A 144,179-nucleotide genomic window follows, 5' to 3' on the forward strand; every position below is an offset into this window, starting at 1 on the left:
AAGTAGGTGTACAAACTTGGGCTTACTAAATGCAGCATCTGAAGTCTAACCTGGCAAAGCAGGCACAAATGAACATTATCGAAACGTAAGAGCAAAACTACTAGTTACTATGGGGATAGAAATACCTAGCACATCTCTGTTTAAGCTCTCTGTGCTTCCGTTTTCTTCACTCAGCATCTCTTACGTTAGATGGCAAAAATAATTTAGAAGAGTGAGGACAATGGGGAAAGGTAGGTTTGTGGATATAAGTCATACCTGGATAGGAGTCAGAAGTTGTGGGGTTCCATTGCAGAGCAGGGTGACTACAGAAAATGTTCATGAAATATGTATTTCTATTTAAAAAAAACTAGAAGATACAGTTTTGGATGTTTTCGCCAGAAACAAATATTAAATGTTTGAGTAGCTATGTGTAATGTACTGAGATTGGACTGTACACAATATATCTGTGTACTTAAGTATCACATAGTATCTCATCAGTGTGGACTATAAAGTACACAATTCAAAATAATATAACTTATGGTTCAGTAGGATGTTATGTGTTTGACCTGAGAGTGATATTGCCATTATTGCTCTGTGTTCTGTGGGATTTCCCAGCAAACAACCTGCTGGCTAAATTCAATGGATAGCCCCTTTACTTCCACCTAAATAAAGTCAAATGGAACTGCCATTCGAGATTGCATAGAATGCACAAGCCCCAACCTGAAACCAACAGAACTGTTCCACAATCTAATCAACATACCAACTGTGCCACTCAAGCTCCACTTATTATACACCAAACACATTTTTGGAAAATACCATTATTTTAAATGTCTTTAAACCTAATAGCTAACAGACTTTTTATATTTGGGACCTTTACAATCATCTGTGTGGAGCTGCGTTGTGGTGCAGTGGGCAATACTGCCAGCCTATATCAAAGTGCCATTCAACTCCTGGCTATTCCACTTCCAGTCCAGCTCCCTGATAAGGTGCCTGGGAAAGCAATGGAAGATAGCCCAAGTGCTTGGGCCTGTCACCCATGTGGGAGATGCCAAGATGGAATTCCTGGTTCTTGCAGCCATTTGGGGAGTGATCCAGCAGATGGATAATTTCTCTCTCTCTGATGGTTCTGCCTTTCAAATAAGTAAATTAATCTTTGAACACAATAAAATAAAATAATCTGTGTGGGGTGGATTTTGGGAGTACCTGGGTTTGCACTTCATATGGGTTTACTAAAAGTAGGTACCTGGGTTTGTTAAGAAGCCACAGCCCAGGAGCCAGCGCTATGGCACAGTGGGTTAACGCCCTGGCCTGAAGCGCCGGCATCCCATATGGGCACCAGTCGAGTCCCGGCTGCTCCTCTTCTGATCCAGTTCTGCTATGGCCTGGGATAGCAGTAGAAGATGGCCCAAGTCCTTGGGCCCCTGGACCTGTGTGGGAGACCCAGAAGAAGCTCCTGGCTTTGGATTGGCGCAGCTCCGGCCATTGCAACCATCTGGGGAGTGAACCAGTAGATGGAAGACCTCTCTCTCTCTGTCTCTACCTCTCTGTGCAACTCTTTCAGATAAATAAATCTTAAAAAAGAAGAAGAAGAAGAAGAAGCCACAGCCCACACTGGGAGTACCTTGTTTTGAATCTTGCTCTACTCCTGAATCCAACTTCCTGTACGCCCTTGGGAAGAAGAAGACAGAGCAAAGTGGTTGAGCTCCTGCCACTACATGGGAGACCTTAACTGAGTTCCCAGCTCTTGGCTTTAATCTGGTCTAGCCCTCAACTGTCGTGGGCATTTGGCAAGTACACCAGAAAATAGAAGCTGTCTGTCTACCTGCCTGTCAAATATACAAATAATTAATGGCAGATGCCTCTGGTTTCACCTTCAGTAACTAAGTCCTTTTTCCCTGGGTTTACTAAATGGAGTATTTGAAATCTAACGTGACAAGGTGGAATCAAGTCTCAATAAAATGTTGTAAATCAAGATATTCAAAGCAGAATCAGGTTAAAAATTAGTGTTTTCAAAATTCATTCTTTCTTAATAAAATTAACTTTTTATTGCATATCTTGATAAGAGTTGCAACCAGACAAAGAATGAAAGTCTATTTGGCACAAAGAATGGTTAATTGTTCATTTCCCCTGAAAGGCCAAAACAGAATGACTCAAACCACTAAAAGCGTTTACTACAAAAATGGCCAAAATCTGATTTAATAACTCTAAAATTGTTCTTAAGACTGAGGGCTGAGATGAATATTACAGAATGTAAACAAAATTTTACTTTTCTTTCTGAAATAAAGGTTTGGGATGCTTCCAGAAGGTAATGTAAATTTTGATGATATCTGTACCAATCTATTTTGTTTCTATTTAAAATTGCTTTAGGATTGTGTAATGTCCCCAGTGTCAATCATTCTGTGATCGTAAAAGAACTAGCACCATTTCAATAAGTTTCATAGATAGTCTAGCTAAATACACATGAACAAATCACACATGGTCAAAACAAAAATATAATAAAAATATTTAGTGAAAAGTCACATTTTAACTGCCATTTATGGACTTAAAAATACAAATAAAATCTTATCAATTTGATATTCAGCTTGTAACTGGCTCAATACATAGCCTTGGCATGTTCCCTAAAATTGTACTGAAGCATCTTTTTGAAAAGTTAAATGCAACTTTATACCTTCATTAGTTATATTAGAGGTAAATAGTTAAACAGTACACTCATCCCTGGGTCTCTTAAAAAAACTGGAAAATCTTAGTGTAAGTTTCAAATTTTAATAATTATAAATTTAAAAATTTTACACGTGCTGAATGATAGCAGTGCTATAACATTTTGTGACCATTAAACCACAAACTCACTGCATAGAGCATCTTTCTTTTTACAGAGAATCAAATCACAATACCAATATTTGCAATGTGTCATAATTTCAGGTGGTAAAAGACACCACACCAGGAGGCCTAGGCTCAGAGCACACTGGAGGTCAGATCCCCAGGAGGTACATAGTGCAGATGCAATATTCAGTCTCAGGCTAGGAAAATTAGTTGTTGGTACATGCCTGACAGCTCCTAATAGCCAACAGGCCTAAAATGCAGATGGAAAAGGAGAAAACAAAACCTCCCCACTGCTGGGGAGGCCTGGGATAGGTGGACAGTGAGCCACAGTGGGCGAGGAGGGGACAGATGGCTTGAGCTGTGAGCCTCGTGGGTGTAATGCGCAAGCCACACCTCTCAGGTTGTTCTAGGGAATCACCACCAAAGCTGGGTAGAATGTCCCAGTCTTTACAAAGACTTCTGCATAGAGACTAGAGGCCAGCAACAAATTTCTTAATTCATTCTCTTTAAAACAGAACAGATGGCCATTATAAGCTTATATTTCTACCTGAACCAAATATATTCTTTGGCTAAATATGTCAAGGGTTCCTATTATAATCAATCAGGCAAATTTCAATGTTCCTTTTTATTTTCAACTAAAATATGTTTAAAGTTCAACTTGAACCATGGTACTTCATAGCAATTTGAGCTCAGCTATATGCTTAATTTCCACATTTTTAAATTTTAGAAAATCAATTTAAAAGAATTCTTAAATGCAATGTTTTCAGAACATGGATACCAAGGCAGATGATATAAAAAATTTAAAACATAATTATAGCCTCAAATCAGCTATATTATTTTGCAGAAAAATTTACAGGAAAAATGATAAAGTTAAAACCTCATATCCAAATCAGTCCTTAATCTGGTTAAAAAAAAAAACACCACCACCCTAAGAAGTATTGTGGTTCCTTCTAACTTGAAAGGTTAATATTTTACTCAGGAACCAATGGGACCGTCAGTGACAGCTAACTTAGTAAGGTCTAATCATAACCACCTCTAACAACAGAGGTGACAAACAGAATACAAGTAAAAATGTAACAGAGAAAAATAGCATTTTCAGGGTTCAACCGAGACAGTACACTTAGCAACTCAAACTTAAACTCTTTGAAATGGACAGCTAGCTCCCTTCAATACTTGAGGGGTTCATAGAAGTATTAACAGAAATGGGAAACATGATAGTATTAGGACTAGAAAGACTCGACATTTTTGATCAAAGAGAAAGTTCAATGAAAGAAACAGTAAGAGGAGTGTTAAATAATGCTGACTGGGGAAATGCTTGTTTTTTAAAAGAAAATTGTATAAAAAAATAACCATCTCATCTGAACAGAGTAGTGTAATAAACTTAGATACAGTTTACAATGTAATGATTGAATTCTTAAAAATTTTTTTTTAAATCCTGTAAAGTTTGTTTACATAAAATGTCACACTTATACCAGACAAAAACCTCAATTCAGTGATGTTAGCATGCCACTCTCTCCCAGTTACTGTGTTGGAAAGGCAATTATCAAATACCATCAAGTGGTTTAGCGACCCAGGCAGCCGCTGACCCAGCACAAGGACCACAAAAGCAAATTAACTCTTTTAGCAGAGTTCCCAGAACATGTTTACAGGGGCTGTTACATCAATGCAAATTGTGAAAAGAACAAAGTTCTTAGAGATGGTACCCTGGGATTCTTAGATTATTACTTGGGAAGCCAACAGGTCAATGAAAATGAGAAATAAATTGAATAAAGGATGTATGGAAAACTAGAGAATACAGGATACTATATGAACAACAGAAATTGTATAAGACACAAAAACCTAAAAATCAAATATTGATCATGTCCCTTTAACATATATAAAAAAGGGCAAGAATGTTTGTCTTGAACAATCTTTTGACAACAGTTTTAACAGTGAAAATCAATTTTCTAGAATTAAGCCAGTGTTTTTGATACCCACTGGGCCAAGAGCATTAAGAAAAACAAAATAGTGCACATAGCTAAAGACAAACTTGACCAAGTAAAAGATCCACACAAATATCCAAGCAGGCAAACATATACACCAACACCCTGAAAACAGGTTAGCCACTACAACTGAGTGGCATCGCCATTACCTACAAAATGGTGGTGGCTCCCCTCCCCCACACCCTAGTTGCCACTGATCAACATGGGGGTGATCTCTTAAATATTATTTGGTCCAATCGGAAGTAAATTTTGTTTTAATTCAAATGCCATGTATTGCAACATTGTAATAGGATCTAGGCAAATTTAGTAAGTATATTTTTCCACATAGATCAAAGTTGTCTTTTACTTACAAAGATGCCTTTCACTTACCAAGACATTCCTTTCCTACTCCTCTTTATTTTTAATAATAACTTGATTATAGTTTTGTCATAGCCAGTGGACCTATCCACTCTGTTGTGAATTTCAGTGCCCTTTGGCAAAGGGACTATAGTTTTCACACACACACACACACACACACACACACCCTACACATATTGAACAAGGCTGAGGGAGCTAGGAAACAAAACACTAAAAACAATGCAAAACAAAGTGATTACTACTGCATATCACTTCAAGTTATTTAAGGAAAAATAGACCTAAAAATAATGCATCATTCAAAGTACTTTTTAAAACAACAACAAAAAAAGCTGTATTTTTCATGAAGAATGCTGTTAGCATTCCTCCTAGCAGTCTTTTAAGATATTTTGCTCCACCTTAAGTGTTACTCAATGGGGATACTGAGAAGAGAAATGTTCCTCAAAGAGTCAACAGCCCTTGGGCCTAGCACTCTTCTATCTAAGGACACATGCACAGTTGGGAAGTGATCGGTGCTCCAGTTCTGATTGCTATAACTGTTAGCAGCACAGAGTTCCAGAACATTCTGACTGCATCGCATGTGAAGATGTATATGCTATATGTGAATCAGTACAAAACTGGATATGCAGGATGTTTTGCAGCCAGGACTGGGCAACACGTGGGAGGAGAACGCTGGCCCCTCCACAGCAGTGAGGGATGCAACTGCGCCGAGTCCTCTGCCCGTCACAACGGTGAGCAACTTGGGACTACAGTGGGTGGAGTTTCATATGCCTTAGTTTTCATTTCCATAATTTAAGCTAGCACACAGAATTAAGGGAAGCATGGCAGCAGTAGAAGAATCCTGATTAAAAAGAATAAACTAGAGGATCTAGATTTCTTTTCCATCTCTGAAATTAAATTCACATCGCTCCTATGACTTGAGGGAACACCCACTCTAGCGTCATTATTGCCCCTAATGCCCCAACGTGCAATAGTCCATGTGAATCAGTAATTCACATCCTTTAAAGTAGTTATTGCTTAAGCAAGCCATTCAGAGTAGATATGGGCTGTGTGGCTGGATAGAAACACACTCAAAAAGTTAAAACTACACAGGAATGAGCATTTCATTTCACTCACAAACCCACAAAAACACACGCTCAAGAGGGGCAACAGGTTCGTAGCAGCTAACATCCTAAATCAACTCTGAAGCATCAGAACTTGATTTCTTACCAAAAACAAATCTGCTCTTTTGTATTTTCTTTTTAAAATTAAGGCAATGAAATGGCTACAGTTCCTAAAGTTCTTTTTATGGAACAAAAATATACACGTATTTTCTTCCTCAAGTCCAGGCCTCAGAGTATGATTATAGACCTGTATTACATAAAACCTGCAACACTGGGTTAACATAAAAAAAGAGAGGGAGAGAGTACTAAAAAGAAGCTAAAAAACAACCTGGTGATGTTTCTTCTTCCTGCTGAATTACAAACCTAATCATCAAAGGGAAGAAAAGATGGACAAAACAAAGTCTCTGAAGGATTTTTCAATGTCTCTTGCATTGATTCAAAGCTTTTGGGATGATGAAGGGGAGGAGCTTATTAAAATGAAGACTCTAGGGTCCAACAACCAGAAATTCTGACTCTGAGAGTCCAGAGTTGAGCCCAAGAACCTGCCTTTCCAATCAGCTCCTCAAGTGAGCAGGTGGTCTGTGGACAACAGTATGGAGTGATGCCCAGCGTATATATCCACCTGATATTTAAAAGCGCAAGTTCTAAACTTTGGCTGGCCACCTATGTTTTGATAAAAGGGAAAAAGGCACTGAATATGTATTTCATGGTGCCCATATCTGTTTGCACATATATGGAATTGCATTCAGAAATTTTCAATCACCATTCAAAATCTAGAAGACATACATATGACAGATTGTGGCTAACACCTAACAGCAGAAGCTGATGCAAAGCTGACCTCTCCTGTATCACTGCATTACATAAGAAAGCTGCAGGCTCTCCAAAATCCAGAACGGCCAAATGAACTGAGGAACAGGACAAGACTCAAGTCAACTTTCAGCAATTCAGTGCACTTTGCAGAAAGGATCTAAATTGAGCATAAAGTTTTGTTGTTTATTTTACACAAAGGAGACCACCAACGTTTGCCATAAACTCTTCTAAACTCTTTAGGAAGGCCATCTTCTGTTTCCGATCCAGCGTAGGAGGCGTGCTGCTTGCAGTGAGCTTGTTGAAGGCATCTGCTAATCTCTGGTAAATGACTGGGTCTTGCTGACTTGACAGTAATGTTTCCACCAACTCGGAATACTCAGCCTATTAAAGAAAGAAACTATACGTGAGAGTATGTTTTCCCCACAAGGTCATGTGAGTATAGACAGTATCAGTTCTAAAAGGCAAGGGGTGACAACTGTATTTAGTAGTTTACATGTATAGAATATTTACTCCAGGTACTGCTCTCCTCTTTTACACGAGGATCAATTCACTTATTATATGTCACCTTACAGTGAGACAGCACTGTGTATAGTCCCACTTCATAGATGAAGGCTTTGCAGAACAGTGAGATGAAGGGACAGAGCCGAGATCACACCACTGAGAAGCAGGAGTCCAGGCGCTTTGGTTCCTGGAACCATATAATCACCAAGGTTGTGCTGTTCCCTCTCTAAGTTCTCGGAGTACACTATCCATATTTATTTCACATTTTATATATAACATGACTTCTAATAGTTGCCCTGAGGCCTGTAGAGATGTCTTGTCAACCCAGTTCTGGAGGACATCAGAGGATGGCAGGAGGTATGTGAGAGAGGGAGAGGGGAGAGAGTGGTAAAGTATGTTTCAGGGCTTTCTCTAAGTAGAGGCAGAGCACAGTGAAGGCTCTAAGCCAGCACGGTACCTAGAAGTTCTTGGAGAAAGGGCAATACAGGTATATGAGGATGGCAATTTCTACTTTTAAGAACCCCTGTCAATAAGACTTACAGGAGGCCGGCGCCGCGGCTCACTAGGCTAATCCTCCGCCTAGCGGCGCCGGCACACCGGGTTCTAGTCCCGGTCGGGGCGCCGGATTCTGTCCCGGTTGCCCCTCTTCCAGGCCAGCCCTCTGCTGTGGCCAGGGAGTGCAGTGGAGGATGGCCCAGGTGCTTGGGCCCTGCACCCCATGGGAGACCAGGAAAAGCACCTGGCTCCTGGCTCCTGCCATCGGATCAGCGCGGCGCGCCGGCCGCGGCGGCCATTGGAGGGTGAACCAACGGCAAAAGGAAGACCTTTCTCTCTGTCTCTCTCTCTCACTGTCCACTCTGCCTGTCAAAAAAATTAAAAAAAAATAAAAAAAAAAAAAGACTTATAGGAGTGGGATTGGGTGTGGGCTAAAGGAAAACACAAGCAGCTCGGAAATCAGCTCTCTTGAAAAAAGCTGGTCCGCCATTATTTTTTCATTAGCTTCTTAGGATATCAAGATTAACTACAATGGTGAAACCAGGTATTAATCATTTTTGGGTGCAGGTTCCAAAACCCTTGCCCAATGCATGGAACAAGACCTGCTCCCTAATTACTCTCTCCAAGGAATAGGCCTGCTCACAGGGGACCAAGTATAGACTCCAATCATTTCCCTACTCACAAGAAATGGTAATGCTTCTGGTGCCAGGCCAGGTCAACAGGGAATCAATCACCCCTTTCATTTCCAGATCCCTGCTGTCTTCCCTACAGCACGCAAATGTTAAACCAATCAACCAACTAACCACAGGGGAAAAAAGCATTCAAAATGTAATGGTTTATACACATGGAGACAAGAGGCCTACATTCCCAGAAGCAACAAGGAAATCAAATGACAGAGGAGGGCCACATCGGACATGGGCATTATCCGTAGCAAGTGGCCACTAAAGTAGACAGCACCCTCAGCTCAGGGCATAAATGGTACAGAAGTCCATAAGTGATGTCTTCCAGTAGTAAGGAAGAGCTCAAAACCCTATCTTTTGGGTGGGTGTTGGGCAAACTAGTTAACACACCACATAAGACAACAAAGTGCCTGGGTTCAATGCCTGCCTCCAGCTTTGGACTCCAGCTTCTGGATAATAGATACCCTGAGAAACAGTAGTGATGGCTCAAGTAATTGGGTTCTTGCCATCTATGTGGGAGATCTGGACTGTATTCCCAGCCACAGGCTTCAGCCTTGGCTCAGCCCCAGTTGTTGTGGGTATTTGGGGAATGAACCATCTGATGGAAGCCTCTCTTTTACTCTCAAATAAACTTAAAAAAAAAGTTTATTAAGAGAAAAAATTCCTCTTATCATTTAAAAAAAGGAAATTAACATGCCAAAGCTTCTATAGCTAATCACATGGGCAAGCTGGGAGATAACATGTGCACTAAAGGGTGATGGGACTCAGGCAGCATATGATACCATATGCTTCTTCTTCTCACACATTTCAGAGGTACTGTTCTAACAGAATAAGGAAGGGAGATGGTTGAATCGACCTAACTTTCCTTCTGCTACATTAAACGCAATGTCCTGAGGCTTTAAAAGGTTCAACAACACAAAGGAAATAATACACGATCTTCTATACTATGCCATGAAATAATATACTGTTCTCCATACTTTCTTTTTTTTTTTTTTTTAATGATCTTTTTTTTTTTTTTTTTTGACAGGCAGAGTGGACAGTGAGAGAGAGAGACAGAGAGAAAGGTCTTCCTTTGCCGTTGGTTCACCCTCCAATGGCCGCCGCGGTTGGCGCGCTGCGGCCGGCGCACCGCGCTGATCCGATGGCAGGAGCCAGGAGCCAGGTGCTTTTCCTGGTCTCCCATAGGGTGCAGGGCCCAAGCACCTGGGCCATCCTCCACTGCACTCCCTGGCCACAGCAGAGGGCTGGCCTGGAAGAGGGGCAACCGGGACAGAATCCGGCGCCCCTACCGGGACTAGAACCCGGTGTGCCGGCGCCGCTAGGCGGAGGATTAGCCTAGTGAGCCGTGGCGCCGGCCTGTTCTCCATACTTTCTAAAGGCACACTTCTCCTGGTCTCCAATCTTACTCATCTTTACAAAATTTGAGTTCTTCAAAAATGGAAGCTGCATACTCATTATTCACTCCTGCTTATTCTCCTGGCTCCTAGCATGGTTGTGTAAGTGCAAGCTTACGTGTGAAGATCACTGCAAGGAATGATTCATAATGGTGGGAGAAAAAGAAATGCTTTAACTGATAAATACCTTGTCACATAAACATAGGGAGAGGCAATAAAAAAGCAAAGAAATACTGGTTCAATGAAACAGAACTGAGGCACTGAGGCACAGATCTGCTAAGAACCGGGAACTGTATTATGTATTAATGACCTATCATCTCCGAATGAGCAGAGTCCCATTTGCAAAGAGTGTGTCCAGTACCTGGTGCAAACACACCAACGTGTAGAAAGCTTCACCAGCTGCAGTGGTCATCTCTGTGTTGTGCTTTTGCAAAACCAGCATATCAAAAACCAGCTGAAATGAGAGAATACGACTTCTAAATAAAAATACAGAAAAATAACATAATCTTCCCGCCTCTCGCTAGTATTCCTCACAAAATAAAGAAATTATTTTATCTATTAAATCATCTGAAAAGTTCAGAAAATGATTTTATAAAAACCCAAGGATAATTTAGAGTTATTATTTCCTGTAGTATCTGAATTCAAATTATCAAATTCCCCATTAGAAAAATAGAAAATCAATATTCAAGAGAACAAAAGTGAATGAGAATGATGTGTCCATGGAGAGTTGATCTCCAAAAAAAAGTTACTAGAAAATAATTAATTCCATCTTTATGGAAGAATATAAGCATTTTCAAATTTGAATGTTGAATTATGTGCACTGTCATACTTATCTTAGATAATTTTTTGACCTATCATTCAAACATCTTACCTTAAGAAAGTGCCGTGTTGCTAGAAAAAGCGGTGAGTCTGTTTCTTGTGCTTTTGCACACTGTTCAGCTAAGGGTGTCAAGGCCTCCAAGCAAAGCTGGCAAACCTCCGAACTCATTCTGATCACAAAGGTCAAGGATCAAATGAGACTGGCTATATCTGACTTATAAAAGATCAAAAAACTATAGCTAGTATGAAATGAATTACAACTTACAGAAAACTCAACAACAGTATATGACACTACTAATTGGAGCCTTAATGAAGGAGTGACTTTAGTAACTTGGACCAAAACCATAGGGGTTTATAAAGGAGGACAGCCCAAGGCAAACCAATAGAAGAAACACCTAACTGGGGCAGTTACAAAGCTAGAAGCTCTATGGTAAAAGAAAGCTGAGCCACAAAAAAGAAATACAAATTTAAAATAACTTTTCTTTAAGCAAGATCTTTCCCCCCAAGTGATAACAATGTTCATTTAAAGGATATGATGTCATTCCTAGTTCTAAGGAGTACATCAGACTTTTAAACAGATCCTCAGGAAGCTGTGGTATTTTTTCAGGAAAAATCTCACAGATAAATGTGATTAATTTATAGTATTGATTACAAAGAGTTGGAAACTGAAAAAGAAGTATTAGATACAGAGATGATCAATATTATGTAATTCTTATTTTCATTAATGCAATGAAATAAATTGACAGGCTTTTAAGTATTTCTTTAAAATGTGTACAAAATATAGAAAACAAGACTTAATTAAATGCAAATATAAATTACAATAGAATAGTAACTAAAGTAATAATAAAGTAATACTAAGGGGTATAAATAATAAAAGTAATAAATAATATAAATACTAATAAAAAGTTATAATCAGTAGAAATTATATCTTCTGGATAGTTAATAAAATCTCCACATACAGTCGACTAAACTTCCTTACTATAATATGGTTTCTGTATGAATGCTTGGCTCATGGGTTGTCAGTATTGTTCCAACGGTTGAGACATTTCTCAAGGAGAGAAGTGTATGGTTATATTCTGCTATTCTGGGAATCTAAAAACACTCTTATTCTTACATTCTGCTTCCAAATGTTTCTTGACAAGTCTCTACTCCCTTCCTCCCTCTACCTCTGCTCCATATTTCATGTGTACAAACACATGCATACACACAATCTTTTCCTCTCCATCTATGTTCTTGTCTCCACCCCAAGGACAACTCATGCCAAAAGACCTCCTCTCCCCAGTGGTACTTATGGGAAGAACAGGGCAGCCTCACCATCACCACGCCCTCAGTAATGACTGGTGACAATCACACTCAATGTAGTCAGAAGGTGCAAAAATCTAAAACTGCATTACTATTAGTTTCTTACCATTCCAATTCTACATAGAGTGAGACTGGGCAAATGCCTGTGTCTGCTCAGTACCTCAACTTGAGAAAGAAGTTCAAGAAGTACTGGAGGAAAACACCTAGGCACATGACTTATTTATTCGCCTAATGACAAAAAATGACAGAATCAAAAGTGCTGGAAAAACTCAGTTTCTAAAAGGAAAAAATTTTTTTCTGTAGCACTGGGTCCGTGTTAATGAGAAGCAACCAGAAGTAAGTACAACAGAAGTGTAAAAATCTTATTTTAATGCACACTCAATAGACACAAGTTACTCATTAAATCAGAGGTATATCTGTGTCTTAAGATATCCCTGAACATCCAGAATACGTAGAGAGACTCAATGTTCACACTCACTTTCTTGACTTACCTTCAAAAGATCCTGTGACATCAAGGGCAGAATTAGGTTTACTCCATACAGCACAACATCAGCTGCTGATACAGATCTATTTGCTGCTTGCCCTGGCTCATGACCTCTAAACACTTCATCTATTAAAAAAGACAAATTATGCAGTCTTATGGCGGTACATCAATGAATCTCCTACGTTTATATTCTACTTTGATAAAAATGAAAATAAATTCAAGCCCCAAAGCACATTTGGTCAGTCGCCAAATGCACACAAAGGCAAGGGCTGAGCCAGGCTGTGCTAGGAGACAGGGACTCAATTTAGGTCTCTTATGTGGGTGGCAGGGACCCAAGTACTTGAGCCATCACCTGCTGCCTCCTAGGGAGGAATTAGTAGGAAATACTGTATCTAATAATGCTGGACTGGGAGCAGAGCTGGGAGCTGAATCCAGGCACTCTGATGGAGGACATGGGTGTTCCAACCACTGCCTTCACTGCTGTGTCAAACACCCACCCATCCACTCTAGGTCTAAACTGAGCTGTGGCTTCCTTTCGCCATAGCGTTTTTAGGTCTTCACACTCTTAGAAAGTCTATGGAAGAGTTTCCAAGAGTCTGCGAGCCAACTAGTACTGAATGTGAAACTCCACTGGATAGTATAACACATTTTTTGAAGGCGAGACACATCTGGCCTAGAAAATGCTAAAAATTCCTAGACTAAGAAACACCAAACTGAAACAACTGGAAGACCTGAGGAAGATGCATTCTGAAAGACTCGGTCTGAAAACAACAGAAAGCATCCCACTAAGGGAAAGTTTGGACAGTGCTTTTCAAGCCATTCACCTCAATATCCCTAGTTAACTGGATAACCCTTCTAAATTGTGTAACTGATAGTGCTTATCGCAGGCTAGACACCGGAAAAAAAATGGTGGTTCACAGAATAAGGAAAATGAAGCAATAAATGAAAGTGAGAAAAAACAGTCATAGATTGGGTACAGCTGTGGTAGAGGACTCCCAAGGTCAGACAAAAAAAGAAAAAGAAAAAGAAACTTACCCTAGAAATGGAATGTGGTCATTATCTGCTTGACTATGAATAACTGTAGTTCCTGTCTGCTTCTATGTAACCATTTCAGGTTCTGCTTGCTTGCTAGTACAACAATGGTATTAACCGATGCCAGACAGCATCCAGATCAGTATGTGTGTGGAAATATCAACAGTAACTATGCACCAAAGCGCAGTACTGTATCAATTTCTGTGGCTACCATGTAACATCAGAATACTCAATCAACCAATTGGCGCTGTGGCATAGTGGGTAAAGCTGCCGCTTGCAATGCTGTCATCCTATATGGGCGCTGGTTCGAGTCCCGGCTGCCCAACTTCCGATCCAGCTCTCTGCTATGGCCTGGGAAAGCAATAGAAGATGGCCCAAGTCCTTGGGCCCTCGCATCCACATGGGAGACCAGGAAGAAGCTCCTGCCTCCTGGCTTTGGATGGGTGCAGCTCTGGCCATTGCAGCCAACTGGGAAGTGAACCAGTGGATGGAAGACCTCTCTTTCTCTGCCTTTCCTTCTCTCTCTGTGTAACCCTGATTTTCAAATAAATAAATCTTACCAAAAAAAGCCCACTCAAATGTATGCATATAGTCACATAATGGAGACACAGAGGCTAAAACCATATATAAGGAAAGACTCCCTCTCTGTTCAGGGCTCTTTTTGGGTAAGAATCCAATGAATGTGGCAGCATAATAAATTCAGACTGCTTCCTGGCGCTGGCATCTCCTCTCTGTTCACGAATCCCAGTACACATGGAGTTGTATAGAACTTTACAAGTAAGAAGTAAAAAATGTTGGCTGGCGCCATGGCTCAATAGGCTAATCCTCTGCCTTGTGGCGCCGGCACACTGGGTTCTAGTCCCGGTCGGGGCGCCGGATTCTGTCCCGGTTGCCCCTCTTCCAGGCCAGCTCTCTGCTATGGCTCGGGAGTGCAGTGGAGGATGGACCAAGTGCTTGGGCCCTGCACCCCATGGGAGACCAGGAAAAGCACCTGGCTCCTGGCTTCAGATCAGCGCGGTGCGCCGGCCGCGGCGGCCATTGGAGGGTGAACCAACGGCAAAAAGGAAGACCTTTCTCTCTCTCTCTCTCTCTCTCTCACTGTCCACTCTGCCTGTCAAAAAAATAAAAAAATAAAAAAAAAAGAAGTAAAAAATGTCTACTATCATGAATGCACAAAATACAAGAAGAGGAGCAACCGGGACTAGAACCCGGTGCCCATATGAGATACCGGTGCTGGCCCCGAGGAAGAGATTCTCAACATATTCAGGGGAAGCCAGTTGGTGTGAAGCAGTGGGTTAGGCCTCCAACATCCCACATTGGAGCACTAGTTCAAGTCCCAACTGCTCTGAGTCACATCCATATCCCTGCTAATGCAGGCATCGGAAGATAGCACAAATACCTGGGACCCTGCCACCCACCTGGGAGACCCAGCAAGGTTGCAGTCTACTACCTTTGGCTGGGCCCAGCCGCAGTCATTGCTGCTATTTGGGGAGTGAACCTGTGGATGGAGCACTCTCTCACACAATCTCTGTCTCCTCCTCTCTCTGTATCACTCTGCCTTTTAAATACATAAATCACAGATGTTTTAGGGGAATTGATATTGAAAGAAAGGGGAGAGCTGGGAGAGGCATTTGCGGGGACAGCCTGTGTGGTCTCCCAGGTTTTCAGATCAGCAGCACTTCCCCCTGTCTGCCAGTCTAAGAACTATGTTAAGCAGTGGGGAGAGAAGGAAGTTGAGGGAAACTGTCCAAATAACTCAGATTTTAATTACTGATTAGGTTCTTGCCTGTAGCCACAGCTGTGTTTTACCTACTGACTACCTGGTGCAAGGTCCTTTGGCATTCTGCAGCTGATTCTAACGATCTTTTGAAAGGCCTTTATGATTATGATGCCCTTATTACTAGTCAGTAAAGGTGCAAGTAAGCTTATTGATTCCTCCACATCATTTGTTGGTGAGCCTCTCGGTTCGATCTTCAGAGTGTGACCCATCAACCCCACAGTTCAGAGTTTTCTCCCCAAGAGGTTTCCAGGCTGCACTTGGGAAACTGCCAGGTTTTGCTGGGGAGGCCACCTCAGAGGACTGATTAGTCAATAAAGCGTAACTCAGAAGAGACTGGTGTCTGCAGGCACACACTGGGATTTGAATCCTATCCTGCAACAATGTACCAGCTTTGCACTTGTGGGCAAAGGATTTAACCTCTCCATGCTTCTGCCTCCTTATCTACCAAGCACAGCAGCAATGTACCTACTCCACATCACTGTGAGAAGTCACTACTATCACTTTTTTTTTTTTTTTTTTTTTTTTTTACAGGCAGAGTGGATAGTGAGAGAGAGAGACAGAGAGAAAGGTCTTCCTTTTGCCGTTGGTTCACCCTCCAATGGCCACCACGGCTGGCGCACAACGCTGATCCGAAGGCAGGAGCCAGGTGCTTCTCCCGGTCTCCCATGGGGTGCAGGGCCCAAGCACTTGGGCCATCCTCCACTGCACTCCCAGGCCACAGCAGAGAGCTGGCCTGGAAGAGGGGCAACCGGGACAGAATCTGGCGCCCCAACCGGGACTAGAACCCGGTGTGCCGGCGCCGCTAGGTGGAGGATTAGCCTATTGAGCCGTGGCACCGGCCCACTACTATCATTCTTACAAGAAGGAGGCCAAGCCTGTGGTCCCCACCCTCACTTCAAAGGGATGTACTTTTATTTGTTTACTAAACTAAATTTCCTCATAGCATTTCACTTAAAGAAAACAATCTTTAAATAAAATGACAGTAACAACAAAGCCACATTTAAACACTACCACACTAGCCTTTACCTGTATCACTGAAATCTATGAATTCTTTTGACAGAAGGTTAGTAAGAAGTTCCATAATGAGAAGTAGGTCTTGGTATTGTTCCTCTTCTGCTGTAACATCTATTCTTTGCCGCCCTAAATTATTCTTAGAATAAACTTGCAACAATGTAAGGCAGGCTTCATATAAGTTCATAGCTTTGGACTGTAAGAAAACATGCATAAATTATACAAATTGGTAAATTCAGGTGGCAAACAAATATACACACTAAATTCTAAAAATATAATGCAGGTAAATTTACTCAGTTCTGGTAGCAGCTTTAATTCTTGCTTGAAACAGTAAAACATTAACAATAAAAAGTACCTATTACAAGCATAATTATGTTTAAAATATTGCCATTTTTCTAACAACACAATTTTAGGGCAAGATGTTTACTTGTTCACTTTTTTATTTGAAGGGCAGACAGACAGAAAGACATAGAGACAGATCTTCCATTTACCGGTTTACTCTCCACATATCCATAAAGGCTGGGGCTGGGTCAGGCTGAAGCCAGGAGACTGGAAGTCAATCCAGGTTTCCCCACATGGATGGCACGGACCCAAGTACTTGAGCCATCACCTACTGCCTCTCTAGGAACTGTATTAGCAGCAGACTGGATCGGAAGTGGAGGCAAGATCTGATCCAGACATTCTGATGTGGGATGTAAGCAGAGGCTTAATATGCACCATAAGACCTGCCCCTAGGGCCAGGATATATATTCATTCAACACAACTTTCTTTGAATTGTGAATTTTTACTAACAGTCTTTTTGAGATGTTTCATAGGAATAAAAATATTTCAGATAATATTCATTAAAGTAAAGCATCTGTAATTTTATTACGTCTTCAAAAAGTGAACTCTGAAGGGATAAAATTAAAAAGTGCTTACCTCCCCAAGATAGCATATCTGTTTATGTGCAACTTCAACAAAAACTTCTATAATGAGATTAACAGTCTCGGGAGTATTTTTGTAAACTTCCATCAATCCAATGCAATTGGTAAGGAAGTCCATTAAAAAATTAAAAAGGATCGCCACATTGTCAATCTGGGTAGCCTCGGCAATGCCACACAGGGCCTCCAACGTGGCAGTGATCTCCTGCTTGACTTCCTCTTGCTGGCACATCTGCTGAAAGTTTTCTTGGTTTATCACTCGTAAAAATCGCTGTTGAAGAGGCTGAAGAACCTAAATAAAACAGCAGGAATTATCTGACAGTTCAATTTACATGCTCTATTTATTTCTTTAACTTGGAAAAATGTTCACTTTCCAAACATCTGTAATTGCTAGAGGCAGGAAAAGCCAGGAGAACAAGGAATTTGTATCAGCTCATGACATTCCTTACTGTGAGGGTCATCATAACTGCTGGCACACATAAAGAAACGACATGTAAGCCTGAGGAACATGGCTTTCCTGAAGACATTCACAGATTTCTTCTATGGGGGTCCCCCACCTCGAAAGTGATTAGCAAAAAATAAAATATTAAGCCTCCACAACAGGTGTCCACAAACTTTTATTTTCTATAAAGGGCCACACAGTAAGTATTTTAGACTTTATCCTGTGCTATGGATAGCCACAGAAAAGATATAAACAACTGAGTATGACTGCTTCAATAACATCCATGAAAACAGAACAGGCCACATGTGGTCCATGGATTGCAGTCTGCCAGCCTCTCTTCTACAAGGTCAAGCCCAACACAAAGCTCTTCCCTACCTTGCACCCCCACGCCTTTCACCAATTTCTCTTGGCATAAAATAGAACTTGGGATAAAAAGCCTTGTCCTGTGTATAGGAGCGAGTACTCATATTCATGATGCCAGTCTCAATAAAATTTAGTTACCTACATGAAAATACCATTATTTAAAACAGGAATACACAGTCAGCCTGTATCTCTCCAGTTTTAAGTCATGACTGCTTCTGTTCCCACAGCTCTCTCAGCCATCAGGAGCAGCCTGCACACACACTGGTGACCCTGGGTCACTCATTTCAAGATGACAATATAACGTGTCTGCAGTGGTTGTTACAGGTTGAATTGTGACTACTCAAAATTTGTTAAGTGTGAATTTGAATCCTTAGCACTTCAGAATATGGAAATGCAGTTATTGCAGATATAATTAATTAAGATGAGGTCATACTGCAGTAGAGTGGGTCCCTAATCCAATGTAGCTAGTGTTTTATAGAGAGGAAATATGGATCGTAGACATGTACATGGGGAGACTACCATGTGAACATGAAGGCTGAGGTTAGGGTGATGCACCTACAAATCAGGAATGCCAAAGATCACCAGCAGAGGGCCAGTAGCTAACAACTGCCTCACAGCCCTGAGGAGCAATCAACTTTGCTCATACCTGTAGAACTCTGAAAAACTCCATTCCTGTTGTGTAAGACACTAAGTTAGAAGTGTTTTGTTACAGCAGCCTTAGGAAATGAATTTAGTGGCTAATTTTTACCTCCTTATTCAAGGGAAGAACATTTAACTATTTTTTTCATTTGCTTATATTTGAAAGGCAGAGAGACGGAAAGAGATCGCCCATTTGCTGGTTCACTCCGCAAAAGCCTACAGCGAGGGCTAGGCCAGGCAGATGCCAGGAGCTAGGAATTCAATGCAGATATCCTGCATGGGGGCAAGGGACTCAAGTACTGCAGCCATTACATGCCACCTCTCAGGGTGTGCATCAGCAGGAAGCTGGAACGGAAAGCAGAGGCAGGACTCTTAAACCAGGCACTCCATTTTGGGATGCAAGGATCCAAAACAGTGTCTTTTTTTTTTTTTTTTTTTTTTTTTTAAATTTGAAACAGTTACAGAGAAAGAAGGATGAGAGGAAGAGAGATCTTTCTTCTGCTGGTTCACTCCCCAGATGGCCACAACAGCCAGCATTAAGCCAAGCTGAAGCCAGGAGCCAAGACCTTCTTCTAGGTCTCCCACTTGGGTGGCAACGGGCCAAACCCTTGGATCAGAAGTGGAACAGCTGGGACACGAACCAGTCCTCATGTGGGATGCTGGTGTTGCAGGTGGCAGCTTTACGACTACGTCACAATGCCAGGTCCCCGAAATGGAGTCTTGACTGCTGCACCAAACGCTTGTTCCTCCAGAGATGCTTTTTTTTTCTTTCATTTTTGACAAAGTATATTCAATTAGTAAATCACCTTGGGTCATACCGAAATTTTAACAATATTAATTTATTCACACATGAACATGGGGTACCTTCACTGATCCTTAATACAGATTTAATAGTGAGTTGAGGGGCCAGCACCTTGGCACAGTGGGTTAATCCTCCGCCTGTGGCGCCGGCGTCCCATATGGGCGCCGGTTCTAGTCCTGGTTGCTCCTCTTCCAGTCCAGCTCTCTGCTGTGGCCCGGGAGGGCAGGGGAGGATGGCCCAAGTGCTTGGGCCCCTGCACCTGCACGGGAGACTGGGAGGAAGCTCCTGGCTCCTGGCTTCGGATCAGCACAGTTCCAGCCATTGCGGCCATTTTGGGGGGTGAACCAACGGAAGGAAGACCTTTCTCTCTGTCTTTCTCTCTCACTGACTGTAACTGTACCTCTTAAATAAACAAACAAACAAATAAATAGAGTGAGCTTGGAAATTGTGCCTAACGCACATTACATCTGGTAATAACCAAGGTCAACACCTGAGCAAGTATGGACCAACTGTAAACTAATAAGCTTCAAATTATGCATAAAGAGGCAAAATTATCAAAAGAGCTACTAGGACTGAAACGTGCCTGCTCACTGACTACTTCATGGCAACACACAGATAAAGCAAGCGAAGGTGTACAACAGGGTGCAATCTAAATAGAGGGAATCATTACCTCTGTCCAATACTGCTGTTTGGTTTCTGTGTCCATATGTGCAAAACCTCCTAAGACAAGAGCCTTCATCAGGGTCCTCTGCACGGGACTCGACAAGAAATTTAGAGGGGGGCTTCGACTTGCAAACTGCTTTGCTAGGTTCCACCAGTTTTCACACTGAATTACTAAGTTTGCCCTGCCAGTAGAAATAACAAAGCATAAGATGCATTACCTTCATTATATATACGACTATACTAATAAAACAAAAACAACTTTAAAAGTCTAGTACAATGAACTCAGTGATGATTTACAGGATACTACAGGACTCTGTTCCAATCCCACCACGTCACTCAACAACGTAAAATGTATGAAATCTCTTAATCATCGGTTTTGTAATTTGCAGAGTAATAAAAACCCTAAATCTCACAACTGAGGCTGTTATCATGGTAAATGAGGTATTACATAAAGAGTGCTTACAATAGAAACAGTAACTTAAAGGATTTAACAAAGAGTAGCAAGTCACTACAGTACTAATAACAATATTAAAAACATTCCTGGAATTTAGTATCAGTTTTTCTTTTCTTTAAAATAGGGATAAGACTAAAAGGATGCCCAAAAAAGCAACTGAAAATATTCTATATGAAAGAGTTTTTTAAACTATAAATTACTAAATAAGACTCTGGGGCCAGTGTTGTGGCGTAGCAGTTTAAGCCACCATCTGCAGTGCATCCAATATGGCACTGGTTCAAGTCCTGGCTGTTTCACTTGCGATCCAGTTGCCTGCTATTATTGATCCCAGGAAATTAGCAGAGGATGGTACAAGTCCTTGGCCCCCCGCACCCACATGGGAGACCTGGAGGAAGTTGTTGGCTCTTGGCTTTGGCCTGGCCCAGGCCTGGCTACGGCAGCCATTTGGGATGTGAACCAGCAGATGGAAGATATTTCTCTCTCTTTCTTCCTCCTTCTGTCTCTATAACACTACAGTTCAAATGATAATAGTAATAATAATAATAAATATAAATAAGACTCATATGCCAGGGCTGGTGTTGTGGCACAGAGGGTTAAGCCACCATATCAGCATTCCACATGGGCACCAAATGCTTCACTTCTGACTCGGCTCCCTGCTAATTTGCTGGGAAAGCAGTGGAAGATGGCTCAAGTGCTTGTGCCACTGCACCATGTGGGATGTAAGGTCACCACAAAACACACCAGAGACCCGGTGGAAGCTCCTGGTTCCTGGCTTCAGCCAGCTGGGGAGTGAACCAGCAGATGGAAGATCTCTAAGGCTATAACTCTGCCTATCAAATAAATAAACATTCCTAATAATATTAAGTGTCACTCATTAGGTTTTTTTTGGTACCAAATCCTGAACAGTCAAAACAAGATTAATTACAATATGAAAAAACTCTATTTGTATTTGTAACAATTGTGTGATATAGTTTTAACATACACTACTCCAAAACTGAAGAATCTAACTTAAAACCGAGTAAACCAGTTACCAGGCAAGAAGATTACACCAGAAAGCAAACAGAAGTTCTCTCTCTCTCACACACACACACTCACACATATACACACAGAGTCTGCCTCCAACAACTTAGACTCACCTTTCTCTTCGTTCCACCAAAGTGACAAGGAGCTGTACAGTATCATTTGCAAGGTCCTGCTCACTACTCCACACTGAGAGGTTACTGATGACTTTTTGTAAGAGGTAGCCAATGATCCACTGAGAACCCTCGGTATCTGCTCCAAATGCGGTACTGAATGGCAAACTTATCTTAAGAGAGAAAATAAATGTTTTACGGTCAGAAAGAAAAACCAGGTGAAAGAATACTTCATAAAAAATTATCTAAATCTGTAGTGGTTAGTTCAATTTTATAAATGTATTATTTCTACAAATCCAAAAAAAGGCATCCTTAATCCACTCAACATTTTCCAATGTGATTTTTCTGTCAACCTTAATTATTCTCATATTACTAGTATACTAATTTGACATCTAAACAAAATTCAAAGAATATAAATCAATCTATTTTCAAATAGTAATCTCTAACTTAACATTAGTTAAGATAAACTTAATCCAATGATGGGCTCTAAGGAAAATTATTCTAGGGGCCAGTGCTGTGGCGTAGCAGGTAAAGCCGCCACCGGCAGCACAGGCATCCCATATGGGCATCAGTTTGAGTCCCAGCTGCTCCATCTCTGATCCAGCTCCTAATAAAGCACATGGGAAGCAACAGAGGATGGTCGAAGTCCTTGGGCCCCTGCACCCATGTGGTAGCCTTGAAGAAGCTCCTGGCTTTGGATCAGCCCAGCTCCAGCTGTTGTGGCCATCTGGGGAGTGAACCAGCATATGGAAGATCTATCTCTCTCCACTTCTCTGTAACTCTGCCTTTCAAATAAACAAATAAATCTTAAAATAAAACAGTATTCCATTCATAAAATTCTCTTCAGTGTAGAAGCTGATCCAATTCTTAAAGTTACTTTCTCTTGAGAAAAGCTCCCAAATGTTCAGACTTCTGTAATTTCATTATAAACACAAATGAAGTTGAACAGTTTTACATTCTGACCTGATCGTATAGCTTTTCATCCACCAGAAGATAAGTCTTTGCCCAGCGTTTTAGAAACCAAACAATATCTTTGCCCATTTGGGGGCTTAGTAGATGAGTGAGATCTGCTCTTATTGCTCGAGATTCAACTTCTGAAACTCTTAGAACAGCAGATAATAGCCTGTAGATATAAAACAGAAGTCATTTATTTTTTAATTTTTAAATTTTTTTAGTTGTTGTCTAACCCTATTTTTTTCCCTACACATCCTTTTCTGTTTCTCAGCTCGCTGGATTTAGGCCAGGTTATACTTGAAAATATCATCAAAAGGACTGTAGACAATGCCACCTGCTATTTCTGATCTTCCACCAAGGAGGAGACAGGACAAAGAAGGGAGAAACAATGCTAGAGACATCCTTCTGTTGAATTTGTAACCACATGTATGAATTTCAGCATTACTGTCTAAAAAGAATTTATAGACTGAAAATGGAAAAATACATAAAATTACACATTCTAAGTACATGCAAATTTATTTTAGTACTTCATCATTACTTAAATACCCAAGTTAGCAAAATTTGTGTTTCCTATCTTGTTCATGTTATGGCTTAAGATCTGGGAACTGACTTATGTAAATTATAATGAATAGTGAGCCTTGTCTCTAAATCTGATAGTCCTCCTTATTTCCTAATGCATGTGAATCTTTGGTACTTTAAAAGTCTTGCTACAAAGATTACCTGCATTGTCACTTCCCACACAATATAATTCATATGGTTACATGGAATCGATAATGTGGATGACAAGCCCATAAGTAAAAATGTCTTTGTTCTGAGAGAGAGATGGGGGCACATAATCAAAAGTGGTGAATATTTAGCTTGACTTTAGCCCAAAGGCAAAGAAGCAGAGGATGTATTGAGAAAAACCCATCGTGATGCTACACAGTGAGTTACCAAACCAAGACAAAGATTCTAATCACTGAAATCGGGCCTCTACTCCTTTCCCCACTGTTCTCAAGAAGACGGAAGTCTCCTTGTAATGAAATTGCATGCACATTGGGGTCAGCACTGTGGCATAGCAGGTAATGCCACCGCCTGTGGCAGAATCCACATGTGGGCGCCAGTTTGAGTCCTAGCTGCTCCACTTCTGATCCAGCTCTCTACTATGGTCTGGGAAAGCAGTAGAAGATGGCCCAAGTCCTTGGGCCCCTGCACCTGCATGGGAGACCTGGAAGAAGCTCCTGGCTCCTGATCAGCACAGCTCCGGCCATTGTGGCCATCTGGGGAGTGAACCAGAAGATGGAGGACCCCTCTCGCTCTCTGCCTCTCCTTCTCTGTGTAACTCTGACTTTCAAATAAATAAATGTAAAAGTTAAAAAAAAAAAAAAAAAAAAGGACAAACTGCATGCATGCATCTCAGCTCTTTACCCAGCTGAAGACTCAGTGGCCCCTCACACTGTGGACACTACATCTCATAAAGGAGCTCCTTCCTTCTGCTTCCCAGGCACGTCATTTCCCATGCTCCCCCTTCCATCTGCTTGATCCTTCCCAGTCCTCACTGCAGCCTCCCCTTCTCATCTGCTTTAAATAGGTCAAAACCTCTTCTTTGTTTACTATCCACATATTCTCATGTCACCAACACACAAACCTTTAAAATTTATTTTAGGGCATTTATAAACAAAAAACTGCAACTATCTCATAATACATTAAATTGGTGTGTCAAATTTCTCCCTTAAGATTAAACATTTATAAATACCATTATTAGTCTACCAGAATGTGAAATAAAATGTTTAAATGAACACTTTAGATTTAAGCACTGGTATTTAACCATCAGTGTTCTGACATCCGTCATTACACATTTGAAACACAAACTCATTTTTCTTATTTTTATTTCATTTCCCCATAGAGCATTATCCTAATATAACAAAATTTTATATGCAAGTGTTTTATTGATCACATTATCTATTCAAACAAATGTCTACATTGTGAAAGAATTAATTTAAAAACTCTGAATGATTATAAGGCTTGTACATATTTAAAAATATCTTCTGCATTGCATTATCAGTATAAGACTCAACAGTACATATTGAACAAAACAACAAATTTAAATAAATTATTAAATACAAAAGATAAATTTTATAAATTTCTTAATGAAACTAACATGGCAGGGTTCTGTTTTCCCCACTTGGTTTATATATCTGTGGATAAAATTACTTATGGCTGGAATGAGCCAGAGTGAAGCAGAATTTGATTTCTATTTTTTAATACACATAACCATTGAGAAAACTTATTCCCAGAAATAAACAGAAGGTATTTCCAACACAGCAAAGACATCCAGTTATTTTAATTTCTTCCAAGTCATATCCAGGCTTATATGCAATAGAAATCTACCATCTGACCTTCACCTCCTGGTCACCCACAGTCATTCACTGTCAACAGCATGGTCTGGAACTGCCCCTGACCAGCACTTGTGGGATTTCAGGCACACACCAATCCACAAAACAGGTGTGAGCCTTGGTCTTTTCTTTGGTGGGGAAGAGTGAATCAAAGAGCCACAGAGGTAGTGGTCAGGCAGATGGAGATGAGCCCTCACAGCCTTTCTTCACTCTTTTCATGTCTCCTCACCACCATGCCCAACACCAGCAGCGGCCTCTTTCTATTTTCACTGCACGTCTATTAATGAGCACACTTCCTACCCTAATCAGCCTTGCTGCTTTATAGTCTATCTTCACAGAGCAGTACTTGGAAGATAACCGGATCCGTTCAGTTCCCTACTTCAAGTCCTTTCCATTTTCAGCCCTGCCTCATGCTCTTCCCTGCCTCTGCACCCTCATCTCAGCCTCCTTGCACACACATGGTCACACAGAAGCTGTACCAGCCTGGAATGCGCTTCACCTGGCTCTCTACACCTCAGAGTGTAGCACCTCCTTCAGGTTTTTCAGGATTTTCAATCCGTCTCTTCCAAGAAGCCGAAGCTCACCTCTGCCAGTGGATCGGCTGAAGCTAGATGCCGCAATACCCCCTTAGGGCACTCCTATCACATCCTCAGCTCCCCACACAAAGGGGCATTTTGAAAAACCACTGATCAAAGTACTTTTAAATTATTGATATGCCAATATTAATAACCTCAATCTTCCTTCAATCTCTTTCACATTATATCTGGGAATATTTTATATTCCAGACAGCATTCATAGTTCCCCAAATTAATCCTGGATTACATTTGCTTTTCATAATCCAGAAGTTAGCACAATATATCAAACACAGCTTTTGTTAACTTCCCACAATCTCCCCTGCTATCACTCGGGGCTGGACAGTATCACTCTTGGATGAACACAATTAACCTCCTGCGTCCACTGTTTATTCTCAATGCAGCTGCCAGAATAGCCTTTTGACATGGAAGTAACTCTTCTGCTCAAACCCTACAACAGCACCCACTTCATCTAAAGCGAGAGCCAACAACAGTGACAAATGCCCAAAGATCTTATGTGATTCCCCTCTATTTTCCTAACTCCACCTCCTACAAAATCTCAGCTCATCTGCTCAACTACAACAGCATTCCTGGTGCTCCTGAGTATGTCAGGCGTGCCTAGGGCTCCGCTTGGAATGCTGGTCTTCCTGACACCTGTCTGGCCTTTTCTCACAAGTCACCTGCTAACTAGCCTAGATGCATCACATGATGTAAAATCAGTGATCCCTACGCTGTAGGACTTTTTACCCAAATCACTTACTGTCTTCTACTACACTATATAATTTATTTAACTGCTCTCTTCTCTTACAAAGGGCTTTAAGAGGGGGATTGATTTTAACCTGCTTTGCTCATTGATGTATCCTAAATAACTAGAATAGTGCCTGGTATACACAGTAGGTGCCCAATAATTACTCACAAAATGACAGTTTTTTCAAGAAATGTGAATTACTTTTTGAGTCAAATGTTTCTACCACACACCACCAATTTCGCATTAATTCTCTGTACTAAAAAGATGGCAATTTTCTTTTGTTCCAGCCCTCCATATCTGTGCTCTCAGATACAGCAAAGTTTTGCTCCCATACTGACTCCTGGGATTGGCAAAATTCGAAAAAGCACTTAAAATATAAGGAAAGCTTTCCTGATGGTACTACCTAAGCAAAAAATATTACCAAGAACTTATCTTTAACATGAAATGAATTTTTCTTTAAGAATATTCACCACAAACCAAACCAAAGCAAAAGCATCAACTTCCATAGACACTAGATCAACTAACTATAGAAATAAGATACAAAACTTTTTCAAGAGTATTATTGATAAGTAGTGATTTTATTTCAAATGAGAAAGTAACAATAAAGGAAATAAATCCCCAAACATTTCTTGATATCAGCTTAATATTACAAACACTGGGAAAATGCATATTTTCTACTGTACACATTGTTATGATTTCCATTCTTTTGCAGTGAAAGAGAAAGAATGAAGAGGAGAGCACCCTGAGTTACTTATCTGGCAACTGACAAAAACCAATGCTATTCTCACTACTGACACCTCTGCCTGAAACCTGAACTCAAATTAAAGACACTGAAATTCAAAATGTTTTAAATCCACTCTTAGGACATACAAAGTCCAGCTTTTCCCCTCCATAATTTCAACCATTAAGAATTAGTAAGAATGCTGCAATTACTCTTAGGAAGAGTAAATGAATTCTCTCATTCGAGGCACTCTGCTGTCACGGAACTGCCTCTGATAGGACTCAAGTTTCACATATTCAGGATAAATACATCCATTTGTTGTGATAAGAACTGTAGTTTTCCTTAAGAAAGCCATTAAAACACAGTTAGGTCTTACGAATAGTAAGTATTTATTGGTGTTCATCTAGATCCTTCATTTAGGGTGCCTGTGAACACATCAGTACTGTTTTCTGAGGGACAAACATTCTGTTCATAGTACATTAGATCCAATACCTTCCAAGCCTCATTGTGTTCAGAATGTTTTATACTTGTTTCTTTACACTGAATGTAGCTGTCAATTCTCACTACAGTGGCTCTGCCTAAATACACTAAGCACTTGCTATCCTTGCATATTTCAAGGCTTCTTCAAGCTCTTTTAATATCCAATTTACAACCTGCCTAATGCTCCAATAATCTACCCATCAACTCAGAATGTATAAAACAGTATAAATTACAAGAGCACAGCTATAGAGTTCATATTACCTAATCACAGAATCTGTTCTGTTGTACCCTGGGATGGAAGAAGCCTTTTCTCCTGGAGATCCCAAAATTTGAAGTGTTGTATTAATGTCAACTTCAGATGAATGCTTAATGGAATATTCCATTATTTCTGGAGGTATTAGCGGAGTCTCTCCCTGAGTATCATCAGCTAAGAGGTAGCCTTCAGTTTAAAAAAAATTAAAAAATGAACACTTAACAAATCTACATTTATCAAAAAGCACTATAAATGTTTTCAGTTTTTATTTGATTTACATACATCATATAAATTGATGTAAAAGTATATTTTAAGTTGGTGAGAAGAAACTTTCTATTTCTCAGATAATTAACCCTCAAAAATATAGAAAAGGACAAAGGATAAATGTTTTATTCACCAATTTTATAATTCAGAGTGAAATGTAAGCTTTTTAATCTACTACCTTTTAATATTTTTCAGTAATATATTCTGAACCATTAAAAGGAATTCTGTTATCATTATCTACATCAGAAGGGGATACTGAAGAATGCCGTTTCAAAAGTCAAGATTTTTTTCCTGATTATTTGAAATACAGAAACACTAACAGTATGATGGCTAAGGAAGAAGACCCTAGAAGTCAGACTGCCTAAATTTGCATTCTGGCTCCAAAAATTAATAGCAGTGTGACCACAGGCTAGTTTCTTATACTCTCAGCTTCTTTATCTGTAAGATGGGGATATTATTGAAGACAACAATAATAAAAATACCTAACAGTACCAACTCAGTGGGCTATAATGAGATCCATTTAAAACATTTGGTGTGCAATAGGCACTGAATTCATCTTAGCCAGTATTTTCTTAAAAAATGCATCCATAGATCTGTGACAGACAACAGCTATATCCAGAATTCATCCAATACTATATATGAACTATTGTTTTAAATATTTGAAGCTTATTTTATGCCTAAATTGCTCAACTGGCAATTACATTTTAAAAGGAAACAACCAACCAACCTGTAACTAAAATAAGCCAGTGAATATCTTCATAGAGATCATCAAGAATTTTGTTGTCAATCGTGCTTGAACCAGGTGAAGCAAGTAATTGTTGCTGATGTCGCTGTAACTGACCATGGAGCCTTGTTACTCTTTCTTCCAATAAACTGAAAGGGGGAAAGAACAATAGCTTCATAAAGTTCAATAAGCAAAGAGCTAGAGCAACTTCTAATTCCCATATAACAAGCAACATAATTTACAACAGGGCAAAAACAGATATACAAAAATATCAAAGTATGTAATTATTTTCATAGCATTATAGGAACCATGATTTATTGTTTATGACATAGAATTAAAACACTGCTTTACAAACAATCAAGTTTTACAACGGCATTTGAAAACTGGTTAATCCAAGTTTTTATTGATATGGGTCAAATCATTTCTCATCCCAGGCTTTCCATACTCTCTCTGCCATCTATGTTGTAGTGCCTGGGCTCCCAACGTATAGGCCAAGGAATGCAATCATGAGTATGTTTCTGTCCATTTGGTCCAGTGTGCTGGGATACAGGGTGGGGGTGTTTAAAGTCTTTAAACACTTTTAAGTGCTCTCCCAGGAATTGTGAATAGAGAGTATTGGCTCCATGGGGTTTCTTTCAACTGTGTGTACCTTGTCAGCAGAGGTATACAGTGTTCTGCAGCAATCCTTCCTAGCATTCCTACACTGGCCAGTTGATCAGAAAACTGGTCTCGATCGTCCTCTTGAAGCTCACTTATTTCTTCTTCCTCACGAGAGGCCACACCATTGGCAGTCTATCACACATGAAGGAAAAATAATGAGAACACTACCTTTTCCAACAAAACACGATTTCTGGTGGCACTGTAAAGTAATTGCAGCACTGCGTAGGAAAAGGGAGAGCTCGGCAGATGCACCCTCCCAGTGCTGCTATTCTTCTCAAACTGTGCCAAAGAGGAAACTCAGAAGTGAAAGAAGTCGAGCTATCACCCCACAGCACATACTGGCTAACAAGCCTTTGGCACCTACTGCCACGACAAAGACAACACAGCTAACTGCACACCCACAACCCTCCTCCCACACTGGAGGATGTGACTTCTGTCACAGAAAAGATCTGGTAACTTTCAGATTCCCAATCCCCTGGCTACAGGAAGTGCTTGTTATTGCCTGATGACTGAAAGCAGAGTGCATAACTGAAAACTGGAAGGGAGGCGACTACACACAAATCCTACACTGTGAGAACTCATTTAAATGACCAGGACTACTTGTGTTGGCAGCAAACCTTCTGAGGGAGCTTATACTAAATTTCTGGTCTTCTATAATTGGTGATGTGATAAAATAAGAGCCTCTGATAAAATAGATTTTTAATTACCATCTGGCTGAAAACTTACCAAATTCCTTGTGCCATCTGGAGCAGCTAAGTGGCACTGAATATAAGAATTGAAAACTTGAACTGCATGCTGGGTAAAAAAGCCTTTATGGAAATGTTTGTCATCTTGGACCAAAGTCAGCCAGGACTCCAGCAATTTATCATATGCTTCCATGTACACCATGTCATCTTTATCAAGCTAAAAGACAAAAACATTCATGAAACAAATGCCCAGAAAAACAGCATAGTTATGGCATCTATAACAAGAGCCAAGAGTCTAGCAGTTATGCACATGAACTTTTTTAAGTTTTTCCTTTAACAAAGATTATCATTAACTTTTTATTAAACTATCTAAACTCTTTTTTATTTCAATTTAAAAATGCTTAGACAATCTGGAATTAATGTTTATTTAGAATATTAGTGGTTTAACACTTTATAGAATATGTATTTTTCAAATAAAAGTAAAATCAACATTTTTCTGTGATCAAGAAGAAAATGGCCAGAATAAAAAGATGTACTTTGGCGAGCACCGTGGCTCACTAGGCTAATCCTCCACCTGCGGTGCCAGCACCCCGGGTTCTAGTCCCGGTTGGGACGCCGGGTTCTACTCCCATCTGCTCCTCTTCCAATCCAGCTCTCTGCTGTGGCCCAGGAGGGCAGCAGAGGATGGCCCAAGTACTTGGGTCCCTGCACCCGCAAGGGAGACCGGGAGGAAGTACCCGGCTCCTGGCTTCGGATCGGCGCAGTGCCGGCCGTAGTGGCAATTAGGGGAGTGAACCAATGGAGGGAAGACCTTTCTTCTGGTCTCTCTCTCACTGTCTATAACTCTCTCTCACTGTATAACTCTGCCTGGCAAAAAAAAAAAAATAGAAATAAAAAAGATGTGTGCTTCCTGCAAACTTTAAAAATGATTTTAGGGGCCGGCGCTGTGGCTTAGTAGGCCAAGCCTTCACCTGGGGCTCCAGCATCCCATATAGGTGCCGGTTCAAGTCCTGGCTGCTCCACTTCCAGTCCAGCTCTCTGCTAATGGCCTAGGAAAGCAGTGGAAGATGGCTCAAGCACTTGGGTCAATGTACCCATGAGGCACCTGGCTCCTGGCCATTTGGGGAGGGAACCAGCAAATTAGAAGATCTTTCTCTCTCTCTCTCTAGCTGTAATTCTTTCAAATAAATAAATAAATCTTTAAAAAAATGATTTTAGAGAAACTGAAAAATAATGGAAATAGACTGACCTAATCAATATAGTTAGCAATATGTGAAGAACTTGACAGAAGCTTCTAAACAAGAGAGTTCATTTTATATAAAAAGCAAAATTCCATACAAAAGTATTTTCATCAAAAATTTAATAACCACTGATTCAATTCAGAAATATCTAAAGTGTCCCTTCATTAAAAAAATTTTTTTTGACAGGCAGAGCGGACAGTGAGAGAGAGAAACAGAGAGAAAGGTCTTCCTTTTGCTGTTAGTTCACCCTCCAATGGCCGCTGCGGCTGGCGCGCTGCGGCCGGCGCACCACGCTGATCCGATGGCAGAAGCCAGGTGCTTCTCCTGGTCTCCCATGCGGGTGCAGGGCCCAAGCACTTGGGCCATCCTCCACTGCCTTCCCGGGCCACAGCAGAGAGCTGGCCTGGAAGAGGGGCAACCGGGACAAATCCGGTGCCCCAACCGGGACTAGAACCCGGTGTGCCGGCGCCGCAAGGCGGAGGATCAGCCTAGTGAGCCGTGGCGCCAGCCTCTTCATTAAAAATTAATCAAAAATTTAATGAATATGCTTTATGAACGTGGAAATTAATAGCTTCTTCTCTCCTTTTGCTGTATTTCCATCAGTTAATTTTTCTTCTTACAAAGGAAACATGGAAACTTATAAAAAGGGACAAGCAGACCACCGAAAAACAAAGAAAAGTCAGGTCTCTCATTGTCTAAGTCTCTGATTAGCTCCTCCAAGCCTCCCCATACAAACTACACCTGCATGAGACTCCAATAACAAGGTTATCCTGATAGACACACACCTCAATACAGTCTAAGTGAAATTAGTTATTTACACTTCATTTTCTCCTTTCCTTTCTTGTTCAGTAATGGCTACTGTTACTGAATTAAAGTTTTATACCAAAACTAAGTCACTGAAAAATAAATAAAATCACCAAGCTACTTTGCAGAGACAATTGTGGTAAATATCCCTAAACAAAACTAACATCTTGCTGAAAGGTCATTCTACTATAAAAAGCTACAAAAGCCAGGAGGCTGGATGGTTTGCACATTTAACCAACAAAAGAAATGCCAGTGTACCTGAAACAGATATCCCAGGTCACTCAAGAACACAGGGCAAGACCTGCAAAAGCAGGCAAGGACCAGACCAAGAGGGCCTAACAGGAGACTGGGTTTGCTTTTGTTTGCTGCAAGAAGTCATTTGGAATACTTTGGGCACCGATGCCACTCTGACACAGCTCTATAAAAGAAAACTTGCACTGCACAGTACAAGGGGCCTGGGATAGACTGGATCTAGTCCTACAGGAACAGTCAACAGGACACACTTACGAAAGCAGAAGTCTGACCAGAAGGAAGACAAAAGCAAGAATGGCACCCATGTTTTTATCCTGAGTAGCTGGGAAGATGGTCTATTTAATATGCTGAGGATTGGGAAAGACAACATGTTTGGGGAAATGAAGGTTTCTCCTTCAGATATGTTCAGTTTGAGATACAATTTGTAATCCAGGTGAAAATGGTGATAAGCTGGGGCTGGCGCTGTGGCGTAGAAGGTTATGCCTCCGCCTGGAGTAATATAATCCTATGTGGGCGCTGGTTCAAGTCCCAGTGGCTCCACTTCTAGTTGGACTCCCTCACAGTGCACCTAGGAAGGAAGTGGAAGATGACCCAGGTGCTTGGATCCCTGCACCCATGTGGGAGACACGGATGAAGCTCCTGGCTACCACCTGGCCCAGGCCCAGCTGTTGTGGCCATTTGGAGAGTGAACCAGCAGATGGAAGATCTTTCTTTCTCTCTGCCTTCAAAAAATTAAATTAAAAAAAATAAATAAATAAAAGAAAATGGTGATAGCCAATGTATACCCAGAGTTTCAGGAAAAGGTCACAGCCGGAAATGCAAATCTGGGCACAATCAGCACACAGAACTTAAATATTTATTTTTAAAGTCAAAACAAGGAACATTCGCCTAGAAATGGACAGAATAAGGAACAAAGCCTAGGCCACACAGGAATCTGAGACAGGCATTGAGGAAGGAGAAACGCCAGGAACACGTGGCATCCCAGAAGCCAAGTGTGTGACGATGACAGACAGCTACTCAGAGCAGCAGAGCCACTCCTTCCTCCTGCCTTGACTCTCTACTTTCATCTAACCCTGATTCTCATTTGTAAATTTAAACAGCTTGTTTCATTTTAAAAGCTTTTTTTTTTAACAAAATACCAGAAATCTTACATGGAACAAAGATGATTATGAAAAAATAGTTATTTCTAAAATTGTTTCAGTTGCTATGACCATTCTTTTTCCTTCTAGGATACAGTTCCTCCTCCACGGCCTCCCTGCTTTATGGAAGAGTGGACTGATCCTGAACAAGATGCCACTTGTAGAGTCCACTGGAAACGAAACTTACTTCCCCTAAGAGTGACTAATGAGCAGAGAGTAACATGATGATTTATAATTTAGCCATAAGAATTTTGCTGCAGCATTATTTAAGCTAGTACAAATAAATTTACTGAACCACATCCATACTGTCTAGGTTAAAAATTATGATTTTGGGGCCAGCATTGTGGTGCACTGGGTTAAGTCACTGCTTGAGACCCCAGCAGTCCATATGGGAACACCAGTGCAAGTCCTGGCTGCTCTGCTTCTGATACAGCTCCCTGGGCCTGGAAAAGCAGCAGAAGGTGGCCCAACTACTCCAGGAATGCATAAAAAACACTGACATATCACAATTAAATTGAATTCAACTCAGAAAAATAATTTTCAATGTTAGAAAAATCTACAGAAGCAATTTACTACATTAACAGGTTAAAGAGCCAAGCATTTAATAATTATCAATATCTGTCTTTTAAAATTTTAATTATTTTAATAGATTAAATGTGATTTATAGATACAATTCTAAGAACATAGTAATATTCCCTTTCATCCCTGCCATCTTCTTTCCTTCTCCATTCTTTTTTCTAATTTTAGAGATAACATATTTTAAATTTACAACAGAGTAAAAACATTTAATAGTTCACCGAACAAGAAGTTTAACAGGTAAAAAAGCAAAAATACCCTAGTTTAGTGGGAATATAGACAATGGCTGTAAACAATATTGAATGGGGGCCAGCAATGTGGCGTAACAGGTAAAGCCGCCACCAGCAGTCCCAACATCCCATGTGAGCACTTGTTCGAGTCCCGGCTGTTCCACTTCCCATCCAGCTCTCTGCTATGGCCTGGGAAAGCAATAGAAGACGGCCCAGCTCTCTGCTATGGCCTGGGAAAGCAATAGAAGACGGCCCAAGTCCTTGGGCCTCTGAACCCGCATGGGAAACCCGGAAGAGACTCCTGGCTCCTGGCTTCGGATCAACACAGCTCCGGCTATTATGACCAACTGGGGAGTGAACCAATGGATGGAAGACCTTTCTTCTCTCTGTCTCTCCTTTTCTCTCTGTGTGACTCTTTCAAATAAATACATAAATATTAAAAAAAAAAAAAAACTAAATGGAAAGATGACCATTTTACCAATATACAATAAACTTTTAAGTAATCACAGATCATTGAAATTATGGTAGTATAAATTCTTAACCAATGGTTTAACAAAGGTATAAAACAAAGTTTTACAAAATATTTGCAGCAATATTGATACACAAAGGTATTTCTTTCTAATTTTAGATCTCACAGAAAAGGCAGAACATGACCCTTGTCTATCTGGGTCCAGCTTATTGCACTCAATATGATGTCCTCCAGTAGAATCCATTTTACTGCAAATGGTAGCATTTCATTCTTTCTTATAGCTGACTAATATACCATTAATATGCATATAAACATTTTCTGTATCCACTCATCTGATGATGGACACCTTGGTTGGTTCCAAATTCTGGTTACTGTAACAGTGCTGCTAAAAACATGATGGTGCAGATATGTCTTTGATATGTTGTGTTCAAGTTTTTTGGACATAAACCCAGTAGTGGGATTGCTGGATCATATGGCAAGTCTATTTCTAGTTTTTAAAGAAATCTCCACACTGTTTTCCCACAGCGGCTAAACCAACAGTTCCCCACTTTGTCCACATTCTCACAAGCATTCGTTATACTTTGTGTTTTGGATTTTAGTCACTCTGATGAGGTGAGGTGATATCTTATTGTGATTTTGATTTGCATTTCCCTGATGTAGAACCTTTTTTCGTGTATATGCTGGCCACTTGTACTCCTCCTTTTGAGAACTGTCTATTGAAGTCCTTTGCCCATTTCTCAACTGGACTGGCTGTTTTTTGCTGTTTAAGTTGCTGATATATTTGAGATATTAACCCTTTGTCAGATAGGTGGTTGACAAATATTTTTCTCATTCTGTTGGATGTCTTGTCACATTATTGATCATTTCCTTTGAAGTAAGAAGTTTGACATAGTCCCATTTGTTTAGTTTTGCTTTTGCTGTCTGCGCTTCCCTACACCAAGGTTTTAGAGTGTTTCCTGCAAGTTTTCTTCCAGCAACTTCATAGTCTCAGGTCTTAAATTTAGGTCTTTGATCCATATTGATTTTTTTTTGGTAAGAGGTATGGATCTAACTTCATTCTTCTACATATATATCATATTTTGAAAAAAACAAAACAAAACAAAACCTGAGATTGGCATTTGGTCCTGCAGTTAAGATCCTATATCAGAGTGCATGGGTTCAAGTCTCAACTCTGCTCCTGATTCCGGCTTCCTGTAACACGTACTCGGGAAGGCAGGCAGGGGACTACTCAAGTAATTGGGCCTCTGATACCCAAAATAGGAGACCCAGATTAAATTCCTGGCCTTTGGCTATTCCTGGCCAAGTCCCAGCTTATTGTGGACATTTGGCAAGTAAATCAGCAAACAAGAGTTTCTCTTTATCTCTGCCTTTCAAATAAACAAACATTTATTCTGACAGGTAGAGTTAAAGACAGTGAGAGAGAGAGAGAGAGACAGAAAGGTCTTCCTTCTGTTGGTTCACTCCCTAAATGGCTGCTACAGCCGGCATTGCACTGATCCGAAGCCAGGAGCCAGGTGCTTCCTCCTGGTCTCCCATGTGGGTGCAGGGGCCCAAGCACTTGGGCCATGCTCCACTGCCCTCCTGGGGCACAGCAGAGAGCTGGACTGGAAGAGGAGCAACCAAGACAGCCGGAGCCCATATGGGATGCCGGCACTGCAGGTGGAGGATTAGCCAAGTGAGCCACAGTGCTGGCCCCTATATCAACCTATTAGCATTTCTAAGAATGCTAACTCAACAACCTACTGTAGCCAATAATTCTAATAAAGAACCAGAGAAAGAGTCTTCTATTAGTACTTACAATCAACATTGTACAATAAGAAAAAGTAAGAAATGCATTGTATAGCAAGAGAAAAAAATAAGAATTGCAAAGACTGAAAAGTAAAACTGTCATTTTTCAAAGATTATTCTCCACAAGCAACCAAAGACCCTGAAGATCTAAGGATCAGAATAAGAATTTCAAAAGGTTAGTAGTATACATCAGCTCAATATACGAGTATCAACTGCATTTCTATCAGCAGCAATCTGAAAATGAGGCTTACAAATATATTACTTACAAAACCAGCCAAAATGTTACTTAAGAGAAGTTTGTTCTTTCAGTGAAAGACAGTAAATAAGACATAAGTTATTATAAATGTCAATGTCATATGCCAGGATACAGAAAATTAATATAGATGCTTACTCTTCATACAGAAAAATTCCAACTTGAGGAACTGACAAAATATATATGGTAAAGAGAAATAAACCTCTTTCCGTAGAAGAAAGAGGTCTTGGAACTAGCCCTATCCATAGGTAGACTTCCCCTTAGGATAAAGTGATATATAGGTACAGAAACAGACAAATTGGCCAATGGAAGTGATGAGAGTTAAGAAAGCGAAAGTCAGACATATGACAACAATAGTCCCAAAGATCACCGAGAAATAAAGGGCTATTTTTAAATGTTGCCAGAAAAACCAGTATCCAAATGAAAAATTAAAAAAAAAAAAGAAAGAAATTGGATCCTTATTTGATTGATGGTAAAGTCATTAGAAAAAAACATTAAGGCATTTGGAAGCCTGAAACAAGGACCCAAAGTTATAAATCATAAAAAATCACAAATCATTAAAAAATGCACAGTAATTCCAACTACACAAAGAGGAACATCTGTTCACCAAAAAGATATCGGTAAGTCAAAACGCAAAGCAGCACCCATCAACAGATTCTTGAACAGAAAGAGGATATTGGTGGAAAAACTAGTGAAATTCAAATAAAGCCTGTAATTTAGTTACCAATGAGATACTCATGTTGGGGCAGGCATTTGCTGCAGAGGTTAAGACACAACATGGGATGTCTATATACACACTGCAATGCCTGGGTTTAAGTCCCAGCTTTGCCTGTGATTCCAGCTTCTTGCTAATATACACCTGGAGGCTGTGATGATGGCTCAAGTATTTTGGGTGTCTACCACCCACCTAAGAGACCCAGATTGAGTTCTGGGTTCCAGACTTTGGCCTGGTCCAGTTCTGGTTGTTGTGGTAATTTGGGGAGTGAACCAGTGAATGGAAGATCTTCCTGTGTGTGTCTCTTCCCTTCAAATAAAATGAAAATAATAAATAATTTTTAATTATATATATGAATATATACTAATGTAAGATGTTACTGTTGGGGCCAGCATTGTGGCTCAGAAGGTTAAAGCCCTGGCCTGCACTACCGGCATCCCATATGAGTGTCAGTTTGAGTCCCAGCTGCTGCACTTCCGATCAGGCTCTCTGCCGTGGCCTGGGAAGACAGCCTGGGTCCTTGAGTCCCTGCACCCACATGGGAGACCCGGAAGTAGCTCCTGGCTCCTGGCTTCGGATCAGTGCAGCTCCAGCCATTGCAGCCATCTGGGGAGTGAACCAGCAGATGGAAGACCTCTCTCTCTCTACCTCTCTCTGTAACTCTGTATTTCAAATACATAAAATGAAATCTTAAAAAATAAAAGATGCTATTGTTAGGGGAAGACTAGGTAAAAAACATATGGAAAACCTAAGTACTACCTTTTGCAACTTCTATTTAAACTGAAATTAAGAAAAAAGGATACCATGAAGTATAAAATGGAGCCATGAAAATAATCCGCAACACATATAACCACAAAACATACCACACAGAGCACATAAGGATTTCTACCAATCAGTAAGACAAATAACTGACAGGAAAATAAGAAGAATCATGAGAAGTACATATTTATCACATGCAAAGATGTTCAATATCATTAGTACCTGAGGAAGCAAATTAACATCATATTTTATACTTGTAGTTCAGCAGGAAGTGTTGAAGAACATGGACCAATGACTCATACATATCAGGTTCATTGGTCTGATCACTTTAACAACTAACTACACCTTATCTTCTAAAAGTGAGTATTTACATAGCTTTATGATCCAAAAATTCTACTCCAGAGAAAAACTTGTTTATGTGGAAACCTACAAAAGAGTATTTACTGTAAAGGCAAAAGAAACTCAAATATTTATTTTCAAAACAATAGAAAAATAAATCACAGCATGACATATCATATAGGATTATATATATGATTTAAAATATATATAAAAATATATATAGGATTATATATATGATTTAAAATTTTAAAGCAAGAGAATGATAAACTTCAGGACAGTGGTCATCCCCTTTGTAGCAGTAGAACAAAGCAATAAGGTGATGGGACTGGATAGAGGACAATGGGACTCTCAGCCAGGTACTGCTTACGCCCTTTATTTGGGTCATGGGTTCATGCATGGCTTTTTTACTGTGCTTCATAACTACACACATCACAAAATCACCTCTGGTAGTTTTGACGACAAAAGATAGGATGTATAGAAAACGATCAAGCAGTGTTCCCAAGCCCAAGCACGGTGCTCAACTTGTGACTAGCAACTAGAGAAGGTAGTTTTATTCCTTCAAAAATTTATTGAATGCTAAGAGCTAAGCACTGGAACACTGAGATGAATAAAATACTTTCTTCCCATACAAACATCTGTGGCTTGTTTATATACTTAACAAAGCATGTGCTTTGCAGACATCATTTGTTAAGTCTTAACAGTTTATCTTGCCAAAATAAACAGACTTACGGTAACATAAGAGGAATTTAGGAACAGCATCCTCTGACAGAGTCTCAAAAGGAAAAAGAAGCAGGACATCTTCCATGACTCGTCTTTGTTGTTTTTAAGCATACACTTATATGTCATTTATGTTATAATTTAAATATTCCTTTACAGAGATGTAGAAATAAAAAGTAAAAATATTGCATGCCTTTTATGATTGAAAGAGTTTCCAACAATCCATCCTATAAAGCCAGTAAGAACCATATTTCACTGGATAATAATTTAAAATAAAAAGACTATGAACTTCTAAAAAGCATTTTGGTTCCTTTTGGATACCAACACAAGTAGCTCATCAGGCAAAGTTTCAGAAATTTGGTTGATGACAATTGGCCACTAAATCTTCCAATCTAATCACAGAGAACTGAAACCTAAGCTACTGCTTCTTCATAATACCTTGGCCCTGCTCCATAGCTACGCTGGCCAGAACCCAGCAGCCGATCCCACAGCACGTGCAGAAATGACTAAGGAGGCTACACTAGACACTGTGCTCATGCCCTGGGCATCATCAGGCCTTTTGCCAGGGAGGCTTTGGAGAGGGGCTTAGAGCTTATAAGACTACTTGACCCCACTTTACTCCATTTGGAGAAGGAGGGTGGAGAAGGTAATCAAAATGCAGTATCAGCGCTTCTCTTTTAGTGCCCATAGTTAACTTGGAAGTATACAGAAGAGCGAATTAGTAGCCCTTCAGTCACATGAAAAAAAAAAAAATCTGTTTTTATATTTTGGCAATCATATTGAATATAAAATTCTAAAGCAGTTGTTAATGTTATTTATGAAAATGCTCTAAGATGAGGCTTTGAAATGAAAACTTTCAGTACATAAATCCCCACCCCCACCCCCATCTCCTTCTCGACACTGCATCGAATTTCAGAAAGTAATATCTAATGTTGCTTTCTGATTCTAACTACATGACATTCTGGAAAGGGTAACACTATGAGAACAGTAAGCAGATCAGGGCTTGGCGGGAGGGAGAGAGCAGTAGGCAGAGCACAGGGGATTTGTAGGGCAGTGAAACTACAATGGTAGATGCCTGTCACTATACCTTTGTCCAAACCCAGAGAATGCACAACACCAAGAATGAACTCTCATGGAAACTATGGACTCCGGGTGATTATGATGCGTCAATGTAATTCCTCAGCTGTAACAATGCACCACTCTTCCCTAGGACATTGATGGGGGACAGGAGGAATTGCTGGGGAGGAGGCTATACATGTTGGGGAGAGTTTATGGGAATGCCGCACTTTCATTCAATTTTTGTTGTGAATCTAAAACTGCTCAAAAATATAAAGTTTTTAAATTTACTATATTTATCAATATATCAGATATGGGAAAAATACACAAGATAAATCTCATAAAAAGTTAGTTTCTAAGTTTGGTTATTGTACTGTGAACAACTCCACATCTGCTCTTAACAATCATGGTTCTAAGCTTACTATCAGATATTTGAAATAATCCATCACACTACAATAGATTATTTTTTCCCTAGCAAACAGCAAATAAAACCAAGGCATGACAACTCCAAGTTTTTCTTTTTTGATAAAACTGGAAAGATCTTGTTGATAATCAAAATTATCCATATAGAATATGAGTTCTTTAAGAAATGTGTCTGATTCAGTATAGACACACACAAAAAGAGAATGATATGGCTGTGTGCATAATTTTCACAGAGTATTTTATTTCTAAGATGTAACCTTTTAAGAAGTTCCTTAATTTTAGTGAACTTTGGGTTGCATGTTTCCAGCTAGAGGCTGCTATTACTTCACCAAAAAGTTAATGGAAAATAGAATTTAAAAAGACAAGTTTATTTTGTTGCAAAAATTTTTGAAATCCATGCGTAGTCTTTTCATAACACATTTTTTTTCACAAATTTTTAAAAAGATTGTATTTATTTGAAAGTCAGAAATACAGAGACAGAAGAAGGGGCAGGGGAGAGAATATCTCCCACCTGCTGGTTCACTCCCTAAATGGCTGCAATGGCCAAGACTGGGCCAGGCCCAAGTCAGGAGCCAGGAGCTTCTTATGGGGCTGCTATGTGCATGCAGCAGTCCAGGTCTTTGGGCCATCTTCCACTGCTTTCCCAGGAGCATTAGCAGGGAACTGGAACAGAAGTGGAGCAGCCAGGACTCAAACTGGAACATCTATGGAATGCCATCCCTCAGATGGAGGCTTAACTTTCAGTGCCACACCACAGGCCCCTTTTCATGAATTTTTTGAAGTAACCTCATAAATGTACGGGGAGAAGCTTTCTCAATATTCTGTTTTGTAATCTTGGAATATGATACACAGTTGTTCTTTTTATTATTCTTTACGTTTTTCAACATATAAAACTTGTATTTCAAGAACTTATTGCACTTCCTCCATTTAAAAAAGAACTCTGTCAACTGCAAAAGAAATTAATTCATTTTCTAGTTAATTTTTTTCTACCTAGTCCTTAAAGCAAAGAATTATTTTCAAAGTATTTATTTCCTGGTTTCTGAAATTCCCTGATTTAATAGACAAGTATTCCAGGTGTTATAAAATTCCTATAGATCATCTCTTTTTAAAAAATCTGCCCCAACAAAACCACCAAAAGTTCAAGGTATAAATTACAGAGTTTTTAAATACTGCAGTCCCAAATTAACATTCTTCCTTCTGGAAATGTATATGAACTTTCAGATTTTTAATGCAAAGAAATGCATATGCATTAGACATCATGCTTGACATATGTAGGTGTTCACTAGATATTTATGGAACTGAATTACATAAAACTTAAAACATTGATTCTGCACTAGGATTGGTATACCAGATTTAAGGATTTAAACAATCAAGTCAATGCACATACAAGTCATGAAACACTGCCTAGTAAAATTATGATCCAACCAAAATTAAATAAAATGTTGAAATAATTCTCAACACATTTCTTTCAGTTAGAATCTGTATTTAAGGTAAAACAGTAACTAGTTTTCTTCCAAATATTGGTAGACCTAATGCTACATTATTTATCATAATATTATTAGCATATTAATAACTATATTATTAACATGCAGGGTTTACAATATTCATGTATCCATCCCATTTATTTACTTATTTATTTATTTTTTGGATCTTTTAAGCTGAGCAAATTAATGTGCATGATGGTGAGCAGGGACTACTCTGCCTTTGTCTCTACTTATCAACTGACTCTCTCCAGCTATCAGAGCCACAGGCTGGGGAGGGTCAGGGATTCTCAGATAACCCATCCTGCTAGAGTAAAGGTGCAAGATAAGGCACACAGTTCACACTGTGCTGACGCCACCATTCCAGGGAGGAAGTATTGTTTTCCCGCTTGTCACTGAGATACCCCCAATTTCTGCTCCTCACTTCTCAATCTGTAAGTTAGCTGTCAGTGTTTTCTTTACACCAAATCTCCTCTCTACAAGGTAATCACCTCAGCCAGAGAAACAAGATTTTGAATGAAGAATGCTGATCTTTAAATGCTCTCACTCACTTGACAAATGGCAAAATTATTTCACCTCATTACACTCTGTAATAAGCAATTTTTTCAAGTGCCTTTCTCCTTCCCTCCTCCTGCTAGGCTTGTGATCAGGCTCGAATGTACTGAAACTAAACATAAAGTTCTTCCTTTATAAAGCGTGTCTCCTACCAAATGCCCTTACAAACAGGCACACCCCACAACACCACACTGTCATGACAGCTGCCCGATTGCCTTGACTCAACACACCACATGGCCTTTCCCTGAGGATCCTACTGAGGGCTAAGCTCAAAATCTTCTCCCTAAAAGAAACTGAGAACTAAGCTAAGGTAGAGAGTTCAAGTCATATTCTCCTCAGATTTCACTAAGCAAATTCAAATGCACGCATTACTACTGTAAATGTCTAAAATAGTTGATGTATGAATATGAAAAACTGTTCTTAAGATTTGAATATTCACAGCAACACTGTTTCACCTTTACAATCATTCTCAACCCTTCAGTCTAGCATTTGATAGTAATTTGGTTTTTGTTTTGTAATGAAAAAAATTCTTGGTAAAGTAACACCAAGAAACTTGATAGCAACAGAGTAACTTCAAGGAAGACTGGAAGGGCTCTTTGTGAGCACAGACTCTCCCCCACTACACGATGAGGGCTGGGAGGCAGCAGTGAACAATACAGTCCCGGAACACCTACAGCCATTCGGTAAGGACAAACCTTACACACCAGTATTACAAGTTTTTTCCCCATGAAGATTCTCTCTTTCTCTCTCTCTCTCTCCCTCTTTTTGCTACAGCAACATAATCACCATCAAATACATGAATTGCTTTATAAAAAAGAGAATCTACATGCATTCCCAAAAATACATAGTTCTAGAAAAAAGTATTACCACAATAAAAGTCTATATGCAGAACCTGTTTTCCTACTGAGAAAAGAAACTTCTCCAACATTAAGAAAAACACAAAACATTTCACAAAACTGAAATTATAACATTATTTTTAAAAATTAAATAAGTTATTAGTTGACAAGAAACAAAATCTCAACAACCAGTTTACATGGTAAGACAGTCAATACAATGCAAACTGTGAATACCATTATGAAAGTTCATTTTTCAAATTATTATTCTACATTTTATTGTGCACAAGGTACAGTCACAAGTGCATCTATGCCATAAAGCACCAGAAGGAATTATTATTCCTTACAACGAGGACAAGTGCTCAAAAATGGTGAAACAACTTGCCCAAGCTCCTGTACTTCATGACTGTTCAGCCCATGACTGTGCTGTCTCCATCCAAAGTTCATGACCTTTCTGTACCAAGCTGACCTCTAAAGAGGTTTTGTTTATGTCTTGATTTTTTAAATTTTCCTAAAAAGATCATTTCCTTATATATGCCTTTCTATCTGAGGACACCTATGTATTATGAAGAGTTCTATAATCATTAGGTATTCAAAGAAACAGAGGATGAAACAGTTTCTGTCCCAAAAGGTCTCATTATTTGGCAGGACTGGTTCACAAATCTCTGGTATTAATGGCACATTCCTCAGGCCGACCTCCCCCAGGATACACAAGATACAGTGAAAACCAGTTGAGGGTGACATGACATTTAGGATTTCTTTAGTCCTCAAGAAAGTTACTGTGCAAGGGCCATCCTCTTTTGCTCTCAATTTCACTCAGTGTAAATTCCACAATTAATGCAAAGCCTTAGGTAAATTTTTTCCTTCGGCCCCTTTCATTAGGTGACTTAGAAAAAAAAAAAAAAACCTGTTAAATATTATTAAGAGATAAATTTAAAAAATTAAAAGAAAAAAAACACTTTTTAAATGAAATCTATTAGGTACATAATAACAAGAGCATGCCTTCTTGTGAAACAAGCACAGTATACATCCACCTCGCTGCAAGTGTAACTAGGCTTTCTATATTCCAATACTGCTATGGCCAACCTTGACAGAAAACTTGTCAAGTTGGCAATCTCTAGCTCAAAATTAACTCTGAACTTGCAAACCAAGGATGTCATGTATCTTTTAGCAATTCTTTAAAATATTCAGGAACACTTAACTACAAGTAGAAACTAAAAAGTAGCTGTGTTTCTAAATATGTGGTTTCAAATGCTCTTTAATCCACCTGGCTTAGAAGAGAAACTAAACCAGGGAGGAAAGGGGAAGTACAACAAAGTCAGGTTCAACGAATCCTGACTGGTTCAGAATCCATGACCACAGGAAGAGTTTAAGTGGACCTTCAGTACTTAAAACTTTCCTTGGATTTTTCATGTTCAGAACTTAATAACTCCCTTGAGAAAATAAATAGTACATATAATGTCTTTAACCTTCTATCTTCTACTATCTATGTTCTGTCCATTACCTAAATCCCCACCTGACCCTGTTCTTTCCTCATCAGATCACTGTAGTGCCCAATTACATAAATAATCATTCCTAAGTCTGTTCTTCCCAGAACATCTCTGAAGGAATACAAAACGCTCACATACACATGGCCAGATACACACCAAAACAATTCAAGACTCAGCATGAAATTCCAACAGACAGCTTCAAATATTCTTTGAAAAGGATCTACATTTTGATTCATAAAAAGAAACATCAGTTTCAACAATAACCACTTTGTAGAAAAAAATCGATTATTTCCTGGAATTAATGTAGTTATGCACAGTAACTATTGTTACAAAAGCAGCTGTCTTGTCAAAGGATTTTAGTACACAGTCTAAACTTAAATATAAAATTTGGAAAATACACATTTGAAAATTTGCACCAAAAAATCCTGAGTATTGTTATCAGACTTAATTTTAATGTAAACTAAACTTTACTAAAATATACAATAAAAATTACATCACCAAATAAATTAAACAGCATAGTCTAAACTATGCATAGATACAATGATTTCCAAATAAGTATGAGATTTAAAATCCCCCCAAAAATAAATATAAATACACATAATCACAGCCAAATCACTGTTAGCAGCACCCTGTGAACTTCATCAAAGCTTCCACTGCTAAAATGTGGTTTAAAAATTTTTAATAAAAGCATTCATTCCACTTTCCTCATTCTGGCACAAAATTATTTCATTATTTAAAATCTTACGACCAACACATTTAATCTACTAAAGTGATTTTAATGTACAAATTCTTAAAGGTACTGTTTCCAAACATAAACTGCCAAACGTTTCACTCATATAAACAAAAATATAATTTTAACACTGCCTAAATATAATTAGGTGTCATGAGAAATGCTTCAAAGGTACAACAAGTTTCCTCCAATGAAAAGCAGACACAATTTGTTTTAGAATGTTTACTCACCACTTCTTCCAATGCAGCACTTCGCCCAAAAGAACAAGTGAGGTGTGTGAGGCAGTTAACAAAGGAGGAGAAAAGTTCATTTGGAATGGCAGTTAAGACATTTCGAGGGAACACAGTTATCAGGTTGCTGATAATGCTGGAGATCCCCACAGCTTCAGAATCTTCTATTTCAATTCTACAAGTCAAGTAATGAGTATTAAGTGGGAGTAGGAGAAAAGTTAGATTAACTCATTTTCAACATGCAACTATAGCTTATTCATTTTTAAGAGTATGTCTCTGTGTGTTAATTTCAAATTACCCATACAATTTTATATGAAAACATTAATAAACAGTGGGGGAAGAGTCACTAGTTTCTTTTTCCTCCACTATCAAACAAAAGAAAAAACTGGAGATGTTCTTTTCAGTAACAAAGGGCAAGTATACCTACCCATTGATAGTATTCAGTAATCCCTCAATGAAGTGTGCTAGATAATCAACTTGTGATCCTTCATCGGGGAAGATGGGTCCATGAAGAGAAGCTAACTGGGCAAGGCACTGCAGAGAATCTTGTGCCATATCTGAATCTTCTCTGATTTTTCGATGTACCTGTTAGAAAGAATTACTAATCCATAAAAATAAATTCTTCTTTTGTAAGGGTCACGTGTCTACCATGCCGAATGAGGTAAGAGAAAAATTCAGTGTAGCTGGTTATTTCTAGAAAACTAATTCCTGAATTAGACTAAATTCGAAAATTGCCCCTTAATCCACTTTACATCATAGGCCATGATTTTAAACATATCAAGTGATTTTTCACCGAGGGCTACCTACATTTTGAAAACTGAACTGTTTCCAGCATGTTATGACAAAGAGAGAAACAGATGCCAGCCAGTCAGACATACTGCTTCTTCTAAAAACAGCAACAACGACAGTCATCTGTATTATGCTAACTATGCCTCGCTACAGCTTCTTGCTAAAGTTAGCAGACACATTCAATTGAGAGTTTTATAGATGCTGCTTTTGAAAAAGTAAACAGTCGCTCATTTACAAAACCAATATATTGCTCGATCCCAAGACAGTCAATATACAAGCATAATTCTGAGACTACCTACAATTTGTTGGAATTTCATTTTCCTTTACTACTTTTATTATTGCAATTAATACCTCTTTAAAACAACAACTTTTAAGTGATACTTAAATCCTTTTAAAAACTTATCTTGATTTTATTTCAATGAAGTGATACTAATGTGAAACACCTGGTACACAGTGTTCTGGGTAAAGAACATGCTCCCAAAATATTGGCCCATAATTTTATAGTATCATCAACATTCTCAAATTTAAAAATCCCATTTCTGTGATCTGACCTATTTAAAACAGCTAAGGAAGACATACAGGAAAAATTATAGTGGTAATTTTTAATCTTAATCCACCCAATATTTACTGTGATGATTTTCTATTTTCCACAAGATATTAACTATTCCAGTCCTGCTCTTTCCTACATAAAGCTCTCAATTATAAATACTGCACCATTTTGAAGGTTTAGTCTCTATTTGTTTCAGGTTATATTCAGAGCAAGTGAAAAACACTACTTGAGGTTTGGATATGTCTTTTACTGACTGACCGCATTCGTCTTTAACCTCTAAACTTCTTCAGACCCTAGTAAAGAAATGTAAAATCTCTAAAAATTACGAAGCTAATGGATCTAAAGATGCTTACAATATGCTGTTTTTTTTGGTTAGCAACCATGGCCCATAGGCCAAATCTTGCTGCATGCCAGTTTTTATATGGCATGTAAGAAAAAAAAAAAAAAAAAACCCACAACTTTTTCATTTAAATACAGTTGAGAAAAATCAAGATGATTTTCTGTGATCTATTATACAAAATTCACTTTTATCAAGCACCAGCAATAAAGGTTCATTGGGACACCAGCCACACTTATTTATTTCTCACCCATGGCAGCTTCTATACCGCAATGGCAATATTAAACATGACCAAATGACCTACAAAGCCTATAATATTTACTATCTGTCCACATATAGGACAAGCTTGCCAAACTCTGGTCTAGAAAACAAATGTCTTTCAAACTATATTCCAATGAATTTTGAGTTTCATATAGTAAACTCAAAGTAGAATATACAATCTGGTATATGCATATTGCCTCATTTGTGAACTTCAACACAAACTCATTCTTACCAGTTGATTATCTGAAAACCATGACTAAATTGGCCCTTACACCTTAAAACCTAATCAACATTTAAGCATGATACCCAGAGCTATGTCCTATTAACAGATACAATACAGAAACCCATCTCACAATCTTCTCTATCTAGACAGTAAGATCACTGCTTATTTCCAGTCTAGAAGTAAGGAATGCAAAGAAAGAAGACACTCACTGAAACAGTTAATGTAATAAAATAAATAACTGTCTTGGAGCCTGCCTGTACTGTTCAAGCTTCACTGACATTCTCTGAAATATGGGCCACATAAAACTCATATTGAATGTTTCAATTCTATGTAATAAAAATTCTTGCCTTTCTTCCAATGTCAGTATTTTAAGAATTCCACCATATCTGAACATGTATTCCAATATAAATGTATTACAGAATCAAAACTCAATTTGCATATGGGACAGAAATATAAAAGGATGCAAAGTCTAACAGGACACTTGGTGAGGTCAATGGTGACGCTATTCGTATTCACCAAGAATAAAGGAGAAACGAGTTAGCAAGATGACGAATTCTCTTGGAACATGTTAAATCTGAGATGTCTGGGGCCCATCCAAATTAAAACATCCAGTAAGCACTTGGATTATAAAGCCCTGGAACTGTGGATCAGTCTGTGCTGAATATAGTTTTAGGAGTCATCGGCGAAATGGTGCCTGAGGTCCTACGTGTGGAAGAGAAAGCCCAAGGAAAGTGCATACTGTCAACAAAATTAACTACGATAGGAACGCCAATATTTATGTGATGAGCCAAGAAAGAAGAGATCATTAAACGAGATCAGGAAGAATCTTGTCAAAAAGGTAGGAGGAAAACCTGATGAGAGTGTTTTTTTTTTTTAAGAGAGTTTATTGAGGAGAGAAGAATTGAGAAGTTGGTGATCTTCTAAGGCACAGAATGCAACCAAAAATTTCCCTAATTTCAGATTCAGCCAGTATTTAAAAATCTCAATCCTGTGCCTCAGTATATTTTAGGTATATCTCTTCAGCTCTGGCACAAGAGTGATATCCAGAGGAAAACTACTTTAAATTAGGTAACAAACCCACATAATTGAAACTAAATTTAATAAAAGCAGAATATAAAACATTTGCTACTATCATGTTTGTGAGAAATAACAAAACAAAAATTGTTTATTAACTGCTTAAATGAAAATAACCAGCTACAACCATAAAACTGTTAAAATGACAAAGGGAAAAAGGGTTAACTTTCAAATTCAAAAGTTATTTGCATGTGGTAGTTCGCAGCTGACAGGAGCAGCTGTCTGGTTTGTCTAGACAGCTGTTCAAATCTGGTGGAGCTGTTTCCAGTACTGCCAGCAAGTTTTTCACCTTTTCAGAAACTGCAGGAGCAGGATCTACTTTCAGTCAAATGAATTATACAAAGAATTGAACTTGGATTCGTATCAAAACAATTCCTATTAGATGAGGCAGGCAACAGAATTTTGAAATTCAGTTAAAATCATGTCTTTGATCTTGACAATGTTTTTGTCATTTCTCTGATTTACAAAAGCAAGTGCAAGATGATTAAAACTCAGTTTGAACATTTCTACAGAAAACTTATTTTCTGTATACTCATGGTTAATTTTTAAATATTTTTAAATACATACCACATAAATACATTATTTTAAATGGTTATATAAAAAAGCAGTTGTAAGGTTTGTGCATAATATTTTTAGAATAACTGAAAAGGTAGGAAACTAATAGTAGAAGCTGAGATTAACCAGAACAGCTGCTTCTTCTTCTTTTTAATTGGTTTTACTTGGACTTTTGTTCAAGTCATTATATCTAATGTGTATGGTCATTCTAACTGCAAATTAATGTCTGTCTGTGTGTGTCTCTCTCTCTCTCACACACACACACACACACACTCATACATATTCTTTTCCGGGTTTTGACTGTTCTACTGGGAAAACTCACTGGCAAATGTGGGAACTTACTGCTGACTTAATATGTAGCCAATAAAATTGCTATTCAGTAATACTAGCTTAACCCAAAGCTTTGATAAGCACAATCAGTATTAAAAAAGTACTCTAGTATTAAAGTAGTTCTCAAAGAGTGGTCTAGGGACCCCAGAGGTTCCTAAGACCCTATCAGTTGTTTGTGAAGGCAAAACCATTTTCATAATAATTGGGAGATAGTGTATGCCTCTTCTAACCTCACTAGTACATAGGTATACAGTGGACTTTCCCAGAGGCCATGCGATAGGCAATATTGCAACCAATTAAATGCAGAAGCAGGTAGGGGAACCTGGCTGTAATCTAGTAAGCCTGACAATACAGAGATCTGCAAAATGTAAAACAATGTCACTTTTGACACCAAATTATTTTGCTTTCAAAAATACAATGATTCCGTCATTAAAATGTCATTTATGTTAATATGTAATGTTTTCTTACTGTGATGCTTTAATAAATTAGTAAATAATTCTTTAAAGTTCTTAATTTGAATTCTTAGCAGGATAAATACTAAAGGCTATAAATATAAACAGAAGCTTCTTGGGATCCTCAATAATTTTTAAGAATGTAATGGGGTCATGAGATTAAAAGCTTGAGAATTCCTGCTCTGATATTAAACTCTTCATAATTATATCTTTATAAATTAGCCAGAACCTTCTAATGTAATTTCTGTTTAAGCTAACATATTCATAAGAAGAAAAGCCTTCAGGAAGAACAGCAGTTTGTCCTGTTTTACTAAAGAAAAATACGAAAGCATCTCCTCTTTTCTGTGGTCCTTGTAGCAGAGACGAAGAGTGAGACTTACTGTGAAGAAAAGTTCCATAACTCTGCTGTCCAGAAGAGTCTCCCGCCAGGACTCTGTTGGCTTCAACAGCACATTTTGTGAGGATTCAAACATAGCTATATAATGTCTGCCCAGTTATCTGGTGTCAAGGTCAACAACAATAGCATTCTTACTTTGTCTAAAGTATAAGTATACCCTAAATATAACAGGAGCCATCCAGAAAGAATGTAATGGAAACAGTTTAAGCCTCTTCACATATGCTACATAATTCATGCATGAAGCTAAGGAATATAAGGCATTAAGTGCTGAAAAAAAAAGAATGCTATAGGAATGTAAGATAACAATTTCATTGTAATTACATGTCATGCTGTAAGGATATAGAATCTTTGATAATCAGAGAGCTTAACAGTGGCAACAGAAAGAAAGACACTAATTGCAAGACCGATGCCAAAATACATAAAAAAAGAATTAATTTCTGCAGCTTTATTCCATCCATATGTAACAGCTAAAATCACACTTAAAAAATGTGAGACTCATCCAGTCCACTTGTAAAACAGCATCTTTTCAGAAGAAATAGATCACTGAGAAAACAAAGTAGAGTAATTGCATCATACTGGAAGAAAAGCTCAAAATCACAGAATCCAAACACCAAACCCAAACAAAGAAACAGTTGACATAAAACTTTGTAGATGCTCATTTTTTAAAAAACCCCACAGACTAGACAGTAGTTTTTATGGTGTTCTAAATATGAACAAATTCCAAACAGAATACTAGTTTTGCCATAAATTAAGTCATCATTATATATTTATAGGTGCTCACTAATACACTCTACTCTGCCATAGTAACTGAGATTTTTAAGAAATGAGAAGACTGGGGATGAAGGCAGAACAAGCTATGCCCCTTCCACTGACAATGACATGCTCAGTTAAAATACCTCTAACTAGGCAGCACAGTCACTCCACAATTATTAATCGTTATCTCAACAACAGCTATCCACAACTACAGTATATAAAAATTTAAATAAAAATACAATTGCTATGTTTTCATTAAAGCCCAAATCACTGTTTTTTTCAGAGAAATTACTATTCACAGAGAAAACCTAAGGCCATGATAATGCTTTGGAAACTATCTTTCCCCCAGAAGCTTACTGTTTCCCCTCTTTTAAAATAATCTTATTTCTGAGAAGTGAGGATAAGAACTGTAATTTGTTTCAAGAAGACAAGTCACTTTTTGTTTCTGAAAAGTTACCCACAAAAAGTTCCGAAACTTCATTAGTTAAAATATGTGAAATTCAAATCAAATTCACTTGAACTTCACTTCTCTCTTCCTTTATCTGCCCCCTTGTGGAAGTGCAGGGAAAGAGCCACAGTAAAAAGGAAAGGCATTGTCAAAACTTGAAATAAAGTCGTGATTTTAAAGAGAGAAAAAAAAATCTGCTCATAAAGACTAATAGTAATCAATAAAAGGGAGCTCATTTCCTAATTACATTTTTTAAGGTTTTGCAATCTGACAACATGGAACTAAATTGTTTAATTTTTTGAATATCCAAACCTAATAAGATGTTTGTATGTTAATTATTAAGAATTTTCCACCAGGAAAACAGAATTAGTACTTTATATGCTTATAAAATAGAAGTCAACACAATTTTATTGTTAAATTAGGCATGGTATGAGACAAATAGGTTCACATCAGGATACTAAACCTTTTGGTCTGTAAGCAGGCCATGTGCAGACATATCTTCCCTCGGGGTAAGATGGCAGATGCTTCATATATTGCCACTGCAAAAAAAGAATTCCTCCAAGAACTCCAGACAACTCAGCACAGAGGAAGATGGATGTGGCAGGGGTGGCAACTGGCTTAGCAGTTAAGACACTGGGTACCCTATCAGAGTACAGATTCAATACCTGGCTCTGGCTCCTGACTCCAGCTTCGTACTAATACAGACACTGGGAGTGATGGATCAAGTAATTGGGCTCCTGTTAATCATGGGGAAGCTCTAGATTGAGTTCCTGGTTCCTAGGTTGGGCTATAGCCATAGCTAGGTTCCAGCTCATGTGCAACTACCGCATGCAATTTGGGGGAGTGCATCAGCTGCATTCCCCATTAGAACTTGCTGTTCTTAAAAAAAAAAAAAAAAAAAAAAAAAAAGTAGCAGAGCAAAGGAACTACTATGGATGGATTTTGCTAACTTGGAAATATGGAAAAACTTATTCCAGGTGAATAAAGATGGTGCACATTCCAATGAAGACTGCCACTTATAACACAGCAAGTAGGATGGCAGGGGTTTTATTAAGTTGGAGATTGTAATTTCAAGGATTAATACATATTACAAAAGGAAACTAAAAATCAACCAAGGTTCTTATGTAATAATCTATCTTTCACTATTAAAAACATACATATCATAAATACATGTGAACATTAATTATTTCTATAAAGGGAAATGAAATGAGTTTGACAGATTGCTTTATCCAGAGATAAAATGAAATTAATTGCACAGTTCACTTAAACACTAGGTTCAAAATCCTCAAACCTCATTTTAAAAATCTTAGATTCAGTCTCTCCTGATTGTGGGCTTTTCTAAACACGTTGTCCTTAGTGCCACAATATGTACAGCCAAATTTTGTTTAAAAGGTTGATAACCAGAGGCGGCCAACAGCACAGGGAGATTTTTGAGTTTAATATCAAATACATATCGGATAATAGTTTCCCTATTAGCTATTTTGAAGTTCAATGTTTTTCAACCTGAAAGCTGGAGAGGATTTTTACCTTTGGCATGATGTCTGCCTACTATTAAAAAAGAGTACTTATAACATTCCATGTAAAGAGACTACATTTTTTCATTGAAGAGCAAATCTACAACACTGAAGATATAATATACCTTGTTTTTGTCAGCTAACCTGACAGTTTTACTAACATTTTTATATAATAAAAATGCATATATATAAAATTTTTTTTCTGGCAAGACACAAATAACATCCCATTCTACTAAAAGAGCATGTAATTAACCCCTAAAGCATTAAACATAACAACAACAACAAAAACAGTCTAATAATGAACAGGACAAGTTTTCAAGAACAGTGCTATTCTGAAGAATTCTATTTTAGCTACCAGATTGTCCTGTAAAACTACTGAAGTTGTTCCTTCTGAACAGGAGACCATGTGGGCTCTATGTGGGAGGAACCTCACTACAGACCCTATAGTATGCAGCAATTCCAGAAAGACTGTTTTATGTATCTATATGGATTATTGTTGAATTGCTTAAAAACTAGTTAAGAGCACATCAGTGTAAGTGGAAAAGCTGTATACAGCTCTGGATCATACATGTTACATTCAAAATACTATAAGAAAGTAAATTAATTCAATTTTTAATTTGATATTCCCAAATAACTGAATATTCTGTCTGTATGTATAAGAAATTTAAAATGCATCTCCACCCCAAACAATACTTAAACTGGAATACTTTAAAAAACAAAACAAAACAAAAAACTGTAATCACTAGAATTTAGAAATCTTACATTTCTACACTTAGGAAATATTTTTAAAAAGTATTTAGAAGTTAGTGAACTGATAATTTACTAAACAATCTTTTATTATACATATTTCATTCTCGTCAGATTTTATGAGACATAAAGTCACAACTGATTGGCATGAATTACAGAGCTGTCATTTAATCAAAATTTAAATCAATATAATTCAAGCATTTTCTTGGGCTTTATATATTTTTTAAAATAAATAATAAACTTGTGTTAACTTATATTTTTATATCAGAATAATCCATTTGTAACCCAACAAAATACAGTGCCACCAAGAACACAGGAAAATAGGGCTGTTCCCAGTCTTCTAATAACCCTGGATCTTTTAGGAAACATTTGTCATCCACGTTTAATCTTACTTTACCTTCCCATGCTTTCACCAAATTAATGAATAAGGAGTTACAATACAATGATTCTTCTTTCAAACACAGGCTCACTCACTCTTAGCAAGGCGCCAATCCTGAACTGCTAAAACCTAACCAGTTTTCTAAGCTCAACATCATCTTAATCCCCCAAAAATCAATTATAGACAGCTCCATGTAAACTGTATGCACCACCAAACAGCAAATAATTCACTCTCCGTGCCCTGCCCCTCTCCTTCAAAGATCCTTATCTAGCTCTGAAATTCTCTGCTTAGGAAAGCTCACCAGCTTCTGAGAAATCAAAGGCATATAAAAGTAGCACCTGCCTTATTCTATAACTGCATGACCAGAGACAAACACACACTAGGCCAAGAGCCAGAATGACAGAGCTTAATCGCACCCTGCTACTGACTGTCACTGGATAATCCTACTAAGTCTTCTGTCTCAAGTTTTCAAAAAACACACACTGTTATCAGCTAGTACATATATCTTAACATGAAGGGGCAAAAGGTCACTTTGGGAAATACAAGGGTCCTCAAATGTGCAACTAAGTTTTCATTCAGCTATAAACTCCTTCAGTAAGAGTATCATTTTGTGGCTGTGACTGATAGTAAAAAAAAAATAATAATAATTGAATGAGTCACGTAATAGCTGCAAATTATCTTCAAATATGGACAATATGAAAATTTCTCCCCACCTATTCTTATTAGTTAGATCTTGTAGCAACATAAGACATTTTGCAAAGGTAGAAAACATTTTAACATCTCTAGGTTCTCATTACTTTTAACCCACTTTATCAGCCAAACAAAATTTCAGGAGTGACGGGGAGTCCAATTTTCATTAACTTCCTTCACTACTAATTTTCCTAACAACAAAAATTGTTATTTCTCTTCCTAGCACAAAACTTAAATGCCTAATCTTACAGATGCTACATGGTCTAAGAAACCAAAGTCCTTTGAAATAAAAGAGAACGTCCTTCACCCAAAGGGTTTTCCAAATGTTGTCTCCAAATAGTAAATCGGCCTCACTGGAAATCCTAACTTAATATATAAACTTTTATAATTCTTTACTATTCTCTGATCCGTTACCTCTCCCCAAGAGATTAAGCTTAAAAAATTGATCAAAACCAAATCAGATCCACAAAAATAGAATACCATTAAAAGGCAGAGTGTAACCAAACTATAAAAAGAAATATTACTGAAGCTCACATACCACATACACCTGCCAAAAATGCATATTACAAAACAATATTGTCATTTATGATAGTACTGCCAAAACTTGAAAGCATTTATGGAAACTAGGTGAACTATTAGTTGAATTCTATTAGCAGTATAAACAACATTCCAGAACTGAGCCAACAGTTCTGAATTGGCTTCCTTCAATATTAAATAATAAATATTTGTTAAACATCTGTGTTCGTTGCTAATGATACAGTGGGTGAAACCATGGTCCATGCTATGATGGAGCTTCAGAGTAGGTAAACATATAAATAAGTGAATGGGTGAAAAACCACAACTGAGAAATGAGCCAAATGGGAAGAAATCATATATAATATGCATCTGAAAAGTCACAGTCAAAGCCACTTAACTGGTCTAGAGTACATAGCTGAAGTACAACTAGCAGATGACTGGGCAGTCAGAGAGAATGCATCCAGGCAGAGAACCACCGCAAAGGAAGCCAGGATAAGAAGAACCCTGGCCGGGGAATGCCGCTCACTGGAAAGGGCAAACAGGACGGCTGTGAGAGGCGGAGAGGAGAGCATCCCACACCTCTGCACCTGACTTTAAGTGAGAGTGGTGGCAGAAAAGGATCACGAATGGGACACTTTCTTTGGATAATGGTGATTTAAAACATAATGAAAAGTAGGTGGATTTCATCTTAAAACTAATTCAACAGAACTGACATGGGGGCACGAGGGCCAGAGGAATGAACCTGTGGGGAAGGCATAGATGTTTACTGCAGTAACATCCACAAAATCCCAGGAGCTAGTGACTTCGCACCAGCCAGGCCTGAATAGGCGGGTGCTTTCATAAACAACCTTAGGCTGATGGAAAATCTACACATGATACAAATTAAAACGTGATATGTCTATAAATTATTATGTTACAGAACGTGCCCCCAAATTCAGTAAAAATTACTATTAAATAAATGAGACCAGCAAGGTTACACAATACCAGATCAACAAATAAAACCTACTTAGAATGATTTCTATACACCAGCAATGAACAATATAAAAATGAAATTTGGGGCCGGTATTGTGGTATAGCAAGTAAAGCCACCACCTGTGATGCCGGCATCCCATACAGGCACTGGTTTGTGGCCTGGATGGTCTACTTCCAATCCAGTTCTCAAATGGTTTTGTGAAAGCAGTGGAGAAAGCAGCTTGCAACCCTGCTACATATGTGGGAGACCTAGAAGAAGCTCCTGGTTTCCAGCTTCCTCCTGGACCAGCCCTAGCTGTTACGACTATCTGGAGAGTGAACCAATGGAGAGAACATGTCTCTCTCTCTGTCTTTCCCTCTATCTCTGTAACTCTGACTTTCAAATAAATAAGTCTTTAAAGAAATCGACTTACAACTGAATTAAGAAAATACTTACAAGGGCGGTGTTGGTGACTTAACAGGTTAAGCTTCCAACTGTGGTGTTGGCGCCCAATATAGGCGCTGGTTCGAGACCTGGAGCTGATCCAGCTCCCTGCTGAAGTGCCTGGGAAAGCGTCAGAGGATGGCCCACCTGCTTGGGCCTCTGCATCCACATGGAAGATCTAGAAGACACTTCAGCCTCCTGTCTTCAGTGTATCCCAGCCCCAGACATTGTGGCCATTTGGGGATGAACTAGCAGATAGAAGATGTATCATAATCTCTCTCTCTCTCTCTCTCCCTCTCTCTGTAACTCTTTCAAATAAATAAGCAACAAATCTTTTTTTAAAAAAGGAAATATTTATGATAAATTTAATAAAACTATAAAAGTGTTGAAAGAAATTAAGATGTTAAAATGGATCAGAAAACTTAAAAAAAAAAAAAAAAAGCATGGCATTACTCCACAAATGCAATCCCTATTAAAATCTCAGCTTTCTTTCTTGTGGAAACTGATAAACCATCTGAATTCACACATATTATCATATATGGTGCAACTTCATTATTTGGCATGTACTATTCTTTTACGTGGAATTGTCTTAACCCACTTGTGGAAATTTGCTTGACTGTAAATACAAGGGCGGGTAGAAAAGAGTGACAAGATGACTGCTAAAGGGCACAGGCAGGATTTTTGGGAGTGATAAACATTCCCTAAAGTTAAAATGATAGAGAGGTTGCACAATTCTATGGATAGACTAACAATTGTACATTTCATGTTATGTGAATTACATCAACACTGCTTTTTTAAAAAATGAAACACCTATACTTTCCAGTGCAATATTCCATGTCATTCACACATATATTGCTTATCAATGCCAAACATATGTTTCTAAGCATGACTATCACTTATGAATAACTGTTGTTTCAAAGAAAAGCAATAAGACATAATATATCATCTACATTTTAATTGACTTATTCTAAAAATGAGCTTAAAATCTTAATCAAGGTCTTTTGTATGAAATAGCTCCAACTTTATTCTATTTTGTAAAGAAAATTGATACCTAATGAATACTATTTACCAAACTTTTTTTTTTTTTTTTGGCAGGCAGAGTGGACAGTGAGAAAGAGAGACAGAGAGAAAGGTCTTCCTTTGCCGTTGATTCACCCTCCAGTGGCCGCCGTGCTGTGGCTGGCACACCGCGCTGATCCGAAGGCAGGAGCCAGGTGCTTCTCCTGGTCTCCCATGGGTGCAGGGCCCAAGCACTTGGGCCATCATCCACTGCACTCCCTGGCCATAGCAGAGAGCTGGCCTGGAAGAGGGGCAACCGGGACAGAATCCGGCGCCCCGACCGGGACTAGAACCCGGTGTGTCGGCACCGCAAGGCAGAGGATTAGCCTACTGAGCCACAGCACCGGCCTAAACAGATTTTAATAATTAAGAATCTAAGATCACGGCCAGCGCCGCAGCACAATAGGCTAATCCTCCGCCTGTGGCACCGGCACCCCAGGGGTTCTAGTCCTGGTTGGGGTGCCAGATTCTGGCAAATAAAAAAGCTGTCTGCACATTAATGTTTATTGCAGCTCAATTCACAATAGCTAAGACCTGGAACCAACCCAAATGCCCATCAACAGTAGACTGGATAAAGAAATTATGGGACATGTACTCTATAGAATACTATACAGCAGTCAAAAACAATGAAACCCGGTCATTTGCAACAAGATGGAGGAATCTGGAAAACATCATGCTGAGTGAATTAAGCCAGTCCCAAAGGGACAAATATCATATGTTCTCCCTGATCGGCGACAACTAACTGAGCACCAAAAAGGAAACCTATTAAAGTGAAATGAACACTATGAGAAACGGTGACTTGATCAGCCGTTGCCCTGACTGTTGATGAACAACTTAATACGTTATCCCTCTTAGTATTTTTTTTGTTTGTTCTACTTAATACTTTTGGTTGAATACTGTAATCAATACACAGTTATTCTTAAGTGTTGAAACTTAACTGAAAAGTGATCGCTGTTAAATATAAGAGTGGGAATAAGAGAGGGAAGAGATGTGCAATTCGGGACATGCTCAAGCTGACTTATCTCTAACGGTAGATTTAGAAACATACCAGGGGATTCCAATTCAATCCCATCAAGGTGGCATGTACCAATGCCATCTCACTAGTTCAGATGATCAATTTCTGTTCACAATTGATCATAATGATAGGACTAAGAGCCAAAGGGAGCACATAAACAAAACCAGTGTCTGCAAATACTAGCTGATAGAATAAAAAAGGGAGAGAACGATCCAACATGGGAAGCAAGATACACAGCAGACCCATAGAATGGCAGATGTCCTAAACAGCACTCTGGCCTCAGAATCAGCCCTTAAGGCACGCGAATCTGGCTGAAAAGCCCATGAGAGTATTACAGGCATGGAAAGCCAAAACACTCTGGCAAAAACAAACAAACAAACAAAAAACCTACAACACCTAAATGAAAGATCTCAGCGAGTAAGATCCCAGTGGAAAGAACAGGTCATCAAAGAAGGAGGTACTTTTCTCTGAAGGGAGGAGAGAACTTCCACTTTGACTACGATCTTGTCTAAATATGATCAGAGTCGGCAAACTCAAAAGGCTTCCATAGCCTTGGCAACTCCTGACAAGAGCCTAGGGTGATTACTGATGCCATAAACAAGAGTGTCAATTTGTTAAGTCAACAACAGGAGTCACTGTGCACTTACTCCTCATGTAGGATCTCTGTCCTTAACGTGCTGTACATTGTGATTTAATGCTATAACTAGTACTCAAACAGTATTTTTCACTTTGTGTTTCTATGTGGGTGCAAACGGTTGAAATCTTTACATAATATATGCTAAACTGATCTTCTGTATATAAAGAGAATTGAAAATGAATCTTTATGTGAATGGAAGTGGGGAGGGAAAGGGAAAGGGGAGGGTTGTGGGTGGGAGGGAAGTTATGGGGGGGAAGCCATTGTAATCCATAAGCTGTACTTTGGAAACTTATATTCATTAAATAAAGGTTTAAAAAAAAAAAGCCTAAACAGATTTTAATAATTAAGAATTTAAGATTACGGCTGGCGCCAGGGCTCAATAGGCTAATCCTCCACCTGTGGCACCGGCACCCCAGGGGTTCTAGTTCTGGTCGGGGTGCCGGATTCTGTCCCAGTTGCTCCTCTTCCAGTCCAGCTCTCTGCTGTGGCTCGGGAGGGCAGTGGAGGATGGCCCAAGTCCTTGGGCCCTTCACCCGCATGGGAAACCAAAGCACCTGGCTCCTGGCTTCGGATCTGTGCAGTGCGCCGGCCATAGCAGCCATTGGGGGGTGAACCAATGGAAAAGGAAGACATCTCTCTCTCTCTCACTGTCCACTCTGCCTGTTAAAAAAAAAAAAAAAGGAATCTAACATTAAATATTCAAAAAGCTATACTAAGTAAGGCTTACCGCAGTCAGATCACATTTTCTATCACTTTGATTCAGCTAAACTACCAATCTAGGTGTTGATGACAACTAGACACTGCTTGGTGGGTTAGCTAGAGAACTTAGAGGTAATAATGTTCTCTTGTGTATTCCACTCCAAAGACTGTTTATCTACATACCCTCATGTAGAGGGGCTAGTCAGTACAACAGAAGTGAAGAGAAAAAGCAGACTTCTCTCTTGCGAGGATATTAATAATCCAACTTAGGCTGAGCTGCGGGACCCCACTCACTATTCATGGGGATTCATCACAGGAGATGAATTATTTATCAAATTAGAATACACATGATACTTATCTACATAAAGATAAAGATGCATAAAGATGTCTACATAAAGGTATCTACATAAAGACAATGCAGGAAGGGTGTTAGCCAGTTAAGATACCTGTCTCCTACATCAGAGTATCTCAGCTCCAGCTTGCTGCAAATGTAGAATCAGGGAGGCAGCTGTGATGGTTCAACTATCTGGGTTCCTGCCAACCACATGTGAGCCTAGATTGAGTTCCTAACTCCTGGCTTCAACCCCTGCCATCGTAGGCATTTGAAGAATGAAACAACAGATGGGAACACTCTTCGTATCTCTCAAACAAATTAAAAAATTAATTTTAAAATTTTCATTTTAGATATTAATAAGTGAACTCTCAATTACAATTTCTTGAGGATAGGATTTTCTTGTCACTCAAATACTAGATAAAAACAATCAGCAAACAGCTCTCTAAAATCTTCCTATAAGTTTCATTTTCCAAATAATGCAACTCTAAGCTTCGCAGCACAATTCAGGACTGACTTGAAAATAGTGACATTAAGTAAGAATCTATTGAACTGAAATAACCTAGACTAATTAATGGAACTGGGAACTCAAAGGACATACTTCCTTTTTCAATAAAGAGAAAGGAAGAGCTCTCATCGAGGGTTTAGGTATCCAACTACTTCAGCTATCAACTGCCACCTTCTAGAGTATATGTAAGACAGAAGCTAGAACAGTGAGCAAAGCCAGAACTCAAACCAATACACTTAGATATGGGATGGGGGTGTCACATATAGTGTCTTAAACCCTACACCAAATGCCTACCCCTAACCCCCACTCCCTTAATTTCAATGGCCCCATCACAGGAATGTCATAATAATAATAATAATAATAATAATAATTCTACAGATAAGGGACAGCAGATCTGGAAAGCAGGGTTTCCAAACCTTAGAATAATGTATATCTGTAAAGGATCAACAGTCTAGCCATTGAGTGTGCAACTCAACAGTTTTGTATATTCACAGAATTATGCAACCAAGACCATGAAACATGAAAATCACTTCAAGATTAGCAGCTGCCTCTACCTTTTTTATTTTTTTAAAGAGTGGGACATTTGGCAGGTGATTACATTTTTTAAAAGATTTAATTTATCTATTTGAAGCACAGAGTTACAGAGGAAGAGGGAGAGACACACAGAGAGAGGTTTTTCAACCTTTGGTTCACTCATTAAATGTCAGCAATGGCTGGGGCTGTGCCAGGCCAAAGCCAGGAGCCTGAACTTCATCTGGGACTCAGTCCTCTGAGATGGCCTCCCCAGCAAAACCTGGCAGTTTCCCAAGTGCAGCCTGGAAACCTCTTGGGGAGAAAACTCTGAACTGTGGGGTTGATGGGTCACACTCTGAAGATCGAACCGAGAGGCTCACCAACAAATGATGTGGAGGAATCAATAAGCTTACTTGCACCTTTACTGACTAGTAATAAGGGCATCATAATCATAAAGGCCTTTCAAAAGATCGTTAGAATCAGCTGCAGAATGCCAAAGGACCTTGCACCAGGTAGTCAGTAGGTAAAACTCAGCTGTGGCTACAGGCAAGAACCTAATCAGTAATTAAAATCTGAGTTATTTGGACAGTTTCCCTCAACTTCCTTCTCTCCCCACCGCTTAACATAGTTGTTTGCTGCACAATTTGTTCTTAGATTGGCAGAGAGGAGAAAGTGCTGCTGATCTGAAAACCTGGGAGACCCCTCAAATGCCTCTGCCAGCCTCTCCCCTCCCTATCTAGGGGAACTGATATTGTTAACATTAACTTAATTAATTGATATTAACTTAATAGCAGTTCCCCTAGATAGATATATTTTATTTTATTTATTTATTTATTTTGATAGGCAGAGTGGACAGTGAGAGAGAGAGAAAGACAGAGAAAGGTCTTCCCTTGCCGTTGGTTCACCCCACAATGGCCGCCGTGGCCGGCACGCTGTGGCCTGCGCACCACGCAGATCTGAAGGCAGGAGCCAGGTGCTTCTCCTGGTCTCCCATGGGGTGCAGGACCCAAGTACTTGGGCCATCCTCCACTGCACTCCCTGGCCACAAAAGAGAGCTGGCCTGGAAGAGGGGCAACCAAGACAGAATCCGGCGCCCCGACTGGGACTAGAACCCGGTGTGCCGGCACCGGTAGGTGGAGGATTAGCCTAGTGAGCCGCAGCGCTGGCCGACAGATATATTTTAGAGATTTACTTACTTAAAAGGCAGAGTGACAGAAAGATCTTCTATCCGTTGGATCACTCCCCTAATGGCTACAACTGCCCTACCTAGAAGCCTGGAACTCCATTTGAGTCTCCCATGTGAGTGGCAGGGACCAAGAACTTTGGCCATTCTCCTCTGCCTTTCCACATGCATTATAGCAGGGATCTGGATCACAAGCACAGCAGCTAGGACTTGAACCGGTGCCAGCATGGGATGCCAGTGTCACAGGCAGCACAATGCCAACCACAGCAGTTGCCTCTTATATCGTCCTAACCACACATGCTCTAGGCAACCTTAATCTTTTTGTCTCTACAGATTTGCCTACTCTTGGGGCTAGCACTGTGCACAGCAGGTAAAGCCACCACCTGTTAGAGCCGGCATCCCATAATGGCAACAGTCAAGACCTGGCTGCTCCACTTCTGATCTAGTTCCCTGCTAATGTGACTGAGAAAGCAAGCAAAAGATGGTCTAAGTGCTAGGCCCACCCAATGGAAGACCTAAAAGAAGCTCCTAGCTCCTGGCTTCGGCCTGGCTCAGCCCTTGATGTTGTGGTCAATTGGGGAATGAACCAGCAGGTGAAAGACTGAGTCCTCCACTGATCTGTAACTCTGTCTTTCCCCATGACCCCCACCTCAAAAAAAAAAACACACACACACACACACACACACACACACACAAAACAAAACAAAACAAAAACACAATAATAGACTTGCTATATACGGACTTTTCTCAATGGCTGCTTTGACTTAAAATAAATTTTCAAAGTTCATCTATGTTGTAATGGGTCAGTATTCTTTTAGTTATATTCCATTATATGGGTCTACCATCTTCTATTTACACATTCAACAGTTTATGGACATTCAGACTATTTCCACTTTTTCTCTATTATGCATAATACTACCATAGACATTCATGTCCAAATTTTTGTGTGTGGATTACTAATGGCACTTTGGTTCCAGTAACTGCTTGTTGGGGGCTTGTACTTTGTGCATTGTGGGATGCTGAGCAGGATTTCTGACCTCTAAATGTTAGCTGCCACTAGTAAACCCTCCCTTGCAGATGGTGCCAAATATCCCAAGTGTGCAAAACTGCCCCTAATTGAAAACCTCTCCTTTAGAGCTATGATACAAATATTGACCTAAGGTAATTGCAAAACAAGTTTTTAAGGGGTCAGTGTTGTGGTTAAAGCCCCAGCCTTCAGTGGCAGGCATCCTATATGGGATCCCATATGTGAACCTCAGCTGCTCCACTTTTAATCCAGCTCCCTACTAATGTACCTGGGAAACCAGAGAAGGATGGCCCAAGTCCTTTGGGCCCTGTACCCACGTGGGAGACCTAGAAAAAGCTCCTGGTTCCTGGCTTCCGATCAGCTCAGCTCCGGCTGTTGAGGTCATCGGGAAGTGAACCAGCGGATGGGAAGACCTCTGCTCTGTCTCTCTCTACCTCAGAGTTACAGTAACTCTTTCAAAAAATTAAACTTGAAAAAAAAAAAAAAAAAACAACAAGTTCTTTAAACTTCTTTGCAAATGCTAGCTCCAGTACTGAGTGAATATCAACTAGTTTTCCCAGTAAGTTTATAGACACAATTTATATGCTACTTCTCTATAAAAAAATTTCCAAAACCCTCAGTAGTTAAGCTCTAAAGATAGCCTTTGAGGCAATCTAATATACATTTTGGTTATAATCACATCCTTTTATTCACAAACAAGTATCTATTCAATACCTACCAACATAAAGATGGAAGGTTATGTAAGCATATATAACTCTACAGACTAGTGATCGAAATGAACAATTTCTCTATCAATCCATTTGCATTCTAAATCAAAAAGTTTTAGGGTAAACAAAATAAAACATTGAGACAGCAACCACTAACCAAGATGACACTATATCAGTCAGTTCTTACTCTATCAGCCTCTTCTACCTTTCTAATCAAGTCAATTATCTGATGGGATAATTAGATATTCACAAATGAAAGAATGACATTGAATCCCTATCTCATATAATTTACAAAAACTAACTCAAAATGGATAAGAGAATGATATAGTATGTAAGAAGCCAGTTATAGAAGAAAACATGGGCATTCTGTAAACTAGCATCAGATAATGGTTTCTAAGAATTAACAACAAAGAAGAAGTGATAATTTGGTCATCACCAAAATTAAAATTTCTATGTGTTCAAAGATAAAAAATTAAAAGTCAACCCACAGAATGGGAGGGAATATTTGAAAACCACACATGTGCTAAGGAACCTGTATCCAAAATATACAGATACAACTCAGTAATTTTAAAATAATTTAAAGTACTTAATAGGTTTTTGCAAAGACATACAAATGGTTGATAGCCACATAAAAAGATGCCCAGCAGTACTTACTATTAAAATATTGCAAATTAAAACTGCAAGAAGATGTTACTTCACACCCACTAGGATTACAGATTCAAGTGTTGGCTAGGATGTGAAGAAACTGAAGCCTTCATACAATGCTGGTGAGAATGTAAAATGATACAATCACTTTTGGAAAACAGCATGGTAATTATTCAAAAAGTTAAACATAGAGTTACTATGGTATTCCATTCTTTGAGTCCACACAAAAATCATACATGAATGTTCATAGCAGCATTATTCATAATAGCCAAAAAGTGGACACAACTCAAACTGTCCATCAACTGATGAATGGATAAATAAAAATGTGGTACTGGAATGTTAAGTGGAAACAGAATGGAATGAAACACTGTTTGAAGATGTATGCCACAATAGATGTGTTCAAAAGTTGAAAACACTACACTAAGTGAAAGATGCCAGTCATAAAAGATTACATATGAGCCGGCGCCGCGGCTCACTAGGCTAATCCTCCGCCTTGCGGCACTGGCACACCGGGTTCTATTCCCGGTCAGGGCGCCGGATTCTGTCCCGGTTGCCCCTCTTCCAGGCCAGCTCTCTGCTGTGGCCAGGGAGTGCAGTGGAGGATGGCCCAAGTACTTGGGCCCTGCACCCCATGGGAGACCAGGATAAGTACCTGGCTCCTGCCATCAGATCAGCGCAGTGCACCAGCTACAGTGCGCCGGCCACGGTGGCCATTGGAGGGTGAACCAACGGCAAAGGAAGACCTTTCTCCCTGTCTCTCTCTCTCTCTCACTGTCCACTCTGCCTGTCAAAAAAAAAAAAAAAAAAAAAAAAAGATTACATATTATATGATTCTACGTATATGAAATGTCCAGAACAGGCCAATGCACAGAGAAGAAAGATTAGGGAATACCAATGACTGGTGAATTTAGAAGAAATGGAGACGGGCCGGTGCTGTGGTGTAGCAGGTAATGCTGCTGCTAGCAGCACCGGAATCCCATAGGGGCACCAGTTCATGCCTGGCTGCTCCATTTCCAATCCAGCTCCCTGCCACTGATCCTGGGAAAGCAGCAGAAGACAGTCCAAGTGCTTGGGCCACTGCACTTGTGTGGGAAACCCAGAAGAAGCTCCTGGCTCCTGGCTTCTGACTGGCCCAGCTCCAACAGTTGCGGCCATTTGGGGAGTAGGGAATGAACGAACGGAAAGAAGACACCTCTTTCTCTCTGCCTTTCAAATAAACAAATCTTAAAAAAAAAAATTGATACAAGTAGTGAGCCAATTCAAAATGACACAGAAGTCAGCTTGCAGGAGCTAAATCTGAAACAATCTGGGCACAGAAACACACAATAACAATAAGTACTATTTATCCAAAAGAATAAGAATTTTTTAGTCAATATAATAGTTACAAATAAATAAATAAATGGGGCCGGCGCCACGGCTCACTAGGCTAATCCTCCGCCTTGCAGTGCTGGCACACTGGGTTCTCTAGTCCCGGTCGGGGCGCCGGATTCTGTCCTGGTTGCCCCTCTTCCAGGCCAGCTCTCTTTTGTGGCCAGGGAGTGCAGTGGAGGATGGCCCAAGTACTTGGGCCCTGCACCCCATGGGAGACCAGGAGAAGCACCTGGCTCCTGCTTTCGGATCAGCGCGGTGCGCAGGCCGCAGCGCACCAGCCGTGGCGGCCATTGGAGGGTGAACCAACGGCAAAGGAAGACCTTTCTCTCTGTCTCTCTCTCTCTCACTGTCCACTCTGCCTGTCAAAAAAATAAAATAAAATAATAAAAAAAAAAATAAATGGGAAAAGGGGAACACTCTTCCATACAACAAAATGTCAGCAAATAAATGCAAAAGAAATAATGGTATTATAAAATTACCATTCTGTAACTATCATAGTAATAACTAATTCAGGGGAAAATCGGCAATAGATGCCAAAACTAATGGATGAAGTTTGTAGGAGTAACAGGATATTAATATAAGTGAGTTTGTTTGATAGCACAAATTACTTACAACAAAAAGAAACAACAACTTTATACTGAAAAAAATAAACCACCTCACCTAAGTGATCAAAGCAACCATTCACCACCACTCATACGAACTGCTATCACGTGCCTCCTGATAAAACATCTTGAGGACACAACATTACTATCAAAGTCTATAAAAATGTGAAACCCAGATTGAGACATTTTAAAACATAAAATGGTCTATATATTTTAAATATATCAAGTTCAGGAAGACAAAGAAAGGCCTAGGAATTGGTCCATATCAAAGATGACTCAGAAAGTATAACTAAATACAATATACTAGAGTTCACAGATGTATTGGGGGATGGGGGCCAGATTTACAAAAGGATACAGAATTTGAATATGGACTGTAGATTAAATAATAATAATAATAATACTGTGTCAATGTTAAATTTGATTTTGAAAATTGTACTATGATTTTTTTAAAAAAAATTGAGAGACTGATCTTCCATCCACTGGTTCTCTCCCCAAATGGCCACAACAGCCAGAGCTAAGCCAGGAGCCAGGAGCTTCTTCCACATGTCCCATGAAGGTGCAGGTACCCAAGGACTTGGGCCAACTTCCACTGCTTTCCAAGGCACATCAGCAGGGAACTGAATTGGAAGTGGAGAGCCAGGACACGAACCAACATGCATATGGGATGCTGGGGTTGCAGGCGTCAGTTTTATCCATTATGCCATCACGCTGGCCCCAAAAATTATACTATGGTCTTACAAGTCAAGTTGTTCCCATAAAAGAACCACAGTGCGGCCGGCACCGTGGTTCAATAGGCTAATCCTCCACCTAGCGGCGCCAGCACACCGGGTTCTAGTCCCGGTCGGAGCGCCGGGTTCTGTCCCGGTTGCCCCTCTTCCAGTCCAGCTCTCTGCTGTAGTCCAGAAGTGCAGTGGAGGATGGCCCAAGTGCTTGGGCCCTGTACCCGCATGGGAGACCAGGAGAAGCACCTGGCTCCTGCCTTCAGATCAGCACGGTGCGCCGGCCACAGCGCGCCAGCCGTGGCAGCCATTGGAGGGTGTTTCAACGGCAAAAGGAAAACCTTTCTCTCTGTCTCTCTTTCTCACTATCTACTCTGCCTGTCAAAAAAAAAAAAAAAAAAAAAAAAAAGGAACCACAGTGCAATTTCAAAATAATTCATCTTAGGGGTAATAAACACAGTATTCAATGGTAAATAAGCATAATGGCGGCAATTACTTTCAAATGGTTTCAAGGAAAAAATCGTGTTTAAGCATGTACGTGTGTGTGTGTAGGCAGAGTAAGAAAAAAAACAATAAATGAGATAAAAGCTTAATACTCGCTGGATCTTGGTAAAGAGCTTAAGGGAGTCTCTGAGCTATGGGAGTACTTCTCATTTGAAATGCTATCAAAATAAAATCATAAGACATTTAAGAATAGGGATTAATATTGATAATTTATCAGACTTATTTAACAGAATACCACTCTAAATATATTTGACACAAAATAAACAACCACATTTTACAAGGTTTACTATTCATTTGTTTATCCTAAATGATAAAATCATTCTTTAAGAACCATTAGCACTTTTTAACTAAGTTAAATTTGAGTACTCGACTTTTTCCATGATGCAAAGCTAAATAATTTTTCTTTACTGATTGAATGGCAGATCTTCTTAAAACTGATTTCTATAATTAATGATAAAACTGCAGTTTCATTTAATCCCACTGTCAAATTCTTTCTCCTACATTTAAAGCTCATCCATTTAAAGAAGGAATACTTGCTGAAATTCAATTAGCCAACAAATGGAACTACACTGAAGCCTATGGTAACATAAGAACCCAGCTACCTGTAAGCCATGAAGCAGAATATCCTCCAGATCGAGGTCTATTTGCCTTAAAAAAGGATTTCCTTTGGCAACATCACAATAGCGCTTTTCATTTTCAGATGACAGGTTTTCCAGAGCTTTATCTACGTACTTCATAAAATATTTTATGTGTGTGTATCTTTTACATAAACTTTGTTTCCAAACTCCCAGAGAGCTGTTTCCCTTTACAAAACAGTCACTCTCCTCCGCCAACTTCATTTTTCCCTAAAACAGACACTTTAAAATTGGCTACAATATATGCAGTGTAATTCTCGTTGATTTTCCCTACATATATAATTAATGTTTTGATAGCTCCATATGGCCTGATACTTTGTAAATCTGTCTTCAGGTTTTCCAAGTTTTTTTAAACTAAAAAAACTAGAGCACAGCATTGAGCCCAATCTTTCACTCCCACTGCAAGATTTTACTGCAGTGCCCCTATATCTATCACCAGGGTCCCCTTGAAGAAAATTTGTCTTAGGAGCTTCAAACATAAGTGAAAGGTAATCAAGAGCAAAATTCTGAAACATTCTTAGGGGAAATTTTTTAAAAAGCAAATCTCAGAAATGCGTGCATCTTAACAACCAAAAAGAATTAAATATTTAAGATATACAAGTAGTTATTAGGAAAGAGATGATAAAAGAAAGTGATTTACCTTACTATGAGCCTCAACCCCATAGAAGCAATTCACTGTGACTGAGGAATCCACAAACTCACTTTCCTCTAAACATCCTTTCACAGTAACTTTTCTACCACATGTACACAGTAACTTGAAAAAAGAAGAAAAAAAAACCCACTGCTATCATTTTAAATCCCCAATTCTACCAGCCACAACCAGCTAAGTGCTATGCATAAATGTAGCACTTCTTGGTTCTAAGGATGAGTCTCATCCTAAATCTTTGATATGGCTCAGTACGTTCTGTTTGTTCATTATTTCTCTCCCAAATAGATTCTGCTGGCTTACAAAAGAAGGACTTTTTAAACATACCCAAAAGAGGTTAATTTTCTATACCATACAGCAGTATATTCATTCAAGAAAGAACAGCATAAAACAGCTAGCTAGATTCTATGATAAACTATTTCATTCAGAGGCTATTAAGAAATCAATAAATAGTTAACTATTGCCTGAGAGTTTTAAATGTATTATTTCCCTTAATTCACACAACAATCCATATTATCATTTTACATTTGGAAAAAAATCATATTCAAAGAGGTTAATCTGCCTAAAAGCAGGTAAGGCTTGAACTCAGGTGTGTCTGACTTACTTACATTTATGATGAGTGGGTAGCTACTGCATATGATTACTTTCAACTTATTAATAGGCAACAATGTTCTAGAATAGTAAATCATACAGTTTAAGGAACTACTTTCTAAAATACAAATTTCTCCTTTTATTACCTGATTTAAAAAAAGTAAATATATGTGTCTATAATAAACCCACTTACACTTATTTTGTACTACTAATAAATAATATCCTAAAAATAAAATTTCTAGCTCTTTATATTGATAAAGGCCTTTCAAGAACAAATATATTGTTAATTTATTATCTACATTTGAACAGTATCACCATCCATAAAGATTACATTAAAGCACTCCAAATTAGCTTTAAGAAAAGCCAACTTAAAAAAAAACTAACATAATTACAAATCTAAGGAGAAAACTTAAGTTTCTTAATAAAAAGACAGTTTCTACCTTTTTCCTTTTCCTTCCCAAGGAATACCGCTATTCCTAAATTAGCAACTACCCATTGTCTACCAAAATGTTTCTACAAAGTACTGAGTGGAGTTTAAAATCTTCTAATTAGTCCACTGCACTGTGGCACTCTTTCTTTAAAGGAAAAGATAGAAACTCTTTCTTTCAGCAATATGCTCTAGAAAACCTGCAGACATAAATGACTTTGTGTCATAATTAAATTGTCTATTAAAATTACCACAAATATTGAGTTGTTAAAAGGATATAATTTGGAGGAAGAAAGTTCCAGCTCAAGACTTGATTGGCGAGCGCAAGGTAACGCTGAAATACGGAGGACATCTGCGCATTGAGGTTTTCCCGCCTGCTGAATTCCTGTAGAACTTCAACAGTTAACATGAAGATCTGACGAAGGTCTTCTTCCTACAGTCATTAAATCACAAATATCTTTGTATTGAAAACTTATTCAAAACGCATTTCCTTTTAGAACCATAAAACAAAACAAACAAAAACCTTAAAATTTCCAGTGGAAATTCCTATTTCCTTAAGAATATTTTCCATTTTTAGGTCTTTACTCGTCATTTACATCACAGTGTGCTTTCAAGTGACACCAGTTTGAATACATTTACTGTAATATAAATGCTACTCCATAGAGAAACAAGTCTTTGACAACTACTGCAGAGCTGGAGGAGTCAGTTGCTATAGTGCAGAGCCCTAGGATTTAAGCCAATGCCTTCACATAACTCTACTCCAGAGCCAAACAATACATACGAGACAAAGAGCCCACACCATCTGCAATAACATTTTAAATACGTGGCCCTCTTTGGCATTTTGCCAGTCCTATTTTTAAGGCCAGCAGAGTCCCTTCAGATGAATTAGTTATATCCAAAGAAAGTAAGAAATAAATACTAGAGACTTTTATAGTAGTCTCTTTGTTTAAAGACTTGAACCGAACAAGTAATTTTAAACTGTCAACTGCATTCACAAAACCAATGGCTTTACTAGATCCTATGAAATCACAACACAAATCCTCAAATACAGGTTATCATTCATCTACATAAAATAAATGTTCTCATCCCAGTAGAAATACATTTATTAAATAGATAATGACCTAGTATCCAAACACAAGAACAAAAATACCAATACCTGAAAAATTCTTTTGCAGTTACCATGGAATTCCATACTCAGTCCAATGTTGCTAGTTTTACTTGAACTTGAGAATTCACTTAATAATGCAGTTAGAATAGAACAGGCCAGAGTTTGCTGTAATTATTTAATAAGAGATAATTATAAGGCATTTTTTTCAATGCTTATTTTAACACAATATTTGTTCAAACACAATAGGACACTTTCTGTCTTTTAGGCTTTCCACTGTATCTTTAGATACTCTATCTGCTCGTCAGAAAATGAGATGCAACAAATTAGCTCCCTTTCTAAGTCACCTGGAGGGTGTAAATAGTACTTTCTTAATTGCAGTAGTGCAAATACATCTAAGACTTGAACTCAGAACTACTCAATCACAGAATTTAAATGGTATTTAAAGTAAACAAGGTTGGATGCAGTACTTCATTTACTCCATACAACAATTCATATTTCCCATTTTACATCTGAAAGAACTGGGACTGGGAAAGGACAAGTAATTACTTAAAGCCAGTCAGTCTGACTCCATGTTTTGCTGTTTGTATGAAAAGAAAATGGATTTTTACAGTCTCCAAAATATTAACCAGGTAGTACCTTCAAATTTTTTAAATAAAAAATTTTTTAAATAAAAACTTAAGATTTTCCTTCTCACTGGTTCTATGTAACATACTCCTGGTATCAACTCACTGATTTTATTCATAGACTATTTAGAGTCAAGGTACCAGGGATGGATAAGAGATACCAATTATTTTGGCATGTTTCCAGGGGTTAAACAGAAATATGCACACTACCTCTGAACAACCGAAAGATTAAAGTCAAGATGATACTATTTATGCAAGCTTATACAACAGCTGAACACAGTCATACCCACCCACCAACTGCAACATCTTTGTTCAGAAATGCTTCTGATGTCAGTACCTTGACCTTACAGATGCTTATCTTGGCAAATCTTAGCAAATATACATAAAATTAAATTCCTACAGATTGCACAAGTTGATATTTATCAAAAGTGAGTGATGTTGTACATGGTTGAACAATGTACTATTTATCTATTGTCTATGTCTGAAATTTTCTGAAAATAAAATCCCTATTGGCCTCTTAATCTCAACTAAAGTAAGCATGACTGTATCATTAATATTTATGGAAGGCACACTACCTCATTCTTACAAAAGCAGTTTCCCAGACTTTTCCTTACCAGGAAGTAAATGAAAAATTCCCAGGCAAACCAGGGATACGAATGGTGCTTCTACAATGATAAAAGTCCTCTAAATGCGTCTGATTTAGCTCAAACACACACAGTAAATTTACTGCAAACTACACATTTGTGATAAGAAAAAAATGAACCCTCCTCCCCAAATTTTCAAGAAAAGAGTGTCTATTTAACTGCCTTAGCATGGCGCTAGGCACACAGAGAGAAAAATGGAGTCTGAGAAATCAGGCACTATGACCTCTTACAGAGAACAGTTCATCACATAATCATGTCATTTTATAGTTAAATGGATCTTAGAAACTCATCAAGCATCATCCTGTCACTTTTCAGTTAACAAAAACTGTGATTTTAAAAAATTGCTTTCTGTTAAAATGGTGACTAATGATTAAAGTACCCACCATCAACAGTTCACAGACACATTTAAGTAACAATGGAATCAACCATGAACATGATTTTTAAATATGGATAGACTGGAGTGAACCAGCAGGTGGAAGATCTCAATCTCAATTTTTTTTCCCCTCTGCCTCAACCTTCTCCCTCTCTGTAATTCTGCCTTTCAAATAAATAAATTAATCTTTACAAAATAATATGGCTAGACTTCAGTGGGAAGAGTAGGTATCAAATCAAATTAATGAAATTCAGAAAAAAAAATCAATTCACGATGATCTAAGGAAATGAATTCCAAGATCCACTGATTCTGAAAATAATTTTTAGTATGTGTAATTTTTTTTAAAGTCTTGGCCTTAGCTTATTCTTTTCTAAGACGTTAGTGAAAGGAACATTATGAATAGATATCTGTTTAAGAAAATTTGTCTTACTAAAAAAAGTTAATCTCAGATGAAATAATCTACGAAAAGAATTCATGCACAACTTATACAAAACCATTCAAGCTACAAAGAACCCAGAAGCACTCACTAAACACAAACTCTTATCATTCTTACAAATAAAGAATCCATACTAATTTCCTTAAATTACACTTGCCACAGTGTTTTTTTATCCCACAAAATAGCATATTTTTAACTCTGACCACATTCAGATTTTTAATAACAAATCTCTAAAGATTAAAGCAGCTTGTTCTCACAGTAAAGCTTTACTTTGTGTGAAATAAAACATTTCCTAAGATTATGTCCATGGCTTATGGTCAAGATGTCAGAAAAATGAAAGGAGGAAAGGGGCAGGGCAGACGTGTGCGGGCCTGGCAGAGTTTGCTGCTGAGAACAGGGGAGGAATGTAAGTCTCCTTAACCACAAACTTCATCAGATAGACGTGGAGTTCCCAGTGATGTGGAATCAGTTGTAGCAATAAATAAAATCCACCCATAAAAGTGAATAAAAGACTTCATATACGAGAATTAGGAACAAAAGATATTACTACAAGAATCATTTGCTTTTAAATAACTTTTCTATCCTATAAAAAAAATGATGTGACTTCACATTAGAAAAATTATAAAGTATGGAAAAGAACAAAGAAACTAAAACTCCCTACAATCCCACCATCAAGGAACTGCTACTATAACAATTATTTAGAGCATTCCAATTTTTTAATGGATAGATATACATAATTTATATACCACTGTAATCAACCTATATGATTTATTTTCTATCTATACTTAGAAAGAGAAATCTTTGAAAACAAGTACTTTCTAGTCAAATATAGCACCTGAAAGACTTAAGACATACATAAAAATAAACTCTTATGCGGCATGGCTAGAGGTATTACCTGTAATCAAATATTCTGGTTTTAACCATACCTAAAATGTTCAGCTTTCAAATAACTAAATTTCAATAAGATTGTCACTATTAAAAGATACCAAGTAGTTTAAATCTCTCCTTAACGTGGGAGTCCTGTAAGTATGAGATTAACATGATAAAATATTAATTGTACTATACTAGTCTGGCTCAAAGGTGCCAAATGAATAGATTTACTCATCAGAGAATGATGCATAATTAAATACTGGTTATACATTAAGAGAGCCAAGTACTTCCACATATCAACAGGGGAATTAGAGCCGGCGCCGTGGCTCAATAGGCTAATCCTCCACCTTGCGGCGCCGGCACACCGGGTTCTAGACCCGGTCGGGGCGCTGGATTCTGTCCCGGTTGCCCCTCTTCCAGGCCAGCTCTCTGCTATGGCCAGGGAGTGCAGTGGAGGATGGCCCAGGTGCTTGGGCCCTGCACCCCATGGGAGACCAGGAAAAGCACCTGGATCCTGGCTCCTGCCATCGGATCAGCGCGGTGCGCCGGCTGCAGCGGCGGCCATTGGAGGGTGAACCAACAGCAAAGGAAGACCTTTCTCTCTCTGTCTCTCTCTCTCACTGTCCACTCTGCCTGTCAAAAAAAAAAAAAAAAAAAAAAAACCAGGGGAATTAAATATATCACAAAATGTCTGAGACTCATTTCCAAATAAGTTTACTCATTTTTCAGTATTTAATTACCAATTAAATCCCCTTCAAGCGAAGTTATGCTCACACCATGTTGTAATGAAGATAGCTAGGGAAGCAAGCCAAAAAAATGAGCTCCCAAGGGAGCAAAGAGGACAGCTCCTTCCCAGGACAGATTTCAAACTGTAGTCTTTCTCATCCTATCCACTTGCCTCGAATTCTCAGTGGTCATTCCAAGAGCATTACCTCTAACCTGCCTTCCACTGCACCTTCAAGTGCTGCCTTTCTGCCCTTTGTCAGAGTGAGGGCTGCAAGTTTCTCGGTCTTACAGACAGCGACTCCGATGCCTACGGTAGCCAGAAACAAAAGCTGCTGGAAATAATGTTGATGAAATCAGATCAAAGTTGATCGAATGATTAACAAGAAATATGGATTGTCATACTAATGTTAACAGGGACTTGACTGGTAAACAATATCATCAGTACAAATCTTAGATTTCTTAAGATATTAACACAATTCTTCACTAACCCCAGATCATAAAGAATTGTTAGTATCTAATTCTAAGTGCAGCAAGTAAACATTTTAATGAAACAATTCCTACAAATCTTTCAGAAAAATTATTCCTATACAATTATTAAATGATATAGCAAAACTACTACTTAGATGTGACAAACATATTAAAGGGTCTTGAGCTCTGACAAAGTGGCACCAGATCCCAAGGCTCTTTGATTTATGTCTGCTTCATGGCTTTTCTCAACAACCCTTGGTTGTCTCTCACAACTGGCAACCTGACTACACCAACAGGTAGTTCTAGATGGATCCTTTTCATTTGTCAACAAGTCAAAAATCAAGTAACAAAAGTTGTTAAAACTATATCTAAAATAAGTTACCAATAAAAACACATGTCAGGACTCTTTCAGGAGTTCAGTACAAAAATCCTACTGATTTGCACTGAGGAATCAGAATAGGCTGTGATAGCCTAAGGTTTCTGGTGACTGAAGTCCTTCATTTATCTGGGGCCTCAGATTTCTCATCTATAAAAAGGGCTAGTGCCCTCTGCCCTGCCTAATTCGCATGGCTGTCCTAAAGTTAAAATTAAATAATGCTTGTATAAGTACTGTGTAAATGTAGCAGGTTAGGATAAGATTAAGTAAAGTGGCAACAGTATTTTTATTGTCCTCATCATAAAAAAAGTTACCATTTGTTTTGGCTTTTTGGTCCTAGTTTTTCTATTGTTACATACAATCCACCAAATTAAAATTGTATCACTTTTAAAATGAGCCATAACTAAAGCATCATTAAAACAATATAGTAGATGTTCAGTAATCATTGCCTGGATTAATGAATGGACGTTTACTTCTGTGACCAACATCATGTTAACATAATGGATGGTGACAAATAAATACATTATGTGTCCTCTACTTTTTTTTAATATTTCCAAATTTCGAAAAGAAAATTTAAGTTTATAAAACAAGACGATGCAAATGAGATCTCAAATTATGAAAAATTCTAATGTATCTTCTTTCCCTGAAGTACTGAAAATTCACAAGTTAACTAACAATTTAAGTAACTCTTGTTTTCACATTAAAAGTCTTACAGCAGCATTCTCATTTCTAGCAAAAGCCATTAATTCCATGCCCTTCAGAGATAGCTTGCCTTACTCACCAGCTTACTGTCACAAGCATAAGATACTCAAACACTAACTCCAGCTGACAAAATAAAATGCTCTTGTTCAGAGAGAGGATTGTCTCTTATAATAGCCTGGCTCTTCCCCCAGGAGCTTTATTACCAAGAATAAACTTTATGAAAGGTTGCCATACATAAAGCAGACTTCCAGCTGTTCTTCTAAGCAAACATCAATGAGACTTGTGATAAGAGAGATTAACTTGGCTATCACATCCAGGGGCAGCACTGCTGCAGACAAGTGAATTTCTCACCCACTTCTCTCTAGCAGGCGAAGAGGAAGAAAGGAGGCTTAAATGCTAAATTAAACAGCTTTAAAAGTGATTTAATGTATGCCTATCAGTTTTAAAGGAAATAAGACAAACGCGAAATAGATTAAATTTTAGCTTAAATGTTAGCTTAAAATAAAAAATTGTGTTATTTTTCTAGGAAGGAAAGTTTCCGTACCCCTGTTAAATTAATATTGACAGCAGGTTTGACACTATCATAAATGAGACAAAGTAACCACAGTAACCTTCATAATTATGGAAGGCAAACAGTCTGCCCACAAAGACAGGCATGAAATAACATGTTATTGAACAATCGCATAAGCCCAACTACATTAAGACTACATAGTGATGGAAAACTGTTTAGTGTCTTAGAAATATCATCCCCCTCAGAAAATATTTGTGAATTAAATCTAATCTTTTCACAAAACTATCTGTAAAGAACCAAGACTATAAGATACTTCTTAAAGCATTTAGAGGAAAGTTAATCCATTGGCTAAGTTTTTTATAAACACAGAAATAATTACTTTTATTTATGGATAATAGCATAAATACTTTCTTCTGCTTTTCAACACTTAAAATATTACTTAATAGAAAAAGAGATGACTTACTAGTTTACTTCCCAAGATTCTATAAAGAAATGGATAAGGAGCTAAGAGGGAGATAGGGTAAACAACTGCTGATGAGCAGCACGTGAAATGAGTGTTAGTAGACTTGTTCACGTATTAGTGCGTAGATGCCTACAGAAGTTAAACGATTAGGTCAGTAAGTAAGTGGTAGAACTGGGATTTAAATCTGAGTGTGAATTCAAAGTCAGTGCTGCAGCATAATACCTGCATAAACAGGTATGTTCAACCAAAAATCAAGACTCTTCAAAGGGAAGGAGGGAAGACAGCCTACAGTGAAGGCTGATGGAAGCAGTGTTAACAGAACAGTCACCTAACCTGATCGTTCATGAGGCCAATCCTTTACTCATCTATACAAAACCAACAGTTAATTATCTCTCCTTTTCAAATATTTCTTAAAATCACCTTTAAAATTAAGTTTCTAGCCAACACTAGATCAATGTTTGATCACTTTATCATTCTACTTCCTCATTGAGGTTTTAATCCTCTCCACTGCTACTCATGTCTCTGAGACTAAGAAAATCTCAAGGAAATTCTTGAACCACTCCCACAAATTCTAAGCAGTCATTCAAGACAAAAGAAAAATAGAGAAGAAGCTGAATTAAAATGTTTTAATGGTCTACATTCTCACACTGTTTTACAGCAGCCCAAAGAGACAGTTTTAAGCTGCTGAGCAAAGTCAAACGTGTGTACACATCTCATCTGCCACATAAATGCAGGGAACATTTCTGAAGTCTACGTTTCCTACATGGCCACCAAAATAATTTCATCCTGTAGTTGAAATTAAATTCTACTTCCACTAGTAGTTTTCTATTACTATAGAAGTTCTTAGCCGCACTACCAGTTTAAGAAATTCTTTATTTTATGAGAATATCCTCAAACTGTATATACTATAAATAGAGTAAAAATTTCTAACTAAATAGCTACATCTGTTCCAGTCATATCAGAACATCAGTTATTTCAGTGGTTCAAAAAAATCCAATTGCCAGTGAGGCCACTTTTTGTGTTAGCTCAGATTATCCAAGGGGAAAGAAAGCAGAGAACTCAATTCCTGAGTATGTGCTCATTCCTGAGAGAGGCAAGGGACGCTTTATCCTTTGCCTGTGGTGTCCAGTGCCAAGAAGCTACTTGTGGGGGATGAGGGCAGGCCACAGAAATTCCACCTCAACACTGAAATCCTAGCTGGAATGATCACCAAACTAACACAGGAAAGCCATTAGTCATAGATAGACAGACCTCAGAGCTACTAGTAAGTTCCTGAAGTTTAAATCCTCTTATATCGCAGGGTTGTCAAAATGAAACAAGGCGTCCTTAAGCAAAATCTAAAATATGAAGAAAACTTGATTCAGTTCATAAGAGACCAGTATAGTATTTCCAGGGAGCAGTTTCAGATCCAAGTCTTTCCCCTGCTAGTCTGAGCTATTTGGATCTACCACTTCTTTTTCCCTAGGCCATCCACAGTGGCCACCATTGGACTGTGCAGCACATGACTGCTAGTTTGGAAGGAAATACAGTTGTCTCTCAGTATCAGCAAGGGACAGGTTCCAGGATCCCACAGGATACCAAAATCCCCACATGCTCAAGTCTCTTCTAAAAATTGGTATAATATTTATGAACACCTCATGCACATATTCTCACAGACTTCAAATCATATCTAGATCATTTATATTAGCCAATACAATGTATATACTATGCAAATAGTTGCTATACTGTGTTAATTAAAAACTAAAACAAGGAAAACAAGTCTGGAGCCAGCGCTGTGGTGTGAGTTAAGCCACAGCCTGTGATGCTGACACCACATGAGTACAAGTTACAGTCTCCACTACTCCACTTACAATCCAACCTGGGAGAGCAGTATAAAATGGCCCATGTATTTGGGCCTCTGTCTTCCATGTGGGAGACCTGGTTGAATTTCTGGCTCCTGCCTTTGGCCTGGCCAGCCCTGACTGTTGTTGCTATTTTGGAGTGAGCCACAAGATGGAAGCTCTTCTTTCTGTCTCTTCCTCTCTCTCTCACCCTGTCTTTCAAATAAATATAGCTTCATATAGATGATCCTTCAAATGACCAAGGAGGAAAAAAACTGTGAAAGTGAAAAAACTCAAAACAGTTAAAAAATTTAATGTCCCAGAATCAGAATGACCAGGTATTATGAATTCCAATATTATGTGAATTAAATGTCATTTGGCTCATTAACAACAAATGTGTAAACAGGGAACACAGCTGATCAGCAGCAACATCACCTACAGGTCCCCCGACCTGGACAGAGTGATTACAGCCAAAACCACTTTCCAGTTCTACCCTAGCTCTCCAAAGAATGGAAAGGAGAGTGGAGGAGGAAAATCATGCTCCCCAAAGTAATTCAGTCCAGAACAACGGCCTCAGACCTGTGCACTTGACAGCACCATTTGGAAATCAAGACTATACCTTGGCCTATTAGTACAGCAACATGTGCTGATTTCTGATTATGTCAGACACCATTTTATGTTTTATTTGAACTTTTCCATAATCTAGGAGTTGTCAAAAGCTTATTAAAATGGAGGGAAGCATTCAAAAGAAATAGTAAAGAATATCACAATATATTAGCTTATAATATTTACAAACATTAAAATGATGAATCAAACGAAACTGCCCTTTCATATCGATTTTATGCACATACATGAAAAAGAACGCCAACAAATGAAAGTTGCTTGATTTATTAGCTTGTGTACTTTTGCTTTTATAAAGACATCTACTACTATTGCTATGATATTTTTGTAATAGAAAATAAAAATACTTAATATTTATAAATATAATAAGCACACTTACCACAGTGGGATTGCCACTACTTATTAACTGGCTGACTTCATGAAAAATGCTTTTGCAGTCAATTGACTTATCTAATGAGCCTCGTTTTACAATTACTGCTACTGCTAATAGAATCTGTTCCCGAACATACTTTTGCAGGCTGTAAAACATAAAAATCATTGTGAAAAAGTTTACTTAAATGTAATATAAAAATATCCCCCCAAATTTCTCACCATGTCTGAAGCTATTAACAACACTGCTTGCATTTGAAATTAATATAATCTATACACAGACTCCAAAGCTGGAAGACCTGGTTTGTAATCAGGCCAAGACAACACTTAAAACCTCTATTTTCTAATCAGCAAAATGGAGATAACACTAACAGAGATATTAAAGGGATTAAATTTCCCAGAACGATGCCTAGTACACACTAAGAACTATGTAAGTATTAGCTGTTTCAGGCAATGTTCAAACAGACATACACCAGTTTCCTGTAAAAAATTTTGGAGAAAAATCATTAAGTTTCTCTAATTTGAAGACAAATTTTGATCTAGCATCCATCTTCAACAAATAGTATAATCCTAAATCCCATTTCTCCTTAACTTGAAAAAGCAACATGCTACCTATCTAAGATACAACTTTACAGAAACATAAAAATTCTAAAGAAATACTTACTAAACCTTCCTATTGAGGTTCTGTTTCTCAATGCAAATGCCAGGAACACTGATCCCAAATAGAGGCACTGAGGCTTTTCACAAAGGCTGTTCAACCACAACAGCACACAAACACTTGACTGCCTTTTCACAAACTTTGTTTAAGGGAAGGCTCAGGGGCTGGTGTTGTGGTGTAGCAGGTAAAGCCACTGCCTGCCATGCTGTCATCCCATATAGCTGCTTGCTGGAGTTCTGGTTGCTCCATTTCTGATCCAGCTCCCTGCTAAGTACCTGGGAAAGCAGCAAAGGATGGCTCAAGTGTTTGGGCCTCTGCACCCATGTGGGAGACCTGGATGAAGCTCCTGACTCCTGGCTTCAGCCTGGCCCTGCCCTGGCCCGGCCATTGTGGCCATTTGGGGAGTGAACCAACTGATGAAAGATCTCTCTCTGCCTCTCCCTCTCTGTAACTCTGTCTTTCAAATAAATAAATAAATCTTCCAAAGGGAGGAGGGAGGGACTAAAAAAAAAAAAAAAAAAAGATGGGCTTCGGGCCAGCATTGTCAGGTAGTGGGTTAAGCTGCCACCTGTGATGCTAGCATCCTATGTAAGCATCAGTTCGAGTTCTGGCTGCTCCACTTCCAATCCAGCTCCCTGCTAATGCCAAGTAAGAAAGCTGCAGAGGTCAGACCAAGTATTTGGGCCCTGGCTTCTACATGGGAGACCCTGAGGAAGCTCCTGGCTCCTATCTTTGGTCTGGCCTAGCCCTGGTTGTTGCACCAATTGGAGAGCAAACCAGCAAATGGAATCTCTCTATATCTCTCCTCCTCTCTCTAACTCTGCCTTTCAATAAATAAAATAAATCTTAAAAAAACAAACAAAACAGATCTGGGTTTAGATAATCCAGCCTCTAGAATACCACAAAGACACAAACATCTTGGGTCCTTGAGATAAACCCAAACCCCTTAGCATGGCTCATAAAAGCAGTGAGGCACATCTTAGGTTTCCTGAGAATGCCTCAATTTACCCGTTGTCCAATCTATTAATTTAGAAAGAAAACCTTTTGAGAGGCAGAAATATAGGGGGCAGGGAAGGAAAGCACTCCAATCCACTGATTCACTTCCCAAATGCCTGCCAGTGGTCAGATGGAAGCTGAAGGCCAGAAACTTAATACAGGTCTCCCACACAGGTGGCAGGAACTCAATTACTTGAGCCATAACCGCTACCTCTCAGCATCTGCATTAGCAAGAAGCTGAAATCAGGTGCTAGAGCTGGGAATTACACCCAGCTACTCCTGAGACATGGATGTCTCAACTGCCAAGCTAAATACCTACCCCGATCTAATTATTAACAGTGCTTTCTGTCACTCTTAATGACCTTACCCCTTTCACATACAGTCCAAACTATAGTTATAGTTAACTTTTAGATCCTGTCTATGATCTTGCACTTCCAGGCCGCTGAATTTCTATTCCCTCTGCCAAGACAGTGATGTCACCTTATCTGGAGGTTACTGATAAAGGCTCCCACAGCACCCCCATGACATGATGCATCTTTTACTACTGTTTATCTCCCAGATCAGCCACTCCCTCTAAGCACACTGTCGGTGACATATTGGGCATTTATCACACATTAACATAAATGAATGAATATGGCTCCCTATGTCAATATTAATGTAAAAAATATTTCAAAACATAAGATTAGGGGAATGGGCTTTTGGTATAGCAGTTAAACCTCTTGGGACACTTGAATCCCATTATCAGAGTGCCTGGGTTGCACTCCTGGCTCTGTTCCCAATTCCAGCTTCCTGCTAACATGCACCCTGAGAAGCAGCAAGTGACAGCTCAAGTACTTGGGTCCCTACTATCCATGTGGAAGACCTGGACTGACCTGCTTGCTCCTAGATTCAGCTTGGCCCAGCCCTGGCTGTTGTGAACGTTTAGGGAACGAACCAGAAGATGGAATATCTCGGCTTCTACCTCTCTCTTTCAAATTAATAAATAAGGATAAAAAATAATGACTTGAATCATTCTTAATTACGCAAATAAATGCAGAAATCCTACTATGCATAGGAATGGTAGCTGTTCAAAGAGAATGTATTTTGGGGTCAACCGAATATTTTCATATATCATTGACTATTTTAGAAAACATATGGGGCCAGCATTCTGGTACAGCAGGTTAAGCTGCTGCCTGCAATGTCAGCATCCCATATAATTACCAGTTCAAGTCCTGGCTGCTCCACTACCAATCTAGCTCCCTGCTAATGCACCTGGGAAAGCAGCAGAAGCTGGCCCAAGTGATTGGGCCCTGTACCAAAGTGAAGCTCCTGGCTCCTGGCTTCGGTCTGGTCCAGCCCCTGGCCACTGTGGTCATCTGAATCAGTGTGTGGAAGATCTCTCTTCCACACTCTGTAACTCTGCTTTTCAAATAAATAAAATAAATCTTAAAAAGAATTCTCACATCCCATATCAGAGTATCTGGGTTCAATACCAAGCTGCAGCACCTGACTCGAGCTTCTTGCTAAAGCTGCAGCACCTGACTCGAGCTTCTTGCTAATGCATACCCTGAGAGCTCAAGTGGTTGGATTCCTGCAACCAACATGAGACACCTGGACTGAGTTCCTTTTTCCTGGATTCAGCCCAGTCCAGTCTCAGCCATTGTGAGCATCTGGGGAACAAAGCAGTGGATGGAAGCCCCTACCTCTGTGTTTCTATGTCTCTCAAGAAGAAAGAAAGAAAGAAAGAAAGAAAGAAAGAAAGAAAGAAAGAAAGAAAGGAAGGAAGGAAGGAAGGAAGGAAGGAAGGAAGGAAGGAAGGAAGGAAGGAAGGAAGGAAGGAAGGAAGGAAGGAAGGAAGGAAGGAAGGAAGGAAGGAAGGAAGGAAGGAAGGAAGGAAGGAAGGAAGGAAGGAAGGAAGGAAGGAAGGAAGGAAGGAAGGAAGGAAGGAAGGAAGGAAGGAAGGAAGGAAGGAAGGAAGGAAGGAAGGAAGGAAGGAAGGAAGGAAGGAAGGAAGGAAGGAAGGAAGGAAGGAAGGAAGGAAGGAAGGAAGGAAGGAAGGAAGGAAGGAAGGAAGGAAGGAAAGGAAGGAAGGAAGGAAGGAAGGAAGGAAGGAAGGAAGGAAGGAAGGAAGGAAGGAAGGAAGGAAGGAAGGAAGGAAGGAAGGAAGGAAGGAAAGGAAGGAAGGAAGGAAGGAAGGAAGGAAGGAAGGAAGGAAGGAAGGAAGGAAGGAAGGAAGGAAGGAAGGAAGGAAGGAAGGAAGGAAGGAAGGAAGGAAGAAGAAAGAAAAGAAAGAAAGAAAGAAAAGAAAGAAAGAAAGAAAGAAAGAAAGAAAGAAAGAAAGAAAAGAAAGAAAGAAAAGAAAGAAAGAAAGAAAGAAAGAAAGAAAGAAAGAAAGAAAGAAAGAGTTAAATAAAGGTACTAGGCATTTAACTCCACACAAAGAAAGAAAGAAAGAAAGAAAGAAAGAAAGAAAGAAAGAAAGAAAGAAAGAAAGAAAGAGTTAAATAAAGGTACTAGGCATTTAACTCCACACAAATCTCTCTACCTGAGAGGGAAAAAACAGAAAAAACTGGGTACACATAATGAGAGGTAATATATTAATGTAGTAGTCTACAGTAATAACCTATAATTCTACCTATGCAATAGGCCAAAGATGTTTAATTTCACTCTAATCCACACTGCAGGGCATTCTACTATATCAAAATATCTATATTATGGATAAATAAAGGATACCGCTACTCTAGGTTAAAATAGATTAAAGAGGTATGAAAACTAAATACAGAGTATAATCTGCAAATAAACCCTAGATTAAAAACATAACTATGGGAGGAGAGTTTTGCCTAGAGCTGAAGATGCCTATGTCACAGGGCCAGCATTGTAGCATAGAGGGTTAAGCCACCACCTGAGATGCATCCCATATGGGTACCGGTTTGGGTCCCAGCTGCTTCACTTCTGATCCAGCTGCCTCCTTCTGATCCAGCTGCCTGATAATACACCCAGGAAAGTGGTGGAAGACGACCCAGGTCTTTGGGCCCTGCAACCCATGTGAGAGAGCCAGTTGGAGTTCAGCGCTCCTGGCTTCGTCCTGGCCCAGCCCTGGCCATTACAGTCATTTGGGGAGTGAACCAGTAGATGGAAGTCTCTCTGTCTCTCTAATTCTTTCAAATAAACTAAAAAAAAAAGCAATGCCTGTGTCCCACTTCAAAGTTCCCCAGGGTCAATTTCTGGCTCTCGCTCCAAGCTCCAGCTTCCTGCCAATGCAGACGTAAATGGCAGTGGTCTGACAACCCCATGTGAAACCTTGATTGGGTTCCGAAGGCTAGCTCCCAGTTGCAGGCATTTGGGAAGTGACTAGCAGATGGGAGCTCTTTTTTGTCTCTATCTCTGTTTCTATTTAATAAATAATTTTTTAAAAAAGTAAAATACAGAGGCTAGTGTTGTGGTGTGGCAAGTTAAGCCACCATCTACAATCCCATATTGGAGCCATGGTTCAAGTCCTGATGCTCTATTTCCAATCTTTCTAATGTGTCTGGAAGGTAGCAGAAGGCGACCAAAGTACTTGGGTTCCTGCCACCCACGTGGGAGAATGCATGGTTAGGAATTCTGAGTTCTGATTCAGCCTAGACCAGCTCAGCTGTTGTGGCCATTTGGGGAGTGAATCAATGGGATGGAAGAACTCTCTCTTTTCCTTTCTCTATCTGTCTCTTCCTGTCCTGGTCTGCCTTTCAAATAAATAAATAAAATTTTTAAAAAGTAAAATAAGAAAGCCAATCAGTTATTGTTCCTAAATATATAAGGCAAATATTATCTCTAAAGGGATAGATACACTAGAGAAAAATAGCCTATAAAGGCAGAAAAGGATATAAATAATATTAACCTGACAACCAGGGAACTCAAAATAAGAAATCAGAATGATATAAATATATTAATGATATTAATAGTTTGGAGGTTATGGTCTTGGAAAGACATGCTCACATACATAAAGAGGAAGTATCATGTCTGATGCATACTCTCAAATGGAGGGAAAAATGCACATATATGACAGAGAAATCAAAGGTGACAAAATATTAACTGAGTCAATTTTGCTGAAAGTTTTTTATTTTTTCCAAAATAAGAGTTGGGAGAAAATATATAAGTTAACTATTTCAATGTGGAAACCTATAAACAACCTTAAAATAGTTTCTGAACTAACCAAAATTATTTATGATTATTTTGGATAATACAAGAGACTACATACACAATGAAAATTCATCACAAATTTAAGTCTACCCATCTCCGCAGAGCTCAGAAGGTCCAAGGCTGGGGCTAGAAAAAGGCTGTGCTGGCTAGTGCCGCGGCTCAACAGGCTAATCCTCCGCCTGCGGCACCGGTACCCTGGGTTCTAGTCCCGGTCAGGGCGCCGGTCAGGGCGCCGGATTCTGTCCCGGTTGCTCCTCTTCCAGTCCAGCTCTCTGCTATGGCCCGGGAATGCAGTGGAGGATGGCCCAAGTCCTTGGGCCCTGCACCCGCATTGGAGACCAGAAGCACCTGGCTCCTGGCTTCAGCGCGCGAGCTGTAGCGGCCATTGTGGGGTGAACCAATGGAAAAGGAAGACCTTTCTCTCTGTCTCTCTCACTGTCCTCCATGTCAAAAAAAAAACAAAAAGAAAGAAAGAAAGAAAAAAGAAAAAGGCTGTGCTGGCCAACAGCCTCAGGAAAGAGACTCATATGGTGGCCCTGCCTCCTCGTGATGGCTGCTCCCAGCCAGAGCTCTGACTGCCTACACAGCTCTGCACTCAAAACAGGATCCTGACACCAAGCATTTGAGATGGTACCAAGTCGCGTGAAATTACAAACTGCTCTGCAGAAAACTAACACTTTACACCTGAAACGAAAACATGTTTTTAAAAACAAGCTAAATTTTTCAAATAAAAACTCCTATCATGACAGTGCTTTAATAAGATTTTCTTCTATTATATAAATATAAATGCAAAGTCTCTCAGCTTCTGCTCAACCATAGACACACATCATCAAAACTGATCTTAAGATCTTTAGCATAAGGAAAAGATCAAGACAAGTATCATTTCAGTAAAACTGAACACAATGTTTCTTTTTCATGACTACTAAATTCTGATACTTGTAAATTATCATACCTGCAAGAAAATGAACAAAATAACCAGCATTCATCGACCTCATGGAGACTTCTAACATGGCCTTTGCCTTTCTTTATATACAGAGAGGTTTAAAAAAAAAAAAAAAAAAAAAAAAAAACTAGTCTTGTCTGCTCTAACAAAATAGCTCAGATGGAAACAACAAAAGGACAAGCTACTATCACATCCAAGTGGCCTCACTAAACTAAAAAGAAAACACAAAGGAGAAACCAGAGGTTTAAATCTTATTATGTCAAAATTGGGAAAATATAAGCCATGCCCCATTCCAAAGATACACATACCCCCTCATTTATAGTAGGAGACATTACCCACTAAATCTGTAATGCTGATAGGCCAAGGTAACTGGCTTTTTTCTCACCCATGTTTCTATGTGGAAAGCAGTTAGCACTTCACAAAGTGCCAAAGCCAAGTTAGTAATTACTATCAAATACTATGAACCCAGAGATTATTAGTGAGCAGTCCACAGGAACAAATGCATGGCAGCGTCCTCTAAATTACATTCAAACTTTTTTATGAATATATTTATCACTATTAATCGCCATTCCTAAGGACACACATTTGTTACATAACTTATTCTTCAATGAATTTAGAAACACATACACATCCAACTGCATAAACTGCAAAATACAATGTGCATCACCTATTTTTAGATTTGCAAGCCTCTTGTATTTTTCTTAAAAGTTAGTAAATCAATTTCTTTCCTAAAGTTGTATAGCTGAAAATTTTCTCTTTAAAAAAAAAAGCAATAAATGTACACAATCTCATAAACTGTTATAAACACTAAGATGTATATAACATAAAAAGAGAATTCCTCAAACTTGATATCTTCTTCAAAGGAAGCTATTAAAGAATTCGGTGCTTTTCCTGATAGAATCTTTTCTAAGTACTTTCTACATACATGTACATATATAACATTTAGTTTGTTAATGGTACTTACTTTCTCCCCTTTTCCCTATTCTCGCCTGTTTTTATGCCAATTACTATTTAAAACATTAAAAGAAATAACCATACCTGTACACCAAGCACCAAAATAAGAAAAACTGAATGAGTTTTGACTGATTCTTTGATCAAATTTTAGTTTATAACCAAATTCTTAAGAACTCAACAACATAAAAAAATCTAATATCCAGCATTAGATTCAGAGATACAAAATAATAGCATAAGAAACCTAAATAAAAGGCATTGTTTCAGGAAGTACTAAAACAACCTACATGATAATCATGTGCAGTTTCTAAAAATACAAACCTCACAGGTCTGGTGCTGCAGCATACTAGGTAAAGCTGCCACCTGCAACTCAGCATCCCATATGGGCGCACTGGTTCAAGACCCAGTTGCTCCATTTCCAATCCAGCTCCCTGCCAATGGTCTGGGAAAGCAGCAGAAGATGGCCCAGGTGTTTGGACCCCTGCCACCCCTGTGGGAGACCAGGATGAAGCTCCTGGCTCTGGCCTAGCCCAGCCCTGGCTGTTGTGGCCATCCAAGGAGTGATCGAACGATGGACTATCTCTCTACCTCTCTCTCTTTCAAATAAATAAAATCTTAAAACAAAAAAAATCATATAGAACTTAACCACAAATGCCTTTATTGACAAAACACAAACAAAAAAGCCCTGAAAGGACACACACAGCTCAGCCAAAGCACATTAGCAGTAGTACCTCCCCATGTACTTACTTAGGCCTTTGTAAGACATAGGTTAAAAGGAATGTCCGCAGGGACTCGATGCTACCTTTTTCCAAGAGAATCCACTCTCGGACCACTGCTTCCATGATGGCTGTAGCAGCTTGGAAAAGGACATAGTCCACTTTACTAGTTTCTGAGAAGAAAATCGAAAACTTTCTTTAAACAGAAATTCGCATTACTCCGAACATTTTGCATTTATTAATTTAAAACAGAACTTTGCAGACAAGGAATAAGATGGTTACCTGTGCTTTTTTTAATCCAGTGACCTTGCTCTAGCACCACAAAGAGGTTAGTTCCTCTCAGAAGACACCTCAGGCAGGTGGCAGCTAATCATCGATCACAATTTTCACAAACTTTCCTCACCTCTCTTCAACTGTTACTTCCAAAGCATGAAGAACTAAAAAATAACACAGCTTTAAAAAAAATAAAATAAAAATAGAAAGCAATCAGAAAACTGCCTAAGAGATTCTCACCCTGTGTAAAACAGAACTTTGATCTGAAAAAATCTTAATAAACTAGGTCTTTGAACATTACTATTTGTGATGAGCCATGTTGCTAAAATATTTGTTTTTAAGTAATCTGAGTACAGCAGGATGACCCATCTCCAATAGCAAGTTCACAAACAGATACAACTGATTTTTCTCAAAATGTAGAGTCACTTTTACACAAGGTGAGAAGTTCTTGTGAATTTTCTGATTGCAATACTGATCAAACTAAGTAAAATCCCAAAGCTACCTTAGAAAGACCCAGTCTTAACTTGCAAGTTATAGTATCTGAACTAAAAAACTGAATCAGAGGGAAAAAATAGAAAATCAATGCAACTTAGACATATTTATATTAATTTTCTATTTTTTCTTCTATTCACCAACAGCACTACAATTTCCAAACAGTCTTACCAAAAGGGAAAAACAGTCAAAATGAAGTCAAGAAAAAGTAGAAATTTTCTGAGGTTCTAAAAAACAATCATCATATGAAATCCATGGAAAGTCTATGATTAGACTTCAGATTATTTGTCAAGATCACTGGACATGAGCATCTGAAAGTCATGACGGTTAACTTTAGGTATAGAATGGCACCTTCAAGAATTTTATCAGAAGAACATGAAGATATAGGCAACAAGCACACTGCTTTCTGTCCTATTCAAGCTCAGCTCATTTAAAAAATCTTACAAGCAGTCTTGACACAATTAGCTATAAAAATGGGAGAAAAAAGGTGTACCCTACATACATTTCTATCACATTAAACTACTATGTAGGAAGTTTCAACATACCAAAACAAGTAAGAGGAACCAATTTGGATCTTTATTTTAAAAAGTTTTAATTATTATTATAAGCTATCTTAATATGATTTTTTTATTCAGTGAATAGTATTTATACTTCTAGTTTCCTTTGAAGGGCAATGGTATTTTAACAAAAGAACGTCCCATCTGTATATTCTACAAATGCTTTTGATTGCAATTATTTATTGAGTGAACAGATGAGAAAAAGAAGCTGACCTGAATCATCAGCTTCTTAATGTGGCTTCTAATTAAGATGATAATCAGAATTCACAAAAACTTAGGAACCTTAAAATATTAAGAAATCATTAAAACAAAGGAATAGCTTCTAATAAGATATGTTTAAAGTTCTAGGAAGAAACAAAAAATAAGGGTTTTATTTGAAGAGGATTTGAAACAGAAACCAGCTATATCTATTTAGCTCACCTAAGGAGAAAGATGGTACTGTCTCATACAGGTACTTCAAAAAATCTCTCATTCATCTCTTCTTGAGGAAAAATGATGGCTGCTTGCCTGTCTTCGTTTTGTATTGCAATTTTAAGGGCCAGAATCTTGAAATCCTTAACTATGGATTTTAATAAGGAAGTAAAATCCAAGGCACTCACAGAAATTTAGAAACAGAAGTCCAGAAACCATCCAATATAATTCCTTACTTTAGTTGAAGAAACTGATGCCCCAAGAGGTAAAGGAGAAATCTGAAGTCACACAGCTGGCAAAGATTCCCTGCTCAAGGCTACCCACTCCTTATCATGTATGTCATGAATACAGCCCAACAAGCACGTCTGACGCTGATGAGTGATGAGACGTGCTTATTTCCTACTATTTGTGCTTACAGCCGAGCCTTTGTCCCGCCTTTGGAGGGCATGAGGTAGGGGAGCAACTACGAAGATGAATGATTTTCAAGAGACAAAGAGGTCTCATAACTCCTTTCCTTAGATACCTCTGGATGGGATTAAATGAAGAAATTACTACTATCCCCATAAGGAGCTGTCTCTAGGAACAAAGGAATCGGAGAATAGTAAATTTAAAAGAAGGGATTTTCCTAAGCTACTTACATTTTCTCTCACACACTCAAAAACATTATTAGCCTTCATAAGCTGTACTTGTGCATAATATAAATATGCAAGGGATGCGGGAGCAAACTCTTGAAACCTATGATACGAGAGAAGAACTTCACACGTCCGTATGATCCTTATTCTAGCTCTTTGCTACAAAAGATGCTGGAAACTGCCAGGGCTTCATGAAGAAACTCACAGTTCATCTAGAGCTTCTGAATTAACTACTCTCAGCAAGATCTGCCACTTCCTATGACACTGCCCAGAGGATTATTTTAGGTCACTTTGGCAGAAAACTTTCATTTGCTACCACAGTAACTGCCTTTAATAATAATCATGTAAATGAAGTTCATGTGTATCTTACCAGCCGTCTGACACTACACAAGGCCATGCAGACGAACGTTAAAGAAGGAAAACACTCCATTCTGATCAAAAAAGTTTTAAGAAAATGAAGACACAGATGTTCAGCTACTACAATGACTTCTGTCCAAAGCACAGACAATGTAAGCTCCGAAGTCTGTTCTCTTAGACATTTATGATACCTATGCCAACACCAGCCAATAAGTCTCAGAGGGAAAAAGCTCAGATGGACAGCACTACTAAGGACACAGTTTTCCAAATGCAGAGAAGTCAAAGTTTACAAGTGTAAGGACATTTTTGCTGGCTTCATATTTCATTTTGTTTTGGCTACTTCTGAGATAAAACATGAACAAAATCTTCTCTCTGAGAGAAAGACAAAGGAACGCTACAGTTAGCTCAGAAGAGTAAAACAATCCCTCTTGGTTCTATTTATTTAACAAGGAGAGAGCTCACAGGTTTGCTGAAGAAACACCCAACCCTTCAAAAGCTACCAAATTCCTAAATGCCAAAGACATCTGAGGTGACAGTCTAAGTTTTCTGACAAAATGCATAAGCATGGAACATGCATACAAACACACAGCACACACAAGCATGCACACACACTGAGCAAAAAACAAAAAAATAAAAACTAAAATGAAAACAAAAGGATAAGAGAGAGAAATGAGGAAAAACAAGGAACATATAAAACTGAAGCTTAGAAGTGAAAAGGAAGAATTTAAGAGGCTAGAAAAGGGAAGCATGAAAGAGAAAGTCTCCCCTTTATTTGAATATATTTCCCAGAAATTCTGTAAAATGACATAATCCCTAAAAAGAATGTGAAAATTCTGAATTGCGATTGACTGCCACTTGTATGAGAAGTCTTCTTAGAGGAATTTACCCTTGTGTGCTGGTGGCAACTGAGTAAGGAGTTAAAAGATTTTCTGTGAAGTTTAGATGTAAACATTAATGTAACACAGAGCTTTGCAGTACATTAATGATTATGTTTGTAATACATGCACTCCACCTTTTAAACAGTTAATGTTTCAAAACCCAAACTGATTTTAAAAGCACAGCCAGAACAAGCAATACTACTCTTTAGGAGATTTTACCCAGGAAAACAAAAGTATTCCAAAACAAGCTCAAATCTTAACAAAGCACTAGTACTTCATAAAATATATATATATTCTAGAAAAGAGCAGTATAAAAATATGCTCCAATAAAATACTCATAAGTTAAATCAACTACTTCCCAACTAGTTTAGAATGACAAGTGAATTACAGTAGGAGAGTCAGATGAAACACTGATGGAATCCTTGCCAATGCAGGTAAGCATATGCCATGAAAACCAGACTCAAATTGTTTCACGTTAATAGTTTTACACAGTGGTTTTCTAAATCTGTTAATACTGAACAATTTCAAGGCAATAAGGATGAGCTGATGTATCTCTACACTCTTTACACTAAGTTTTAGTTTTGCTTGTTTTAATTTAACATTTAAATAAATATTCTTCACAGGCATAAGATAGCAAGTTATCTTAGTGCCAGAAACAAATCCACCTAAGTAGGAAACTGATGACTCAAATAAATAAACATAAATGGCTTCAGTTGAAATTAAAAGGTAGTTGCTAAAACTGTTCTCACAGTGTGAGCTACCTCTTGAATGAGACAGATCCACCTTCACCACTGCTGCTAGCTCCTTGCAAACAGAACACTGCCCTTTTAAACTATTTTAAAATGCTATTTAAAATGAGGTAGTGTGGTTATGACATTTATCTTATTGTTCACACGGTGCCTTTACATATTATTATATTTTCACTGAAAACAACTTAAGCAAGCTATGTCCATTCAGGCAAATGGTATCATTATTCCCACATTGTAGGTGAAAAAGAAGACAGCCCAGAGCGGTATGTGACTCCCTTGAGCTGACAATATGCAGCAGGCACCACAGGCAACTCCATCTACTACCAGTGCTCTTTCCACCACAGTATAACAACTCATGTTTATCAGCCCTAGATCTCAAGCATTTTTAACACATAACTTTGATTGTAGTTTATTTCAATCTGGAAGCCAAACTACTGATGACTAATAGATAAGCTTAAAATCACAAGAATAAAAGGTCAGATGTTTTAGTTCCTAATACTCAACTAACCAACTTTGTGGTTGCAGATGACTCACAAAGCCTTTCAGAGCCTTAAATGTAAGTTACATAAAAGATGGCTCCAACTAGAAAAAAACAGCTAACAGCAATCAGGCTATAAAATAACAAACCAATGATATCTCTCTTTCTACTATTGAAAAACATCTAAGAGGCAGATGGTAACGTCATACACACTCTTAGAAAATGCCATCTTTGAACAAGAGAACTGTGATTTTGTTACTGTTTTGAAGACATCAATTCTATCTGTACGTTACATATAAAGAACTCATACAACATATTTGACAAAAGTAACAATCATTGCCTTACTTGAGGATATTCAGTGACAATATACCCATAAGTGACTAACAATCACTAAGCATACTGAGTATAGACTAAATGGTATCTCAAATAAAAACCTATGGAAAAAGAACTAAAAGAAAATATAGGAACCTACAAAATAATCTTAATTTCAAAACAATGGGATAAGAGATATTATAGTACATTTCTTATAATAAATTGTCATTTTTGAAAATTATCAGAAAACCCTGAGTTTTTTTTCTCCCCAGCATTAACAGCATTCATGTTATGTTAAAAAATAAAACAAATTATTGAACACTGTATCTGGGAGGGAAAAATTCAAAGTAAAAACAAAACTTCCTATCTGGCTTTAAGGAATATCTTTAAAGAGAATGCAGTTGAAATGATTATTAATGGGAAAATATAAATGTACTACACTGTTTTTTTTACAAAAGAATTTAAAAAGCTAATGTCAAAGATCCGATTGTGCCAAAATATTTTTAAAGGGAATACTTACCTAAAATATGCTTACAAACTGCAAACGGTGATTTTGATTTCCTAAATGACAAGAATATGTGTTCTGCATGCTGGCGCTGTTCATTACTGACCATAGATGGTGGTGCCTTGAGAGTTAAAAACAAAAACAGGGTTCACTTATTTCATGAGGAAGCTTGACTACAATAGCAACCCTTCTACCAGAGAGAATTCCCTGAAGGGAAATAAATTCTTGCTTAACTTCTTAAGGAAGTATAATACTCAATAAATATTTAAAATATGGTTTCAGGAAAAAGAAATTCTTGGCAAGGTTTGGGTCAGAATTCTTTAAAGTTGCCTGCATTTTAGAAAAATACTTATCTAACATTTTCATAATTCTTAAAAACATAACTGGCCTATTATCATCTTTTATTTCAAAATATACACTAGTCTAACTTGATCTAGTTCAAATAATTTCTAAACTATTTAGCACTGATGAAATTGGAACCAAGTTACTAAAAACCAATGTTATAAAGCTAATTATTCAGGACTGAAGATAAATTATTCCTACTCAGATTTCTACAGTCATCCATTAAATCAGTATGATTAGGAAGAGTTAAAGTTTTGATCACCATGGCTTAACAGGTGAAGCCACTGCCTACAATACCGGCAACCCATATGGGTGCCGAGTCCCCACTGCTCCACTTCCAATCCAGCTCCTTGATAATGGCCTGGGAAAAGCAATGAAAGATGGCACAAGTTCTTGGGCCCCTTCACCCATGTGGGAGACCTGGAAGAAGCTCCTGGCTCCTGGCTTCGACCTGGCCAAGACCTGGCCATTGTGGTCATGTAGGCAGTGAACAGAGGACAGAAGCTATTTCTCTTTCTCTCTCTCTCTCTCTCTCTCTCTCTATAACTCAGGCTTTCAAACAAATCTTTAAAAAAAGTTTTGAATTTATGGATCTCCTCTCTGAATAATAATCAGTCCTAAATACCATATTTCCACCTAAAGTCTGTCCAGGTTTTTAAATTCCATTTTGGTGTAACAACCTTTCTTCTAAAGACAATATGCTTATGAACCAGAACTACCTAAAATATACACTGCTATTATATGGTCTGGTTATCTCTTGACCTACTAAGACCTATCTGAAGAGAAGGGGAAGCGATTGCTTACATAGCCTGTGAATTCTCAATTTGGGAAGGTAGAGATAGATCACGTAAGGAAAATATTTTCATCATGCTAACCATATAAATAGAGGGAATCATAATTCCAATTACATCAAATAACTGAAAGATGAAAACTTTGCAATCAGGGACAGTATATCATAAGTTGTATTAATTATGCCACATTAGTTACACTAATTTCAGTCAAAATATTTTTAAACATATGCACATACCCTAAAAACAAAGTACTGTGATACTGTGGCTTAATAGAAGTCTTATAATTGGCTAAAGCCAGTAAAGCCAGTTGGAACTACTATTTCTAATGATATAGCACCCTCTACAGTTCTCTAGACAAATATGAAAACATTTTCATTCAAGAACAGTTTGAAATTCTTATTATTAATATTCTATTCAGAGCTAAATTTTTAGTAGATTAGATTGTGTACACGAACATCAGAATGTCTTTTGGAACATTATTAGCTTTAGAAACAATTTTTGATTAGAGAATAGCCAGCATATTAATTTGTATAATTATTTTGCCTAACTATACATGTGTAGTGCTTTTTCAGGATGATGATGAGAAAGAACTGATGATTCAGAATTTCCTGAGTAATGTAGGGTGATCTCCATTTGTAACAGTAACATGAGAATAGTGTTTACTAACGAACTATGTACTTAGTAGCGGACAGTCAACAGAGACCTTAATGAGATGTCCTGTAAGGACACAAACTCATCTTAATGAACCAAGGAAATGGTGGGAATAAAGAATTTGCAAATGAAGACAAAAGATTTACTTGTAGATGTATTAGTTATTCATAATATGTTATTACCAAAGCCCTTTTTTAAAAAAAATTTATTCTTTAAACACTACTACTCATGTAATATTTGTTTTTATTTGACAGGTAGAGTTATAGACAGTGAGAGAGAGAGACAGAGAGAAAGGTCTTCCTTCCATTGGTTCACTCCCCAAATGGCCGCTACGGCCAGCGCTGCGCCGATCCGAAGCCAAGAGCCTGGTCTCCCATGCGGGTGCAGAGCCCAAGCACTTGGGCCATCCTCCACTGCCCTCCTGGGCCACAGCAGAGAGCTAGACTTGAAGAGGAGCAACCGGGACTAGAACCCGGCGCCCATATGGGATGCCGGCGCAGGATTAACCAAGTGAGCCATGGCGCCGGCCCCCTCATGTAATATTAATACAAACACATATCAACTTGATTACCCAATTTTGAATCATCAATTCTTTCTCCACATCCTTGAAAAGCACCATACATACAAAATGAGGTAATTATGATTGATACAAATTAATATGCTAGGCATTCTATAAACAAAAATTGTTTCTAGTGATAACCCAAAAGATACTGATATTCACATATACTTAATCTAATACACTAAAGATTCAGGTCTGAACATGCTAATAGAACAATATCCCATTTATAAAATATCAGATTTTATGAATGTATTGTCTAAAAGTTTATTATTATTATCTAAAAGATTATATATTACCATCTAGTTGAATATCATCATACAAGCAATAAGATAAAAATACACTGAACAGCAGATCATATTCACTTTAATTTCCTAAAACCAAAATTTTTAATTCCTCCTTGAGATTGACTTGGCAGTGGTTTCCAAATAACAAGTTATCTGCATCAGAAAAATCCAGAGAAACTTAAAAAAAATACTTTCAGTCCCCTTTTGTTGAGAGTCAAAACCAAAACTACACATTTTTCCACTAAAAGTCCCAGGGAGTAGTAACCAATGTAGACTCACCACCTATCAAGCTACTTACCCTTGAGAAATCTGAAATGTCAAAAATTCTGCTTCAGATTCTCCATCCTCTTCCCTTGGCATTTTCCCCACAGGCCTAGCATAACAGATGCCTCTCTCCTACACCCCTTATGCCAGTCTTTATTTGTACTTCCCTTTTTAATTATTTTTTTCTTTATTAGTTATCTCACACCAGAGACTAAATCCCTAAATTCCTAGAGCCTACCATTAAAAAAGGAAAAGCCATTTAAGGATAACAACATTTATTGAGTACTCAGCATTACAAGACATTATTTTAGATAAGATAAATATAATATTTGTGGGGAGGGAGAGAGAGAAGGGTATCTCATTCCTACCAGCAACCATATAATGAAGACATTATTACCATTATTCTTGTTCTATAGATGAGGAAACTGAAGCATGGAAAGAGCCCAATGTCGGACTATCAGTAGGAAGCAGCGCTCTCCTGGGTTCCAAATATTAACAGAAACTACATTTACATGGTTCAAATTTATGAAAGAAGACTCATCATTCTTCAGGCTTGCAGGTAGAAAGGAAGCAAATCTCCCCTAAAAATCTTCCTGTAATTCCCAATATCAGGGTGTTTTCCACAGCCTATAAAGCTTCAGGAAAGAAATAATAACAAAGAGGTCTTTTTTTGTGCCCTGTTTGTTTTCTCATTGTCACTAAGAGTAAAGCTATAAAGAGCTTCAGAGATGACATCAAATGAGTCAGGAAAATTGGAAGTAATGCCAAGTAGCAGTAGATACCAGTGATCAATGCCAGTAATCTTCAAGAAAATCAAGGCAAGGATAGGGGGCCACAGAGGCTTGTTTCTAGGGATCTATACTAGCAGAAGACCTGGAGAGCTCCCAGGTTCCAAACTGAACATACTGGTGACGCTGGCTCCAACCTTCATCATCCCACCGGAGAAAAACAGCAGTGGCTCAGAGCAGGGTGGGAGTTGGGGGTGGGAACCCTCAGTTGGAATTGTGGAGATTACTCACTGATGAACGGATTAAATAACAAATTTAATATCTATGAGCTTTTTCTTTTGGGTGGAGGGGGAAATGTATGAAAGAAAAACATGAATATATACCTAAATGGTTTCTATTCAAAAAAACATTTCTGAGAGCTGACTACATAGCAAACACCACACCAGAGCCAGAGACACCAAGGAAGGAAAATGGTCCTTGCCTTATAGAATTCTAGGAGAAAGACAGGCACTCACTACACATCACATAGATGACTATGAATTTGTACTCTGTCTCCACTGATGGATTCTGGATTTTTCTCCCAGCATGCTACTAAAGTTCTCCTCAGTAATGTCAGAATCCCATCTGTTAATTCCTAAGAGACCTGCAGATTCTTCCTTTCTCTGGGCAACAATAAGAACTTTTATTACTGCGGCTGGCCTTGTGGCATAGTGGGTAAAGCCACTGTCTGTGACACCAGCAACCCATATGGGTGCCAGTTTGTGTCCTGGTTTCTCCACTTCCAATCCAACTCCCTGCTAATTAATGTGCCTAGAAAAGCAGCGGAAGATGGCCCAAGTGCTTGGGCCCCTGCACCCACAAGGGAGAGCAAGGAAGCTTCTGGTTCCTGCCTTTGGCCTGGCCCAGCCCCAGCCATTGGGTCCATCTGGGTAATGAAACAGTGGATGGAAGCTTTCTCTCTATGTCTCTCCTCTCTCTCTCTCTATGTAAGCCTTTCAAATGAATAAATAAATAAATCTTCTTTAAAATATATATTTACATATAGACTGAAATCCCAAAAAGCAGCAAGAAATAAAAAATTACACAAATAACAGAAGTAAATCATAATTTATCAGTGATCACTCCAAACTGTCTAGATAAGAAAACTAATATTGTTAGGCCAGATAAAAAAGAAAATTCAAATTTATGGTGCTTGTAAGAAATGCACATACAAAACATAGGGGCCGGAAAAAGAGGATGTAAAATGATGGAAAAAGACAAACATTCCGGGAGTGGGCATTTGGCACAGCTGTTAGGATTTCACGTAGGATGCCCACATCCCATACTGGAGTGCCGAGCTTTTGGCCCAGTCTTTTTTCTCTTTCTGAGTTTACTTCCTGCTAACGTGTACCAGGAAGGCAGCAGGTGATGACTGTCACCCTTGGGAGAGAACCAGAATGAGTTCTCACCTCCTGGCTTTGGCTTGGCCCAGCCCTAACTGTTGCAGGTATTTGAAGTGAACCAGCAAATGGAAGTTCTCTCTGCATGTCTCTATGTCTTTCAAATAATAAAAATAAACTTTCTTAAAAAGTGGTAAGAAATCGGGAAAATGATGAAATTACCCTCAGAAGGGGCATGCAGTGGCTAAATGAATCAGCCTGATTACATTATCCTGGTTTTTTGTTGTTTGGTCCTCCTGCCTAAGGTACAGCATAATTTTTAAAGGTATAAGAAATCAGGAGACACCAACCACAAGTCTATCTTTTTTTTTAAAGGTTTCATTGAACAATGTTGAGAAGAACTAGTTTTTTCACTTTCCACACCTAATAACAAAGAAAAAACTAACAAAGGAGGTCTCACAATTACCAGGCAAATTAGAAGATGACTGTGGAAAAACATACAGTGGCACAGTGTTGTCCAATGTGGCTAGCAACTACTAGCCACATAGGCTATTTACAGTTTAATTAATTAAAATTGTTACTATTGTAGCTCATCAGATGTACTAGTCACTCTACAAATGCTTATCAGCTAGGAGCTATCACACAGGCCAAAAGTCATACACCACACAATGAATTTGGTCAGTAATGTACCACATATGTAATAGGGGTCCCATAAAATAACAATGAAGCTGAAAACTCATTTTGCTAGTGATGACATAGCCGCCTTAACATCACAGTGCAGTGCATGACTCCTGTATCAGCAGTGACACTGGTGAACACACCCCCTGTGCTGCCATCTGTGTAAGAGTGCAGCACAGTTATATACAGTACCTATTGTTTGATAACAGTAACACATGACTTACTGGTTTATGTGTTTATTTTACTACACTTTTTATCATTATTTTAGAACGTGTTCTTTCTACTTTAAAAAAAAAATTCACTATGAAATAGTAATGTTCCACCAGCAGCAGCCTCACACATCTTGTGCTTACCACAGCTCTGGATTGCCTGACTGAAGGGCCAACCCACACCATTTATGCTGTAAGTCACTCTAGGACATGCACAATAACAGTGGTTGCCTAACAACACACTTCTCAGACTGTGTCCCTATCAGCAAGCCACGTGAGACTGTGCAGCATTCGTACCACTGCAGAAAGAACTTACAGATAGATCTGGGCTCTTTCATGATGGTAAAATTGATCTTGCAAGTGTAATCTCAGACCTTGAGTCTTTAAATGACAATATCTTACAACAAGGCTTCCTAATTAAGGCAATTTTGTTACACAGGGGACATTTGATGGTGTCTGGAAATCTCTGGTTGTCACAACTGAGGCATGCTACTGGCAACTAGAGGATGGAGAGTGAGGAGGTCTGTAAATAGCCTGCTATGCACAGCCCTCATCAACACAGAATTATCCAACCTGAAAAGCCACCAAAGTTCAAACACCTGCCCTTGATGAGTTTCCTCAAACTCAAGAATCAATGAAAGAAGAATATACTTCCAAAGACAAAGAGCAAGTGTAGTATTCTCATCCAATCAGTCATTGTACAAGAATTACTTCTTGGGGCTGGCAGTACAAGCTGCCTGTAACAACTGCATCCAGTATCAGAGTAAAGGTCTGAATCCAGGCTGCTTGCTTCCAACCCAGCTCCCTCCTAATACACCTGGGAAGGCAGCAGATGATGGCTCAAGTACTTGGGCCTCTGCCACCCACATGGGAAATCCGGATGGAGTTCCAGGCTCTTGGCTTTGGCCTGGGCCAGTAATGGCCATTGTGACCATTTAGGGAACAAACCAGTGGATGGAAGAACTGACTCACCTGTCACTTGGCCTTTCAAATAAACAAATCGGGGTGGGAAAGGGGGCAAAGACATAGCAGGTAAAGCCATTGCCTGCAACACCAGCATCCCATATGGGTACAGGTTCACTTCCTGGCTGCTCCACTTCCAATACAATGCTGATGCTCCTGGGAAAAGCAGCAGGAGATGGCCCAAGTGCTTGGGCCTCTGCCACCCATGTTAAGAGACCTGAATGAAGATCTTGATTCCTGGCTTCAATGAGGTTGTGGCCATCTGGGGAGTGAAATGAGTGTATGGAAGATCTTTGTCTCTCCCTCTCTGCAACTCTTTCAAATAAATAAATAAACCTTTTTAAAAAATAAAAAGGAATTACCTCATTACCCAATATTCTGTGACAAGAGCCTAAGCCAATCTGTTTTGCTAAAAGGATATGTGACAGTATTTTCATTTTTTATAATGTCTGTGTAAAACTTGATAAGGTTCATAAATGAACAAATGCTAAAGGTAGCTGTATATTTAAAAGTGATTTAAAAAAATCATTGTGTTGATCATTCTATTTTGTGGCTGGCACTGTGTAGTAGGCAAAGCCTTTACCCATGGCACCGGTGTCCCATATGGGTGCCGGTTCGTTTCCCAGCTGCTCCTCTTCCAATCCAGTTCCCTGCTAATGGCCTGGGACAGCCGTGGAAGATGGCAGAAGTCTTGGGCTTCTGTGCCTGCGTGAGAGACCCAAAATAAGCTCCTAGCTCCTGGCTTTGGATCTGCCCAGCTCTGGCCATTGCAGCCATTTGGGGAGTGAACCAGCAGATAGAAGACCTTTCTCTCTCTCTCCCTGTCTCTCTCTATAACTCTACCTCTCAAATAAATAAAATCTTAAAAATAAGTAACAAAGTGATTTACAATTATCAAGCAAAGAACATGTCCTTCTTCTCTTCATCAATATTGTGTGCCATTAATTTTTTTTAAAGATATATTTATTTGCAAGTCAGAGTTACACAGAGAGAGGAGAGGCAGAGAGGCAGAGACAGAGAGGGAGAGAGAGGTCATCCATCTGATGGTTCACTCCCCAATTGGCCACAACAGCCGGAGCTGTGCCTATCTGAAGCCAGGAGTCAGGAGCTTCTTCTGAGTCTCCCACATGGGTGCAGGGGTCCAATGACTTGGGCTATCTTCTACTGCTTTCCCAGGCCATAGCAGAGAGCTGGATCGAAAGTGGAGCAGCCAGGTCTCAAACTGGTGCCGATATGGGATTCCGGCACTGCAGGCCAGGGCGTTAACCCGCTGCACCCCAGCACTGGCCCCTGTGTGCCATTAATTTTTTCAAAAGTATTATGCTTTGGGGCCAGCACTTTGGCACACTGGGTTAAGCCATCCAGCATCCCATATGGACACCAGTTTGAGTGCTGGCTGCTGCACTTCTGATCCAACTCCCTGCTAATGCTCCTGAGGAAGCAGAGGAAGATGGCCCAAGTGCTTGGGCCCCTACAACTATGTGGCAGACCTGCTTGAAATCTGGGCTCCCAGCTTCCCCTGGCAGAGCCCTAGCATTGCGGCATTTGAGGAGTGAAACAGCGGATAGAAGCTCTCTTTCTCTTTGTCTCTCTGTAACTCTACCTTGCAAATTCTTTATATTAAGATTCAAAATCTTTATATTAAGAAAAGTGTTGGCCGGCGCCGCGGCTCACTAGGTTAATCCTCCGTCTTGCGGCGCCGGCACACTGGGTTCTAGTCCCGGTCGGGGCGCCAGATTCTGTCCCAGTTGCCCCTCTTCCAGGCCAGCTCTCTGCTGTGGCCAGGGAGTGCAGTGGAGGATGGCCCAAGTGCTTGGGCCCTGCACCCCATGGGAGACCAGGATAAGTACCTGGCTCCTGCCATCGGATCAGCGGGGTGCGCCGGCCGCAGCGCGCCAGCCGCGGCGGCCATTGGAGGGTGAACCAACGGCAAAGGAAGACCTTTCTCTCTGTCTCTCTCTCTCACTGTCCACTCTGCCTGTCAAAAAAAAAAAAAAAAAAAAAAAAGTGTTATGCTTTGGTGAAGCAAGAGCAAGAAAAAGAATAACAAAGAATCTGTTGAAGATGCAGTTAATATCTAGAATCAATATTGCATTTTGACAGTAGGAATGGAACAACCAAAAATAATTAGAACCTATGAAAAATATTTAAAATGTGGAATTAGAAGAATTTATTTACAACTTAATGTATTAGAGAGAGGAGATATACATTTCCATCAGCACAGAGTTCCATCAAATAGCACTACAACAAATATTTGCATGCTTACTCTAATGTTATCTTGATTTATGTGCTTTGATGCAATGTTACCTAATACACTGAAGTACAAAATAAGAGGTAAGGTTTATAAAGCACTTATGTGCCAGGCATTAACCACTTTTCTTTTAGCATACATTAAATCATGTAATCTTCATATTAACTCTCTGAGATAAATATTATTTTCCTACTTTAGAGATGAAGATACAGAGAGGTTAAGTTATGTACCAAACGTCACATAGCCAGTCACTGGTGGAGTCAAGAGGACTCCAAAGTCCAGACCCTCTCCTATAATGTCTTTCAATTTCCAAGGTTTCTATAATTTTTCCACATATACTTATCAATATAGCACTACTATGATTTCTCTAACATCACCATCTTATCTGGTCACTATCTTACTGATTTATTTTCTAATTAGTTCTCTAATCCCTACCACAAAGCCACAAAATATAGATCCATCAACTTCCAAAATTAATAATCTAAGATTAGGGGCCGGCGCCGTGGCTCAATAGGCTAATCCTCCACCTTGCGGCGCCGGCACACCGGGTTCTAGTCCCGGTCGGGGCGCCGGATTCTGTCCCGATTGCCCCTCTTCCAGGCCAGCTCTCTGCTATGGCCAGGGAGTGCAGTGGAGGATGGCCCAGGTGCTTGGGCCCTGCACCCCATGGGAGACCAGGAAAAGCACCTGGATCCTGGCTCCTGCCATCGGATCAGCGCGGTGCGCCGGCTGCAGCGGCGGCCATTGGAGGGTGAACCAACGGCAAAAGGAAGACCTTTCTCTCTCTGTCTCTCTCTCTCACTGTGCACTCTGCCTGTCAAAAAAATAAAAAAAAAATAAAAAAATAAATAATAAAAAAAAAAAATAATTTTATATTAAAACAGATATACACAGCCGGCACTGCGGCTCACTAGGCTAATCCTCCGTCTTGCGGCGCCGGCACACCGGGTTCTAGTCCTGGTCGGGGCACCGGATTCTGTCCCAATTGCCCCTCTTCCAGGCCAGCTCTCTGCTGTGGCCAGGGAGTGCAGTGGAGGATGGCCCAAGTGCTTGGGCCCTGCACCCGCATGGAAGACCAGGATAAGCACCTGGCTCCTGCCTTCGGATAGGCGCGGTGTGCCGGCCGCAGTGCTCCGGCCACGGCAGCCATTGGAGGGTGAACCAACAGCAAAGGAAGACCTTTCTCTCTGTCTCTCTCTCACTGTCCACTCTTCCTGTCCAAAAAAAAAAAAAAAAAAAAAAAAAGATTATATTTATTTATTTGAGAGGTAGAGTTGCAGACAGTGAGAGGGAGAGATGGAGAGAAAGGTCTTCCTTCTGCTGCTTCACTCCCCAAATGGCCACAATGGCTGGAGATGGGCTGATCCAAAGCCAGGAGCCAGGTGCTTCTTCCCAGTCTCCTACATGGGTGCAGGGGCCCAAAGACTTGGGGACATCTAGTGCTTTCCCAGGCCATAGCAGAGAGCTGGATCAGAAGAGGAGCAGCCAGGACTCGAACAGCTGCCACAGGCGGAAGATTAACCTACTGCGCCACAGAGCCAGCCCCATTCCATAAACTTTTTAAAGTACCCCCATATTAGAGTCTAGCAAGGCAAACCACCATTCATTAATCATACAAATAAATGTAAATTCTCAACATTGTAGGTGTTATAAAAGAACTACACAGTTATCTGAGTATGGGAAGGGTGAGTTCCACCTTTCAGGTAGGCTAAGAAAAGCTTCCCTGAGAAAGTGACTACTAAGAGACCTGAAGATCAGGTGAAAGTGAGGAAGAAAAGCATGCCAGGCAAAAGGAATAGTATACAAGAGCCCTGAAGTGAAATGGAGGACAGGGTGAAAAGAAGCTGGTGTGGCTGGTGCAGAGCAGCAGCAATGGGAGAAGAGCTGCCCTGCCGCAAAGGTCCTGAACCAGTCATTCAAAGCCTTCCAACGAGCAAGCATTAGTAAACCTCACTTCAAACCTGGGTAACCTACCTCTGCACCCCAGCACGACACTGTCTGCACCGCCCAACAGCAGTCAGCCTGTCTGTATTTCAGGCCACGAATCACCATCAACTGCCCACAAGGTGCCAGACAAAGTTGCTAGGATGCTACAGGCACAACAGTGAGTCTGTGAGGAGCTTACATTCTAAAACAATCACAGAATCACACAAACAGTGTAACATCGCAGTTGCAATAGATGTTCCCAGAGCAAATGGTGTTACAATACAAAAATTTAGTCTAGAAGAGTAGTGAGGCTTTTTGCTTTTTGACAAAGTAAACAACTACAATGAGTTTTGAAGAATTAAATGTTAAGAAAGGCAGGAGAAGGGTATTTCACATCAATGCAATACAAACATAATATTCCGGAATGAGTGAGATTAAGCACGAAGAACTTAAAAAAGCTCAATGTGCTTGAGCCCAAGGATGGCTTTCAGGGTGTGGGACACGGGCAATCACAAAAAGCCCCGCATTTACTTTGATGTGCTGCTGCTACCAATCTGAGATTCCTAACAACTTTATCTTGGACCTCATGTTTTGTGCAAGGAAGTATTTCTGTGAGCAGTGAAGGTGGGCTGGTGGCCAAGCGTAGGCATACACTTCTGAGCAAGCTTGGGCACCATAGGGCCTTCCAGGTGGTTGCAGTGGGACCTGAGCCCAGACTGGCAGCAGTGACAGGAAAGGTATTCCATATGAGGACAGTGCCAGCACCCACAGTGGAAGGCTAGCTCGCATGTCCATCCCCACAGCCTGCCCTGAGGCACCTGCACAAACACAACTCAGCTGCCTGAGCACCAAGGAAAGAGCTGCCAGGCTCTAGAAGTAAACTGTCAGTCACGACAGAGCAAGAGCACACGCACAGACACTACAGTGAAGCATTTCAGGGAACTACTGGAATTCCTCCAAGAGTTTAGAATCTCTAGCTTTGAAAATTGTTACAGCAAAGCAAATATCTACAGGCTTAGAAATAGAAACTAAAGAGGCCAGCGCTATGGCGTAGCTGGTTAAAGCCCTAGCCTGCAGCAAGCATCCCCTATGGGATCCAGCTCTCTGCTGATGCACCTTAGAAAGCAGTAGAAGATGGCCCAAGTCATTGAGCCCCTGCATCCACGTGGGAGTCCCAGAGAAAGCTCCTGGCTCCTGGCTCCGGATCAGCTCAGCTCCGGCTGTTCTGGCCATCTGGGGAGTGAACCAGGGGACAGAAGACACCTCTCTCTCTCTCTCTCTCTCTGCCTCTCCTTTCTCTGTGTAACTCTTTCAAGTAAATAAATAAATCTTTAAAAAAGTAAACAGGCATTTCTAATTATACACACACAAAAAAATGAAGTTAATTTTGGTATCTTGTGTATGACCTTGACAAATAATGAAATTATCAAAGAAAATATTAAAAATATTGCATAAGTACATCTAATGGTTAAGACAATCACATTTCACTTCAGAGCACTGGGTTCAATGACTGGCACCAGCTCCTGCAGACCCAAGGAAATGGTTATGGCCCAAGTAACTGGGTACCTTCTTCCACCTCCACGGGAAACCTAGATTGAGTTTGTGACTCCTGGCCTAAATCTCCGCTACTATAGGCATTAGCAGATGGGAGCTTTCTCTCTGTGTCCCTGCCTCTCAAATTTTTAAAAAGTCAAATTTATATGAAACTGATTTGTATGGAGTTAAAAAAAAATGTTCCAGAAGAATAACTGGCTCTAAATTTACTAAAATTGCTAATTCAAAATAGTCAGGGGGATGGGCATTTGGCATAGTGAGTTAACACTACCTGGGATGTCTCTGTCCCATACTGGAGTGCCTGGGTTCAAGTCCCAGCTCCATTCTCAATTCTAGCTTCCTGCTAATGAACACTCTATGAGGCAGCAGGTGATGGCTAAAGTACATGGGTCCCTGCCACCTATGTGGAAGACCTCAACTGAGTCCCAGCTTCTGTCTTCAATCTAACCCAGTCCTAGCATCTGTGGGCATTTGGAGAGTGAACTACCAGTTGGGAAGTCTTTCTGTTTCTGTCTCAGTTTTTCAAATAAATAAATGATTTTTTTAGTTAAAATAATCAGAAATATATAGAAAAGCAAACAAAAAACCATATGAGCAAGATAACACTTAAATTATTGTTTTATATAAAATGACATCAAAATTTATAACTTAGAAGTTTGTTACTCATAAATCACTATTATATAAACAAAGTAATTTTAAAGTAAAATATTTTGCACTTTATAATGTTTAACAGCAACTTTTTTCCTGCTTTTTGGACAAGGAGCCTCACATTTTTATTTTTACTGGGTCCTTCAAATGAGGTGGCCAGCCCTGCCAGGAAGTCTTTCTTAAAGCTGGAATATAAGGCAGGCTAAGGAAGCCAGCAAAATGAAACATGGTCTGCCAAGTCAGAACCTTTGTAGGTAAGACAAAGTAATCTGTAATCACCCTAAGATTAATTACTGTCATTCTAAACATTGAAAGCCCCTATTCTAAAAGGTTCAGTTACTAATTTTTTAGGAGTGGACCTAATTTTTAGCACAATTACAAGTGAATAGAGTCCCCATCCCTTCCCCAGAGTAGAGATTATTGGTTTTCTGTTAGCTCTTTCTCACTCAAGAGACATCTTCCAACTTTTTTGTTAACAAAGTTATGCTGAGGTAGCAGTGTTTAAACAAAACTGTAGTCATTGAATGACCTCACTTATAAACGTAAAACCACAAATCTAGCCTTACTTCAGTCTGAGCCATGACAGAGCTTTTAATTTTCTTGAGAATAAAAATAGTTATAGAATATTAAAGAGGATAGCCATAGATTTTAAAAACACATGCAGCATTCAAATTTATCCAAATTTTATATTATTTGTGATCCAATATTTTAAGTTGTAAAAACTTCACACTATATTAAAACATAGAAATGGAAGAGTTTTGCCATTTTCAATTCCATTCCCTAGACAGACATTCTTAAGAGTTTTGTATAGGTCTTACATTTCTGTTCCTATGCATAAACAAATACATGCAGATTTTAGAAAACAAAAATAATATATTCTATTCTGTACTGTTTCATCTAACTTATTTTGAGCATCTTTTCACATCCATTCACATCTTTTCAATAAAAAAAACCTACTACATTCCATAGAAATCTATTATATAGAATACCCATTTCCTACAACTAAACATTTACATTGATTCTCTTTGTTACAGCAAAGTATACCACAGAAAACACCCTTCCTTTATGTGCAAGTTTTTCCACAGGCTGAATAAATGACTAAAAGTGAAATAGCTGGAGTCAAAAAATTTTTAAGGCATTTGTAACATATACTGCCAATCTATCCAAAATTCATAGCATCTTATTTTTCCTTTTTTTTAGATTTTATTATTTATTTGAGAGGCAGAGTTACAGAGAGAGGGAGAGACAGAAAGAAAGGTCTTCCGTCCACTGGTTCACTCCCCAAATGGCCTCAATGGGCAGAGCTGGGTCAATCAGAAGCCAGGAGCCAGGAGCTTCTTTTGGGTCTCCCACTACAGTGCAGGGGCCCAAGGAATTGGGCCATCTTCCACTTCTTTCCCAGGCCATAAGCAGAGAGCTGGACTGGAAGAGGAGCAGCCAGGACACGAATGGGTGCCCATGTGGGATGCAGGCACCAAAGGCAGAGGTTCAACCCACTATGCCACAGCGCCAGCCCCAGCATCTTATTTTTCTGGCTTATACCTTTTTTTTTTTTTTGACAGGCAGAGTGGACAGTGAGAGAGAGAGAGACAGAGAGAAAGGTCTTCCTTTTGCCGTTGGTTCACCCTCCAACGGCCGCCGCGGCCGGCGCACCGCGCTGATCCGATGGCAGGAGCCAGGAGCCAGGTGCTTTTCCTGGTCTCCCATGGGGTGCAGGGCCCAAGCACCTAGGCCATCCTCCACTGCACTCCCTGGCCACAGCAGAGGGCTGGCCTGGAAGAGGGGCAACTGGGACAGAATCCGGCGCCCCGACCGGGACTAGAACCTGGTGTGCCGGCGCCGCAGATTAGCCTAGTGGCGGAGGATTAGCCTAGTGAGCCGCGGCGCTGGCCCCTTTTTTTATCATTTATAAACTTTTTTCTATGTGCTTTCTTTTTTAATTCTTATTTATTAATTTGTATTTATTTAAAAGGCAGAGAACGAGAGACAGAAACAGAGACAGGCACAGAAAGATCTCTTCCATCTACAGGTTCACTCCCAAAATGACCACAATGGTCAGGGCTGGGCCAGGCTGAAACCAGGAATCAGGAACTCATTCTAGGTCTCCCACTTTGGTGGTAGAGACCTAAGAACCTGAGTCATCATTTGCTGTCTCCCAGGATGTGCACCAGCAGAAAGCCGAAATGGAGAATGAGGCTGTGACTTGAACACAGGCACTCAATACTGGATTCAGGCACCTCAAGCAGAGTCAACTGCTATGCCAAACACCCACTCCTCTTTTTTTAATTTACGTTATTTTTATTTTTATTTGAAAGGCAGAGCAGCAGAGAAAAAGGGACATACTGGTTCACACCATAAATGACCCAAACTCTCAGAGCTGGGCCAGGCCAAACCCCAGAGCTAGGAGTGAGAAACTCAATCTAAAATATCCCATGTGGATAGCAGGGATCCAACCACCTGAGCCATCACCTACTGCCTCCCAGGGTGCGCATTAGCATGACGGTGGTAACAGAGAGTACAGCAAGGACTGGAATCAAGGTACTCTGACCCTTAATCCAGGCTTTTAATTCCTGTGCCAAACATCTCCTTCCCTGGTAGCAATCTGCACTTCCATTAGCAGTGTCTGCTTCCCCCTAGCTTTGTAATTGGAAATATCATTTGATTCCTAGTTTACTGTCTGGACTATACTATTCCAACTTTCAATTCTACCATATCAAAGCAAAAATGTTTCAATTACTGTAGCTTCGGAATACATTTTAATTTGGTACATCAAATCCCCCAAATCCTTCATTCTTCTGTCTCAAAATGTTACCATCCTCAGACAATTATTCTTAAAGATGTTTTCTAATTAATTAGCCAAGTTTTTCTCCCACCTCAAAAGAGGGAAGAAGGATTTTCATTGACACAGCTGTACTCAACTTATAGATTAAGTGAGGAATTGCCACCTTACTCAGATCAACCCTTTGGAGTAAGGAAAGTAGCCTGCCTTGAATTAGGATTCTCCTCTTACATTCTTTAAATTAACAGCATAGTCTGCTCCATAAAAATGGTGCATTTTTTACTTGTGTTCTATAATTTATTCCTATAGTTTTTCTTTTTTTAAAGATTTATTTATTTGAAAGTCAGAGTTGAGAGTGAGAGTGAGAGTGAGAGTAAGAGAGGAATCTATCTTCCAGCCACTGGAAGAACGAATGAATGAATGGCCAGAAATTGAATTCCAGATACAAACTTGCTATATATCCATAGGCAACTCATTTAACTCTCTGAATCTGATTTTCTCATTTATAAAGTTGAAAAATATCTTGTCATTCTATTTACGTCATGCGATTATGTGAATCAAGAAAGATGGTAAGAATTTTTATACAGCACTACAAATACCTTTATACTAAAACTACAATAAAACTATGAAAACCAGTCATGAATCCCTGTCATTAAAGTAATTAAAGCCATTCTGACTTTAAAACAAATACATGAAATTTTTTTCTATGTCAATTAACATATGTGCTCTGCACTATCACTGCACACAATCACTAAGGACAATCCTAAATACCTAAGGGAGACAAGGGAACAAAACCAAGAAAATTCACAACACATCCTAAATATAAGTTATCTACTCACACAAAAAAAAGCTTAAAATCCATAAAAGAAAACTGTAGAATCTGAATTATACTATCTCATTTATGACCAAAAATATACACTTTAAAAATACTTATATATATTTTTATATATCCAATATTTTACAGATACCCAAGAAACAGTCATCACCAAAGAGCAAGAATGGGAGCATAGGAAATTTTATTTCTCCCCAAATAGCCTGCTGTACAGTTTGAATTTCTTACTGTTCAGAAAGTTATCTCTAAGATTTTTTTTAAATCAAAGCTAATACTTAGGTTATCTCACTTATGTAAAAAATGAAAACCTAAATGATTAGTGTAAAAACTTAGGGAAGGGAACTCTCATTTTTTATTCTGTATATTTATGTTGTTAATATACTTTAAAATAATGTATTCCAGCATTACTGTTGTAATTTCTAAATACCATAAAATGTATCTTCAACATCAAATTTTTAGTTTTACTTTTAGGTAACTTGCTAAATTCATAGTCAGGAAGACTCACTGAAGAGAATGTTAGCACAGGAAATGTGATCAGCTTTATTTACTTCGATAAGTATCTAATATCATCTCAAATATCTACAACAGTTCTCCCTCATTCTAGCTTATTCACCTTCAAATGTATTTCCTAGCAAGAAATCTCCCCACCTTGAATCAGAAGACTATGCAGTATTTACAATTATGTACAAAAAATATACACACTCTTTGTTTTTACCTTTAAGAGCAAATCACTCTTTACATTGAAACCTATAAAAGCCATAAATTGTGTTTTTCACAGTAGTGTTCTGGACAAATTATCTAATAACCTAAATAGGACTGACTATAACTGAGAAACTTCCAGTCAAGTAATAAAATATAGCGTTTATGGTACTGTGATACACTGACTTCAAGAAGCAATGCGAGGCCGGCGCCGTGGCTCACTAGACTAATCCTCCGCCTAGCGGCGCCGGCACACCAGGTTCTAGTCCCGGTCGGGGCGCCGGATTCTGTCCCGGTTGCCCCTTTTCCAGGCCAGCCCTCTGCTGTGGCCAGGGAGTGCAGTGGAGGATGGCCCAAGTCCTTGGGCCCTGCACCCCATGGGAGACCAGGAAAAGCACCTGGCTCCTGGCTCCTGCCATCGGATCAGCGCGGTGCGCCGGCCGCAGCACGCAGGCTGCGGCGGCCATTGGAGGGTGAACCAACGGCAAAGGAAGACCTTTCTCTCTGTCTCTCTCTCTCACTGTCCACTCTGCCTGTCAAAAAATAAAATAAAAAAAAAATAAAAAAAAAAAAAAGAAGAAGAAGAAGAAGCAATGCGATTGAGTAAAAAACTGAGAGCACAAAAGAGCTCTGACATGGGAGCCGGGTTCCGGATCATTCTTATCACTCATTTGTTCTGCAGCCTACCTTGGGCAAATCACTTCTACCTCTTTGACTCTCTTTCCCCATCTGTAGAATGGAGGGAAGAATGATTAGACTAAGGTCTTCTTTTTCAGGGTCTCAGGTCACTGAGAGAAGATGATAAAAGCTAACGTGTTCTATTTGCATAAAAAATTGCTTACATTTCCTTTTGATATCCATCCCAGACTCCCTACGTTAAGATCTGTATGCTTAGCCGGCGCCGTGGCTCACTAGGCTAATCCTCCACCTTGCAGCGCTGGCACACCAGGTTCTGGTCCCGGTCGGGGCACCGGATTCTGTCCCGGTTGCCCCTCTTCCAGGCCAGCTCTCTGCTGTGGCCAGGGAGTGCAGTGGAGGATGGCCCAAGTGCTTGGGCCCCGCACCCCATGGGAGACCAGGATAAGTACCTGGCTCCTGCCATCGGATCAGCGCGGTGCGCCATCCGTGGCGGCCATTGGAGGGTGAACCAATGGCAAAGGAAGACCTTTCTCTCTGTCTCTCTCTCTCACTGTCCACTCTGCCTGTCAAAAAAAAAAAAAAATCTGTATGCTAAAAGATGTTACGATTGTTATGCACACTCAAATTCTATGCTGATTTTCATAGAACTACATAGGCTACTGGACAGAAAAACTGAAAAGAGGCCGGCGCCACAGCTCACTAGGCTAATCCTCTGCCTGCAGCGCCGGCACCCCAGGGTTCTAGTTCAGGTTGGGGTATCAGATTCTGTCCCGGTTGCTCCTCTTCCAGTCCAGCTCTCTGCTGTGGCCTGGGAAGGCAGTGGAAGATGGCCCAAGTGCTTGGGCCCTGCACCTGCATGGGAGACCAGGAGGAAGCACCTGGCTCCTGGTTGGCCATTTGGGGGGTGAACCAACGGAAGGAAGACCTTTCTCTCTGTCTCTCTCACTAACTCTGCCTGTCAAAAAAAGGAAAAGAAAAGAAAAACTGAACAGAGTTATGACCCACATCACTAATTACTTTGAATTTCGAAAAATATTAAGTTGAAACAGCAATTTTCTTCACGATTTCCTCAGACCAACAGAAATGCTAAAATCATGCTTTTTCAAATATATATTTTAATGCTTAATAACTGAAGTCACGTTAGCAATTTTCAATATTCCCAAATGAATTTATTTACTTACTATAGTGGTCCCACTATCCTATTGGTTAAGAACCACAGATTAGGGGCTGGCATTGTGGCATAGCAGGTAAAGCCGCCGCTTGGGATGCTGGCATCCCATATACAGGCTGATTCCTGTCCTGTCTGTTCCACTTCCAATTCAGCTCCCTGCTAATGGCCCGGGAAAAGCAGCAGAAGATGGCCCAGAGTGCTTGGGCCCCTGTCACCCATGTGGGAGAGCTGGAAGAAGCTCCTGGCTCCTGGCTTTGGCCTGGCCCCGTGCTGGCCCAACAACCATCTGGGGAGCGAACCAGCAGATGGAAGATCTCTCTCTCTCTCATTCTCTCTGTAACTCAACTAAATAAATCTAAAACAAACAAACAAACAAACAAAAAAATACAGACTAGGAAAAGACAAAGCGGAGTCTCAGACCCTACTCTACCCCTTTCCATGTAAATTTGGGTAAGTTACTTACTATCTACATGGTTGAGTTCCTTAGTCTAAAAAATGAAAACCAAAGTAATACCAACCTCATAGAGATACTGAAAATCAAATAAGGTAATATATTTAAGGTGCTTTGCAAAGTACCTTGAACATAGTATGCACTCAATAAATTTTTGCTTTAATAATAAATTTGAATATAACTTTTTAACAGAAATAATCCAATAACTGCTACTCTTACACATTTTAAAATTATACATAAAAATTTTTAAGAGGTTTCCTATTTTTAATAATATAATATTTTTAAAATATTTTCTTCTAGTAAGATAAAAAAGAACACAGAAAGGTCTATCTAAATTATATATATGGCAGATTGTGTGGCATAGTGGAAAGAGACCCAGCTTCAGAGCCAGGCGGACCTGAGTTCAAGATCTGAACTCAACCACTTTGATCTGATCAACCACTTTGTAATTATGTAACTTGGGACACTTGAACTTACACACAACCTTGTAAAGCTGTTGCAAGGAATAATAAAATAGGAAAAGTATGTAAAGCATCAAGCCCAATATCTGGTACTCAATAAACAGTACTTACTACCATTCTTCTCACCTACCCTTTATAGGTGATGAAAGCCAGCCTTGCCAAGGAACAGGGAAGGTACCGGCAAGCACAAATATACAGTAATTCGTATCAGGCCAATGATGGCCACGAACTCACCAATTCAACATAAGAGCAGTGTCTTTTGGAGGTGTGGAGGGGGGGGGTGAAATACTTCCAGAATGTAACAAAAATGGGGCCTTTAGTTCCTAGCAAATTACGAGGGTTTTACTTAACGTTGTATTTTAAAGAGCTTAAAAGACCTTGTATGGGGCCTAGATTGTGGCCCAAGAGATAAGCTGCCGTCTGCATCCCCTATGCGCTCTGGGTGAGTCCTGACTGCTCCACTTCCTATCCAGCTCCCCGCCAATGCACCCGGGTGAAAGCAGCAGCAGACGCTGAACTACTAGGTCCCTGCCATCCACGTAGGGAGCCCCGGATGGAGTCGGGGAGTGAACCAGCAGATGGGAGACTTCTATGTCTATTAGCCTCTCTCTCTGTAATCCTGACGTTCAAAGAAATAAAATTAAATTGAAAAAAAAAAAAAAAAAAGACCTAAATGTAAGATCTCTGCGAGTGAGATCCCAGTGGAAAGAACGGGCCATCAAAGAAGGAGGTACCTTTCTCTGAAGGGAGGAGAGAACTTCCACTCTGACTATGACCTTGTCTAAATATGATCAGAGTCGGCAAACTCAAAAGGCTTCCATAGCCTTGGCAACTCATGACAAGAGCCTAGGGTGATTACTGATGCCATAAACAAGAATGTCAATTTGCTAAGTCAACAACAGGAGTCACTGTGCACTTACTTCTCATGTAGGATCTCTGTCCTTAATGTGTTGTACAATGTGAATTAACAGTATAACTAGCACTCAAACAGTATTTTACACTGTGTGTTTCGGTGTGGGTGCAAACTGTTGAAATCTTTACTTAATTTATACTGAATTGATCTTCTATATATAAAGATAATTGAAAATGAATCTTGATGCAAATGGAATGGGAGAGGGAGTGGGAGATGGGAGAGTTGCGGGTGGGAGGGAAGTTATGGGGGGGAAAGCCATTGTAATCCATAAACTGTACTTTGGAAATTAATATTTATTAAATATAAATTTAAAAAAAAAACCTTGTATTAAGTGAGACACTACAAGAGTTTTTTCTGGGCATAATTTCCAAAAGTCTGAAAACGACAACCTGCCAGTTTTGAGGCAAAATATTAACTTGACTCATAATGAACATGCTTTTATTAGACTTCTCCATTTCCAAAGCGGCTAATATCAAGGGTTGAGTGTGAAAACAGAACTTGATAAATGGAACTACAAACTATGCTAGAATTAGTTCAGACATTCTTACATATGCTCAAACACATAATCCAAACACCAAAAGGAAAAAAAAGTCCAAGAAGGCAACAAAGCATTCAATTCTTACAAAGTCTGAATCAGTGCAAGTAATCGAATAAATGAGCCTCAAACTTACAGAAAAAAAAAAAAAAAACTCCAAAAACAAAGCTGAGACAGCCAATCTGTTAAAAGTTTACTAAGTTGCCTTTACTGTAAGCGTGGAATATTTTTAATCCTCTGACTTGGCCTTCTCAAACTCCCTCAGCAAATAACCTCATCAAACTATCTACTGGAGTGTAAGAACAAAGTTTCGGAGTAGAGCACAGACTCAGCTCTCCAAAACGCGCGACCCGCAGGCAGCTCGGCACCGGCCTAAGTTTGGCCCCAATGACCTTGGTCCCAGAGAATCCCCACCCTCCCTCCCTCCCGGCGGTCCTTCCACGTGCTGCCGGCTGCGATTCCCCCAAAGGCGGCTGCTTGTCAGGGAAAGTGCCTAAGGACTCGAACACGCGAGGAGAAACAGGGGCTGCCAACGTCCCCCGCACTGTGCCATCCCTCCCCTTCTGGCATCAACTCGCCAGCGGCGCCCACACAGCCCCCACAAATCTCCCGACCCCAGGCTCTGCGGACATATAACCCCGACCTCCTTTCCCGCGGCTGGTTCTGAGCCCCAGTCCGCCGAGCAGAGGGTCGGGTAAGCCTGGCGCACAGGCACTCCTCTTTCCTGCACCACTATATTCCAAGGCCTTGGCTGCCGTGCCGGGCAACCAGGCTAAGGGGACAGTCCCAGAAAAGAGGGAACCGAGGCAGAAGGAAAGTAGGATGAAGAATCCTGCGCCACGCCACTGCCACCTCCTCCTCCACCTCCAGAGCTCCCCGAAGGCCCTTCCCGGCCGCCAGCCCAGCAGGCAGCAAGGCCTGGGCGGCAGGGCTGGCCGGAGGCCCGCGGATCCCGGGGTCCGTGGGGCGCGGTGTCCTCACCATCAGAACTTTGGCCGCGTTCTCCAGCTGAGCGATCACTTCTGGGGGCCCCAGCGCTGCCGCCATCATGGTCTCTCTTCAATGACGCGCCATGCGCTGCATTCTGGGAGCGGGCGCCGCGGCCGGCCAATCGCCGCCGCGACCCCGGAGCCTCACGCGCTCCCGAGGCCGTCGCAGCCGCCGTCGACGCTGGCGCCGCGGTCTCGCCGGCTCTGGCGGAGCAGCCGGGTTCTGGGCGGCGGCGGGGAGGAGACAGGCGGGAGCCGGGCCGCTGCGCTGGGACTGGAGCGGCCGCAGCCGGCGCCGGGCGAGGCCGGAGCGGTTGGCGCAGACGGCTGCCCCGCTCGGCTCCGGGCCCCGCGCATGCGCGCTGCGTGGCGCCGGCCTCGCGACTCCCGGCCTCGCCCTAGCACCCGGGCGCCTCTCTTTTCCCGTCTCCGGCGGTTCACACCGCCTCCCCTCGCCCCTCCCTGTCGTTTCGCGCCCCAGAGCCGTGCAGGATTTTTTTTTTTTTTAGAGTGGACCCGCTGTCCCCGCTCCTCTCTCCTGAGGACGCACCTCCCTTCAGAACATCTCTCAGTCTCTTGCCTCCTGAGCCCCTTCTTGCCCACTGGAAGGTCGTTCCGGGACGGAACGCTTCGTTTTCTTACTGGACAGGAGCTCCGCCAGACTTCCTGGGAGAGCGGGTCGCTGCGAGACCTTAGCGGGACAGCGCCACTGTCCAAGGGCTGGCTCATGGGAGAGGGAGAAAACAGGGCAGGAAACCCTGACCGTTACTCTCTGCGACCTGGCTTCTTGAATCCAGTTGCCAGCAGCTGCGTCGTGGTGAAGGAATTCCTAACAGGAACGTGTTGAAAGGTGCAGTCGAGTTGTATAGGAATCCAACCTACCCTCCAGTGCTTGAGGCTCTTTTACAAGGCAAGAGATTGACAGCACCGATGCCAGTGTCCAAACAGTTTTTAACTGTTAGAAAGGTGGTTGAGGGCGAACGTTTAGTGCAACAGTAAAGACGCCCCCTTGGGATACCTGCATCCCGTACCTCAGTGCCTGGGTTAGAGAGTCCAGGCAGCTCCTGATTCCAGCTTCCTGCTAATGCACACCCTGGGAGGCAGCAGGTGATGGCTCAAGGACTTGGTCCCTGACATCCGTGTGGGAGACTTGCAAAGCCCCAGCCACTGCAGGCGTTTGGGGAGTGAACCAGTGGATCGATGGGAGATCGATTTCTCCCTCTCCCCCTCCCCCTCCCCCTCCCCCCTCCCTCTCCCTTCTTATTTCTTCCTTACTTTCTCCCTCCATCTCCTCCCCTTTTTCCTTGCAAATAAATAACTTTTTAAAGTTAAGAACAAATAAAAGAAGAAAAGGAATGGGTGTTTGGCTCCTGGTTACGATGCCCACATCCCACATTGGATTGCTGGGTTTGGTAGCTGCCTGTGGCTCCTGACTCCAGCTTCCTGCCAGGGCAGACCCTGGGAGTCATTATTGGTAGCTCAATATTGGGTTCTTGCCTCCATGTAGGAGGTCTGGCTTGTGTTGCTGCCTGCTGGCTGTGGCCCTGGCTCAGCCTTGGCTGTTGCAGGTGGGAGCGCTCACTCTCTATCTCCTCAGTATCTCTCTCTCTCTGCCTCTAAAATAAATAACAATTTTGAAATTACTCTAGAAAGAAGGAAGATACAAAATCCACAACCTAATTTTACCCCTTAAGGAACTAGGAAGAACAAGTTAAAACTAAAACCAGCAGAAAGAAGGAAATAATAAAGATTAAGCAGAGAGAAATAAACAGACTACAAAACAGTAGAAAAACTTAACAACACAAGAGTTTGTTCTTTGTAAAGATCAGTATTATTGGAAAAGCTTTAGCTAAATTAATAAGAAAAATAATTAAAATCAGATGACATTACAACTGACTTTACAGAAATAGAAAAAATTTATGAGAAAATACTATGAACAATTGTATGCCAACAAATTGGATAACCTAGATGTCACCTATGAGATGTTTCTAGAAATATACAGTCTATTAAGACTGAATCATGAAGAACCTGAAAAATCTGAATAGACCTATTACTATTAAGGAGATTGAATAGGTCATCTAAAACCTCCCAACAGAGAGAATCCCAGGACCAGACAGTATCAATGATAAATTCTATCAAACATTAAAAGTAAAATTAATGCCATTCCCCCTCAACTATTTTGAAAAGTTTAAGATAAAGTAACACATTCAAATTCATTCTATAGGAACACTATTATAAGACAAAAGCCATAGACAATACAAGAAAACTCTAGACCAATATCCCTGATGAATATTGATATAAAAATCCTCATCAAAATACTAGTGAACAGAACTTAAGAGTACATGGGGGCCGGCGCCGCGGCTCACTAGGCTAATCCGCCTAGGCGCTGGCACACCGGGTTCTAGTCCCAGTCGGGGCGCCGGATTCTGTCCCGGTTGCCCCTCTTCCAGGCCAGCTCTCTGCTGTGGCCAGAGAGTGCAGTGGAGGATGGCCCAGGTGCTTGGGCCCTGCACCCCATGGGAGACCAGGAAAAGCACCTGGCTCCTGGCTCCTGCCATATCGGATCAGCGCGGTGCGCTGGCCGCAGCGCGCCGGCCGCGGCGGCCATTGGAGAGTGAACCAACGGCAAAGGAAGACCTTTCTCTCTGTCTCTCTCTCCCACTGTCCACTCTGCCTGTCAAAAAAAAAAAAAAAAAAAAAAATTAAAAAAAAAAAAAAAGAGTACATGGGGCCGGCACCATGGCTCACTTGGTTAATCCTCCGCCTACGGCGCCAGCATCCCATATGGACCCCAGTTCCAGTTCTGGCTGCTCCTCTTCCAGTCCAGCTCTCTGCCAGGAAGGCAGTGGAGGATGGCCCAGGTGCTTGGGCACCTGCACCCGCATGGGAGACCAGGAGGAAGCACCTGGTTCCTGGCTGCGGATCAGCCTAGCTCCAGCCGTAGCCATCATTTAGGGGGTGAACCAATGGAAGGAAAACCTTTCTCTGTCTCTCTCTCTCTAACTCTGTTGAATAAATTAAAAAAAAAAAAAAAAAAAAGAGTACATTAAGGAGCCGCCTCTATGGCACAGCAGGTTAATGCCCTGGCCTGAGAGACCTCTATCTCTCTCTCTGCCTCTCCTCTCTCTCTGTAACTCTTTCAAATAAATAAATAACTCTTTAAAAAAAAAAGAGTACATTAAAAAGACTGTAGCAAGTGGGATTTATTCCTGAAGTGCAAAGGTGATTTGGCATCTTTGCAATCGACAAATGAAAATCCATGAATATACCACATTAAAGGAATGAAGGGGAATCATGTGATTGTTTTTATTGATAAAGAAAAAGTCAACTTTCTAACACCCTTTCATGATCAAATAACTAAAAACAGAAGACAATTATGTGGACATAACAAGCCCAGATCTGAAAAATCTAACAAATTTCTCCTCTGATAAAAGACTGAAAAACTTTTCCTCTAAGAGTAGGGACAAGACAAGGATGCCCACTCTATCACTCTTTTATGATATGGTATTGGAAATCCTAGCCAGAGCTAATGGTCAATAAAAAGAAATAAAAAATATATATATAAATTAGGGGAGAAAAAGATGCAAAATTATCCCTATCCACAGATGACATTATCTTATATGTTGAAAACCCAAAAATTTCCACCAAAATCTTTTAAACAAATTCAGCAAAATTGCAGAATACAAAATCAACAATAACCAGTTGTGTCTCCATATGGTAACAATCAGCCATCGGAAAAGGAAATTAAACAATTCCATTTAAAGTAATAACAGAAAAAAATGAGAAATTCTTAGGAAAAAATCATGGATATAGAAACTTGTGTGCTGAAAAATCACAAAATGTTGCTGAAAAAATTAAAGATGAAAATAAATGGAAAGTTATCCCTTGTTCATGGATTGAAAGAGTCGATGTTGTTAAGGTGTCAATATTACCTGATTGATATACAGATTCATTGCAATTACTATCAAAATCCAATGGCATTTGCAGAAATATAAAATTTTATCTTACAATTCATTAAGAATTTCAAAAGACGTCAAATAGCCAAAACATCCCCCAAAAAGAACAAAGTTGAAGGTCTCAAAACTTTTTACAAAGCTGCAATAATCAAATCAGTGTGGTACTGGCATAAAGACAAACACAAAACTCTATGGAATCAAATAGAGATTTCAGAAATAAACCTTCATTTATACAAGCCAGTGATTTTTGGCTAGAATGCCAGAGACACCCAATGGGAAAAACAGTCTTTTCAACAAATGGTGTTGTGATAACTGAATCTCCAGATGCAAAAGAATGAAGTTGAACTCTCGTGTTACACCCCATATAAAAACTAACTCAAAATGGGCCAGTGACCTAAATGTAACATCCAATACCATAAAAAAAAAAAAAAAAAAAAAAAAAAAACACAGAGCGAAAGGTTCATGATATTGAACTAGGTGGTGATTTCTTAAATAAGTCACCAAAAAACAGACAACGAAAGAATAGGTAAATTGGGCTACATCAAAATTAAAAACTTCTGTGCATCAAAAGATGCAATTAATAGTATGAAAGGTCAACCTATGTAATTGGAGAAAATATTTGCAATCATATTTCTGATAAGGGACTAATATCCAGAATATGTAAAGAGCTTCTACAACTAACATTAAAAAATATAACCTGATTAAAAAATGGGCAAAGGAGTTGCAAAGACATTTCTCCAAAGATGATTTTCAGATGGTTAGCAAAGATGATATTAAGATTACATATCTATTAGAAATAAAATTTTAAATGCATCATGTTTGAAGCAAAATCATGTTATTTCTGTGGCTTTAAAGTAAAATTTTCTCAGGGCCAGTGCTGTGGCACAGTGGGTAAAAGCTCTGGCCTGGGCCAGCACCACGGCTCACTTGGCTAATCCTCCACCTGCGGCGCCGGCATCCAGGGTTCTAGTCCTGGTTGGGGTGCCGGATTCTGTCCTGGTTGCTCCTCTTCCAGTCCAGCTCTCTGCTGTGGCCCGGGAGTGCAGTGGAGGATGGCCCAAGTGCTTGGGTCCTGCACCCCATGGGAGACCAGGAGGAAGCACCTGGCTCCTGGCTTCAGATAGGTGCAGCGTGCCAGCCGTGACGGCCATCTGGGGGGTGAACCAAAAGAAGGAAGACCTTTTTCTCTGTCTCTCTCTCTCTAACTCTGCCTGTCAATAAATAAATAAATAAATAAATAAAATAAGAAAAAAGCTCTGGCCTGAAGCACCAGGTTCAAGTCACGGCTGCTCCATCTCCTATACAGCTCTCTGCTATGGCCTGGGAAAGCACTGAAGATGGCCCAAGTGCTTGGGCCCCTGCACCCACGTGGGAGACCCGATAGAAGCTCCTGGCTCCTGGCTTTGGATCAGCGCAGCTCCGGCCGTTGCGGCCATCTGGGGAGTGAACCAGCGGATGGAAGACCTCTCTCTGTCTCTACCTCTCTGTGTAAATCTGGCTTTCAAATAAATAAAATAAATCTTTATTTTTTAAAATTTATTTTATTTTTTTGACAGGCAGAGTGGACAGTGACAGAGAGAGACAGAGAGAAAGGTCTTCCTTTGCCGTTGGTTTACCCTCCATGGCCGCCGCGGCTGGCGCGCTGCGGCTGGCGCATCGAGCTGATCCGAAGCCAGGAGCCAGGTGCTTCTCCTGGTCTCCCATGGGGTGCAGGGCCCAAGCACTTGGGCCATCCTCCACTGCCCTCCCGGACCACAGCAGAAAACTGGACTGGAAGAGGGGCAACCGGGACAGAATCCAGCGCCCCGACCGGGACTAGAACCCGGTGTGCCGGCGCCGCAAGGCGGAGGATTAGCCTGTTGAGCTGCAGCACCGGCGGGAATAAAATAAATCTTGAAAAAAAAATAAAGTAAATGTTTCTCCAAAGTTCTAAATTACTCTAAATTTGTAAGGAGAATGCTACAAATCTCAAGTTTAAAGGAAGTAAACAATGATTACCTATAGAAGTTAACTAGATAATCCTATCTTTTTCTCTTAAGATTTATTTATTTGAAAGGCTGACTTGCAGAGAGAGACAAGGAGAGACAGAGAGATCTTTCATCCACTGATTCACTCCACAAATAGCCACAATGGCTAGGGCTGGGCCAGGCGGAAGGCTGGAGCTTCCTCTGGGTCTCCCATGTGGGTGCAGGGACTCAGGCAGTTGAGCTTTCCCAGGCTCATTAACAGGGAGCTGGATCAGAAGTGGAGCAGCGGAGACTCAAACTGGTGCCCATATGGGATGCCAGTGTTGCAGGTGGTAGTTTAACCTGTTATGCCTGAATACTGGCCCCTATCCTATTTGTTTTTCACTGTTGTTCTGCAAAACCTTGTGATAAATTTCTGTAGAGACTCCCCATGGATTTTACAAACATTAATGCTCAATATCATTAATCATTAGGGAAATGCAAACCAAAAGCACATGAGCTATCATCCCATATCTATGAGGAAGGCCACCATGTAAAAAGTAAAAAATAGCAAATGCCTATGAGTATGTGGGAAAACCAGAACCCTTATGGACTGCTGGTGGAACTATAAAATAGAACAGCTACTATGGCAATCAGTTTGGGAATCACTAAAAAAGTTAAACATGGAGGGAGTATATGATTCAGCAATTCCTTTTCTGGGTGTGTATGCAAAAGAATTGAAATTAAGTTTTCAAAGAAAGACTCATATGCCCATATTCATGGCATAATTTACAATAGCCAAAAAGAGTAAGGAATGCAAACATTTGCTGAGGAATTAATAGATAAAACATGATGTATGCATACAATGATATATTATTTAGCCTTAAAAAGGAAAGCAAGTCTGACACAAGTTACAATATGGGGGAACCTTAAGACTATTATACTAAATGAGATAAACCAGTCACAAGAAGGCAAACACTGCATGATTTCACTTGTATGAGACATCTGGAGTGGTCAAACTCATTTTTTTATTTTCATCTACTTGAAAGGCACAAACTCATATTAAATGAAAAATAAAATTGTGGTTGCCAGAGGCTAGGAGAAGAGGAAATAAGGAATTGTTTAGTAGATAAAGAATTTTGATTTTGTAAGTTCTAGAAATCTGTTGTACTACAATTTTTAAGATCTTTATTTATTTATTATTTATTTCATCTTTATTTATTTTTTATTTATTTATTCTTTTATCTATTTGAAAGCCAGAGCGACAGAGAGAGAGAGAGATTCCATCTACTGATTTAGTCCCTAAATGCCCATAACAGCCAGGTCTGGGCCAGGCTGAAGCCAGGAGCCAGAAACTCCGTCCAGACCTCCCAAGTGGAGGGGAGGGGCCTACCTGCTGCCGGCCAGTATGCAGTAGCAGGAAGCCAGATGGGAAGCAAGTAGCCAGCACTCAATCTGCACTTTGATTTGGGAAGTGGCGGCCGGAGCAGCAGAACCTGATGCACCAAAACACCTCCCCTGCATTACAATTTGAATATACTTAGTACTGCCGAGCCATATACCTAAAAATGCTTTAGATGGTCAACTGATGTTATAAGGTCTTTACTACAATTTAAAACAAATTCTAAAACAATGCAAAGGTCCAGTTTTTCATGTGAAATTTGACTACTTTGCTTAAACAAACAAAATAACAGTAAAAAATCTATTTTCAAAATAAAACTTAAGATTTTACTTGCTGTTTCACTCTTTCTCTTGAGTGAATAATGGAATTTTTCCATTCAACATGATATGTGATATCACAATAGATTGAAACAGGAAACATCTGTGAAAATAGTGACATTTCTGACATTAAACAGATTTGTAAAAAATGTAAAACAATGTTCCTTCACTAAATTTCTGCTTTACAAAATTATTTTTCTGTTGACAAGACAGTTATGTTTACCCTGATTTTAACGTTATATGACGTCATATAGTACCTCACAAATATGTGCAATTTTTATATATCAGCTAAAATGGAAGTGAAATTTTAAATATTTTTCAAAAAAACTTATGTTAATTTTATGTTAATATTCTTTTAAGTGAACTAATAAATAGCTCTTTAGTTTCTCACCTTAAATTTTTTTGCACAGTAAATATCAGTAAAACATAACCTATGTATATAAGGCCTTTGGGGTCATCAGCGAGGTTTAGAATTTTTCATTGTAATTGATTTACCATTGTTTGGAATGTTCATAATATTTAGGGGAACATTAACTTTTTAATATTAGAATTAGCTGTGGGATGCACTAGTAACAAATGAAATGCACATATTTAAATGATTCAAGCAAAACAAAAAGTTACAATCTAAGGAGCTCTCTCTTGAACAACAAAGGGGGCAGTGTCAACAATCACCATCTACACTGAAAACCCAGCTGCTTGTCTTGCCAGCGGAATGGAATGTTGGGTGTCAGGTTGGGAGCAGAGCAAAGAATCCTGATGCATCCCTGTAAACCCAGCCATTAGCTTTGCTACAAATTAAAAAGAGAATGTCTTGCAGGCATAGATTGCTAACAAGTCACAGTACTGCATCCACGGCTGAATAACCTCCTCGAAAGATAACACTGAGCCTCACTTTGATGGCCATCGCGTGGAACAGGGCAGATGGCACGAATCGTGCAAAAGTGCGACTATTCTGTTAGCGGAAAGATCCAGAGAACAAAATCCTTTTTTAGCAGTATCCCTAGAGTTCACATTAAATAAGAACATGATTCATAAGAATTATTTCATTAGATGTGGAAAACATTTGGTGTAGAAAAATGTTAAGGCAGGGCCGGTGCCATGGCTCACTTGGTTAATCCTCTGCCTGTGGCGCCACCATCCCATATGGGTGCTGGGTTCTAGTCCCGGTTGCTCCTCTTCCAGTCCAGCTCTCTGCTGTGGCCCGGGAAGGCAGTGGAGGATGGCCCAAGTGCTTGGGCCCTTCACCCACATGGGAGACCAGGAGGAAGCACCTGGCTTCTGACTTCGGATTGGCGCAGCACGCTGGCTATAGCGGCCATTTGGGGAGTGAACCAACGGAAGGAAGACCTTTGTCTCTCTCACTAACTCTGCCTGTCAAAAAAAAAATGTTAAGCGATGTTATTTTTCAAAAAATATTTATGTATTTGAGAAGCTGAAAAACAGACATATTCCCATCCACTGGTTCACTCCCCAAATACACACAACAGCTGAGGCTTGGCTGAGCCAAAGGAGGAAGCCAGGACACAATCCAGGTCTCCCACATCGGGAGCAGGAGCCCAGTTGTTTGAGCCATCACCACTGCCTCACAGGATCTACATTAGCAGAAAGCTGGAGTCCAGGTCAGAGTTGGAAATTGAACCCAGACACTTAGATAGGACATGTAGGTATCTGAACTGCTAGGCCAAATGCTGCAGCACTTGCAGGCTCATCAATAAGAGAGATCTTCCTCTAACCATTCAGTGTAGTGGGAAGGAACACGGCATTGGCCAAGAGCTTATTTGATTTTTTTAAAGATTTATTTATTTATGTATTTGAAAAGCAGAGTTACAGAGAAGCAGAGGCAGAGAGAGAGAAGAGAGAGGTCTTTTATCCACTGCTTCACTCCCCAGATGGCTGCAACGGCTGGAGCCAGAAGCTTCTTCCAGGTCTCCCATGTGGGTGTAGGGGCCCAAGGAGTTGGACCATCTTCCACTGCTTTCCCAGGCCACAGCAGAGAGCTGGATCAGAAGTGGAGCATTCGGGACTCAGACTGGCACTCATATGGGATGCTGACTGCAGGTGGCAGCTTTACCCGCTACGCCACAGTGCCAGCCGTCCCCCCTTTTTTAAAGATTTATTTTTTACTTTTATTTTATTTATTTATTTATTTTTACAGGCAGAGTGGACAGTGAGAGAGAGAGAGACAGAGAGAAAGGTCTTCCTTTGCCGTTGGTTCACCCTCCAATGGCCGCCGCAGCCGATGCGCTGCTGCCTGCGCACCGCGCCGATCCGAAGGCAGGAGCCAGGTGCTGATCCTGGTCTCCCATGCGGGTGCAGGGCCCAAGCACTTGGGCCATCCTCCACTGCACTCCCTGGCCACAGCAGAGAGCTGGCCTGGAAGAGGGGCAACCGGGACAGAATCCGGCGCCCCGACCGGGACTAGAACCCGGTGTGCCGGCGCCACAAGGCGGAGGGTTAGCCTATTGAGTCACGGTGCCGGCCTATTTTTGACTTTTAACTATAGGATTCACACTGCTTCAGTTTCACTGTCCTAAAGACCAGCCACACATGTGCTATATTGTGTCCTCCACATGTAGTGTGACTTTGTTCCCTCCCTTGTGACACCAGTGCTGTCTCCCACAAGGATTCCTATCCTATTTCTCTACAAGCAAAGCTCCATTCTCCTTTTATCAAAGATTATCCCAACCAGCTATTCTCACCATACCCCTATATATTTATCTAAAAGAAGAGTTGTTGCCATGTGTTGGGAACCTTCAAATTCTTGTGTGGTTATTTTGGAGTACATAATGAATCGCTGACAACTAAACTTACCCTCCTATGAATTAGAAACATTCCTCCTAACTGTGTCTTGATATCTATTACCCAACCTTGATCATTATGCATTGCATACATGTATTTAATTACCTCATACATACCCCATAAATAAGAAAATATAGTATCTATTAGAAAATAAAATAAAAATGCAATCATATTTGAAGCAAAACCACATTCTTTCTGTGGGCTTAAAGTAGCTGTTTTTTCCAAAATTCTAAATTCTGAATTTGCAAGGACAATGCTACAATTTTTTAAAATATTTATTTATTTATTCGAAAGGCAGAGCTACAGAGAGGCAAAGGGAGAGAGATGCAGTTGGAGAGAGAGAGGGGGGGAAGAGAGAGAGTGAGAGAGAGAGAGAGAGAAATGTCTTCCATCTACTGGTTCACTTCCCAAATGGCTACAATGGCCAGAACTGGGCAGATCTGAAGCCAGGAACCAGGAGCTTCTTCCTAGCCTCCCTTGCGGGTGTAGGGGCCCAAGCACTTGGTCCATCTTCCACTGCTTTCACAGGCCATAGCAAGAGTTGGATCAGAAGTGGAGCAGCTAGGACTTGAACCGGCACCCATATGGGATGCCAGCACAGCAGGCGGTGGCTTTACCTGCTATGCCACAGCGTCAGCCCCCTATAAATTTCAAGACTAAAGAAAGTAAAGATGCTGACCTATAGAACTTATTAGAATTAGATAATCCTGTCTGTTTTTATTGTTGTTCCAAAAAATTTTGTGATAAAATTCTGTAGAGGCTCCCCATGGAGTTTACAAATGTTGAAGCTTCAATTTCAAGCATTCATATGTGTATAAAATGATGCTCAATACATATATCAAACACATCTTGTTATCAGTTTAACATATGACGAGTGAATAGTAGGTGCCCATAATAATTCAGGAACAGGGTCAGTCACACCATTTGAGGCATTTAGTTGCTCTGTTTTTTTTATACACGGGTAGAGAGCACTCAATGCAGATTTAACAACCTAATAGAAATGGGCAAAATACTTCACATTTCTCAGTGGCTGTAGAGGTTCAATAGCAACTTTCTGGAAAGCATAGCTACAAATCGTGCAGTTTGCAGGAACTCGATAAAGAACACTAAGTTTCTCTCCAAGAAATTTGGTGAACCCTTAAAACAAGCCCAAAGAGAACTTGTAAATGATACATCCTCAGTTGCCTATGCTGTTGGCTGGTTTGAGGTGTAGCTCACAGAAATGACAGTACTCTCTGGACTAAAATATCATGCAGGGTTCTGGGTAAATTGACTGCTAGATTATGGATAGCCCAGTGTATAAATGTCAGTATATTATGTATGTAGATTCCAGAGTGAAGGAAATCAAACCTCCAGACACATTTGCATCTGAGTATTTCCATGTGTGTTCTTAACATCTCTATTTTTGTTTTAATTGTAATCATGTAACCTGTTATTGCAAAGAAATAAGACTTGCAACTATAACTCTTTATGTTTGTTTACTTAGTACAAATCTCCATGGTCCAGAAGTGGAACATGCATAAAAGCTACTCAACAAAATTCAAATGAACCCTGGAAAAGCTGTGTGTGGAAGAAGAGGACAAAGCAACCAAATCCCATTAGGGAGTTTAGTTCTGACTCTCTACTCATCAAAACAATTAACCTCTGTAGAAATTTCCCAAGCTGCCTGAGGAGATAAATATCCTTCGTGGGTTACTTCTGCCTTAATTTCAACCTTTGACCTCTAGTCCATCAAGTTCAAAGTTTGGAAACATGTGTGTGCATGAATACATACATACACCATTAATTAGAAAGAAATCCTGCAGTCATATTTGAGGCAACACATTTTTTTTTTTTTTTTGACAAGCAGAGTGGACAGTGAGAAAGAGAGAGAGAGAGAGAGAGAGAGAAAGGTCTTCCTTTGCCGTTGGTTCACCCTCCAGTGGCTGCCACAGCCGGCACACTGCTGCCGGCACACCACACTGATCCGAAAGCAGGAGCCAGGTGCTTCTCCTGGTCTCCCATGGGGTGCAGGGCCCAAGCACTTGGGCCATCCTCCACTGCACTCCCAGGCCACAGGCAGAGAGCTGACCTGGAAGAGGGGCAACCGGGACAGAATCCGGCACCCCGACCGGGACTAGAACCCGGTATGCCGGTGCGGCAAGGCAGAGGATTAGCTTATTGAGCCGCAGCGCCGGCCACATTTGTTTTTTTAGATATAAAATATTTCTCATTCCTAGTACTAAAGACTTCTTGAAATTTGGAATATGGCTTCTAGTTATTTCTGCTTAATAAAAGTAAATAACTTTTAAATTATACATGCAGCCATTTATAAGATTTCTGTATCATTCCTTTGCTAGTATTTATGAGTATATATACTTTGTTTTACTTGCCTTTGAAGACACCAGACTTAATTTGAAAAATAGATTTATTTGGGAAAGGAATCCATTATATTTTTATAAAACAATACTTGTATATAAAAAAACAGCAAGAGAAAAAGATTATCTATGATAAAAGTATACTTTATGGGAACAATTTTTTAAAGTTATACACAATAGAGGTTTATTTAGCTCATAGTACTGGAGGCAGGAAAGTTCAAGATCATGGTGCCAGGGGCTGGCGTTTGGCACAGTGAGTTAAGCCACCACCTGTAACTGGCATCCCATATGAGCATCAGTTCAAGTCCTGGGTGCTCCTCTTACAATCCAGCTCCCTGGCAAAGTACCTGGGAAAACAGCAGAAGATGATCCAAGTACTTGAGCCCCTGCCACCCCTGTGGAAGTCCTGGATGGAGTTCCAGGCTGTCTACCTGCAGCATGGCCTAGCCCTGGTCATTGCAGCCATCTGGGGAGTGAACCAGCAGATGGAAGATCTCTCTCCCTCTCTCTCTCTCTCTCACTCGCTCTCGTTCTCACTCTGCTTCCAAAAAAAGGAAGGAAGGAAGGAAGGAAGGAAGGAAGGAAGGAAGGAAGGAAGGAAGGAAGGAAGGAAATGAGGGAGGGAGGGAGGGAGGGAGGGAGGGAGGGAAGATCCTGGATCATGGTGCCAGCACCTGCTCAGCTTCTGGTGTGGACCTTGTCCTGAAGCAACTCACGGTGGAGCATGGAAGGGGAATGGGAACAGCTTTTCTTATCATTAATTTCTCCCATAGAATTTATGTGGGTTAGGATTTACTGATCTTTGTAAAAAAAAGATTTATTGGGGCCGGCGCTGTGGCATAGCACACAGTGCCGGCATGCCATATGGGTCCGGCTCAAGTCCCAGCTGCTCCACTTCCAATCCAGCTCTCTGCTGTGGCCTGGGAAAGCAATAGAAGATGGCCCAAGTCCTTGGGCCCCTGCATCTGCATGGGAGACCCGTAAGAGGCTCCTTGCTTCTGGCTTCTGATCGGCGCAGGTCCTGCCATTGCAGCCATCTGGGGAACCAGCAGATGGAAGACCTCTCTCTGCCTCTCTAACTCTGTCTTTCAAATAAACAAATAAATCTTTTATTTATTTATTTATTTGAAAGGCAGAGTTACAAGGAGGCAGAGGCAGAGAGAGAGAGAGAGTCTTCCATCACTGGTTCACTCCCCTGATGGCTGCAATGGCAGGGGTGGGGCCAGGCCTAAGCCAGGAGCCAGGAGCTTCTTCTAGGTCTCCTGCATGAGTGCAGGGCCTGAGCACTTGGGCCATCCTCTGCTGCTTTCCCAGGTGCACTAGCAGGGAGCTGGATTGTAGTGGAGCTGCTGGGACTTGAACAGGTGCCAGTGTGGCAGGCAGTGGCTTTACCTGCTATGCCAAAACACTGGCCCCAAATTGACTTGTTTTTAAAAGATAATATCCAGGCTGGTGCTGCGGCTTAATAGGCTAATCCTCCGCCTGCGGCGCTGGCACACTGAGTTCTAGTCCCGGTCGGGGTGCCGGATTCTGTCCCAGTTGCCCCTCTTCCAGGCCAGCTCTCTGCTGTGGCCCGGCAGTGCAGTGGAGGATGGCCCAAGTGCTTGGGCCCTGCACCCCATGCGAGACCAGGAGAAGCACCTGGCTCCTGGCTTCGGATCAGTGCGGTGCACCAGCCGCAGCACGCCAGCTACAGCGGCCATTGGAGGGTGAACTAACGGCAAAGGAAGACCTTTCTCCCTGTCTCTCTCTCTCACTGTCCACTCTGCCTGTCAAAAATAATAATAATAATAATAATAAGATAATATCCAAACCCTACACCAAGTAACAGAGGAGGTTGAAGATATGAAGCTATAAGCCATTACTGTCTGTGTAGATTTGAGCACTTACTTAAGTTCTCTGAGTCTCAGTGTCCTCATCCATAAAGCTAAAGATATGGCTTCTGGTTTTAAGGAGTCACCTAAAGGTCAGTTGTAAAAAAAGGGGTTTTCGGAGCTGGCGCTGTGGCTCACTAGGTTAATCCTCCGCCTGCGGCACCGGCATCCCATATGGGCCCTGGGTTCTAGTCCCAGTTGCTCCTCTTCCAGTCCAGCTCTCTGCTGTGGCCTGGGAGGGCAGTGGAGGATGGCCCAAGTGCTTGGGCCCTGTACCAGCATGTGAGACCAGGAAGAAGCACCTGGCTCCTGGCACCGGATCGGTGCAGCGCCAGCCGTAGTGGACATTTGGGGAGTGAACCAATGGAAGGAAGACCTTTCTCTCTCTCTCTCTCTCTCTCTCTCTCTCTCTCTCACTGTCTATAACTCTACCTGTAAAATAAATTAAAAAAAAAAAAAAGAGGGGGTTTTCTCATGGAGGGACTCTATTAGACCGGGCATGCTTTGGCCTATAATCCATATTGAAGTATCTGGGTTTGATCTGTGGCTCCACTCCAGCTTCCTGCTAATGCAGACCCTGAGAGTACTTGAGTCCCTGCCACCATATAGGAGACCTGGACTGAGTTCTGGGCTCCTGGCTGCAATTTGGTCTGGCTCTGGCTATTGCCAGCCTTTGGGAGTGAACGAGTGGATGGCAGTTCTTTCTGACTCTCCATCTGTCTCTTTGCTCCTCAAATGAAATTTAAAAAGAAGAGTATGAGACAGACAGAGTGAGAACAAATAGGTTGGGTCACCAAAGGCCTGGGGCCTGATCCAGGATGCTTGCTCTGTAGGGAAAGAGCAAGATCACTCTGAGGGACAATGAGTGGGGAACCCAGAGTTAGGGGTCTTTGGGTCCTCAGCCCACCAGGGCTGACTGCCCAGGCCTTAGGCAGCTCCTCCCCCAGTGACTCAAAGGCAATAATGCCTGAGCTGCAGCCAGGTGCCCAGAGACAGAGGCCAACTGGCGCATGCGTCCCAGAAGTCCTTGGGCAGGGCAACCTCCAACTCCCTGACTTGAGCAGCTTGGAGGTTCCAGGGTAAGAAACCCCATTCCTGGCCTCTGTCTACTTCTTCCCCAGTGAGAACAAAGGACAAACATTGAGGATTGACAGGCACGCGGCCTCACAGCAAAGGCACTAGCACATCCCTCTTTGCTATTCATATAGATGCTGGCTTGGCAAAAACTGGGCTTTTCTCCTGGCTGTAAAGTAATTATTAAAAGCGTTATGATAGTGTGGTACAATTACAATGTCTCTTGGATGATTAAGTGTTATATAAAAGGTAATGCTGCTCTAAATCTCCTAATATCACATTTATCAGTAAAACTATTATCCTTCACCTACATTACCTTCTTTCAGCAAGTTTGACTAACTTCATAAAAGTTCACGATCTTGTGCTGAAATTCCACAGACAACACTGTAGGGTTGCCTAAGATTTAGACAACTCAGGCAACAGCATGCTATAACAGCACTGCTCTTAGCAACCTCATGATACAGGCTGTTCTATCAGCAGAGGCTTCAGAAAACCTAGGGGTAAGAAGATACGAGGGTACTTCAAAAAATTCATAGAAAATGTAATGACAATAAAATTGGAGTTCTTGCATAGTTTTTCATCATATGTATTTTCTAAGAATGTTTTTAAAACTGCATATGCATGGATTTCAAATAACTTTGCACCCAAATAAACTTTTTTTTAAGTTTAATTTATTTGAAAGGCAAAGTAAAAAAGAGCTTTTTCTTCTGCTTGCCTGTCTGAATGTTTGCCAACAGCCTGGGTTGGGCCTGGCCAGACCCAGGAGCCAGGAACTCCATCTAGGACTCCCATGTGGGAAGTAGTGACACAAGAGTTTGCGTCATTGTCTGCTCCCTCCCAGGGTGCTCATTAGCAGGCAGCTGGATCAGAAGTGGAGGTGGGACTCGATCTCAGGCTCTCTAATATGGGATTCGGGCATCTCAAGCAGTGGCTCAACCAACTATATCACAAACTACTACACCTGCCCCTAAACTTATTTTTAGTTCCATTCTTTGCCATGAACATTTTGAACTACCTTCAGACTGTGACTTAAGAAATTTTAGAGATAAAAATGACCTTGAAGTTCCTAGGGCCCAACCTCTATTTTCAACTTCTTAAAATTATTACATAAAAATTCACAATGTCACTGTAGAAAATTTTGGAAATATACAGAAAATACAAAAAGGAGGAAGAAAAAAACTACCCACAATTACACCAGGTAGATGAGGCAACATTTTAAAAGAATTGCCATATTCGACAGTTGAGGAATAGTTTTTTTTCATGCTATTTGTTGAACTCTTTACTTAGTTTAGGGCTAATCTTATGTGCATACAGTTAATTGAAAATAGATCTTAGTAAAAAATAAGAATAGGAATAGGAGAGAGATGAGGAAGAAAGATGGAAGTGCAGGAGGCAGCATAGGGTGGGAAGAATCACTATGTTCCTAAATTTGTGTTTATGAAATGCATGAAGTTTGTATACCTTAAATAAAATTTTTAAAAATATTTGATAAAATTAGGCCGGCACCTTGGCTCACTTGGCTAATCCTCCGCCTATGGCACCGGTACCCCAGGTTCTAGTCCCGGTTGGGGCGCCCGATTGTGTCCCAGTTGCTCCTCTTCCAGTCCAGCTCTCTGCTGTGGCCCAGGAGGGCAGTGGAGGATGGCCTAAGTACTTGGGCCCCTGCACCCACATGGGAGACCAGGAGGAGGCACCTGGCTCCTGGCTTCTGATCAGCGCAGTGCCAGCCATAGCGGCCATTTGAGGGGTGAACCAACAGAAGGAAGACCTTTCTCTCTGTCTCTCTTTCTCACTGTCTAACTCTGCCTGTCAAAAAATAAATAAATAAAAAATATTTGTTAAAATTCAACATTTTAAGAGTAAGAATTCTTACAAAACTAGAGATAAAGAGAAATTTCCTTAAACGTGATGAAATGTATATTTTTACAAAAAAAATGCCATATTTACTTGCAGACATTAAAATTTTTGGTATATTTGATTTTTACCTTTTTCTTACTATATCCCATAATTGAGGCCATATTATACACATAGTTTATATCCTTAATTTTTACTTTACATTATATAGTGATCACTTTGCTTTCATTAGAAGCTCCTAGAAAATTGTGATCGGCATTGTGGAGCACCAGGCTATGCCACCACCTGATTCAAGTCCTGGCTCCTCCACTTCCTATCCAGCTCTCTGCTAAAGTGCCTGGGAGAGCAGTGAACGATGATCCAAGTGAATGATGACTTGGGCCCCTGTCAACCATGTGGAAGACTAGGAAGAAGCTCTTGGTTCCTGGCTTTGGCCTGGCCCAACCAGGACTTGAACCAGTATCCAAATGAGATGCTGGCACTATAGACCAGTGGCTTAACCCACTATACCACTGTGTTGGCCCCAATAATATTTTTAATTATTCTGATATTATTGGATACATGTTTTTTAAAAATGCCACACAAGCAGGTATCTAGCCTAACAGTTAAGATGCCTGGGTCCCCTATTTGCAGAGTGCCTGGATTTGATTCTTGTCTCCAGCTCTTGACTCCAGCTCCCTGCTAACGTAGTCCCTGGGGGGCAGTAGTAATTGGGTTCCTGCTGCCCACATGAGAGACCTTCATTGTATTCTTGGCTCCTGACTTGGGTCCCTGCTCAGCCCCAGCTATTGGGAACATTTGGGGTGTGAACAGCGGGTGGGAGCCTTTTCTTTCTTTCTCTTTCTTTTCTTCTGTCTCTCCGCCTCTCAAATACATTTAATTTTTTTAGATTATTTATTTGAAAATGAGAGTTACAGAGATAGAGGGATCTTCCATTCACTGGTTCACTCCCCAGATGGCCACAACGGTCAGGGCTGGGCCTGGTCAAAGCCAGTTGCCAGAAGCTTCCTCCAGGTCTCCCATGTGCCTGCTTTCCCAGGCACTTTAGCAAGCAGCTGTATTGGAAACAGAACAGCTGGAATTTGGACTGGTGCTCTGAGGTGGGACGTTGACGTTACAGGTTGTGGCTTAACTCACTGCTCCACAATGCTGGCCCCAGAATATTACCTCTTTTTCTCTTTGCCATCTTGATAGGTGAAAAGTGGCAAACAAATGTATTAATGGTGTTTATTCAATCAATAATGAAGATTTGTTATGATTTGGATGTTGGTATTAATTTTTTTTACTCCAAAGACAATTATTCTTAGTGCTGACATGCATAAGGTAAATGCTATTCAAAAGGTGAAAAAGGAGACACACGCACACACACACACACACGAGTGTGGGTTGCCCCACACAGAGAAATACCTGTCATGAGTGGGCAGTGGGTCCAGAAAAGTGACAAGAGAAGAGACAGGGCCTGCGTTATGGCTCAGTGGGTTAATGCCCTAGCCTGAAGCGGCAGCATCCCATATGGGCGCCGGTTCAAGTCCTGGCTGCTCCACTTCCGATCCAGCTCTCTGCTATGGCCTTGCAAAGCAGTGGAAGATGGATCAAGTGCTTGGGCCTCTGCACCCACGTGGAAGACCCTAAAGAAACTCCTGGCTTATGGCTTTGGATGGGTGCAGCTCCAACCATTGCAGCCATCTGGGGAGTGAACCAGCGGATGGAAGACCTCTCTCTCTGTCTCTACCTCTTTATAGCTCTGACTTACAAATAAATAAAATAAATCTTTAAAAGAGAGAGAGAGAGAAGGGGCATGGAAGGGGAGATAGAAAGGATGCCACAGCCCCTACAGCCATGGTCTGTGGCCAGAGAGAGAGAGCACACTCTTCCCAGTTGGTCTCTTTTATGAGGTAGGGGTGGTGCTTCTATAGGTGTGAGGCCACCTGGCATTTATATGGCCCTTCCCACAAGCTCCATGCGGAGCTCTGTGGTGGAATGAGAAGGCCATGCCAAGATGGCCACTGGCAACAGAAACTGCCTGGCAACAGGCTGTGATTGGATGGCTTCGGAAACCACATGACAACAGAGCCTGACTGACAACAGGTTGTGATTGGATGGCTTTGGAAACTACCTGGCAACAGGTTGTGATTGGTTAGGGCATAGACAGCCCCTTGACCAGCTTAGCTGCTTCGGCTATATAAGCTGCTGTAGCAACTGAAATAAACGAGTCTGCAGGCTGCTTGCCTCTGGCCTGCTTTCACCCAACTCCTGGGGTCTGTGTGGTGACTCTGCGCCTCTTGCCCCCACCACACTCCTCCTCTCAAAACGAATCCACTGCAACAGAGCTCAATATCCATAGTTTCATGGTGTCCCTGCTTAGGTCCGGGATGAAGCAGACGTTTCCTGGGAAACAGGGCATTTTGATTGACAAGTCAGAGGATAGAATTACACTTGGGGGCTTGTGATGTACAATGCAACAGATTTAAGCTAACTTCCTGCCTATTTACCCCCCCCATCAGTTTGTCCCCCAAGGATCCATGTGCTGGAAGCTTTGTCCCCAGTGTGGCAATTTTGAGGTGGAGGAAAATTTAAGAGGTGGGAATCTGGAGAAAGTTAGTTGGGACCCTATTTTTGGAAGTATTTAAGGTAGTTCTCATGTGATCCCTTGGCAGTTCTTGCCAGAGGGTTGTTGTAAAAGCCTGATCCTGTCCCCATCCAGCTCTCCGGCATCCTGAATTGAAATGTGACCATGCCCCACGTGCACTGCTGTCATCGCTGTCCACCATGATGAAATGCAGCCAAGAGGGCTTTCACCAGAGCTGAGCCAATGCCGGCCCCATGCCCTTAAACCCACCTCTTTTCTTCCTAAGTGGCCTGCCTCGGGTTATTTCATTGTACTAATGCAAACCTGACTAATTCAGTTAGGTTGAATATTTGCCACATGTGTATTAGATCCTTGTACTAGTATTTCTTCTGTGAATTTCTTTTTTTTTTAAAAATTTAAGATCCAAAGATAGTCCATCCTCAGATCTCTCTCTCCCTCTCTTTTTTTAAGATTTATTTATTTATTTGAAAGAGTTACACAGAGAGGAGAGGCAGAGAGAGAGAGAGAGAGAGAGAGAGAGAGAGAGATATCTTCCATCCGCTGGTTCACTCCCCAGATGGCCGCAATGGCTGGAGCTGTGCCGATCCGAAGCCAGGAGCTTCTTCTGGGTCTCCCACGCAGGTGCAGGAGCCCAAGGACTTGGGCCATCTTCCACTCTTTTCCCAGGCCATAACAGAGAGCTGGATGGGAAGTGGAGCAGCTGGGACTCGACTGGTGCCCATATGGGATGCCGGCGCTTCAGGACAGGGTGTTAACCCGCTACGCCACAGCACCAGCCCCGTCTTCTGTGAATTTCTTACTCATGTTCTTCACTCCTTTTTTTATATCAGTACACTATTTTTTCCCTCATTTAGTGTATTGCCCACTAATTAACTGTTGGGTGAAAAAAATCAACTCAGAATAACTTCTGTCATACATCAGAATATATTTCAGATAATGAATGATTTAAATCTAAAAATGGAAACATAATAATACTAGACCAAAAATAATTGTATATTTAATCTGAATATTTAAAAATCTAAAAGAAAATAACATTGAATTTGACTTTGACTTTATAAAAAATTTCAAATCTTGGATCAGCGTTGTGGGGTAGCAGGTAGAACAGCTGCCTGAGACACAGGCATCACCTAAGGGTGCTGGTCTGGGTCCCGGCTGCTCCACTTGCGATCCAACTCCCTGCTCATGGCCTGGGAAAGGCAGCAGAAATTGTCCCAAGTGTTTGGCCCTTGGTACCCACATGGGAGACCTGCTAGAAGCTGCTCACTCCTGACTTTGGCTTGGCCCAGCCCTGGCCACTGTCGCCAGTTGATGAGTGATCCGGCAGATGGAAGATCTCCCTGTCTCTATCTCTGTCTTCCCACCAGTGCGAGCTCCTAACAGCAGGACTGCGCCTTAGTCACTCTGCTTCCTGTTTCCTTGCAAGGTGCCTGGCTCCAGGTGTCCAATGTTGGTTTGTTGAAGGAAGGAACAAAGCGGGGCAGGAGGAAGGGGAGCAGCGAGGATCTGATCTCTTGCGAGAGCTGAGGAGGGAGCTGTCTGGGTTGGGTGACGGCTGTGGCCATAGCCTTCCCAGCCTGAGCCCACCTGGCCAGCACCTGATGAAGGAGGGGCCATGAAAAGAGCAGTTTGACCAGAAGGGATTGGCCTGAGTCAACCAGAAGAGCTCTTACTCTTCTGGCCAAAGGCTGAGCGCCCCTTGGTTGCACAGGTGACGGCTACCTACTTCCAGCTGCAATTTTGCATCATAGCACGACTGTAATTTACATTGAGTTTGTCTGGTTAGATTGCTGAATATCGGCCAAGAGTAAATTGTACAGTATCAACTAGTATATTAATGACATATCTAATACATAGTAATTATATATTATACTAATTATCTAACATGCTGAAACGATATATTCATATATAACAATACAATAAGAATGTTGCTCTGAATACTATTACTGTATCGAATCAGACTATATTCTGATTTGTGCAGTTGGGGAGGCTGTGATGATTATAATGAACACAACTGATGCAGTTAGTTAAAAACACAGCCACTTTGGACAACAGGCAGTTTTTTGAAAGGATGACATAACTATATCTCAAGACATAGCAATCGGGCCTTAGCCTTCAGTCTGGCAAGCTGAAAACACACTCCCACACACCAACTTGCACACAAATGTTCACAGAAGCACTGTGCACAACAGCCAAGAAACAAAATCAAAACCCAAATGACCATGGTGGGTGGACAAAATGTGGGCCATCATCCAGTGGAATACTACCCAGCAATAAAAACGAGTGGAATCCCGCCCTACGCTACAACATGGATGAACCTCAAAATCACGCTGCGTGAAGGATGCCAGACACAAAAGATTACATAAAAAGGAGCTTCAGGGGCCAGCACTGTGCCACAGTGGACCAAGCCTCTGCCTGTGGTACCGACATCCCATATGGGCACCAGTTCGTGACCCGGCTGCTCCTCTTCTGATCCAGTTCTCTGCTACGGCCTGGAAAAGCAGTAGGGGCCAAGTGCTTGGGCCCCTGCACCTGCGTGGGAGACCTGGAAATAGCTCCTGGCTCCTGGCTTCGGGTCAGCTCAGCTCTGGCTGTTGTGGCCATTTGGGAATGAACCACCAGATGGAAGACTTTTCTCTGTCTCTCCCTCTGTCTTTCTGTAACTCTACCTCTCAAATAAATAAATATTTTTTAAAAAGGGGGGAAGCTTCAGCATTTCTGGGAAATGGCCTAGTGATCCAGACAGATGATTAAGAAGCCCATGCCCCATATCAGAGAACCTGGATTTGCCACCTGGCTCCAGTTTTTTTTTTTTTTTAACTTCCTGTGTTTTTTTTTTTTTTTTTAGATTTATTTTATTTATTTGAAAGACAGAGTTACAGAGAGAGGTAGAGACAGAGAGGTCTTCCATCTGCTGGTTCACTCCTCAGATGGCCACAATGGCCAGAGCTGTGCTGATTCGAAGCCAAGAGCCAGGAACTTCTTCCAGTTCTCCCACGTGGGTGCAGGGGCCCAAGGACTTGGGCCATCTTCTACTGCTTTCCCAGGACCAGGCCATAGCAGAGAACTGGATCAGAAGAGGAGCATCCGGGGGACTGGTGCTGTGGTATAGCAGGTTAATGCCCTGGTCTGAAGCGCCAGCATCCCATATAGGCACTGGTTCGAGACCCGGCTGCTTCACTTCCCATCCAACTCTCTGCTATGGCCTGGGAAAGCAGTAGAAGATGACCCAAGTCCTTGAGCCCTTGCACCCACATGGGAGAACTGGTTGTGGCCAACTGGGGAGTGAACCATAGGATGAAACACCTCTCTCTCTCTCTCTGCCCCTCCTCTCTCTGTGTAATTCTGACTTTCAAATGAATGAATGAATAAATAAATAAATCTGAAAGAAGAGTAGCATCCGGGACTAGGACTGGAGCCCATATCGGGTGCTGATGCTTCAGGCCAGGGCGTTAACCCACTGTGCCATAGCACCAGCCCCCTGAGCTTCCTGTTAATACAGACCCCAGGAGGCAGAAGTAGTGGCTCCAATCGTTGCACCTCTTTCACCCAGATGGGAGACCTAGACTGAGTAAAAACAAAGTTCATGATTTCTTACTAAAACAACAACAAAAAAAACTAATGCTCCTTATGTATGAATTATGAACCATACAACCATGTGAAGTCCCTTCACATTGCATTACTGTCCTCCTGTGAGACGGGGGTGTCTATGCAGACGGGAAGTAGATGAGTGGTTTTCTGGAGCGGACAGTGAGTCACGGAAAATGCATACGAAGTGTCTTATTACAGTGATGAGCATACCCTGAAACTGGATTACGGTGATAGTAGCACAACCTGATAAATTTACTTAAAAACACTGAATAGACATTGAATATATTTACTTTCTGAGATGTGAATTTTATGACACATGAATTATATAGATTATACCCTAATATGGTATAAAAAAGCACATGGGATAAATAAAAACTAGGAGACAGGGGTCAGTGTTGTGGTGCAGTGGGTTAAGCCACCACCTGCAATATCTTCATGCCCTATTGGAGCTCCGGTTCGAATCCTGCCTGCTCTGCTTCTGATCCAGCTCCCTGCTAATGTGCCTGGGAAAGCAGCAGAAGATGGCCCAAGTTCTTGGGCTCCTGCCACCCTCATGGGATACCCGGCTGGAGCTCCTGTCTCTTGACTTAAGCCAGGCCCAGCCCTGGTCATTGAGGCCATTTGGGGAAGTGAACCAGCCAGTGAAAGATCTGTCCCTCTCTCTCTGACACTCTGCCTTTCAATTAAATAAAATAAATATTTAAAAGAAAAACTAGGAGTGAGGGCCAATCTTTGATTTCTCTTTTAAGGTGTGAAATACTCCTGGGTGAGCTTGACCCAGGCACAATTTTCTTTCCTTAACGATAGAAACTTTGTCATATTCTGAGCTCTTTGAGAGAGGCTGAGCCCACTGTGTAGTAAAGGTGTTAGAATGACAGGTCAATGTGTGCAGCATTGAACATTTTTCAGTTAAGTGAAACAAGTCTGAGCCAGAAAGACAAATACCAATCTGCTCTCTCAATGTGGGAGTGAAACAAAAGTGGATCTGGAATTAGTGTCATGATTGCTAGGAGTTGGGACTGGGGTGTCGTGGGTGGTTGGAAGGAGGGTGGATGACAGGCACCGAAACACAGTGAGGTGGGTGGAGTCAGCTTGCTGGCTGCACAGCACAGCACGTGTTCGCAGTAGCCAGTTCTACGATTTATGAAGAACTACAAGGGAAGAACTCGAGGTCTCCAAACACCGAGAAATGATGAAGGAGATAGAAATATTAATTGCCTTGATTCGATCAGAACACCTTGTAAGAATGTTTGAAATATCATGCTGTACCCAATAATTATGTGCAATTACTGCATGCTGAAAGAAAGGTATAAAACCCTTGTGCAATGTCAAAAAAAGAACATAATCTTTAAAATATTTTCTTGTTCAGACTTTGCCAATTTTTTTTAATGTTATCGCAGGAGGGGCAGACACTCTGGTGTAGCAGGTAAAGCTGCTGTCTGCAGTACTGGCACCCCATGTGGGTGCCAGTTCAAGTCTCGCCTGCTCCACGTCCAATCCTGCTCCCTTGCTCCTGTGCCTGGGAAAGCAGCATAAGATGGCCCAAGTGCTTGGGCCCCTGCACCCACATGGGAGACCTGGAATAGCTCCTGGCTTCAGATCAGCCTGCCTCCAGCCATTGCTGCCATTTAGGGAGTGAAGCAGTGGATAGAAGATTTCTCTCTCCCCCTCTGTCTCCACCTCTCTCTCTCTCTCTCTAACGATGCCTTTCCAATAAATAAATAAATAAATAAATTTAAAAAAAAATGTTATGGCAGGAAACCCTAAAACTTCATTTTCAGGAGACTGAGGTTTTAGAAGCTGCTCCTTTAATTCTTACATCTTAGGTCAAATTAAATGCA

At 40.3% G+C, this 144,179-nt stretch overlaps 1 protein-coding gene and 1 long non-coding RNA gene across 2 annotated transcripts; one reads left to right on the forward strand and one right to left on the reverse strand.

Moving 5' to 3' along the window:
- Nucleotides 1-2,470: 2,470 nt before the first annotated feature.
- On the reverse strand, nt 2,471-118,781 carry XPO4 (exportin 4). The gene is made up of 23 exons (XM_070049128.1): nt 118,574-118,781; nt 95,901-96,006; nt 90,273-90,414; nt 81,830-81,968; nt 72,866-72,982; nt 71,989-72,142; nt 51,431-51,543; nt 46,907-47,064; nt 46,480-46,654; nt 30,440-30,616; nt 29,703-29,845; nt 29,057-29,202; nt 28,074-28,251; nt 22,926-23,085; nt 21,966-22,135; nt 20,383-20,557; nt 17,465-17,758; nt 16,562-16,742; nt 12,731-12,849; nt 11,472-11,602; nt 10,990-11,107; nt 10,480-10,572; nt 2,471-7,429 (listed from the first exon to the last, which is right to left on the reverse strand). The coding sequence occupies exons 1-23, from the start codon at nt 118,640-118,642 to the stop codon at nt 7,232-7,234; spliced, it is 3,456 nt and encodes a 1,151-aa protein (XP_069905229.1). The 5' UTR covers nt 118,643-118,781; the 3' UTR covers nt 2,471-7,231.
- On the forward strand, nt 49,119-60,924 carry LOC138843840 (uncharacterized). The gene is made up of 3 exons (XR_011378906.1): nt 49,119-49,477; nt 58,986-60,799; nt 60,845-60,924. It is a non-coding gene; the product is annotated as an uncharacterized lncRNA (long non-coding RNA).
- Nucleotides 118,782-144,179: the final 25,398 nt, after the last annotated feature.

The sequence above is a fragment of the Oryctolagus cuniculus genome, chromosome 9 (assembly GCF_964237555.1).
Source record: "Oryctolagus cuniculus chromosome 9, mOryCun1.1, whole genome shotgun sequence".
NCBI lineage: Eukaryota > Metazoa > Chordata > Mammalia > Lagomorpha > Leporidae > Oryctolagus > Oryctolagus cuniculus.

Bases quoted from the DNA above. Each gene is read 5' to 3' on its own strand.
- XPO4 (XM_070049128.1), bottom strand. From the start codon at position 118,642: ATGATGGCGGCAGCGCTGGGGCCCCCAGAAGTGATCGCTCAGCTGGAG. The intron at 81,969-90,272 runs GTAAGTACATGG...TATGTTTTACAG, and splicing joins TATGTCTTACAAAGGCCTAA to CCTGCAAAAGTATGTTCGGG. The intron at 29,203-29,702 runs GTACACACAGTT...TCCCCCTTTCAG, and splicing joins TGTATACCTCTGCTGACAAG to TTTATTGGAAGAAAGAGTAA.